The 144,179-nt window shown below is 45.4% G+C and overlaps 1 protein-coding gene across 2 annotated transcripts; it reads left to right on the top strand.

Annotated features, from left to right (window-relative positions):
- The first annotated feature begins 33,760 nt into the window (after positions 1–33,760).
- SNRK (SNF related kinase) lies at positions 33,761–132,900 on the top strand. Of its 2 annotated transcripts, none has more exons than XM_068108051.2 (7): positions 33,761–33,879; positions 57,983–58,538; positions 84,345–84,747; positions 116,264–116,405; positions 119,635–119,847; positions 127,973–128,113; positions 130,153–132,900. In XM_068108051.2, exons 2-7 carry the CDS (start codon positions 58,371–58,373, stop codon positions 131,438–131,440), a joined length of 2,355 nt encoding a protein of 784 aa, XP_067964152.1. In that variant the 5' UTR covers positions 33,761–33,879; positions 57,983–58,370; the 3' UTR covers positions 131,441–132,900. The 2 variants fall into 2 exon arrangements, with proteins under 2 accessions (XP_067964152.1, XP_067964151.1); XM_068108050.2 differs by lacking the exon at positions 33,761–33,879 and adding an exon at positions 54,025–54,125.
- Positions 132,901–144,179: the final 11,279 nt, after the last annotated feature.

The following is a 144,179-nucleotide window of genomic DNA, read 5'->3' as shown; positions in this document are numbered from 1 at the left end:
ACAAACAATTACACTTCTTGTCGTTCTGTACGAGAAAACAGCAATGGCGAATACGGACCGTTAACAATGATTACACATCAAATCGAATTCTTCCAGCTAAAGAAACAAATGTCCTATAAACGACCAATGTGATAAACGTTTTATGTATCAAGGAAACGAATGAGATTACTGATTACATACCAACTATGGATCCTTAAGTAATCTCTCACAAGACTTCAGTATTCACTTTCAGCACGATGTTCTCTGGTTCGTAGAATAAACATGTCTGCTACAAATCGCGTCACCACATGATCGCACTCCAGATCAACAACAACATGCATTTTAAGGCCATTTTCCCTGCTAGAGCGGGGGTTAGCCTTGCGGTCCCCATGACAATCTTCTCCATATTGCCCTATTTTCTGCATCTCTCCTTGTTACATGTTATTGATGATGATGTTATTGACATGATGAGATGTTATTGACATCTTGTCTCTCCTTGCACTCCAGATCGTGAAACTTATAAAGACTTCACTAATTAAAAGATGGAAATAGCTATGGGGCCTAATGTTGCCGGTGTACATCACAAAAATCAATATGTAAAGAGCTGTTAAGAAACACAAGGTGTGAACCACCGTTAAAACCTCATTCCCACATCTGCTACACCGCCATAACCTTTAGCATGGAAAACCCGAAATGAAAGGTCTGCTTGGTTATGAAAACTCATCTGGTTGGCAGTCATTACAGTAATATTTCTTAGATTATATGAATACTAACAACAAAATTGTTTTGTAAAATCTTTCTGCATTGAATTACAACATTATTAGTTACAACATTATTAGTAACTGAGCGGAAGCCTTTTTTATTTTCTCCTTCTTTTCCTTTAATTACTACTTCATTCTCAAAAAAGTTATTGATATAGGTTCACAAATACGAATTACCACAATATTGTAGCTAAAACACCAGAAAATTTGACAAAAGCAGCGACTATAGAATTATAAAAATGCCAGCGGCAACAAAAACAGCGCGTGCTTGTTGTGCGTGCAGACGAAACCACGTGATTCGAAGCGTCATTGTAATTGGGTAATCATGACCGCTCTGACTTATTCTGACCGCGCATTAGAAGGTTCAAAAAGTAAATTAGCATAGAGTTTTAGCCTTGTAGGTGTATTGATACATGGAAGCTGGGCTTACGGAAAATGTTTTTGTTGTTATAACTAACTACAGGGATATTTTTCTAAAAATTAATAAATTTCTGCTGAAACACTGCAAAAATTTGGTGTCACCCCCTCTGATAGTATCACCCGGTGCGATCCGCACCCCCTGCACCTCCCTAGTGACGCCAGTGTACAATAATACTTAAATAAGTTCCAATATTTATGATTACCATACCTAAAATGGGGGGGACTGAACATAAAAAATGCTCTTATTCTGCAATGGTAAAATGTACTGTATATGCATAGAGATACCAAGAAATAAAAGCTGACCTTCTGTACTCTTGCCTCATATTCATCTTTTGATCTCAAATCCAAATCTATTGAGTATATAGTAATAATAAAAAAATTTAAATCACCGTTCCAATACTTATGGAGGGCACTGAATATTATTGCCCCAGGAATGTCCCTTTCCTTGCCCCTACTGTTCTCCTCCCTACTTCCCATCTGACTACCCCCCCCCCCCCTCCCCTCCCATCGCCAGTGAAATTAAGCTGATTAACTGATAAGATTTCATGAATGTGGTGTTGATATAGCACAGGCTTGAAGATGGGCTAAGTCACCTCCTCCAGCATGAAAGTTATTTGTATATCAGTGCATAACCTAGAAGGGCAGAAGCTTGGTACCGATGGATCTCGCCCCTTATAAATGGAAGAAAAGAAGAAGACGAATAAGAAGAAGGAGAAGAAGAAGGAAGAGAAGAAGAAGTGCCTAAATCAGTAACCACTATAATCTTAACAGAAGCCTTGCATGCCCTGTTCCAAGATGCTTATCTAAGAGCTTGGGAATTAAGCAAAAAACAATTTATATTGCCATTTTCTGTCAAAGGCCATAATCTCTGGCTATTGCTAGAGAGCGATCTCAACACTGCAGAGTCTGGCTGTTCACACAGGCCATCTGGCCCATCTGGCAGAGACTGTAGTCTGCCCTCTCACGAAACGATTGGGCTGCCATCTCCACAGCATGTGATATTTTGGGTGTGGGATAAACTTGTACCTTAATGAATGTTTTATAGCGGAAAGTTATTGGGGTGAGAGGATACATTTGGAGGATGATGGTGAGCTATGAGGGCGAAGGAGAGTAAGCCGGTCACGTTTTGCTCCATGCTGTGCCGTTGGTGTATCAATGCAAGTTTGTTTTCTTTTCTGTTAATTAATCTGAAGTTTAGGAACACACTCGACTGACTCCTAGCTGGAAATTGAACGAGTGAGAAACATAGTTGTGACAGTGCTCCGTAATAGCTGTATGATGCAGTTCCAAAATGAACCAGATCAAAAATGCATTTCGATCAACTCTTGGTGCAGATAAATTGATCTGTCTGGCAATTTGAAAGCAACATTTGCCACACTAATGATTTTTAAGATGACATAAGTGCACTTGCTGAACAGAAATGTCGGAAATAAAGTGTGAAGCTTTGATAATACAAGTGATGCACAAGGTTATATCTCCCAGTATTCTCAAACTTCTCATGCAGAACTCCTCCAATGAAAGATCAAATATGACAGTAACTTGAACAGCATTCAGTAGAGCGCATACCTATGTCAAACTGAACAGTCTGCATTTCGTATCCCACTGATATACCGGATACGCATCTGGACCTGAACCAAAATCTAATCGGCTTGTTCTTGTCACCTACCCAACTCATCCACCAGGTTTTGTCATAACTACGGATGTCATACGGATGTTTTCATCCGCAGCTCAATGGAATACTGCTCTCCCCTCTGGGCTGGTGCTCCTGCCTCACACCTAGCTCGTCTTCACGCTGTTGAAACCAAAGCATTCAGAATCATTGGAATCTCCCGCAATGAAGCTAACTCCAAGGGCCTCTCACTCACTCACCGCAGGCAGGTTGGTGGTCTTTCCGTCTTCTACCGACTCCTCTCTGGCCTTGCCCCCCCCAGCTCTCTCTGGGCTCTGTCCCACAAATATTCCTACAGATTGCACAAGATCTGCCTGCAACCCTCTTATGGTTAAACTGCCAAAATCAAGACTCTCTGCTCACCTTCACTCCTTCATTCCTCTTTTCTCCCGCCTCTGGAGCAAACTCCCTCACTCTCTTCAATCCCACTCCACCCTCCAGGTCTTTAAAACAGCTGTTCACCACCATCTCTTATCTTCCCCAATCCAAAACCTTGATCTTTTCTACCCCCGCTAATTTCACCCCAATTCCACTTTTTTGAAATACCAACTTCTGTCCTGGAAGTCCTTGGTGTCCTTGTGTTTTATACTTCTCCCTCCCCGCCCCCCTTCCCACGCCTCCTCCCCCCAAGCCCTCTCCCTTCCACACATCTCCCTACTCTCAAATGTTGTGTTTGTGTGCTTCCCCTTCTCTCCCCATCTTGTCTTCCGCTCCCTCTTTTTATATATTTTGTTTGTCTGGTTGATTTGTTTGTGAAGTAAATGTTAGCTCTTTGACGAGCCTCGATTCAGTATACAAAAAAAAACTCATCCACAACTTTTTGAAATATCATGCTATATATAGTTTTGGCCTCATCTCTCAACGTTGAATTGTAATCACTTGAAAATTAAAAAAAATTCTTGTATCTGGATACGGATGTTCACCAAAATCGAATCAATTATTCTTCATCACACACCCAACCTGCCCACCAAGCTTCGTCCGAATCTGACCATAACTTTTCTTGAGATAGCCTGCTCACAGACAGACAGGGGTGAAAACACAACCTCCATCCACCTTTTGGTGGTGGAGGTAATAATGGCAAAAAGACACAGAATTCACAAATCGAAATACAATGCATGCTCATTGATTTTAATTTTCCTTCCAATAAATAAGGCTATATTTAATACCCTAGAGCGCTAGACTAGACTATCTGCTCTGAGAGTTTTGTACAACCTCAGTTTTATATACCCTTTTTTACTTTATTACTGCTCATCACCATCATTGTGGGACTGGCAGGACAAGATCAAAGGTGGCACACTCATCTTTGCGCTGCCTCGTCTAGATTTGCTTACGGATCTGATTATAAACTGTTGGCTGGTGTTTTTTAAGGTAGGTATATGGTGTTGGCGTGTTGCAGTGAGTGTGCTGTCCGTCAGATGGGACTTCAAGCAGGGGATACATCTGCCAGCATTGCTTTCTGCTGGAGGTTAAATATCTCACGGTATCTTTTGCAAAGAGTAGGCAATGGGAGCAGGCACGGTGGTCAAATTTCAAATTCCTGCTCTGACGAGCTGTAGTGCTCATGCTGTTCGCCACCTGGTTGTGGCCTTTTTGGCACTCTCAGTATGCCAAAGGAGCACTACTTCAGTGCAGTACAATTTGACTGGGCCGGAAATCAATGCCATATTTGAAGGTCCCACAAACATCTTCAACGGACTTACCAGTCTGACTCACCCCAAAAAGGGATGCACGCACGCACACACTCCTCTACCTAGTCTGGTGTTCCTGTAACCTATGAAACTCGTATATTTGGAATAGGAAAAGTAACATGAATGATATTTGCAAAGTGAAATAGGAAGGTAATACGTGGAATTCTTTGTCAGAAACTGGTGCTTAGTCATTTCCATCCTCCTGCATAGTCTGGGCACCTATTTGGTAACGTATGTAATTTGTGTCCCAGAAGAAACTTCTTAAAACATCCCATCCCTTCTGGACTTGGTAATATTTCATTATTTGATATTCCCTTCTGGACTTGATATTCCATCGTTGGAAGTAACTTGAGGGTGGCATCATTTTCATGCTTACTTATTGCATGAGTGCTTTCTTTTGTCCCAATGAATATGAAAAAGAAAATTTAGAGAATAAGAGAGTGGATTACCTTAATGCGGATGTTTGTTTCTGCATGTAAAATCCTCATGCACTATTGTCATTACTCTAGTGAATATGCAGCAATACAGTTGAGGATATCATATCATCACATGTGTACTATTGTGCCATCTAGTGGAATATTATGTCAAAACCCTGTCGAGTAAAATAAATCCTGTGATATGTTCATGATAATTTGTACAAGTCAATAAATTTTCAAAAATTACTAGCAGGATAGACTTGAAGTAGGCACACTCCATTCTGAGCTATCTAGCCGAGGTTCGAATCCTGACGCAGCTTTATACTGTCATCCTGATGTTTAGCAGGCATGGCGATTTGTCGAAGTGTGTGCCTTCCCTCGGATAGTCGTTAAAAGGGGTATTCAATGGGAGGTGGACAATGGGTGCCAACCCATGGTTGTTTATCCGTCCCCAGCAAACTACAGTGCAGCCAGCAACTTTGTTTTCGGTCTGTACTATAGATTTCAGAACTTGAAGAAGAAACAAAGATTTGGGGCGTAGATATTGTAACACAAAGTCCGTACATCAAGGTTATTGTTCATAATTCGTTGAACCCTTAATATCCATTCATAATTCTTGCTCCTCTGCCGATCTGCCTTGCAAGTGCCATAAAAGATGCTTTCCATACCATAAAATGTGCTTTCCGTGCCATAAAATATGCTTTCCGTGCCATAAAATGTGCTTTCCGTGCCATAAAATATGCTTTCCGTGCCATAAAATGTGCTTTCCGTGCCATAAAATATGCTTTCCGTGCCATAAAATGTGCTTTCCGTGTCATAAAATATGCTTTCCGTGCCATAAAATGTGCTTTCCGTGTCATAAAATATGCTTTCCGTGCCATAAAATGTGCTTTCCGTGCCATAAAATGTGCTTTCCGTGCCATAAAATATGCTTTCCGTGCCATAAAATGTGCTTTCCGTGCCATAAAATATGCTTTCCGTGCCATAAAATATGCTTTCCGTGCCATAAAATAGGCTTTCCGTGCCATAAAATATGCTTTCCGTGCCATAAAATATGCTTTCCGTGCCATAAAATGTGCTTTCCGTGCCATAAAATATGCTTTCCGTGCCATAAAATATGCTTTCCGTGCCATAAAATATGCTTTCCGTGCCATAAAATATGCTTTCCGTACCATAAAATATGCTTTCCGTGCCATAAAATATGCTTTCCGTGCCATAAAATATGCTTTCCGTGCCATAAAATATGCTTTCCGTGCCATAAAATATGCTTTCCGTGCCATAAAATATGCTTTCCGTACCATAAAATATGCTTTCCGTGCCATAAAATATTGTTACGGACACGGTTTTTTGGATGTTATTTTACCGAGCGGTGGTGTATTTAACCGCGTCCGAACAGTTACTCCCCGATTAGAACCCGATTCCAACCGAACGTTGATTAATCGCGCTACAGATATTCAATTGGGAAACCTCTAAAGCGACCGAAAGAGAAGAAGAGAGAAGAAAGACAGAGTTTGGAGGAAGAACAGATTTATTATACACACACAAGCAATATTTTAGAGCGACCAATATTATTTACAGCAATAGATGGAAAAGAGCAGTCACACAGTGCATTGTTAACTTATTCTATTTCATTTACTTAATCCCCAAGACAAACGAGTAGGACAGGACGTTCACACTCACACGGTGGATATTGCAGGCAGGTAATGGCTCGAGGTTGATTGCTTGAGAGGAAGGCAAGGTCGGAGGCAGCAGCTTTCAACCCCTCGCGGTTTTGGCGGGAAAACCTCCGTCGCGTATCCGCGGCCGTCACGCGCTGGCTCGGCACACCTGCTCCTCTTCCTGGGGTGGAGCCGTCTCCCTCCGTTCAGCGCGTCTCTCCAACGACAGGGGATATTGCAGGCAGGTAGGTAGGTAGGGCTTGCGGTGGATTGCGCTCCTCTTCCAGGTCATCCCCCAGCGTATCTCTCAAGGCCTCTCTTTTAAGCAGTTCCTTACATTCGCTTTTATCACCTCCGGCGGAATTAAGCCGCCGGCTCCGAGGGCACGCCTACCGGGTCACTCACCGCGGTGTTGATTGGCTGTTAGGGCCGGTTCACTCCTGCCCTCTTCTGACGAGGTGGAGACACGCCTTTCTTCTCCAACCTTACCTCGTGGCCAATGGTGGTTGAAGAGAAAAACCGACCAAAATGCGGAAGGCAAATGGAAGGGAGGTTTTGGGGAAATTGGAAGGGCCTACGCTTATTTTGTTTGATACAATGCAAAGTCAATCTAGTGGAAAACACATACTTAGCCTACATGGAATAAGGAAATACACTATTTAAAAGATATATCGTGACCTGCGTGTATGTTCTATGAAATTAATTAGGAGGACGGCTGCGACCATTATTTACATTACCAGGATGTTACCATACCAAAACCATACTCTTCACATCCGTTACCCTTCCTCCAAAATTGTTACACTCCTCAAAACCCGTTACACTTCTCAAAACCCGTTATACTTCTCAAAATCGTTACACTGCACCCTCCTTTCTTCAGGCACGTCCTCGGGCCTACTAGACTTAACTGAGTGTGACATGTAGGTGTAATTCCCTCTACAATTAACCTGACCCTGAGTGTGACAATTTTAAAACACAAATAAGTATGTCCCCCTATTGCATTGCATCCTGTCTAACAGACTCAAGCCCACAGCTAACCGAATTACGGAATTATTCTGAAACTATACATTTACGGTGGGGAGCATTATTTACAATGCCGTGATTTCTTATTTACAACGCAACCCAGGACCTGTGTGTTTTTTTGTTTTTTTTCTTTTTAGGGAACAAGAGAAAGAAATTCCTGTTGGGAGGGAGGAGACAGCACGCATTGCATCGATGCACCAGTACCAATACCACCAAAGCACCCAAAAGCACCCAAAAGCACCACTCGGTGCGCAGTCACCATGGCTCATAATAAACACAACAAAAGAACTGGTGGTGGTCTTCTCTTTCTCTGCTGGGCCGATGTTCTTCCCGACGTCTTCTGGCTTCATGCGGCCTATTTGGACATAATAAAAAGCACAACTTGTGTCCATTTTTATTTAGGGCCTCAAGGGCCAACTAAGGGTGGTCCATCTGTTTGGCAGAGGTGCCACCTTACCGAGGTCCGCAAGCAAGATTCCCTGGCCACTATGGCCGGTTTCCAACAGAGGTGCCCTGCCCCAGAACCTGGGGTCCATCAAGTGGTACTTGGCCGCAGAACAGCGGTCCATAAAGTGGTACATCAACGCAATGCATGCTGGTTCTGGGAATCTCGGGCGCACAATGGCCACCTCACGCACGCTCCCATCGGCACCCAATGGCGCACAGGTCATGTGGGAGACAAAAGAAAGACAATTGAGCGAGGGGTAAGGTCACAAGGGTACACGTCAAACAAGGCAATGCAAGGTGAAATGCGTACGGAGGGCGAAGTGAGAAAGCTCGTCCCTACCGTACGTCACCCCCCTGTCACCTACACTACCCTTGCTCTTACCCCATATTTACAAAATCTACCCATTTACAAATTCGTCACTACTGTCACGTCTTCCCCATATTTCCCTTATACCAAATTCGTCACCACAATCCCTCTACTTCAAAATTTGCCATCACCAAATTCATCATCAATCCTCATAAGGAGGCAGCGATGGAACATCAAAGCACAATGTCACACCCACGTCATGATGCGTCTCACAATCCAAACATTTGCATCATAAAAAATAATCAAAACATGGCATGGTGTGGAGTACCTGTCACCTCAGGTGAGTGGATGCAGATGGTGCGAGGAGATCCTTCATCCTAACTATCCTCTAAATGACTTTAACACACTTTACACTACCCGGGGTCTTTCCCTGCCAATCCATTGGCCAACTTACACTATGGGTTCTAATAACCAATTCCCATTGGCCAAACTGTGGTGCTCCTCAATTTTGGGGTCTCACTCCCCCGATTCATCTCCCGGTGCTCTAGCACAATTTCTGGGCTGCGACGTGTACCTCTCCCAACAGGTCTACCCACCTGCACACCTCCACCACTGTAGTTGCCACCCGAGCTTACCTAGCTCCTCACCCTAACCTAACTAACTGGGGACAGCCCCTCTCCTGGCTCTGTCACCCCTTGGTGCCCTCTGGCACTGGGCTACCCGGGTCCGTCCTCCGGATCCTCGGGCCCCATCCACACAACTACTACCGGCTCCCAGAGCCCACCTGCGGCCTCACCTGGCCGACATCCTTACAGTGGTGGAGTGCCCAAACCAACTACACACACTAACAGGCTACACGCCCAGCCATTTCCACAACACCAACGCACCCATCCACATACCATTCTGTCACCCGCACCACAGATGCCAATATCCAACTACAATTTACCTATACCCTCTACCTAACACTTACACTACCCGCCCCGGGTATCCGTGATGGGGGTCCACTCTTCCCCCATCCACACCTTCGCACCATCCACTCCACTCCACAATTTCCACCATACTCACTCCACGACCATCCATTCCAATACTCCATACCATTTATTCCATACACCTGTCGTTGCACACCTGTGCAATCCTACCTGGTGCCACCTGCACCCTCCTCCTCTCCCTGGACCAGTTGGTCAACACAACACACAATCACCACTACTCCCTCATACACTGCTCCACACACCTGTCCAGTTGCACACCTGTGCAATCACACCTGTTCCATTCTCACCTGTTCAATCCTCACACACACGGCATCATCTCAGCTAACTACTCCCCTCTGAAACTTGCGCTTCCCAGTCGTCCCTTTAAACTATTGCGCTCCCACGTCATTATAATCCACACTAATCTACCTGCGTCCCCACTACAGGTATCAGTCACTAACTAAACTTAACGTTACCTAATGTCAATCTCCTCTAGATCCCTACAATATAACCTAACCCACCCGGGCTAGTTTTCACTGCCATACACCCCATAATCTAGTGCTCCTTTGCCCCCACTTGTGAGGGATGGTGGATTTGCCATCCCACCACATCGGGGGTCTCTCACTATCAATTTTGCTCGTCCAAATTCCAACCAATTCAAAATTTTTTCCATTTACTGCCAATTCTATTCACTTTTCTAAATTTTGTATCAAATCACTACTATCACTATCACCATTACCCGTCTACTTATTACATCCTCTCGGTGCGCCAATTCACATCTACAGCCCGGCTTCGTACAGCCGAGCAATGAATGCGGGTTCTTTTGTGTCCGCGGCTGGATACGTCCCGCATTCGGGGCAGGGACGGGGGCTTACCCGGGCCGAGATCCCATGCACCACCTCGGCGTGAAGCCATCCAATGTCCCGATCTCGACCTGCCGGCACGTCTCAATAGAAAGTGGTCGCCATGACGACCCTTCCTATCGGGCTGCCCGCTCCGCCTAGTGGAGCCCGGACGCGGCCGCTCCACGCGAGGCCCAGCGTGGATCGCGCACGGCGGTCCTTTCGAACCCGCCGTGGCTCGGATCTCCGCTGGTTCTCGCGGCACGCGAAGCCCGGCACGCATCGAGGGCCCGATCCGGCTAAAAGTCGACCTAACCTTTAACCCGGTTACCGTCGACGCTTCACCTGCAGGCTTACATGCATACGCTACCTCTTTCTTGCTCATACATGCAGCCGTTCCCATTCTCCTCGTACCTTTTCTTTCACACCTCGGTACACTCACTCCGCTCACCGACTTGGTCACACACCTGACCACCGAACACTTTGGCACACATTCGTTGCTCGCACACCTCACCAATACACCGCTTCGCGCCCCCTCCTCGGTCACTTCCTCTGTGACAATCACAGGTGTGCTCTCACCCGCACACCCAACCACGTGTCTCACTACCAATTCCAGCGTGCATTCCCACTCACGCTCTACCATTCCAGGTGTGCATCCTTCTATCCCAGGTGTACATCCTCGCTCACCTGCCACAACCAACTCACGCTCCGTTTCACTCTCACTACTCTCACCTCCACTCTCGGTCGCGCACTCACCCTTACTCTTGACAGCATGCGCTTTCCCCATGCACCCGTCCGTTACACACCTTTCTCGCGCATCCTCCCGCGCACACTTCTTCGTTACTTCCTCCGTAACACTCACCACAGGCATGCATTCTCCCTTACTCTTGACAGCACACTCACTCCTCGGCGTGCACTTTTTTCTCACACACCCCATGGTCGGACATTCTCGCACACCTCCTCTTTCGCACACCAGACCTGTCGCACACTTCACCAACGGCCTTTCACGAACACCCGGATCCAAACCAATCCCCAAGCCGACTGAATCTCCCCTCACATCATGTACATTGCCACTCACCTCCGTACCTCGTCGCACCTCCTCCGCCACCTGCAAACTTTTTATTTGGTTAGTGAGCACCGCATCATGATTTGAACACAGACCTTGTACATATTCCATGACTTCCTCCTTTATCTCCCTCTTAGCTTCCCTCCGTCTCTTCTTAATTTCACTCACCCCTTCTTCCACCTCCTCTAATTTTTCCTTTACCTCTTTCAGCTCCCGGTGCGCCCCCTCTATTTCTTCCTCCATTGCTACTTTAACCGTTTCTATGTGCGTCCTTACCTCCCGGTCCTTCGTCTCCATTACTTCTGTCACCTCTTCCAACCTCTTCGTCAATCCCTCATGTACCATTTGACATTCCTTTTGTGTCGCTATTAATTCATTTTTAATGTCCTTTTGTGTTGCTTTTAAACCCCCGATGATTGCAGTGTTCTTTTCCACTTGGTCCGCTAGTTCTTTTTGTCCCACCGTCAGCTGTTCTACTCCTTTCGTCAGATCTTCTATTCCCCCCTGTAACTTTACCGTATTATTTCTCACCTCTTTCTCGATACGCTTTTCGCCTCGCTTTACCTCCTCGCGTAGCCCCGAGACCTCCTCACTCATCCCTCTTCGTATTTCCTCCATCTGGTTCCCCATCTGTTCGATTTCCCGGGCGGATTGTTCCCCCATTTCCCGCAATTTGTCCTCCATCCTATTTTCTAACCCCATTAACCCATTTTTCACCCCCTCTAACTGATTCTCCTGGGCAGCCATTCTATTTTCCACCCCCGTTAACCCATGTTTCACCCCTTCTATCCCATTGTCTAACCCCTCAAATTTCTTGTCTAACTCCTTAAAATTATTGTCTAACCCCTCAACGGTACCCCTCGCTTCGTCCCTCATTACCCCCATTTGGTTTCCCATTACCCCCATTTCGTTTCCCATTACCCCCAATTGCTTATTCTGAGCGTCCATCCGGTTCCCCATTACCCCCAATTGCTCACTCTGAGCATCCATCCGGTTCCCCATTACCCCCATTTGGCCCTCCAATCGCTCACTATTCTGGGCCATAAGGGCCTTCATTTGCATAAAAAACAAGTTCAAATCCATTGGCATCTCCGGTTCGACTACCGCGACCATGGGCGTGGCTAAATTTGGCGCCGCTGTAATCACGTGCGCTAGAGCGCCATTTTGTGCACCTGAAATTCCCGCAACCACATTGCCATTTTCCTCCTCCCTTTCTTCCCCGAAGTCCTGGGTTACTTCTAACCCCTCTATCTCTCCCACTGACATCCGATCGCCTTGATTGTCCATGGCGCGATCTCAAAATTCGGGTTTTATAAAACAACACAATTTCGGCAGCTCGTAATTTTGACCAAAATTTTTTTTTTTTTAAATTTGGGCCTAACAAATTTAGTCCCGGGTCCGAATCCGACTCCTCGACACCAATTGTTATAGTACTAACACAATTGGTGTCCAAAATTTGGGCTAAATAAATTTAGTCCCAGGTTCGAATCCCACCTCCTGACTACCAATTGTTACGGACACGGTTTTTTGGATGTTATTTTACCGAGCGGTGGTGTATTTAACCGCGTCCGAACAGTTACTCCCCGATTAGAACCCGATTCCAACCGAACGTTGATTAATCGCGCTACAGATATTCAATTGGGAAACCTCTAAAGCGACCGAAAGAGAAGAAGAGAGAAGAAAGACAGAGTTTGGAGGAAGAACAGATTTATTATACACACACAAGCAATATTTTAGAGCGACCAATATTATTTACAGCAATAGATGGAAAAGAGCAGTCACACAGTGCATTGTTAACTTATTCTATTTCATTTACTTAATCCCCAAGACAAACGAGTAGGACAGGACGTTCACACTCACACGGTGGATATTGCAGGCAGGTAATGGCTCGAGGTTGATTGCTTGAGAGGAAGGCAAGGTCGGAGGCAGCAGCTTTCAACCCCTCGCGGTTTTGGCGGGAAAACCTCCGTCGCGTATCCGCGGCCGTCACGCGCTGGCTCGGCACACCTGCTCCTCTTCCTGGGGTGGAGCCGTCTCCCTCCGTTCAGCGCGTCTCTCCAACGACAGGGGATATTGCAGGCAGGTAGGTAGGTAGGGCTTGCGGTGGATTGCGCTCCTCTTCCAGGTCATCCCCCAGCGTATCTCTCAAGGCCTCTCTTTTAAGCAGTTCCTTACATTCGCTTTTATCACCTCCGGCGGAATTAAGCCGCCGGCTCCGAGGGCACGCCTACCGGGTCACTCACCGCGGTGTTGATTGGCTGTTAGGGCCGGTTCACTCCTGCCCTCTTCTGACGAGGTGGAGACACGCCTTTCTTCTCCAACCTTACCTCGTGGCCAATGGTGGTTGAAGAGAAAAACCGACCAAAATGCGGAAGGCAAATGGAAGGGAGGTTTTGGGGAAATTGGAAGGGCCTACGCTTATTTTGTTTGATACAATGCAAAGTCAATCTAGTGGAAAACACATACTTAGCCTACATGGAATAAGGAAATACACTATTTAAAAGATATATCGTGACCTGCGTGTATGTTCTATGAAATTAATTAGGAGGACGGCTGCGACCATTATTTACATTACCAGGATGTTACCATACCAAAACCATACTCTTCACATCCGTTACCCTTCCTCCAAAATTGTTACACTCCTCAAAACCCGTTACACTTCTCAAAACCCGTTATACTTCTCAAAATCGTTACAATATGCTTTCCGTACCATAAAATATGCTTTCCGTACCATAAAATCTGTCTCCTGCAAATCTGGACAAATTCAAGGCTGAACCTGCAAATCTGTCTCCTTCCTCAAAGACCTGGTGGTGCCTTGTTAAGTCCGTCTCTGGCGGATTCTCCCCTTCCATCTCTTCCTCACTTCACATGTCACTACAAATGAATCTGCTTTTGAAAAGGCTGAACGCCTCAATTCTGTGTTTGTTTCCAAATATTGTGTACCCAACTCCTCAATCCCTGTACCACCATACCAAGTAATGTCCAACTATTGCTGAACTCCGTCTTTCTCACCTGAAAGATTGGAGAAGTTTCTGGCATCGCACAACCTCGATTCTGCCACGAGCATGGATGGAATTGTCGCACGTGTCCGAACAACTTGCACTGTCTGCTACTTTTCAATATCCATCATCTTTTTGATCTGTTCACTATATCATTTGCCCTAAATCATTTTCCATCTGCTTGGAAATAAGCCAGCATCCTCCATTACACAAACATGATGTAAAAACAGACCCTCGTAACTACAGACCTATTAGATTTCCAACCATTAAGAGGTCATGGAATCCATGAGCACAATTGACATGAAATCCTTTTCTTTTTTCCCCCTTTTTTTTGTGTACAAGATCGAGGCTCGTGTGCCATAAATGTGGCCTAGCTAACATTAATCACATAAAAACAAAACTGGCACATAAAACATATGATAAAGGGAGAGGGAGACAAGATGGGGAGATAGAGGGAAGCACACGAGTACAACAGTAGAGAACAGGGACATCGGGAGATCTGTGGGGGGGAGAGGGCTTGGGGTGAAGGGACATGGAATGGGGGGTGGGAGAGGTAAAAAGAACACATGGACACTGCTAGGACTTCCAGGAAAAATATTGGTATTTCAAAAAAGTGGATCTGGGGTGAATTAATGGGGGAAGAAAAGATCAAGGTTTTGGATGGGGGAAGATAAGAGATGGTGGTGAACAGCTGTTTTAAAGACATGGAGGGAGGAGTGGGATTGAAGAGAGTGAGGGATTTTGTTCCAGAGGCGGGAGAAAAGAGGAGTGAAGGTGAGCAGAGAGTCTTGATTTTGGCAGTTTAACCATAAGAGGGTTGCAGGCAGATCTTGTGCGACCTGTAGGAATATTTGGGGGACAGCACAGACAGAGCTGGGGGAGCTAGGCCGGAGAGGAGTCGGTAGAAGACAGAAAGACCACCAACCTGCCTGCGGTGAGTGAGTGAGAGGCCCTTGGAGTTAGCTTCATCGTGGGAGATTCCAATGATTCTGAAATCTTTGGTTTCAACAGCGTGAAGCCGAGCTAGGTGTGAGGCAGGAGCACCAGCCCAGAGGGGAGAGCAGTATTCCATCGAGCTGTGGATGAAAGCCTTGTATGTGGTGAGGAGCTCAGGTGTGCCAAGGAAGGACTTCGCACGACGGAGGATGCCCAGTCGGCAACTGACTTTGGAGGCCAGCTTGGAAATGTGGTTTTCCCAGGAAAGATCATGGCAGATAGTGAGACCCAAAAGCTTGAGTGACAGAACTTCTTGGAGAGGATTATTCAGAAAGTAGATGGGAGGGTTGTCCAGTCGGTCTTTTCGGAGAGACAGTGTGAGAATGTGAGATTTGTCAGGATTGAAAGACATGTTCCACTTGTTTGACCAGTCTGTGATTTTGTCCAGGTCTGCAGAGAGTGAGGAGGCTGCAGACTGCCGATCTGAGGGATGAGGCATGGAGCGGCACAGAGTGGAGTCATCAGCAAAGAGATAGAGGATTTTCCAGAGAGTCGGAGAGATCATTGATGAAGACCAGAAAAAGCCCAGGGCCCAGAACACTGCCTTGGGGAACTCCAGCCAAACAGGAAGGGGAGATGAGAGAAACGCATTCAGGGCCACACGTTGCCTACGACCAGAGAGGAAGTCCGCTAGCCACGAGTGGAGATTTACATGTATACCATAGGGGGAGAGTTTGGTGAGCAGAGCTGGGTGCCAGACCGTATCGAAGAGCGTACCTTTTTTTTTTTTTTTTTTTTTTGTATACAAGATCGAGGCTCGTGAAAGAGCGAACATTAATCACACAGAAAGACAAACAGACACATAAAACAAATAACATCGGGAGCGGTAGACAAGATGGGGAGAGAGGGGGAAGGACACAAACACAACATTTGAGAGCAGGGACCGAGAGACATGGAGACATCGAGAGATCTGTGGGAGGGAGAGGGCTTTGGGGGGGAGGCATGTGAATGGGGGGGGGGGGTGGGAGAGGTATAAACATATGGACACTGCCAGGACTTCCAGGAAAGAAGTTGGAATTTCAAACAAGGTGGATCTGGGGTGAATTAGTGGGGGTAGAAAAGATCAAGGTTTTGGATGGGGGAAGATAAGAGATGGTGGTGAACAGCTGTTTTAAAGACCTGGAGGGAGGAGTGGGATTGAAGGGAGTGTGGGAATTTGTTCCAGAGGCGGGAGAAAAGAGGAATGAAAGAGTGAAGGTGAGCAGAGAGCCGAGATTTCGGCAGTTTAACCATCAGAGGGTTGCTGGCAGATCTTGTGCGACCTGTAGGAATATTTGGGGGACAGAGAGAGCTGGGGGAGCAAGGCCGGAGAGGAGTCGGTAGAAGACAGAAAGACCACCTACCTGCCTGCGGTGAGTGAGTGAAAGGCCCTCAGAGATAGCTTCATCGCGGGAGATTCCAATGATTTTGAAAGCTTTGGATTCAACAGCGTGAAGCCGAGCCAGGTGTGAGGCAGGAGCACCAGCCCATAGGGGAGAACAGTATTCCATTGAGCTGCGGATGAAAGCCTTGTATGTGGTGAGGAGCTCAGGTGTGCCGAGGAAGGGCTTCGCACGACGGAGGATGCCCAGTCGGCGACTGGCTTTGGAGGCCAGCTTGGAAATGTGGTTTTCCCAAGAAAGATCATGGCAGATAGTGAGACCCAAAAGCTTGAGCGACAGAACTTCTTGGAGAGGATTGTTGAGAAAGTAGATGGGAGGGTTGGCCAGTCGATCTTTTTGGAGAGACATAGTAAGAGAGTGAGATTTGTCAGGATTGAAAGACATGTTCCACTTGTTTGACCAGTCTGTGATTTTGTCCAGGTCTTCAGAGAGTGAGGAGGCTGCAGACTGCCGATTTGAGGGAAGAGGAATGGAGCGGCAGAGAGTGGAGTCATCAGCAAAGAGATAGAGAGGATTTTCCAGAGAGTCGGAGAGATCATTGATCAAGACCAGAAAAAGCACAGGGCCCAGCACACTGCCTTGGGGAACTCCAGCCTGAACAGGAAGGGGAGATGAGAGAAATCCATTCAGGGCCACACGTTGACTACGACCAGAGAGGAAGTCCGCAAGCCATGCATGGAGATTTCCATCGATACCATAGGAGGAAAGTTTGGTGAGCAGAGCTGGGTGCCAGACCGTATCGAAGGCACGTGATATGTCAAGGGAGACAGCTCTGATTTCCTGTTTGGCATTGAGGACCTCCATCCATTGTTGAGACAGCAGAAGCAGCATGTCCAGAGTAGAGTGACCTGGTCTGAAACCAAATTGATGATCAGAGATCAAGCCATTGGAGAAGAGGAAAGATTTCATATCCGAAGCAATGATGGATTCCATGACTTTGCTGATAATTGGGAGCAGGCTGATTGGTCTGTAGTTGCAAGGATCTGTTTTTGCACCTTTTTTGTGTAAAGCGGTAATGTTAGCTGATTTCCAGGATGCTGGCAGATGACCTTGAGCAAAAGATAGGGTGAAAAGAACAGAGAGAGGGTGAGATAGAGCGGCAGAGCAGGATTTTAGGACCCGTGGGCTGATGCCGTCTGGTCCAGTTGCAGAATCAGAGTCGAGGTTTGACAAAAACTCCTCCACCTTGTCAGGAGAGAAGGACACAGAGTTCAGGAGCAGTTGGGTTCGACTGGGAAAGGTGGGAACAGAGAGAGATGGGTTTGGGACTAAGGATTTTGAGGCAAACACAGAGTTGAGGCATTCGGCTTTGTCACGTGCGATGTCAACTGTGTGGCCATTTGAGGTAAGGGAGGGGATGGAGGGGGAACAAACACCAGAAACGGATTTGACCAGACGCCACCAGGATTTGGAGGAAGGAGACAGGTTTGAGAGTTCATTCTTGAGTGAGGAGAGATAGTGCTTCCTGGCACTCCTGAGGGTAGACACACACTTGTTCCGAGTTTGGTGGAAGGAACTGAGATTGCCTTCAGTTGGATTAGCCTTCCAAGAGGCAAAGGCAAGTTGTTTCAGGGCAACTGCCTCACCACAAGATTCAGTGTACCATGGACGGGAGGAAGGGTAAGACAACTGAAGGCGAGATGGGATAAATCTGTGCATGAGAGAGATCAGTTTGCTTTGGAAGAATTCCCAGGAAGAATTGATGTCAGAGGCAGTGGAGATGGGAGACCAATCCAGACGATTGATGGCTGCTTGAAGACCGTCCCAGTCGGCCTGAGTGAAATGCCAGACTCGTCGACGCTGAGGAGGCTCTCTGAGAATGGCCAGAGCGATGTCCACTTTAACAAGCACATGATCAGAAGAACCGATTGGATCAGAAGAAGAGCAGCAGACATTTGCAGGGAAGTTAGTCATAACCAAGTCCAGAAGAGAAGATACTCCATTGGCTGAGATCCGGGTCGGGAAATTGACAGATTGTGTCAATCCCAGTGAGTCACAGAAGTCCTTTGCTGAGGTGCCATGACTGGTGAGAGAGGAACCCACACCCAACCAGGTGGCACACCCAACCTTGCTTTTCATCGCCAGCCTGATCTCAGACCATCAGTTCGGATTCAGACCTGGTAACTCGACCCAGTACATGCTGCTGCTGCTTCTGCTCTGGTTATAATGCATGGAGATTGGAGACCCTCAAAGTCAGACAGGATATCAGGGTCTGGATCTCTGAACATATTTTGAGTGTTTGATCTTGAGCATGCAAATCCAGTTCTGGGTTGTTCCATGTGTTTATGAGGTCATCCCTCCAGCCAAGCAAAGCTAAGTTTACCGAACCAGATACATTGGGTTTTACAGTTTTATTTTCATTACTGCGTTGCTGGTTGTATTTTCGTCTTGTGTTGAATCGTTCAATTGTGTCCCTGGTAATGTGCGGCCTATTCATGTAGGGCTGGGCTAGTTGAGTTGTTGCATTTGCCTCCGTTTTTGACGACACATGCTTTACTTTCGCTCCTCTTATCCCAGGTATTGTTACTTCTGATGCTTCAACTTTATCATTTTGCCCTCCTCACCAAAAAATTCAAACAGAAAACTCTTCTTCACTCCAAAAACAAACAACCAAGAAAAACAATAGAAAAAGAAAACAACTCAATCTGCCACGCACAGTTACTCCTTCATCCCTTATCCCTTCTCCTTTTGAAAATATCCCCAAACTGAATATTCATTGAAAAAAAGTTTTTCCCTTTAAAAGCTCTTCATAACATGAAAAAGCACTTCAATTTCAATTTGTATTACAAAATTCCTTATTCTTTATCTTTACTTCTCCGTCAGGAACAACAAATTCATTCTTCTTCTTTATCAAAATCTCTTCTCTCTTCTTTTTCACAAGGATTATTTCGCAAACCCATCCACTCCGAAATGCTTCGTTAATGCAGCCTCCTATCGTACCTACAGCCCCATTTTCATCCATGCCTTCAACGAAAAACATTATTCCCACCCTTGAAGTCTGTCGCTGTATGTCCAGTTTAGGAATCCTGAGAGGTCCATTTTGCAGAGCTTGTGTGCACATGTCAATAAATTCCTCTTCATATACATTCATGGAGTCAAACCCCTCCATGGCAGTCCCCTCACCCCCATCCGCTCCCCCCTTGTCCCACCTCCTCTCAGCTTCCCCCTGCCTCTCCCCTCACAGTTTCTTCCCCACCTCTCCCTCTCTCTCCCTGGCTATTGTTTCTTCTGGTTTGAACGACCTGAACCCCGTTATGGTGGCAGATTCACATTGTCATAGGTTGTAATTCCAGATCCTGTAGCGGTTACCGCTGGGTTAGGGCGGGCCATACTTTTTTTTTTTTGGAAATCAATCGAGAGGGGTGTTCATATTACGTATTTTGGTGTGTAGAACACAAATCTGAGGTTTTAAAAAAATTCTGATAACCCTAACCTACATCAATTTGCAGTTGATTTATTATTAAATTTTTGATTATTTTGCTATTCTTCTGGAAAAAAGAGAAGTTTTTTATTTTGAAGTTCGGGCTTTTATTTTGGTAACTTCCTGTTGGGACGGCAGTTGTAGCCATCTTGTTGCTGAAAGCTCGATGTTGAGGAGGTTGGCAATCCTTATCCATCCGTCTTCTCTTCTCTTCTTATGGCATTGCCAGTAAGTACGTTTTTGATAAGGAACCTGAGGAACAAATGATAATAATTTTAGATGTAAATTACCTTGTTTTATATTATATTTGTTAATTGATTTGTGTACTTACCTATTGCTAGCCTGAGTTACATGTGAAGGAAAATAGTGACCTGTGAAGTGAATATTTTGATGGTTTTCTGTAATACCTGTGTAATACCTTAATATCTGTCTGTAGTGGATACTTACCTGTGTATTATTGTTTTTATTTCAGTGTGAACTACTAAAAATGGCTCAAGTCAGAACAAGGATGAAATCAAGTTCTCATTTAAGTAATCTTGTTGGCACTGGGCAGGAGCTGTTGGTGTCTGAACTGCCAACTGTGAGGGATATCCTGAGGTATGGCATCTACTTGAGGGAGCAAAGTGAAGATGACAGGAGGAACTACCCAGTGGACCAGCTCGTGTCTGACATCTACCCTGGTCTGATTTGTCAGTGGAGCAAAGCTAATGTTCTTTTCAAGCCTCCTGTTATCAATGAAAAGGTGACCATCATGTCCAAGCTCAAGGAGGTCTGGAATCAGGCAGTGAAGTTTTCTCTTGGGAAGGGCAAACTTGATGCCAAAGAGAGGTTCATTGTCAAGTTAGACAAGTTATTTGATATTTTGACTTGCAAGTGTCAGATTACCAGTTGTGAGGGGGGAGGCTGTGAGGCCGGTGAGGGCTGTGTGATCCAAGCCCACATTAACTGTTCCTGCAGCAGAGAGAAAATGATTCCTGTGAAAGATCTTGCCTACATTAAGGGACAGAAAAAGAAGGTTGGAAGTAAAGGACCCCACAAAATGGGGAGCCCTGATCTGCCAGAGCACAAGAGACAGGTGAGGACATTGGAAAGGCAGGAAAATAAAAAGAATGCAGAGAAAAGGAGAAGGAGCAAGGAGGAAAATGCTGCAGCAGCAGAGAAGGCAGCCAGGAAGGATGTTGAGAGATTTTTGTCAGATGGTGATGAGGATCTGGAATTGGAGAGAAGTGGTGCTGAAGATGAGTTTGTCACTGAAGTTGAGCTCTTCCCTGAAACTGACACTGAGCCTGCAGCTTCAGCAAAGGTCCAGAAAAACTATGATGAGATTCCAAACATTGCCCTTGCTAGTGTAAGGTATGGCATAGGGCTGAGGCCAACTGCAGCGATAGCAACTGCAGCTCTGATTGATGCAGGAATCATCACAGAAGACAATACAAGTAAAGTGATTCATAAGAACAAGGTCAATAGAGCACAGGAGAAGTTGATGACAGAGCTGGGGGAAGAGTTTGATGAGAAGTGCAGGGAGTAGGGGGGGATCTCCTGCATACTCTTTGATGGGTGGATTGACCTGACCAATGTGATGATGGAAGCTGAGGGCAATGACCAATCTTTTCCTGCAAAGATCAAGGAAGAACACTATACTGTTGTTAGTGAGCCTGGTAACTACTATCTGTTCCACTTTACCCCAGAGAAAGCAACTAAAGAGGAGTCACATGCGGAGCAGATTGCTAAGGTCCTGTTTGCCTGGCTGAAAGAGAGGGGTTTTGATAAGACCTTGTGGGCCATTGGAGGAGACTCAACAAATGTCAACACTGGTATGAAAGCTGGAGTAATGCGGAAGCTGGAGCTGCACCTGGGGAGAAAGCTGGTCTGGTTCGTGTGCAACCTGCACACTGGTGAACTTCCCCTGCGCCATCTCATTGTTCACCTTGATGGCCCTACTCTGTCAGACAACACATTTTCCGGGCCAATAGGAAAGCTCCTTGCTTCTGCTACAGACTTGGATATCAATCCAAACTTCACCCGGATCTTTGTTGGCCCTCCACTGATCAAGCTGTCTGACAAGGCCATTGAAGATCTCTCAACTGATCAACACTATGGCTATAAAATTGTCTGTGCAATCAGGGATGGAGTGCTTCCTGCAAGGCTGGCTCTAGTGGAGATTGGACCAGTAAACCACAGCCGCTGGCTCACCACAGCGAACAGACTTCTCAGGCTCTGGGTGTCAAGGCATGGACTGAAAGGAAAGAACCGGAAGAATCTGCAATTCATTGTGGAATTCATCATTGGAGTGTATTATCCATGTTGGTTCAACGTGAAAGTCAAGCACTCCTGGATCGAAGGGCCTAGGCACATCTTGTTTCAGCTGGACTGCCTCAAGTCCCAGAGGAAGGAGGTGCTGGACCTTGTGATGCCGACTGTGAGAAGATCTGCTTGGTATGCCCACAGTGAAGCCATCCTCCAAACACTGCTGTGCTCTGAGGATCAGAAGGAGAGGACTGAGGGGGTGGAGAGAATCCTGGCCATCAGGGGAGAGGGGGACCCAGACACTCAGCTGGGGGACTCCTCTGTCAGGACCAGAAAGACACCTGACATCAACTGTGATGCTTCAGCATTGGTAACTTGATCAGCTGGTCAGAAGGTGTGTCAGAGCCACCTCTCACCTGCTCCCTAAGCACCTCGGAGGTGAAGAACTTCATCAACACCCCCATGGAGGTGCTCAACTGGCTTTGCCACACACAAAACATTGAGAGGGTTGTTAAAATGGTGACTGAGGCTTCTGCTAAGTACTTCTCACAGGAAAAGAGGGATGGAGGCATCAGGGCTCAGGAGACCAGCAGGAGGCTGATGTCCAAGAATGAGTCAAAGCAGGACTTGTGCAACCTGGTAAAGTTCAAGAAGTAAGGAGATTGATCTTTGTAATTGTAACCAGTGATATACATACAGTTCACCTGTTAATAAATATGTACATTTGATTTGGCTGTGTCAATATGAATGATTTCCCTTATATCTTTTAATATCTTATAAAGGGGTTCGAAAGGGTAAAATTGGCAATTTAGAAATACAAATTGATGTAGGTTAGAGTTATCCTATCCAAAAAATAAACTCATATTTGAATTCCCCATAAAAAAACACATAATATAGACACCCCTCATGTTAGGATTTCCTTCAGATTGATTTTGGCACCTGAGTATGACCCGCCCTACCGCTGGGTGTACACAATCGCCTTGCACCTGCCAGGACGCGGCCAGGGTGGAATCGCCATGCCGGGCTCGTCCGGACGGGCCCAGACGCGCCTCTCCCGGGCATGCCCGAACTCGCTGTTCCCGGGCTCGCCCGAACCTCCCGGGCACGCCCCGTCTCGTCTTTCCCGGGCATGCCCGCTCTCGCCTTTCCAGGGCTCGCCCAGAACGCCCGGGCATGCCCGCTCTCGCCTTTCCAGGGCTCGCCCAGAGCGTCCGGGCATGCCCGCTCTCGCCTTTCCAGGGCTCGTCCAGGACGCCCGGGCATGCCCGCTCTCGACATGCCAGGCCTCATCCAGCACACCCGGGCAGGTCCAGACTCGCCTTTCCAGGACTCGCCCTTGACACCCGGGCATGCCCGGTCTCGCTTTTCCCGGGCAAACGCTCTGGCATAAATGTGTATATATATTGCTGCCCGATAAACGGGCTTTTCAGAGTACCCGAGTTTGATACGTACAATAAAGCAACTCGGACGAATTTCCGTCTTTGGTCGCGTCAATTCTTTCGACTCGCGTTGGAGCACAGCTCCTTCATTGGTGACCCCGAACATGGATATGGCAGTGGCTCTTAAACTGCCTCCCTTCTGGGAGGCTCACGCGGCTGTTTGGTTCGCCCAGGTGGACTCCCAGTTCGCCCTGCGAGGCATCACCGCCGACGACACCCGCTTCCACCATGTCGTGGCAGCGCTCGGCTCCGCCACCGCGGCCCGCGCCCTGAGCCTCCTCGAGCGCCCGCCGGCTGCTGACAAGTATGACGCGATTAGGACGCTCCACCTCGACGCTTTCGCCCTCTCACCGGCGGCACGCGCACGGCGCCTGCTCGACCTGCCCGAGCTCGGCGACACGTGCCCATCCTAGCGCATGGACTACATGCTCTCGTTGCTCGGTGAGCACTCTCCGGATTTTCTGTTCTGCGAGCTGTTCCTTCGCCAGCTGCCTCACCCGGTACGCCTCGCCCTGGCTGGCACGTCGATCACAGATCCCCGCGCCCTCGCCAGGGAAGCCGACAAGATCTCCTCGGCGGGCCAGCACATCGGAGCGGCTACCTGGAGCCCGCCGCCATCCGAGGCGACGCCCGAGCGCCCTGCGCGGTTGGAGGCTGAACTGCCGGTGCAACTGGCGGCCGCGCTGACCGCTTCCAACACGACGGCCGGGGCCTCCACCTGACCAGGCATGGTGTTATTACCACGCCAGGTTCGGACACGAGGCTCGGACATGCCGACCCCCATGCACTTTCGGCAAGTCGGGAAATGGCCGGGCCGGCTTTCATTACCAGCCATGAGCGCCGGCCACTCGGGCAACTTGCTTTATATTAAGGACAAAGCGTCCGGGCGGCGTTTCCTTTGTGACACCAGCGCCCAACTGAGCGTCATACCCGCCTCCGAGCAGGACAGGCGGAACGCTGTTTGCGGCCCCTCTTTGGTCGCTGCTAATGGATTGGCCATACGCACTTTCGGCCCGCACGACGTCACCCTCTGCTTCGGCAGCCAGCGCTTTCAGTGGACCTTTGTGACCGCCAGCGTCCCCATGGCTTTGCTGGGCGCTGACTTCCTCTGCGCGCACGGGCTCCTGGTCGACGTCAAACGACGTCGCCTTGTCAACGCCGAGACCTTCAGCTCCCTGGCGTGTACGATGAGCAGCTCCGCGCCGACCGAACTGGCATGCGCCCTCCCGACGGCGAACGAGTTCGCTCGCCTGCTCGTGGAATTCCCGGCCCTCACGCGGCCGACGTTTTCGGCCGTCGCAGTGCGACATGGGATCGAGCACCACATACCCACTATGGGCCCGCCGGTCTACGCCAGGGCCCGCCGCCTCGACCCGGCCAAGCTTGCCGTGGCAAAGGCCGAGTTCGACGCGTTGGAGCGCCTCGGCATCGTGCGGCGCTCCGATAGCGCGTGGGCCTCACCACTGCACATCGTGCCAAAGCCGGGGGGCGGATGGCGCCCCTGTGGCGACTACCGCCGCCTCAATGATGCTACCACCCCCGACAGGTACCCGATCCCGCATATCCAGGACCTTTCCGCCCGTTTGGTGGGACGGGTCATATTTTCCAAAATTGACCTGATAAGGGGATACCACCAGGTACCTGTCCGGCCGGCCGACGTCCCGAAGACGGCCGTCATCACGCCGTTCGGCCTGTTCGAATTTTTGAGGATGCCGTTTGGCCTCAAGAACGCGGCCCAGGCATTCCAACGCTTGATGGGCGGCGTGCTGCGCGACCTGCCATTTCTTTTCGTCTATCTGGACGACATCCTCGTCGCCAGCACGTCCCGCGCCGAGCACCTCCTCCACCTCCGAACACTGTTCGGTCGCCTCAGCGAGCACGGCTTAATTGTCAACCCATCCAAATGCCACTTCGGCACGACGACCGTTGACTTTTTGGGCCACCGCATCACCAAGACCGGGGCCGTGCCGCTGCCGACCAAGGTCGAGGCCATCACCACGTTCCCGCGTCCCCGCTCCATCAAGGCCCTGCAAGAGTTCCTCGGCATGGTGAATTTTTATCACCGATTCGTGCCCCGCGCTGCTCAGCTCATGCGGCCCCTTTACGAGGCCCTCCGGGGCAAGCCGGCCAAGCATGACCGTCTGGTCCATGGCCATGGACGCGGCATTCGCGAGCGCAAAGCGGGCCCTCGCCGACGCAACGCTGCTGGCTCACCCGGTGCTCGACGCGCCCATCGCCCTCACTACGGACGCCTCCAACTACGCGGTGGGTGCCGTCCATGAACAATGGGTGGATGGGGTTTGGCAGCCACTCGCTTTTTTCAGCCGGCAACTCCGGCCGAACGAGTTAAAATACAGCACGTTCGACCGCGAGCTCCTCGGTCTATTCCTGGCCGTTCGCCATTTCCGCCACCTCCTGGAGGGCCGCCCGTTCACGGCTTTCGTCGACCACAAGCCATTGGTTTACGCAATGGCCAAAGTCACGGAGCCGTGGTCGGCCCGCCAGCAGCGCCACCTCTCCGCCGTGTCGGAATTTACCACGGACATCCGGCACGTCGCCGGCAAAGACAACGCCGTGGCCGACTGTCTTTCTCGGGCCAGCGCGAACGCGGTCCACCTCGGCGTGGACTTCACGCTCATGGCGGCCGACCAGACCACCGACACCTCGGTGCAGGCCCTCCGGGCGGTGGACACGGGCCTCCGCCTGGCCGTCATCCCCTTCGCGGACACTGTCCTGCTCTGCGACGTCTCCCAGGGCCAGCCTCGCCCCATCGTGCCCGTTACCTGGCAGCGCCGCATCTTCGCCTCCATCCACGGCCTTTCTCACCCGGGCCGGAAAGCTTCTCAGAAGCTGGTGTCGGCGCGTTTCGTCTGGCACGGCCTTCGACGGAACGTCCGCGACTGGGCCAACGCCTGCACGGCCTGCCAGCGGGCCAAGGTCCACCGCCACACCCAGGCCCCGCTGGCATCTTTCACCGTGCCTGAACGGCGTTTCGACCACGTCCACGTGGACCTGGTGGGTCCCCTGCCCCCATCGCGGGGGTTCACCCACCTGCTCACCATGGTGGACAGGACCACCAGGTGGCCGGAGGCTGTGCCCCTCACCTCCACCACCACCACCGACGTGGCGCAGGCGTTCATCGTCACCTGGGTCGCGCGTTTCGGCGCACCGGCGGACATCTCCTCCGACCACGGCCCACAGTTCACGTCCGAACTTTGGGGCGCGGTCGCCCGCTCGTTGGGAATCACTCTGCACCGCACCATGGCCTACCACCCCCAAGCCAACGGGTTGTGCGAGCGGTTTCACCGCTCCATGAAGGCCGCACTCATGGCCGGCCTTCAGGACGACGGTTGGGCCGACCGGCTGCCGTGGGTCCTTTTGGGCCTCCGCACGGCCCCCAAGGAGGACCTCCGGGCGTCCGCCGCCGAGCTCGTCTACGGCCAGCCGCTCCGCGTCCCGGTCGAGTTCGTGCCCGACGCTACCAGTCCCTGGTCTGCCGCTCACCAGCGCTCGGACCTCCAGGAGGCCGCCCGGCGGTTTGCCCCCGTGCCAACGTCCCACCGGCGCTTCGCACAGCGGAGTACGTCTTTGTGCGTCATGACACACCCCGGGGGCCACTCCGGCCGCCGTACGACGGGCCCTTCCGGGTCCTGCGACGGGGCGACAAATCATTCGTCGTCGACTTCGGCGGCCGGTCGGAACGGATTTCTGTGGACCGCCTCAAACCGGCACATGTGGACGTCGACCGACCACCACGGTTGGCCCTTCCTCCGCGGCGAGGCCGCCCCCCGTCCACAGTTCCCCCCGCTCGACCACCCACCACCACATCGGACCCCCCCCCCCCCCCACAGTCCCTCCAGGGGTCGCTTTGGCCGGGTCATCCGGACCCCCCTTAAATTGACCCTGCCGGTGCAGGTCGATTCTGGAGGGGCGTGTGTAGCGGTTACCGCTGGGTGTACACAATCGCCTTGCACCTGCCAGGACGCGGCCAGGGCGCAATCGCCATGCCGGGCTCGTCCGGGCGGGCCCAGACGCGCCTCTCCCGGGCATGCCCGAACTCGCTGTTCCCAGGCTCGCCCGAACCTCCCGGGCACGCCCGGTCTCATCTTTCCCGGGCATGCCCGCTCTCGCCTTTCCAGGGCTCGCCCAGAGCGTCCGGGCATGCCCGCTCTCGACTTGCCAGGCCTCGTCCAGCACGCCCGGGCAGGTCCAGACTCGCCTTTCCAGGACTCGCCCTTGACACCCGGGCATGCCCGGTCTCGCTTTTCCCGGGCAAACGCTCTGGCATAAATGTGTATATATATTGCTGCCCGATAAACGGGCTTTTCAGAGTACCCGAGTTTGATACGTACAATAAAGCAACTCGGACGAATTTCCGTCTTTGGTCGCGTCAATTCTTTCGACTCGCGTTGGAGCACAGCTCCTTCAATCCTTCCATTACCCATTGTTCACTGCGATATTCAAGATGGATACTGTAGGGTCTTATGCGGTTAGATAGTCGCCGAATAAACTACGTTAGGCCTATTAATTGTTATTCTTTCATGTTGTATTATGCCTTATATTATGCTTGTTGTACACCTACATCCAACTGTTCACCTCCTGTGTCCCTCTCCACTACCCCTTGCTTTTGTTACCTCAATCGCCAAAGGTGGATGGAGGTAATGCTTTCACTCCTGTCTGTCTGTCCGGCTGAGTCTGTTTGTCTGTCTGTCCGTTTGTGAACAAGATATCTCAAAAAGTTGTGGACGGATTCAGACGAAATTTGGCAGAGATGTTGCGTATGTGACAAGCACGAAATGATAAGATTTTGGTGAAGATCCGGATTCGGATCCGGCTACTGGATTTTTAAAAGTGATTCTTCACCATTGGGAGATAGGGTCAAAAACAATACATAGCGGGATATCTCAAAAAGTTGTGGACGGATTTGGACGAAACCTTCTGTCCTGGAAGTCCTTGGTGTCCTTGTGTTTTATACTTCTCCCACCCCCCCCCCCCTTCCCACGCCTCCTCCCCCCAAGCCCTCTCCCTCCCACACATCTCCCTGCTCTTAAATGTTGTGTGCTCTCAAGTGTTTGCATGCTTCCCATTCTCGTCTTCCGCTCCCTCTTTTTATATATTTTGTTTGTCTGGTTGATTTGTTTGTGAAGTAAATGTCAGCTCTTTCACGAGCCTCGATTCAGTATACAAAAAAACCAAAAAAAAAACCTGGTGGACTGGCTGGGTGTCTAACAAGGACGATTCGATCCGATTTTGGTGGAGATCTGAATATGTATTTGGAGATCTGAATATGGATTCGGATATGAGAATTGTTTAATTTTTAAAGTGATTCTTCACCATTGGGAGATAGGGCTAAAACCAACATATTGCAGGATATCTCAAAAAGTTATGGATGGATTTGGACGAAACATGTTGGACAGGTTGTGTGTGTGACAAGGAAGAATCGATTCAATTTTGGTGAAGAATATGTTTCGACATTATATAAATTCTGTATTGTGATTTTCTGGTCTGCTCTGAGATACAAAACGTAGCCTGTTCACCAGACGGAGGTATGCTCTTTACTGAGTGCCGTTCAAGTTTTTTCCTGTGTCCTTTCTTCCTCCAGATCTCCTAAGTTGTCCCCCTGTCCTGCTGTTGCCTGTTTGTGTGTCCAAACCCCATCCCCCACACCCCCACACCCATCTCCTTCACCCATTTGCACTTTCTACCCCTGCCGCCAAATGTGGACGGAGGTTATGTTTTCACCCTATCTGTTTGTCCATGTTTGTTTGTCTGATCCGGTTTGTACCCCGGTTTAGAATAGGTACACCGTATCCCTGCGTGTCGTAAGGGGCGACTAAAAGGGTTGGCGTCAGGAAGGACATTCGGCCATAAAACAATTGCCTCAAAAAGGGAACCATGACAATTACAACTACATATGGGTAGGGTACTACATATGGGTAGTGGGGGGGACCCCACTCCCTCTCGTCAAAACTCAAGGTGGGGAACCCGATCGAAGCAAGGGTGGAAATCATTCCATTTATGACGACGAAACGTCTGATGCCCCATGTGGAGATTGGTTTCTGAGGTTTAGGACATGGAATGTAGGGACAATGACAGGGAGATCAGGAGAAGTGGTGGAAGTATTGGTCAGAAGAAGAGTGGACATATGTTGTGTGCAAGAGACGACATGGAAGGGAAGTGGTGTGAGAATGGTGAAGGGTAGGCATGGATAGAAATACAAGTTTGTGTGGCAAGGGTGCCCAGAAGGCGTGAATGGTGTTGGTGTCCTGTTTTCTGAGGAGTTTGTAGACAGTGTGGTGAGTGTGACTAGAGTGAGTGATAGGTTGATGATGGTGAAAATGATGATTGGAAAGCTCTTGGTGAACGTCATCTGCAGGTTGACATATGCTCTGCAGGTTGGTCGGAGCGATGAAGAGGACAAGTTCTGGTGTGCGATAGAGAAGCTGATGGAAAACGTGAAAGATGAGGAAGTTGTTGTGGTAGGAGGAGACCTAAATGGACATGTGGGAAGGAGTATGGACGGTTTTGAGGGAGTTCATGGGGGTTACGGATATGGTGTGAGAAATGGAGAAGGTGAAAGGATTTTGGAGTTTGCTGATGGAGCTAATTTGTTGATTTGTAATATTCAGTTCCAGAAAGAGGATAATAAGCTTGTTACATCCACGTCAGGTGGGTCGACGACAACCGTTGACTACCTGCTGGTGCGTAGGCGAGATAGGGGGCACCTCCGGGACACAAAGGTGATCCCGGGAAAGGAGGCTGTTTCACAGCACCACTTGGTTGTCTGCGACATAAGGGTGAAAGGTGCGAGGAGAGCTCGGCGGGTGAAGTACCAACCGAGAATGAAGGTGTGGAGGTTGAAAGAGGTGACAGTGAGGGAGGCATTAAAAAAGAGGCTGAGTAAGGTAGAGGATGATGTGGTTGAGCTTGAAAGTGGTTGGATGTCAATGAAAGATAGAGTCTGTTGGGAGCCATTGGTGAGGTATGTGGATGGACAAAAAAGGACCACCGAGGCACTCGGAAACATGATGGTGGGATGATGAAGTTGGAAAGAAGATTGACGAGAAGAGGAAGAAATTCAAGGAGTGGCAGAAGGCGAAGGGTACGGGGGCAGAAAAGGCAGAGCATGAAAGTTATAAGGCAGCCAAGAAGGCTGCAAAGAAAGAGGTAGCAAAGGCGCAGGAGGCATGTAGGAAAATGTTGGGAGAACGCTTGCATTCAGAAGAGGGTAATGGGCCGGCTTTTGGTGGAGATCATGATCTGTCCCAAAACGTTAGGGACAGATTCGGACGAAACTGGGTGGATGAGCTGGTTCGGTGACAATAACAACCCGATTAATTTTTGTTCAGGTCCAGATGTAAATCGGGCCACTCAGTCGGATATAAAACATAAACTGTTTAGTCTGGCGGAGGTATGCGCTCTACCGAGTGCCATTCTAACTAAATAATGTGATCAAGTGTGTGTTTTGGATGATCGACACGCTGGTGTTTCAGAAAGACAGTATATACTGTTCAAGAGAAGAACAAAATCCCACAAACTACAAACAGTCATCCTTACATTATATTATGCATTAATAATAATAATAATAATTCATTTATTTTGTATAGCGCTTTTCCAGAAGCCCAAAGGCGCTTTGACAGAGTGGAAAACATAATGCATAACAATACATGAAAACAACAATTGCAAAAAGACAAGAATCAAGAAAACAAACAGCAGCGATATACGGCATATATATAAGACAAGAATCAAAAAGACAAGACAAGAATCAATAGGGAAATATTTAAAGCAAAAGGAGGGAGAAGGAGAAGAGATAGTCAGGGGTTAAATGCTGTGGGTTGAATGTTGAATGCAGCGTTGAATTTTTGACTCTTGAATTTTCCACTCTGTCAAAGCGCCTTTGGGCTTCTTGTAAAGCGCTATACAAAATAAATGAATTATTATTATTATTATTATTACATGAATATGTCATCATGATCAATGGTATATTTTAACCCTTTGTTTTATTCTCCATGTTAATTTCTGGAAAAAAAAAAACATGTCTCCTTCTACAACACTTCAATGTTGCTCTTATTTCGAGCATTGAAGAGCAAAGAGGATGTAAATAAATATCAGTGTTTGGATCCCACCTTTCCAATGTTCCTGGCCATCCGACATTGTCTCTACTGACTCTACATATACACATCATAGTACCAAACAGGGCATGTCACTGTGATGGTGTTCACTTTCAAAGTCGAACCATCTTGCTTTTCAACTGAAAGTCCAAAACTACCTTTTGATCCTCACATGACCAAGGTAAGGAATGCAGCAGTTGGCATTGCTTCATGGTTTGGACTAGGTGTCAGGTTTGAGCATACAGAGAAGAGCGAAAGCAAAATCCAGAAAACATATCGAAATTGGAGGACAGAAACTGTGGTGAGAAGAGGGGAAGAAATTCAGAGGCCGAGAATGTAAAATTATTGGAATCCTTATTTGTCTGCAGTGCTCCGATGTAGTGAGAGGATGTGTTTGGCTGCAAGGAGACTGCTGCAGCTGTGAGGGTGTTTTTTAACCTGGTTTTTAAATCATTGTCCTTGCTGCAATTGGAGAAAATTATTATGAATCACTTGAGGTCTTGTTGTCCCCGGTCGCACCGCGGCGCGAAAGGGGACTATGGTTTTCCCCTCCGTCCGTGTGTCCGTCCGTGCATCCGTCCAAGCATCCGTTCGTCCGGGTGTGTGTGTGGGCGTGCGTAAGCAAAGAACCGAATTCTAATTTGTTGTGTGGGTGCAACCCACGTCAAAATCCAAGATGGCCGCCGCCATGTATGTCTGACGCCATGTATGTCTGAACCTTATGAGCGGAATATCTTGAAAAATAAGCGAAGTACCAACTTCTAATCCGGTGTGTGGGTGTATCTACGCTGAGGAAGAACGCTATTGAAAATTGGGTCGTCACGTCAAAATCCAAAATGGCCGGCGCCATGTATGTCTGAACCTTGTGAGCGGAATATCTTGTAAAATAAGCGAAGTACCAACTTCTAATCTGGTGTGTGGGTGTATCTAGGCATAAGGAAGAACGCTATTGAAAATTGGGTCGCCACGTCAAAATCCAAGATAACCGCCACCATATATACGTATGTCTGAACCTTGTGAGCGAAATATGTTGAAAAATAAACGAAGTACTAACTTCTAATCTGGTGTGTGGGTGTATCTACGCATAAGGGAGAACGCTATTGAAAATTGGGTCGCCACGTCAAAATCCAAGATGTCCGCCTTGCGTCTTCCACTTTGTCAACTCACATCACTTCACCGGCGGGGGACCTAGGCGTAACGCTTGTTGCTTTTCCAAGCTAGTGTGAGGAAAGCAATGAAAAAGTCAAATCCATTTCTGGTTACATAGCAATTTCTGTTTCATCGAGTTGTTTAATCTGATTCATTTCAGCAGTGTATTTATGTTACCCCAATTTGACACATTTTAGAGTGATTGCCATGTGCAAAAAATATTGGGATTGAGAGGAAAGAGGGATGTTTTAAAGAGTTCTGGTTATGATATTTATCTTGTGTTTATTGCAAGCGAGTTGTCTGTTCAGTACCAGTGAGAATGAAATGTTTTCAAGTGTTTAATTTTTTTTTAGTTTGAATTTGATGCAGCAAAGTGCGGATAGTTTGAAAGTGGAACAGCAAACAAATAGGTGGGTATAAACCGGAACGATGCTCATGTGTTCATCCTCGTTCTACTGTGTGTGTGTGTGGGACAGCAGAAGAGGGGAAAAAAAATAAAATAATCGTTTATCGGGATTGTTGCATGTGACTGACACCTCCAGACACTCCAGCCTGACAACGACGCAGGCCATGGACTCAGAAATGGTGGCCATCTTCGCTCTCCTCCAGCATTCTTAATTGCTTCCCCAAGGAGCAAAGTAGCCTCTCATCATTCTTAACTTGCACGAATCCACCGGAGTTCTCTGGGGGCTTGCAACACTTTCACAATGTGAGGGTATATCGGGCTGCATAGGATGAGCACTCTGCCACAAACTGCCTTTTTTCTCATTGTCAGGTTCTGTTGAGAGCAACCACTGGAGAGTTCATCACTGACAAAAGCAGACAGAGTGAGGACACAAGTTGCCATGCAGATGGTCACATCAGCCAAAGACTTGTTTGTGACTCCATTATACAGTGAGACAAAGTTTGTGAATTCTTCAGAATTTTCTGTATTTGTGCATAAATTTGACATAAAATGTGATCAGATCTTTATTTAAGTCCAAGCAATAGATAAAGAGGATCTGATTAACCAAATAGCACACAAAAATTCTACTTTTTCATTTGTTTATTGAGCAAAATGATCTAACATTCAATTTCTTTGTCGGAAAAAGTATGTGAACCTTTCCATTCAGTAACTGGTGGCATCCCTTGAGCAGAAAAACTTCAACCAAACGCTTCCTGTGATTCCTGATCAGTTCTGCACATCATCAGCTTGGAGGATTTTTGGCCCATTCCTCCTTACAGAACTGCTTCAACTCAGATGTCTGTGAGCTTTCTTGCATGAACTGCCTCACTTCAGGTTCTGCCACAACATTTCAATTGGGTTAAGGTCTGGACTTTGACTTGGCCATTCCAAAACACAAAATCTCTTGTGTTTCAGCCATTCTGTTGTACAGTCATGACCCAAAATATTGGGATTTCTGTGTGGAATAGGTTAAGATTTAGTCGTTTTTTCAGCTTTTTTTGTTTTGCTCCACTGCAAACTAAAGAAATATATTGTTGCGAATATGGAATTTGACCTCCATATCCGCTTGTAAATATTCCCCTATCTTCTCCGATACTCCCCAACTCTCCCCTTACCCCATTCCCTAGTCCCATTGTCTGTAAACAACACCCATTAGAGCCGATCTTCCCCTTCATTCCCCCATTAAATGTCGTGCCCAGGTCCCCCGCACCACACGTAGACAATTATAGGACATCTTGCTAGTTATTCTTAATCTATGTCAGTTAAGGACTTGTTTCCATTAATTATGACTCTTCGTTGCACCAGAATGTGATGATATGGCACCAGTAGGAGTTTAGGACCTTCCCATACCTCCCCGCATCTCTTCCCATCATCTCAAGCTCCAACAACAACCACAACAACAGCGGCTTTGCGTCCTCACTCCGGCTCGGTTGGCCGCCATTGAACATGTGCTCGACGGGGTTACCCAGAAGGGGGCTCCCTGTCGGCCCCTCGTCAAGGGCGGAGCCGGTAACCCCCGCACCCAATGAGAAGCCATGGGCCGATGCCATATGGGGCGGAGCTAACGAGCGAGGGCGTGACTCCCCGCCGGATATACGCGGCCCCGCGCCGGACGTGACGTCAGATGCGCCCCGAGCTTGGAAGGACAAGACGCCACCCTCCCGAGCGCTGAGCGACCTCCCCGCATCTGCTGGACACCACCGTACGTGATTCTGTCCCTGAGCCAGGTGCACCTGAGCCATCGACTGCCGCTTTCCTTGCCATCAAATCCCGTGTGAGTCAGCGTTGTCCCGTTTATCTGTGGTCTGTCTAGGGTTAATATAAGAGTGTGTCTAAGTGCCTGTCTTCCTGTAATATCCCTCTAGCCCCTGTAATCTAACCTTTTTCCGTACGAATATACTTGAGAACTGAACCCCTGGTGTCGTATTGTGTCATTATAACCCAGCCGGGTGTCTTCTCTTTCCTATTGAGCCAGCGTAGCGCGATTAGTCAACATTCGGGCACAATCGGGTAACTTGTACGGATACGGCGGCCATCCCGCTCGGCCCACCATACCATCAAAGTCGTATCTGTAACAATTGGTGTCAGGAGTGGGATTCGAACCTGGGACTAAATTTATTTAGCCCAAATTTTGGACACCAATTGTGTTAGTACCGTAACAATTTGTGTCGAGGAGTTGGATTCGGACCCGGGACTAAATTAGTTAGGCCCAAATTTTGGGAGGGAAAATCGATCCGGAGCGCGTACTGCGCTCGACAAAATCGATCCGGAGCGCGTACGGCGCTCGACAAAATCGATCCGGAGCGCGGGTACTGCGCTCGACGAAAGTATAACGGCGAAATTTCGAATTTGTTTTACGAAACTCGAATTTTGAAAGTCGCGCTATGGCGGATCAAGACGGCTGGGGTCCGGTAGGGGAGAGTGAAGCAGGGTCGGTCCAGGACCAAATTGAGGGACAAGAGGAGAGCGAAGCAGTGAGGGCGGCAGGTTCGCAAAATAGCGCCGTCACGCACGAAGTAGCGGGCGCGCAAAAAGGCGCCTCGCACGAGCGCGCGGTAGCCGAGCCGGCTGTATCAGCGGGCTTTAACATGCAGCCGTTTGACATGCAGCAGTTCATGGCACGGTTTAGCGAATACATGGCGGAGTCGAAGAGCGACAACGAAAAAAGAGCCAGGGAAATGGAGAAAATGGAAAACAGAATGGGGGAGCGACTAGGGGTTCTAATCGGGGAGTAACTGTTCGGACGCGGTTAAATACACCACCGCTCGGTAAAATAACATCCAAAAACCGTGTCCGTAACAATTGGTGTCAGGAGTGGGATTCGAGGCCCGACCAAATTTTGAAAAAAAAAACGAATAGAGGAAAAAAAAAAAATTTGGTCAAAATTTGGAGCGGCCGAAATTTGTATTTGTTTTACGAAACCAATTGTTACAGATACGACTTTGATGGTATGGTGGGCCGAGCGGGATGGCCGCCGTATCCGTACAAGTTACCCGATTGTGCCCGAATGTTGACTAATCGCGCTACGCTGGCTCAATAGGAAAGAGAAGACACCCGGCTGGGTTATAATGACACAATACGACACCAGGGGTTCAGTTCTCAAGTATATTCGTACGGAAAAAGGTTAGATTACAGGGGCTAGAGGGATATTACAGGAAGACAGGCACTTAGACACACTCTTATATTAACCCTAGACAGACCACAGATAAACGGGACAACGCTGACTCACACGGGATTTGATGGCAAGGAAAGCGGCAGTCGATGGCTCAGGTGCACCTGGCTCAGGGACAGAATCACGTACGGTGGTGTCCAGCAGATGCGGGGAGGTCGCTCAGCGCTCGGGAGGGTGGCGTCTTGTCCTTCCAAGCTCGGGGCGCATCTGACGTCACGTCCGGCGCGGGGCCGCGTATATCCGGCGGGGAGTCACGCCCTCGCTCGTTAGCTCCGCCCCATATGGCATCGGCCCATGGCTTCTCATTGGGTGCGGGGGTTACCGGCTCCGCCCTTGACGAGGGGCCGACAGGGAGCCCCCTTCTGGGTAACCCCGTCGAGCACATGTTCAATGGCGGCCAACCGAGCCGGAGTGAGGACGCAAAGCCGCTGTTGTTGTGGTTGTTGTTGGAGCTTGAGATGATGGGAAGAGATGCGGGGAGGTATGGGAAGGTCCTAAACTCCTACTGGTGCCATATCATCACATTCTGGTGCAACGAAGAGTCATAATTAATGGAAACAAGTCCTTAACTGACATAGATTAAGAATAACTAGCAAGATGTCCTATAATTGTCTACGTGTGGTGCGGGGGACCTGGGCACGACATTTAATGGGGGAATGAAGGGGAAGATCGGCTCTAATGGGTGTTGTTTACAGACAATGGGACTAGGGAATGGGGTAAGGGGAGAGTTGGGGAGTATCGGAGAAGATAGGGGAATATTTACAAGCGGATATGGAGGTCAAATTCCATATTCGCAACAATATACACTACATGACAAAAAGTATGTGCACACCCGAACATCACATACAGTGCATTCAGAAAGTATTCAGACCCCTTCACTTTATTCACATTTTGTTATGTTGCAGCCTTATTCTGAAATCGTTTAAATTCATTTTTTCCCTCATCAATCTACACTCAATACCCCATAATGACAAAGCGAAAACAGGATTTTAGAAAGTTTTGCAAATTTATTAAAAAGAAAAAACTGAAATATCACATTGACATAAGTATTCATACCCTTTGCGATGACACTTGAAATTTAGCTCAGGTGCCTCCCATTTCTCTTGATCATCTTTGAGATGTTTCTACACCTTGATTGGAGTCAGCCTCTCCTCAGTGAAAGACACATGAAAGCCTGCTTGGAGTTTGCAAAAAAGCACCTAAAAGACTCTCAGACTGTGAGAAACAAGATTTTGTGGTCTGATGAAACCAAGATTGAACTGTTTGGCTTCCGTCTGGCCACTCTGCCATAAAGCCCAGATCGGTGGAGTGTTGCAGTGATGGTTGTCCTTCTGGAAGTTTCTCCCATCTCCACGCAGGATCTCTGGAGCTCAGCAAAAGTGACCATCGGGGTCTTGGTCACCTCTTACCAAGGCCCTTCTCCCCCGATTGCTCAGTTTCGCCGGGCGGCCAGCTCTAGGAAGAGTCCTGGTTGTTCCAAACTTCTTCCATTTAAGAATTATGGAGGCCACTTTTCTCTTGGGAACCTTCAATGCAGCAGAGTTTTTTTGTAGGCTTCCCCAGATCTGTGCCTCGACATAATCCTGTCTCTGAGCTCTGCAGGCAGTTCCTTCGACCTCATGGCTTGGTTTTTGTTCTGATATGCATTGTCAGCTGTGAGACCTTATATAGACAGGTGTGTGCCTTTCCAAATCATGTCCAATCAATTGAATTTACCACAGGTGGACTCCAATCAAGATGTAGAAACATTTCAAAGATGATCAAGAGAAATGGGAGGCACCTGAGCTAAATTTCAAGTGTCATAGCAAAGGGTATGAATACTTATGTCAATGTGATATTTCAGTTTTTTCGTTTTAATAAATTTGCAAAACTTTCTAAAATCCTGTTTTCTCTCTGTCAATATGGGGTATTGAGTGTAGATTGATGAGGGAAAAACTGAATTTAAACGATTTCAGCATAAGGCTGCAATATCACAAAATGTGAAAAAAGTGAAGGGGTCTGAATACTTTCTGAATGCATTGTATCTCATTCCAAAATCATGGGCATTAATATGGAGTTGGTCCCCCCTCTTTGCTGCTATAACAGCCTCCACTCTTCTGGGAAGGCTTTCCACTAGATGTTGGCACATTGCTGTGGGGATTTGCTTCCATTCAGCCACAAGAGCATTAGTGAGGTCGGGCACTGATGTTGGGCGATTAGGCCTGGCTCACTCGGCATTCCAATTCATCCCAAATGTGTTTGATGGGGTTGAGGTCAGGGCTCTGTGCAGGCCAGTCAAGTTCTTCCACACCTATCTCAACAAACCATTTCTTTATGGACCTCGCTTTGTGCACGGGGGCATTGTCATGCTGAAACAGGAAAGGGCCTTTCCCAAACTGTTGCCACAAAGTTGGAAGCACACAATCATCTAGAATGTCATTGTATGCTGTAGCGTTAAGATTTCCATTCGCTGGAATTATTTAAGATTTCCCTAGCCCGAATCATGAAAAACAGCCCCACACCACTGCCCCAATAGTCCTCCTCCACGAAACTTTACAGTTGGCACTATGCATTGGGGCAGGTAGCGTTCTCCTGGCATCCACCAAACCCAGATTCGTCCGTCAAACTGCCAGATGGTGAAGCGTGCTGCATCACTCCAGAGAACACGTTTCCACTGCTCCGGAGTCGAATGGTGGCGAGCTTTACACCACTCCAGCCGACGCTTGGCATTGTGCATGTTGATCTTCGGTTTGTGTGCAGCTGCTCGGCCATGGAAACCCATTTCAGGAACCTCCTGACAAACTATTGTTGTGCTGACGTTGCTTCCAGAGGCAGTTTGGAACTCGGTAGTGAGTGTTGCAACCAAGGACAGACAATGTTTATGCGCTTCAGCACTCGGCGGTCCAGTTCTGTGAGCTTGTATGGCCTACCACTTCGCGGCTGAGCTGTTGTTGCTCCTGGACATTTCCTCTTCAAAATAACAGCACTTACAGTTTACCAGGGCAGCTCTAGCAGGGCAGAAATTTGACGAACTGACTTGTTGGAAAAGTGGCATCCTATGACGGTGCTATTGTTATGGATTTGTCACTTCCGTTGTGGTGGTTTTCATCCACTGTAAACCTTTCTGATTCCATGTACTATTATTGTTTTCAAAAGGTTTATTGTTTATGAACTGTTTTCAAAAGGTGAAAATGTTAGTGTTAAAAGAAATCTGAAACCGGATCGGGAACCGGACGACGAAGAGGAAGAGGAGAAAAAGAAGGCGGAGCGAAGGAGTCGGACAAGAAGGAGCCGAGCTATTTGCGGTCTGGAGCGAACGTTGGCGAACAACAGTCATTAGCGAACTTTCGGGTTTCCCAGGAAAGGGATTCCTACGACAGAGTGGTTATCACTGTGACAGATTAACCTGCATGTCAGGTTTTGCGATCGATTCAGGAGAGAATCATCGTCGTGCCGTTGCGCCACGAGACCGGGCCGTCGGCCATTTTGACTCGCGCAGGACTTGCGCTTCGCTCGGTTTTGTCTCGTTTCGACCATTTTCACTGCATTCAGACGTCGATCTGGGGTGTGTGTGTGTGACGTGGCTTTTGAGTGGAAAGTCTGCGTGCCACCGACTGTGAGCCGGTGAAACGTCCATACCCGAGGGTGTGATCTCTCAGTCGCCTGGAGGGCGCCTTTGGATTTCCCAGTCGCCTTGAGGGCGCCTTTGCCCCGCTTTGGCAGCGGGACTGTTCTTGCCATCCGAACGGGATTCTGGTCTCGATTGGACATCGTTCTGGCGATCGCTGGAGCGAAGCAACTTTGGCTTGACGCCGGGAATAAGAGACATTGGGGATGTTCTTGTTTCACTCACTTGGAGCACAGTGAGTTATATATTATAAAACTGATGGTACCATCATAGGATATTGATTGTACTTTTGATTCATATTATTGTTGTACTGTTATTCTTGTGTGATCTTAATACTATATTTGTTTGTGAGTAGCAATTGGTGTGGCTTCCCCATTGATCCTTGACATACAGAATAACACATTTTTCTGCCGTGACTCCTCTCGGGGCTCGGAGGTACCGTGACCAGGGGGTCGGGGAGGAGCGCGTAACAGCTATGTTGAAAGTCACTGAGCTCTTCAGTACGGCCCATTCGACTGCCATTGTTTGTCTGTGGAGAATGCATGGCTGTGTGCTTGATTAAATTAATATATACCTGTCAGCAATGGGAGTGGCTGAAATAGTCGAATCCACTGATTAGAAGGGTTGTCCGCATTCTTTTGGTCATGTTGTGTATGTGGATACGAAAAGATTTTTAAATTTCAACAATTTTCTGGAAGAAACGGTGAATTATTTGAAAAAAGTGCAAGGGTGCCAATATTATTAGCCACGACTGTAGGTGTGTTTCGGATCCTTGTCTTGCTGCATGACCCACTTTCTGTTAAGCTTCAGCTCAGGAAAGGATGCCCTGACATTCTCCTGTAGAATTTGCTGGTACTATCCAGAATTCATGGTTCCGTCAATAATGGCAAGCCGTCCGGGTCCTGAGTCAGAAAAGCAGCCGTAAACCATGATACTCCCACCACCATATTTCATGTTTGGGATGAGTTTCTTGTGGTGGAATGCAGTGTTTGCTTTTCGCCAAACACAGCGTTTCTCATTTAAGCCAAAAAGTTCCACTTTCGACTCATCTGTCACAGAACATTCTTCCAATAGCCTTCTGGATCATCCAAGTATAGTCTTTGGCAAACTTGAGACAGCCAGACATGTTCTTCTTGGAGAGCGGTGGCTTCCTCCTTGCTACCCTCCCATGCACACCATTCTTGTTCAGTGTTTTCCTGATTGTGGACTCATGAACACTGACAGTCAATGCAAGAGAGGCCTGCAGATACTTGGACGTTACCCTGGGGTAAGTTTCCAATTTTTATGCCTCTGCCGACAAATTCACAAGAGGAATTATGTTTTTGGGTTGGCCGTGCATCGATGATAGGTTTTTGTTACAGCGATAACTTAAAAACAGTTGATGGGATCGAAGTCAAACTTGGTACAAGTATGTATAATGATGCAAAAATAAATGGCTTTGATTATGCGGTCAAGAGGCCAAAGGCCAGATGTCCCATTAGGTAAAAATTATGTTACTGCGCTAACTTAAGAACCAGTGATGTGATTTTGATCAAACTTGGAACAGTACAAGTATCTTACTATAATTCACCAAATGTCCATTTGTCTGTTCGAAGGTACCGTAAAAACTGCTGAACCGATCGCAAAGATATTTTGGGTGGGTAATCCTGGGACCCCTGGGAGTAAGATAGGCTATTTAGTTTTCCCAATTTCAGCTTTGGTCTCCAGCATTCTCAGGTTTGGACTCCCGCATAACATTCGTGTTCGCATAACGTTCATTGTGACGATGTTCTCATTGTGACGATCTTACTATAATTCACCAAATGTCCGTCTGTCTGTTCGAAGGTACCGTAAAAACTGCTGAACCGATCGCAAAGATATTTTGGGTGGGTAATCCTGGGATCTCCAGGAGTAAAATAGGCTATTTAGTTTTCCCAATTTCAGATTTGGTCTCCAGCATTCTCAGGTTTGGACTCCCACATAATATTCGCGTTCGCATAACGTTCATTGTGACGATGTTCACATTGTGACAATGTTGTGACGATGTATGTGTTCACGGTAGTGTTTGACGTGACGGTGTGAACGTAATTTCGTAATGTTTTTCGTTTCGTAATCCTTTAATGAACGTTTAATATTTAATGAACGTTTAATGTTTAATGAACGTGTAATGCCCTTCGATGTCTGGGGCCGCACGCGCACTACACTGGACGGGCCAGCGTGTATCTTGCCCTTCGCCGCCAGGCTCGGGTAAACCGCTGAGCCCCATCCGTGATGGGGCCTGGGGCTTGAGACAGTGTCCCATGAACGAGGAATTCCCAGTAATCACGAGTCATCAGATCGCGTTGATTAAGTCCCTGCCCTTTGTACACACCGCCCGTCGCTACTACCGATCGGACGGTTTGATGAGATCCTCGGATCAGCCCCTGCACGGGCCGTTCTCGGCTCGTGCCGGTGCACTGAAAATATGAGCGAACTTGACTGTCTTGAGGAAGTAAAAGTCGTAACAAGATTTCAGTCGGTGAACCTGCGGAAGGATCATTTTCAGGATAACATGAGAGCGAGTGAGACGTACGTGGTACGTGATCGTCCATGTACTGTTTAGCCATGTACTGTTTAGATTTTGATGATTTGCGTGAGATATGATTCAACGGATGTTTATATGAATCGTTTAAAATAAAAAAAAGCCTTCAATTTCTGATATTTTACCTTTACTTTTGTGCTTCCCAATTGAAGCCCCGCCCTTAGGGCGGGTACTGTTGCTAGTATATTATGATGCAAAGATGAACTGATTAGGTTTTGTATATCTATATATATAAAACACAGTTTGTGTGTGCGTGTGTGTGTGTGTATGTAATGTTACCGATAGACTCCTAAACGGAGAGGCTCACGTACTTGATATTTGGCACAGACATGGCCATTGAGCCTGGGACGAACATGGCTGACCTAAAAATTTATTTCATAATATGCTTTTACCATATTTTTATCTCAGCGCGATATATTATGACCGGAATCTGACCGGTCACAGAGCAGCGCGCTGATTCGCTCAGAGCGATCACGTGATGTTCCCTGCCGCCATTAACTCAGTTACGTGTTCGCACGTATTTCAGAGTGAAAAGCAATTGCCTTTTTCACATTTAAGCGACGAACATTGCCATTCACACCACATAGGTTTTTTTCCCTTTCATCTTTAGATTCATATTTTTTGCCATAACGTAGCGCATTATGGCTCTCTCGAGCTCGAGTTAGCCAATCACCACGAGGCCACGTTGGCCACGCCCACGAGACATGAGGCCACGTTAGCCACGCCCACGACAGGACGCAGAGTTGCAATCGATCGCTCAGAGCGATCACGTGATGTTCCTTGCCGCGCGACTATCTATATATATCACTCAGATCCCTCACAATCGACCACCACCACCTCCTCCTGCAATACTAAATATCACTCAGATCCCTCACAATCGACCACCACCCCCTCCTACAATACTAAATATCACCCAGATCCCTTGGAATCGACCACCACCTCCTCCTACAATACTAAATATCACCCAGATCCCTTGGAATCGACCACCACCTCCGCCTCCTGCAATACTAAATATCACTCAGATCCCTCACAATCGACCACCACCACCTCCTCCTGCAATACTAAATATCACTCAGATCCCTCACAATCGACCACCACCACCTCCTACAATACTAAATATCACTCAGATCCCTCACAATCGACCACCACCCCCTCCTACAATACTAAATATCACTCAGATCCCTCACAATCGACCACCACCCCCTCCTACAATACTAAATATCACCCAGATCCCTTGGAATCGACCACCACCTCCTCCTGCAATACTAAATATCACCCAGATCCCTTGGAATCGACCACCACCCCCTCCTACAATACCATATATCACTCAGATCCCTTGGAATCGACCACCACCTCCTCCTACAATACTATATATCACTCAGATCCCTTGGAATCGACCACCACCTCCTCCTGCAATACTAAATATCACCCAGATCCCTTGGAATCGACCACCACCCCCTCCTACAATACTAAATATCACCCAGATCCCTTGGAATCGACCACCACCTCCTCCTACAATACTATATATCACTCAGATCCCTTGGAATCGACCACCACCTCCTGCAATACTAAATATCACCCAGATCCCTTGGAATCGACCACCACCCCCTCCTACAATACTATATATCACTCAGATCCCTTGGAATCGACCACCACCCCCTCCTACAATACTATATATCACTCAGATCCCTTGGAATCTACCACCACCTCCTCCTACAATACTAAATATCACCCAGATCCCTTGGAATCGACCACCACCCCCTCCTACAATACTATATATCACTCAGATCCCTTGGAGTCGACCACCACCTCCTCCTGCAATCTATATATATAAAACACAGTGTGTGTGTGTGTGTGTGTGTGTGTGTGTGTGTGTAATGTTACCGATAGACTCCTAAACGGAGAGGCTTACGTGCTTGATATTTGGCATAGACATGGCCATTGAGCCTGGGACGAACATGGCCGAACTCAAAATATTTGACGATCCATATTTTTTATTCATATTTACCTCAGCGCATTTCAGCGCACGGAATCAACGGAATCAGAGCAGGTGGGCGCTGATTCGCTCAGAGCGATCACGTGATGACGCTATGAACGCTATGATGCTATGAAAAAAAAAATCGCTATGATGCTATGAAACGCTATGAACACGATGACGCTATGACGCTATGAAACGCTATGAAGCTATGAACGGTATGAACGATATGACGCTATGAAAAAAAAAAATCGCTATGACGCTATGAAACGCTATGAACGCGATGACGCTATGACGCTATGAAGCTATGACCGCTATGAACGATATGACGCTATGAAAAAAAAAATCGCTATGACGCTATGAAACGCTATGAACGCGATGACGCTATGAACGATATGATGCTATGAAGCTATGACCGCTATGAACGATATGACGCTATGAAAAAAAAAATCGCTATGATGCTATGAACGCTATGACGCTATGAACGATATGAACGCTATGACACTATGAACGCTATGACGCTATGAAAAAAAAAATCGCTATGACGCTATGAAATGCTATGAACGCTATGACGCTATGAACGCTATGAAAAAAAAAAATCGCTCGCTTTACCAAGGGGCTCACTCTCCCCCCGTTCCCCTCCCCTCCCCTTCCCCCTCCTCTCCCCCGCCCGGGAATGCCGGGTACTTCTGCTAGTAATCTATATTATAAAACAGGAGTGTTTGTCTGTCCATCTCAAACTACTCCCTCTGTTTTGGGGCTAGCCCCACCAAACCTTCTGTGGAACGTTTTGGGCTCCCAGCGGATGTTGTAAGGTAGGCAGAAGGTTTCATAAATTCCTCAATAAAATTATGATTTTGAAATTAACTCGATACCGAACTGCTCCGAATCCAGAAGTGAACACATGACGATAATGAGCTGGTTTGATAATATCTTAATACAATTGTCATTTAACACAGTATTTTGTCATAATATCAATTTATGATTGGAATGATGCTGTTTGGACTTGAGTGAATACAATTATGATTTTGAATTTCCAACCGTACTGCCCTGGCAGGGAAAATGGCCTCAAAACGATCATTCATTCATTCATTCAACCGTACGGAACTGCTCCATATCCGGATGTACCGTCGGCCCGGATTCAAATATTTGTTTATATTGTTGCAGATATGGGATTTGCATCCATCCATATCCGCTTGTAAATATTCCCCTATTTCCTCAATACTTCCCAACTATCCCCAATCCCCCATTCCCTAGTCCCATTTTCTGTAAACAACACTCTGTAGACCCGACCTCCCCCTATTTCCCCCATTAAATGTCGCATCCAGGTCCACCGCATCTCACGTAGACAACTATAGGACATCTTGCTAGTTATTCTTAGTCTATGTCAGTTAAGGACTCGTTTCCATTAATTCTGACCCTTCGTTGCACCAGAATGTGATTGTATGGCACCGTTAGGAAGTTTAGGACCTCCCAATACCTCCCCGCAGCTCTTCCTCACGGTTCAGCAACAACAACAACAGCAACGGCGGCGGCGTGCACAGGGAGTGCGCGTCCTCACTCCGGCTTGGTTGGTAGGGGGTGTTGGGAGGGCATGAGGCCTTCCCAACGAGCCGCCATCGAACATGTGCTCGACGGGGTTACCAAATAGGGGCTCCCTGTCAGCTCCTCGTCAAGGGCGGAGCCCGGTAACCCCCGCACCCAATGGAAGCGGCGGACCGGCCCCAGGGGGGCGGAGCCAACCAGCCGAGGGCGTGTGACTCCCCGCTGAGCATGCGCAGGAAGAGGGAGGTGACATCAGATGCGCGCTGAGCTTGGAGCAAGCAAGATGTACCCTCCGAGCGCTGTGAGGCCTCCCCGCATCTCTGGACTGGACCGTGCTTTATCCTGTCCCCGAGCCAAGGTGCACCTTGTGCTATCGACTACCTGTCCCTTCCTGCCATCAATCCCTGTGTAAGTCAGCCTTGTTCCGTTTGTCTGTGGTCTGTCTGGGATAAGATACGACGGTATTTAAGTGCCTATCTCTTCTGTGTCTTTACCTCACTACCGTGTAATCTACCCCCTTTTCTCCACCACTGTAATTATACCCTCCTCCGGAGGTCTTGAGAACTGTACCCTTGCGTCGTTTCATCTATCCCAGTCGTTGTGTCCTTTCCATCATTGATTTCGCATAGCGCGATTTGGTCAACGTCTGGGTGGAATCGGGGTTTAGTCGGGGAATAACTGTTCGGTCGCGGTCATACCAACCGCTCGGTCAAAAATAACATCCAAACCGCGTCCGTAACAATATCATGAGTGTTGGTAAAACTAAAAGTTTATTTTTTATATTAATACTATTGAATTTGTGATTGGAGTTATACTGTTTGGAATGAAAATAGAGATATTGAGTTCAAATGAATGAGGAAATGACGGGGTTTCTACTTTTTAACCGTGACATTCACGGATCGCCATATGCAGATTCGTCATTGACTGGATATAGAACCATTCAAACGGGTACGTTTTTTTGTGCAAGTTCTTCACGAACCTTCTGTCCATGCTTGATGTTCGACTACAGGTGGCACAGGAATGTAGAATGTATTGGTTCATGGTTTCCCATTCGCTGTTTTTTACCTACGTTTTTCATGAACCTGCTGTCCATGTGTGACGTGCGACTGAAGGTGGCACAGGAATGTGGAATTTATTGGTTCCATGGTTTAGCATTCACCATTTCCGCATTGTTTGTTTGCTTTCGGCTCCCCACCCATGCATAGCAGGTCCCGTGCTACGACCTGGATGCGGTTGGGAGTTACTAATTAGTATCTGTAATTTGGTTCTCCAACCCAATGAGCGAGGTGGCGATGCGATGATGAGGTGGTGATGCGATGACGTCAATTAGTAACTCCCAACCGCATCCAGGTCGACTCTATATAGTGAGTGGATACCAGAGATGATGTTACCATCTGGCAGGCGGTGCTTATCGCTCCCAGTAAGGTGCAGCAGTAGCTGTATGGGACACCTTACTGGCGGTTCCCCACTGATGGTATGAAGTCGCATAATGACTGATAAATATATATATATATCGGTTGAAAATCGGTTCAGATTAAGAGTAGAGCGTATCGCATTTAATAAAAGTCAGTGTCCGTCCATCTGTCTCCACCATAACTCCAAAACCATGAAACCTAGCTGTCCCAAACTTTGCAGGCATACACCTGGACCTCCAGCAGATTGCAATGATGAAAACTGGGTGTTTGGGTGTGTTATAACATCCTTTTTGAAGATCATTAATGAGGTGCACATTAGAAAAAAACAACCCCAAAAAAGGCTTACCAATATAGCAGCCCGCCATCTTTGTCAGCCCACTGAACATCGCTGGGTTCTTCAGCCGCCATTTTGTTTGGCCTACTCAAACGTGCCTTGACTGGGAAACATGATCGATTATCATTGTATAATTGGAGCCTATCATCAAAATCTGGATTCGGATATGAGGATTGGATGCTGTAGACTAAATAAATGTCCAAATCTGGGGTGAAATCTGACAAAATTTACCATTTCTATCGATTTTTTATAACTAAGTGTATATATTCATTTATTTAAACGAGGCTGTGATTCTCATTCTGGGGTTAGTTTTTTTAAATTGAACTTCATCATAATTTCAACTTAATTCATACTTCCATGGGATAGGGTGTCACTCCATTGTACCTGCAATCTGTTTATAAAATTCCTCGTCCATTTCAACGAGAAGCAATCAGCTTGCTATCGTTTGCCAAGCCAGCTATTCCTTATCACCCATTTCGTTGGAGTGCTTGCTGGAGTGCTTAAGCCGCTTCACGAGGACTCTTCATGTCACAAGGCCGGGGAAGTTTAAGTGTGTTATAACACCCTGTTTTGAATATGATTATTTTTAACTTAATTCATACTTCCATGGAATAGGGTGTCACTCCACTGCATGCACTAGCGTAGCGAGGGAGAGGGGAGGGCAAGGTGGCGGCCGCCCCGAGCGGCACTTTTGGGGGCAGCGCTTTTGGTCGCCCAAACACCGCCAAAACTGCCCGGAGACGTGTTTTTTGAATGAAACGTTTTTAGCAAATGAACACTTTTTTAGTAGTCTGAAATAAAGGTACCACTCTGATTCTGCAACTGGACCTGACGGCATCAGCCCACGGGTCCTAAAATCCTGTTCTTCCGCTCTTTCAATCCCTCTCTCTGTTCTCTTCACCCTCTCTTTTGCTCAAGGTCAACTGCCATCTGCTTGGAAATCAGCCAACATCACTGCTATACACAAAAAATGTGCAAAAACAGATCCTAGCAACTACAGACCAGTCAGCCTTCTCCCAATTATCAGCAAAGTCATGGAACCCATCATTGCTTCGGATATGAAATCTTTCCTCTTCTCCAATGGCTTGATCTGTGATCATCAATTTGGTTTCAGACCAGGTCACTCTACTCTGGACATGCTGCTTCTGCTGTCTCAACAATGGATGGAGGACCTCAATGCCAAACAGGAAATTAGAGCTGTCTCCCTCGACATATCAAGTGCCTTCAATACGGTCTGGCACCCCGCTCTGCTCACCAAACTTTCCTCCTTTGGTATCCATGGAAATCTCCACGCATAGCTGGTGGACTTCCTCTCTAGTCATAGTCAACGTGTGGCCCTGAATGGGTTTCTCTCATCTCCTCTTCCTGTTCAGGCTGGAGTTCCCCAAGGCAGTGTCCTGGGCCCTGTGCTTTTTCTGGTCTTCATCAATGATCTCTCCGACTCTCTTGAAAATCCTCTCTATCTCTTTGCTGATGACTCTACTCTCTGCCGCTCCATTCCTCATCCCTCAGATCGGCAGTCTGCGGCCTCCTCACTCTCTGCAGACCTGGACAAAATCACTGACTGGGCAAACAAGTGGAACATGTCTTTCAATCCTGACAAATCTCACACTCTTACGATGTCTCTCCGAAAAGACCGACTGGACAACCCTCCCATCCACTTTCTGAATAATCCTCTCCAAGAAGTTCTGTCACTCAAACTTTTGGGTCTCACTATCTGCCATGATCTTTCCTGGGAAAACCACATTTCAAATCTGGCCTCCAAAGCCAGTCGCCGACTGGGCATCCTCCCTCATGCGAAGTCCTTCCTTGGCACACCTGAGCTCCTCACCACGTACAAGGCTTTCATCTGCAGCTCAATGGAATACTGCTCTCCCCTCTGGGCTGGTGCTCCTGCCTCACACCTAGCTCGTCTTCACGCTGTTGAAACCAAAGCGTTCAGAATCATTGGAATCTCCCGTGATGAAGCTACCTCCGAGGGCCTTTCACTTACTCACCGTAGGCAGGTTGGTGGTCTTTCTCTCTTCTACCGACTCCTCTCCGGCCTTGCTTCTCCAGCTCTCTCTGGGCTCTGTCCCCCAAATATTCCTAAAGGTCGCACAAGATCTGCCGGCAACCCTCTTATGGTTAAACTGCCAAAATCAAGACTATCTGCTCACCTTCACTCTTTCATTCCTCTTTTCTCCCGCCTCTGGAACAAACTCCCCCACTCCCTTCAATCCTACTCCTCCCTCCAGGTCTTTAAATCAGCTGTTCACCACCATCTCTTATCTTCCCCCATCCAAAACCTTGATCTTTTCTACCCCTGCTAATTTCACCCCAAATCCTCTTTTTTGAAATACCAACTTCTTTCCTGGAAGTCCTTGGTGTCCTTGTGTTTATACTTCTCCCACCCCCCCCCCCCCCCCACCCTCTACCTAGGCCACCTCCCCCCAAGCCCTCTCCCTCCCACACATTCCCGATGTCCCTCACAAATGTTGTGTTTATGTGCTTCCCCTTCTCTCCCCATCTTGTCCACCAGTCCCCTTTTTATATACTTTGTTTGTTTGTGTGATAAATGTTAGCTCTTTCACGAGCCTCGATTACGTATACAAAAAAAAACAAAAAAAAAAAAACATTGCCCGGTGCATTCCGGAGAGTTGTATGAGGGTGGAGGGAAGAGTGGGAGGGGTAGGAGGGATTAAGGGAGAGTTGTATGGGGGTGGAGGGAAGAGTGGGTTGGGAGGTTGGGGTGGGGGGGGGGGGGTAGGAAGATGTCGGTCCCTGTACATAGAGTCTGGACATGGTGGTGTTCGTGCCTCTATTTTATTTCCGCACGCGGTTAAAAAATAAAATGCGATACGCTCTACAAACTCTTAATCTGAACCGATTTTCAAATTTTAAACTGCAGAATTGAGTCCAACAACAGTTCCAACTGTTCAACCAGAAAGCATCTAAAGATGCAAAGCCCGTCCAGCGGAGAATCCAGGAATTTCAAGATGGGTGGTGGGGTGGGGTGCATGAGATAAAAGCACTGGAGGGGAGGGGGAATTTCCCCCCCAGGAAAAATTGATCGTCAGAAACGGCATTTCGTGCGTTCTTGGAACTTTCTGCAGTTTCTTGTGTTCTTCCCAGGTCCAACAGTTGAACAGATTCGCGATGACTAATGGTCAGATAGAGGAACTGGTGAAATGACTTGCCCAGCTGTTCCTTCTGCTATAAATTGATGAATTTTGCAGGGGTGTGTGTGTGTGTGTGTGTGTGTGTGTTTGTGTGTCTGTGGTGTGCATGCGTGCGGCATGTTTTTTGTGTAGTTCTACTGAAGCTTTCTGATATGGAATCTCTGATTTGTGTAGTTCTTGCGAAATGATTGTTATGATCGAAATGACATATATATGTCATTATACATACTAGGGCATGCCCGTACTATATATATATCTAAAATTATATCCCCCCCCCCTCTATTTACATGAAATGGTTTGGTCCATTCGCAAAGCCAAAGCGAACGGCTTGCGAGTACGGTGACAATTCCCCCCCCCCCCCCTCTATTTACATGAAATGGTTTGGTCCATTCGCAAAGCCAAAGCGAACGGCTTGCGAGTACGGTGACAATCCCCCCCCTCTATTTACATGAAATGGTTTGGTCCAAAGCGAACGGCTTGCGGAGTTTGGTAAAGAAATCGCCATAGCTCGGTAACTACTTCTCCGATTAATATGAAACCTTGAAAAGGCACATCCTCGGGTCCCCAGCAATATACCTGGCAAGTTTCAAGTATATCGGACCCGTGGTTGTCGAGAAACAGCGGTCACAGACAAACAAACACACAGACACACAGACACACAGAGATTACTGGAATTATAGATAGATATGGTTAGAGGGTTACGAAATGATATATATATATATTGCTACGGTTTTGAGAATTGCACATATTGATCATTAAAGGTTAAAGGGTTGCCCCCCATAGTTAGTTTCATCAGCAACAAGTAGGCCACTTGTAGTATTAGTTATGTCATAGTATGTGTAAGTATAGGCCATTTCCCCTATTGATACCTGCGTTGTGTAAAGACATGAGTTTAGGTCCCGGTCATTTTGCGTTCACCCTCCAATTTCACCTCTATGGGCATAATTGATCCCGCGCCCCATTTGGCTGCCCGCTCAGTTGTTACGCTTTGGCTGCCCGCAGCATTTGCTGCCTTTTGCTCGCTCACTAGTCGAGTCACACGAGGTAGGCCTGAGAAGGAGGAGCGTGAGGTCGGGGTGGGGGCGGCGTCAAGGCGGAGCGTCAGAGGCGATGACGGTAAGTGCCACCAGCCAACCAGGGCTCTAGCGGCATGGCATGAGAGGGCGTGGAGAGGCGCGTCTGGTGAGTTCTAGAAGGTTCGCGGGGCATGCCTATATAAGTCACTGCACAAAGCCCTTCAACAGGACTTACCAGCAGGATTTGATGAGGAGGACTCGCAGAGAGAGGACTTGCTACCGGAGGACTCGCAGAGAGAAGGACTAGCGCTGGAGGACTTGTTGGGAGAGGGCTTGATCGAGAGGACTGACTCGCAAGTGAAGAGAGAGAAAGACCTTGACTCGCATCACTCGCTTTGAGGCATTGAACTGTAACTCGCCATCGTATAACGTATGCGCCAGAGGAGAGGAAGAAGAGGCATTGAGTACATGGCTGCAGCCAGACGTGCCAGTGGCGAATAGCGCCTACTTCAGCCACGTGAGTAAACGCGGTAATACCTGCCAGTGATTAACCGCCGAAGTCCGCTCGCTACCAAATCGCCCCGTGTCAACTGTTGTGCGCCAAACAACAAGCGAAGAGCTCCTGCCTTCTCTACTTACCATCTGCACGGGACGAGCCGGAGACTGGAGGGAGCTGCACAAGAGCCATCCTTGGACGCGGACCATCACCCTGCAGCTGCAAGCCCCGTGTGAGTGTGTGTGTGACGGGCCCGTTTGTCCTGGGTATTAAGTTAAGACTGTTTTAAGGCTGCACTGTGTCCTCTTTTTCTCTGAACCATTGTGAATAGTGTAAATAAAACCTGTTATTCCTTTTTCCAATTTGACCGCTTTTGTGATTTATCCATTGACTAAGCGTGGCACGAATAAGATCGCGTGAACCGGGTTCACCATATAGACGGCACGGATCGCGTGTACGCACCGCTCGGCGTCTCAACACGCGTGGTTCGTGCGGGGTTTATTTCCTCGTTTCAGGGCAGCGCGAGGAATTAGGTAAAAGCGATTCTAGTCCTAATACCCTATTTCGCGCTGTCCGGGAAGGACGTCATAGGTCCCGGGTCCCGCCAGGCCAGTCAAAGACAAGGGGACTAATCCCCCCTTGGTAAGGGGAGAAGGCCGGCGTCGAGATCCGCAACAATATATATATATACATACATACTCTACTCCCCCATTTCCACTACCCGAGCTTCACTGCACCACTGAGACATGTGTTCTCGCCCTCTCCTGCGATTTCTCTCCTTCGGCTATGGTGCATCCGTTTATTGTGCCACTTTTCCGTCTTCCCCATTTTGTCTGTTGATGCGTTGGCCCCTTTTCTCCTCTCCCATGACCCTCAATACGTGCACATAACAGTCACCTGGCGATGTCAGTAGAGGGAGTTAACCTTTCGGATGTGCACATAGGCTAAACCTAAAGCCGACTACCCCATGTGCATTTCGGTTTTGGTTGTTAACGATCTTAAGACGTCATTGAAAAAGAGCAGGCTATTGTGTGCCCGGTGCGTTGGCTATATTTAATGATCTAATTGGTATTCGTGTAACTAGCACAAACGTAATACGTACCTTGCACTGCAGTACTGGGTACTCAGGGTGCTGGGATATGGCACAAACATGGCGTGCGAATGTTTTTTTTTTAGAAAAACCCTTAATTGTCAAGGAACAGTACGTACTGGAATAGGATCTCTCTCGTTCTGTTCCTCGATTTCGAAACGAACATCGAACTCGAAAAATCAAAATATGAAGAAGAAGAATCTTACCAGGATGACGCCCATCCTCCATGACGTATGAGCGGACGTTGGAAACGTCACGCGGAACGGCCGTCGATTTGGAAAGCATTAAAGAGACGAAGAAGGCGCCTGGAGTCCGCCGTGAAAGGTACGTTGATAACGAAGAAAGGGAAGGTGAGGGATCGTTGAGGGGACATCAGGAAATAGAACTAAAGACCAGAGACATGTGGGTGAGCTCGACAAAAAGAGGGGAAATGGAGGCCGGATTGGGAGAGCCTCGCCTTCTCTGCTCCAGCATCTATCGGCGATTCTCTCGCCGTTCTTACGATGGCCCATTTCCGGTCCTTACCATCCCGTTTTGGCGCCAAGACTTCGTTGCAGACTTGCTTGTCACTGCATTTGATTTGATGTTCGTCACGTTTGTTTAGTTATGATCGTTTGCAGTTCCGTGCGAACTGCGCACAACCCCATGAATTGCTCGAATTTCATTTGCGCAACAACGGTACAATCATACTTGTGGGGTAAAGGGGAGTGCGGCATGGAGCTGGTAAACTGGGGAGGGGGGGGAATGGTGGAAGTGTAATGGTGGAGGGCAATGGGGAGACTTCAAGGAAAGAGGGAAATGGGTGGGGGCGTGTATGCAGGATGCATCAGTGAGTGAAGGAGTGTAGAGAATGAAACAGTAAGAGGGATAGCATAAAAGATTGAAAAACAAAAAGGTGAATCGGGGAGAAAGGGGGACTGGTGGAGGGGTGCCGGGATGAAAGGGGAGAGGGGGAGGGGTGCCGGGTCGAGAGGGGGGAGGGGTGGAGGGGAGCCGGGTCGAGAGGTGGAGGGGAGCTGGGTCGAGAGGTGGAGGGGAGCCGGGATGAGAGGATGGAGGGGAGCCGGGATGAAAGGGGGAGGGGTGCCGGGTCGAGAGGGGTGGAGGGGAGCCGGGACGAGAGGTGGAGGGGAGCCGGGTCGAGAGGTGGAGGGGAGCTGGGTCGAGAGGTGGAGGGGTGCCGGGATGAAAGGGGAGAGGGGGAGGGGTGCCGGGTCGAGAGGGGTGGAGGGGAGCCGGGATGAGAGGTGGAGGGGAGCCGGGTCGAGAGGTGGAGGGGAGCCGGGTCGAGAGGTGGAGGGGAGCCGGGTCGAGAGGTGGAGGGGAGCTGGGTCGAGAGGTGGAGGGGAGCCGGGATGAGAGGAGGGAGAGATGGAGGGGAGCCGGGATGAGAGGAGGGAGAGATGGAGGGGAGCCGGGTCGAGAGGTGGAGGGGAGTTGGGTGGAGGGGAGCTGGGTCGAGAGGTGGAGGGGAGCCGGGTCGAGAGGTGGAGGGGAGCCGGGTCGAGAGATGGAGGGGAGCCGGGTCGAGAGATGGAGGGGAGCCGGGTCGAGAGATGGAGGGGAGCCGGGTCGAGAGGTGGAGGGGAGCCGGGTCGAGAGATGGAGGGGAGCCGGGTCGAGAGATGGAGGGGAGCCGGGTCGAGAGGTGGAGGGGAGCCGGGACGAGAGGGGGGAGAGGTGGAGGGGAGCCGGGACGAGAGGTGGAGGGGAGCCGGGACGAGAGCTGGAGGGGAGCCGGGACGAGAGCTGGAGGGGAGCCGGGACGAGAGGTGGAGGGGTGCCGGGACGAGAGGTGGAGGGGAGCCGGGACGAGAGGTGGAGGGGAGCCGGGACGAGAGGTGGAGGGGAGCCGGGTCGAGAGGTGGAGGGGAGCCGGAATGAGAGGAGGGAGAGGAGGGGAGCCGGGTCGAGAGGTGGAGGGGAGCCGGGTCGAGAGGTGGAGGGGAGCCGGGTCGAGAGGTGGAGGGAAGACGGGACGAGAGGTGGAGGGTAGCCGGGTCGAGAGGTGGAGGGGAGCCGGGTCGAGAGGTGGAGGGGAGCCGCGTCGAGAGGTGGAGGGGAGCCGGGTCGAGAGGTGGAGGGGAGCCGTGTCTAGAGGTGGATGGGTGCCGGGATGAAAGGGGGGGAGGTGGAGGGGAGCCTGGATGAGAGATGGAAGGGAGCCGGGGGAGAGGTGGAGGGGAGCCGGGATGAGAGATGGAAGGGAGCCGGGACGAGCCGGGGGAGAGGTGGAGGGGAACCGGGACGAGAGGTGGAGGGGAGCCGGGACGAGAGGTGGAGGGGAGCCGGCACGAGAGGTGGAGGGGAGCCGGGACGAGAGGTGGGGGGGAGCCGGGAGGAGAGGTGGAGGGGAGCCGGGGTCGAGAGGTGGAGGGGAGCCGGGGTCGAGAGGTGGAGGGGAGCCGGGGTCGAGAGGTGGAGGGGAGCCGGGGTCGAGAGGTGGAGGGGAGCCGGGGTCGAGAGGTGGAGGGGAGCCGGGGTCGAGAGGTGGAGGGGAGCTGGGACGAAAGGGGAGAGAGGTGGATGGGAGCTGGGACGAAAGGGGGGGAAAGGTGGATGGGAGCCAGGGGGGAAGGTGGATGGGAGCCGGGACGAAAGGGGTGCGTGGATGGTGGAGGGGTGCCGGGACGAAAGTGGGGAGCCGGGATGAAGGGGGTGGGGGGGGGGAGAGGTGCTGAATAGTTGGGGGAGAGGTGGAGGGGAACCAGGCTGGAAATGGAGGGGAGCCGGGATTAAAGAGGGGGGTTATTGGATGGAAGAGGGCTATGAGGAAAAGAGAGTTGGGAAGAGAGAGTGAGTGGGGGGGGGTGGAGTTGAGGGTTTAAGAGAGGGGTAGTGTGAATGTTGCATGGGAAGGAAGGAAGGAAGGGGTTGCAACCACAGGAAGAGGTTGTGTGAGTGTAGTAGGCAGACATGTTGGAGGCTGAAGACTGTGTGTAAAGGGAATACACCACTGACAAAGGTGTTCATTGGAGGAGAAGAGAAATACTTGCGATGTCGAAGAAAATGTAAAATAGGACCTCTTTAGAAGTGGAGGAGGTGAAAAAAAAATCTTGAGATGAGGTGATTCAGGAAGCTCCAAACTGGACACTGAATCATTCAAGACTCAAACATTTATGTTTCACCACAAGTACGGTACACATATTGCAATTCATAAGAATTATTTTATTAATCTAAATACACACCTTGCTCCACTTTTGTTTTGTTTTTTCCTTTTGACATGTGTTCAACGATTTAGATTATCCTATTTGTGAGAAGTTTTGTTTGCCCTAAATACCGAGGAAGGTGGGCATCGTATAGTTGGGGGGGGGGGGGGGAGGGGGACGAGAGGGGCAGCATTCTTCTGATTTGTATTTTCCATTTTTCTTTGTGGAGCTTTCACAGTACATTTATAACAGGAAGTTCCTAACGAGGAAAGGAGTTCGGCTCCACGCGAAGGAACCCAATGACCTGTAAAAAAAATACCATGCAACCGCTCATGTCCACAAATTAGTGCAAGCAGATGGGACAGCCAGCTTTATTGACAATGAGGCGTCGTATGGTGGGATTGCAGAATTGCATGAAAGTTTCATCTCGTACCGGTTCTGTCGTTTGAAGGCAACCGTGCTTCCGTTGTTTTTTTTTTCTCGACTACCCATATGAGTTGTCAGTATGGAGGGGAATTTGGAGGTGCGGGCAGATGATGGCAAAATGAGGGTTGGTGGACAAAGAATAAATGCGATAAAGATCTGAATGTGAGGTATGTAGGTGTGTTGCATTACGCACACGTAGCAGGTCGGTATGGTAGTTAGTGGAGAGTGCGTCCAAGGGCAAAGTGGGGGAAAGATTACCGCGAACAAAAAGGCTGGAGTTGTAGATGTTGTGTGGAAGGGGGTCGTGGGTGCGAGAAGACCTTTGTGGCAAGGAGCAGCATCGTCTTCCTTTTCATGCTCTCTGCTCTCGGTGTCGCGACACAGCAAAGAATCGGGCCGAAGAGCAAATGCTCTTTTTCCAGTTATGACCTTCACATACAAGCACGGGCTCGTTTGAACACCGTTTCCTGATATAAATGTTCTTTTGAAAATGTCATAAGTTTCCGTGTTAATTGAGCATACATATTTGGGGGCGATGCCATGGGCGATGCATGCAACTGCAGTTCATGGATTGCTTCTTTTCATTGGATTTTTGTCTCCTCCTAGGGTTCCTCTACTTGTACCGTGTGCGTAGTGGGCATTACAGATGCTGGCATGGGTTGTTCCCATTACAACAAGAGAGAAGCAAGAACCGAGCTGTGCGCAGATAATCTTTTTTCCGGCAGTGCCCTCCATCAGAATATAAACTGGCCATGTCCTGATCCTTCTGCGATGTTTCGCATGCAGCATTGAATTTAGAAGCTTTACCGGTTGCCTCTGCTGCCCAGATACCGCACGGGACTGCTGGTGGAGGTGCTGTGGTGGGAGGGATCGAGGGAGAACATAGGAGGGGCTTGCCTTTGAAGGGGAAACGCTACAGCGTACGATAAAGGGCGAGATAGAGAGAGAGAGCGAGCGCTGGTGTCACTACGAGCTGAGTTGCTGCCGAGCAGACATGGAAGGAGGAAAGATTGCTGGGCTGTACGACCTTGAGCGAACCCTTGGGCGGGGTCACTTTGCTGTGGTCAAACTGGCGAGGCACGTCTTCACAGGAGAGAAGGTGGCAGTCAAAGTGATAGACAAAAGCAAACTGGACGCAACAGCTACTGCACACCTTTTCCAGGTACGTCGATGATTTCACAGTTCCTGGGATACCAGTCTTCTATTAGAACGAGTTGATACATGCTCACTCACGTTGCAGTTTTAACTTTTTTTTCTCTTTCTCAACCCATTTGTGATCATAAATGATTTTTTTTTTAGGTTGGAGATACAGGTTGTTTATTTTATTTATTTATTTATTTTACTGAATAACTTGTTTTTTTAACAAATTTTGGACCCCCTTTGTTAGACAGTTCCTTGCTCGTTGCCAGAGAGATGGGCAGGGTGGAATGTCTTTCATTATTCTTTTGTTTTTGGTCCTGTCTTTGAAACTTCTGTCTTTGTGCACCATGCCCACCCTCGTCCACGATAAATGGAATTTGAGTGATGTTATTAGGAGACACTGTTGACACTTGACGGCTTTTGATGCTGGAATGTTTATGTTTGTTGAAGCCCGATGTTTTGGCATGCCCGTTTGCCCTTTACTGAAGAGGTTTGATTCGATCTGCCACACTTGAATGCTGTAAAGTGTGTGTGTGTGTGTGTGTGTGTGTGTGTGTGTGTGTGTGTGTGTGTGTGTGTGTGTGTGTGTGTGTGTGTGTGTGTGTGTGTGTGTGTGTGTGTGTGTGTGTGTGTGTGTGTGTGTGTGTGTGTGTGTGTGTGTGTGTTTGTTTTGGTTATCATCTACATTTGCAGGTTTCAGAAGATGGAACAGAGCCCTCCCAGGTCTCGAAGTATCCACCTGTATATATATATATGTATGTATATATAATATGTATGTATGTATATATGTATGTATATATAATATGTATGTATGTATGTATATTATATGTATGTATATATAATATGTATGTATGTATATATATATGTATGTATATATATATGTATGTATGTATATATATATGTATGTATGTATATATATATGTATGTATATATATATATTATATATATGTATGTATATATATATATATATGTATATATGTATGTATGTATATATGTATGTATGTATATATGTATATATGTATGTGTATATATATATGTATATATATATGTATATATATATGTATATATATATGTATATATATATGTATGTATATATGTATGTGTATATATATATATATATATATATATATATATGTATGTGTATATATATATATATATATATATATATATATATATATATATATATATATATATATATATACCTACCTATATATATATACTTACCTATATATATATACCTACCTATATACATATATAATTATACATATATACATACAGTGCCTTCAGAAAGTATTCACACCCCTTGACTTTTTTCACATTTTGTCGTGTTACAACTTGAATTTAAAATTGATTAAATTGAGAATTTTTTTTCACTGGCATACACAAAATACCCCATAAGGTCAAAGTGGTATTTCTTTTTTAGATGTCTTTACAAACTAATTAAAAATGAAAATCTGAAATGTCTCAAGTCAATAAGTATTCAAGCCCTTTGCTATGACACTCCAAATTGAGCTCAGGTGCATCCTATCTCCTTTGATCATCCTTGAGATGTCTCCACAACGTAATTGGAGTCCAGCAGTGGCCAATTCAATTGATTGGATACGATTTAGAAAGAAGCACACCTCTCTATATAAGGTTTCACAGTTGACAGTGCATGTCAGAAACTCTACTATGAAGTCAAAGGAACTATCTGTATATAGAATTGTGAAGAGGCATAGATCTGGGGAAGGGTACAAAACAATTTCTAGAGTGTTGAAAGTTCCCAAGAGCACAGTGAGCTCCATCATTCGGAAATGGAAATAATACAGAACGACCCAGACTCTTCCTAGAACTGGCTGCTTGAGCAAACTGAGCAACCGTGCAAGAAGGACCTTGGTCATGGAGTTGACCAAGAACCCAATGACAACTCTGACAGAACTAATGTGTTCCTTGGCTGAGATGGGATAACCTGCCAGAAGGACAATTGTCTTTGGAGCACTTCACAAATCTAGGCTTTATGGGAGAGCGGCCAGGCAGAAGTCACTCCTGAGAAAGTGGCATATGACAGCATGCCTGGAGGTTGCAAAAAGGCACGTAAAAGACTGAGAGCATGAGGCAAAATATTCTGTGGTCTGTTGAGACGAAAATTGAACAATTTGGCCTGATTACAAAGTGCTACGTCTGGCGGAAACCGAGCACAACTCATCACCAATCTAACACGACCCCTACGGTGAATCCTGGTGGTGGCAACAACATGCTATGCGGATGCTTTTCAGCAGCAGGGACTGGGAGACTTGTAATGATTGAGGGAACAATGAATGGAGCCAAATACAGACAAATCATTGAGGTGAACCTGCTTCAGAATGCAAAAGACCTTAGACTACAGCAAAGATTTGCGTCGAGAATGACCCCAAGTATAAAGCCAAAGCAACACTGGAATGGCTCAGAACAAGACATTGTAAGTCATTGTGTGGCCCAGCCAAAGCCCAGACTTGAATCCCATTGAGAATCTCTGGAAAGACTTGAAGATTGCTGTTTACCCACGCTCCCCATCCAACTTTACAGAGCTTGAGCAAATCTGCAAGGAAGAATGGGAGAAACTCTCCAAATCCAGATGTGCAAAGCTGATACAGACATACGCAAGAAGACTCAAAGCTGTAATCGCTGCCAAAGGCGCTTCTACATAGTATTGACTCAGGGGGTTGAATGAATACTTGGGTAAATGAGATATTCCTGTGTTTCATTTTTTATTATTTTGGAAAAATTTCTTAACAAAAATAAAGAAAAATTCCAATTTGACATTATGGGGTATTAGGTGTAGGTCAGTGACAAAAAAAAGTCACTTTAACCTATTTTTAATTCGGGCTGCAAAATGAGAGAAAGGTCAAGGGGTGTGAATACTTTCTGAAGGCAGTGTGCGTGTGTATGTATAATGTATATATATTTGTAGATGTTATTTGTTATTTGTCCTGATCTCAGTGGAATCATGGTACTCTTTGTGCTTATAGTTAATTGCTGTCATTATCTTCACTTCTCTGTCGCTGCATGTTGTTCTCTTTGATGGCGTTCTGGCACGTGGAGCATTGCATGGCATCACAGTGTGCTGCCTCCCATTCATTCCCTTTTTTAACCGCTGAACACAGCATCCCATTATGATTTTTTTGGGGGTTATATCGTACATTACAATGTCTTTGAATAGCTGTAAATGCCGCAGTACATTAAAATAAATTCTGTCATTTCTCCATTTGTTTCTTTCCTCCATCTCTTCCAAATGTTATTTCAGGTTGCTGACTGTAAGTGCACAGCGTTTTATTTTTTATCGTGGTATATTCTAAGTTGTGTGCTTTAGTTGAATGCAAAAATGTTTTAATACAGGCACTGATGTTAAGCTTTTTGGTATCAAGCATATCAAATGGATGGTTTGATTGTCATGCTGTAATTCCTTTGGTCCTTTTGGACATGTGTAAAAGAGAGAAATGTGATGCGGAATTTTATTTGTGGCTCCTACAAAGCTGCTCGTAATAATTACCCACGCTTGAGGTCATTGCATTTGTGTCCGTTAGTTAGTTTGTTTGTCTCTGTCTGTGAGCAGGATATATCAAAATGTTATGGATCGATTTGGACCAAATTTGGTGGACTTGTTGGGTGTTTGTGACAAGGTTGAAATTATTAGGTTTTGGTGAAGATTCAGATACTATAATTTTTTAAGTGATTCTTCACAATTGAGAGATAGGGCCCACAATGATATTTCAAAAAGGTGTGGTTGATGAGTTGTGACAAAACTAGTTTCGATGAGTTGGGTTGGTGACAAGAACAAGCCGATTAGATTTGGTTATAGTGTGTATCCAGATCTGGCCTGTAAATTGGATACCAAACTTAAACTGTTCAGCCTGGCGGAGGTTTGCGCTCTCTCGAATGCTCTTCTAGTTCTTTCTGAACTTTATTTTCCTCCACACTTTAAACCACATTTCATGCCCCCGTCCCACCACCCTTCCCTCAATACTAATGTCTGTCCGCACATAATGTGCTAACATAGGCCACAAACACCATCGTAGTCAGTATTGCACCTTTTTTTTCAACCAAAATAATTCAACAAAATAATTCAAATAATAATTCAAATAATAATTGAATATAATAATAATAATAATATAATATAATATAATATAATATAATATAATATAATATATAATATAATATAATATAATATAATATATAATATAATATATATTATAATATAATATATTGTTACGGTTAAGGATGGTATGTTTGCCGAGCGGAGGCTCCGCGGCCGAACAGTTGTTCCCCGACTAAACCCGATTCACCCAAACGTTGGCCGTATCGCGCCACAGATATTCAATGTGGAAAAGACTAAGACCACGAATGCAAAGAGGAAGAAGAAGAAGACGTACAGAAGAGTAACGGGGTTTATTATTATTTACACACACATAAGCAAAAAGAGCAGTCACGGGTATTTACAGCGGACATGAAAAAGCAGGTAACACAGTGCAAATTACTAGCTTATACTGACTTAGTTTACTACCCAGGACAGCACGAACAGAACAAACTCACGTACGCAAATGGATGGAAGGGTAGGAATCGCTTGGAGGGATGAGCAGGTGGGATCACAGGGCACAGCGAGCAGGTCCACTCCGGGCGGGAAGCGAGGAGCCGGCAGCTCCTTGTATTTGGCTTTACAGCGCACGCCGGCAGCTCCTTGTATTCGGCTTTACAGCGCACGCCGGCAGGGTCACTCGCTGCCCCGTCAGGGCTTCACGCGGCTGGTTGAAACGGGGCTGGTTGAAGCGGCTCTTTGTCAAAGGCTTTTCGTATCTCTCACGCAACTCCGGTGCAACTCTGAACTCTCTCCCGGTGGACTGCCAACCCTCTTACGCACCTGGACTCATCTGCCGTATCCCTCGTGTAGCTCGTCCCAGCGATCGTCGCACCCTTCTGTGCAAACCTTCAGCGTGGGTCTGACACGCCCTCCCCGGTTTCGGTCCCGCCCTCCCCCCCCCCCCCCCCCCCCCCCGTGCTCTGTTTCGTGACCTTGTATGGTAATCCCACGGGCTTGTCTCCTTATTTGGGTATGGCGCCGACGGCACGCCCCTCGTGGCGAGCCACGGGCTTGTTTCCTTATTTTGGCATGGGGCTGAACAGCCCCGCCCTTCGTGGCGCGCCCTGGGCTTGCCTCTCCCTGGCGACCCCGCCCCTCCTGTTCAAACAGAGCACGGAGCACATATTCACTATCGCAGCGAAATGAGAGGGCGTGCACCCCACGCTTGTGAACTGCTTTACCCACAGATGGAGAGTTTGGCTGGGAAATGGAATTATTGAAGGGGAGCTATTCTTAATTGATTCGGTGCAATGGAGTGTCATTCTAATGGAAGACAAGGCCTTACTCTAAAACACATAATAAGATATAAGCTACTGAACAAGGGTTTTATCGGGTCCTTCAATGTGGTGTTTCATGGAATTAACTACCGAGACGCCATTTTTACCTTTACACAACTCTGGGGGCCATATCCAACCAATGTTACACAACAATTTACCACTACAATACACACAATCAAAAAAATGCAATCCTCATATCCGCAACAATATATATAATATAATATAATAATAATATAATATATAATAATATAATATATAATATAATTATAATATAATATAATTGAATATAATAATAATATAATAATAATAATAATAAATAATAATTAAAAATAAAATTTCAACCTAAATACATCTATAAAGTAGCCTATGTAATTAATGCAAGTTCGTACTATTACAATGAGAGTGAGTCTATAAAATAGATTGGAACGTGAATCTACAGTATACAACAAAACTGAAAAGGTCTGTTTGTCCACTGTATGAAGACAAATCTACATCATCAATTCATCGTCTACCCACCACACAAAACAAGTCCAGGTGAAGGTCTGCAATCTCTGATTGCTCTTTCTAGTTATCCCCATGCTTCTGTCTGTTTGTCTGTCCATCTGTGACACTATCTCCTCTGAAACGGTTGTACAGAAATTCACCAAACTTGGTAGTTATGATCACCACATGGCAAGAAGATGGAAGAGCAGTGACAATTTTGCCCCCGCCCCCTGGGGTCAGGTCAAAACTTCAGGTACCGAAAAATGCAATTACAGGCGCATTTTAAAACATAAAAAAAAAAAAATCAACATTGGGAGACGCATGAAATATATATTTTTTTAAATTGCATTTTATCGCAGTGATGGGCACTTCTCGGGTCAAAAGGGGGTTAAAACGTTTCCAACTCAAAATTTGATAATGGATCATTCCTGGTGAACTTTTTGCCATCTTTACCTCTGCCACCGAAGGTGAATGTAGGTAATGTTTTCACCCTTGTCTGTCGATTTGTCTGCTTGTGAACATGATATCTCAAAAGGTTGTGGACGGATTTGGAAAAAAATTGGCAGGGAGGTAGTGCATCTGACAAGGACGAAATGATTCGATTTTGGTGCAGATCCGGCTTCTAGAATTTTTAAAGTGATTCTTCACCATTGGGAGATAGATCTAAAACCGATATATAGCAGGATATCTCAAAAAGTTATTGACGGATTTGTATGAAACTTGCTGGATCGGTTGGGTGTGTGTGGCAAGACCGAATCTATTCAATTTTGGTGAATATCTGAATCTGGATTCGGATGTGAGAAATATTTAATTTTTGAAGTGATTTTTCACCTTTGAGAGATCGGGCAAAAAGCGATATTATAAAGTTGTGAATGAGTTATGAATATACTTGGTGGACGAGTTGGTTTGGTGACAAGAACCAGCCAATTCGATTTTGGTTCAGGTCCGAATCCAGATTCGGCCTATCAGTGGGATAGAAATCATAAACTGTTCAGCCTGGCGGAGGTGTGCTCTCTACCGCGTGCCCTTCTAGTTCAATTTTGCTTTAGTGTGGGAAACATTGGGGAGTTGCGATTGCGTGCCGCCGACCTCGCTCTAGTTGAACATTGTTTTGGAGAACACGGCTTGTTTTAGGATCCTGGTGTGGCAAAGCCTGTTGTGCAAAAACAGCTGGTTAAAAGCTCTGGTGCACTTCCAGTAAATTGTTTAAAATCATAAATGCTGGGGATTGGTGATTAGTGTTGAAAGGTTATTTTGAGTTGTTGGGCATCTCTGTTGTCAATGCATGGTGGGGATTGTTTTCACTTTATTGTAACTTCTTTCATTGTGTGATGCATCATACAAAAATATGCATTTTGGTGTCTGTGTGTCCCACGATTTTTGACAGTGATACATTCGGTCATTACTTATCCAATTTCAGGTGAACTTGTAGGGAGACTAGGGGTAACACAATGAAGGTTGTAGCGATTTAACCCCACCTCTCCCCCCCACCCCCATTCCCCAAGGCGATTTTTCCCCGCCAAAGGGGTTGCATGTGAGGAATATATGTTTCAAGAAAGCTTTATTGTGGCGTTTTCCAAAACTTTTTTAATTTTATTTTTGTATACAAGATGACAAACTGACACATAAAACTTAGGATAAAGGGAGAGAGAGGGAAGCACAAAAGTACAACATTTGAGAGCACAGACATCGGGAGATCTGTGGGAGGGAGAGGGCTTGGGGAGAGGAGGCATGGGAAAGGGGGTAGGGGGGGGATGGGAGAGATATAAAACACATGGACACTGCTAGGTTTTCCAGGAAAGAAGTCGGAATTTCAAAAAAGTGGATCTGGGGTGAATTAACGTAGGTAGAAAAGATCAAGGTTTTGGATGGGGGAAGATAAAAGATGGTGGCGAAAAGCTGTTTTAAAGACCTGGAGGGAGGTGTGAGATTGAAGAGAGTGAGGGAGTTTGTTCCAGAGGTGGGAGAAAAGAGGAATGAAAGAGTGAAGGTGAATAGAGAGTCTTGATTTTGGCAGTTTAACCAAAAAGGGTTGCAGGCAAATCTTGTGCGACCTGTATGAATATTTGGGGGGACAGAGCACAGACAGAGCTGGGGGAGCTAGGCCGGAGAGGAGTCGGTAGAAGACAAGGACCACCAACCTGCCTGTGGTGAGTGAGTGAAAGGCCCTCAGAGTTATCTTCATCGCTGGAGATTCCAATGATTCTGAAAACTTTGGTTTCAACAGCATGAAGCCGAGCTGGGTGTGAGGCCGGAGCACCAGCCCAGATGGGAGAACAGTATTCCATTGAGCTGCGGATTAAAGCCTTGTATGTGGTGAGAAGCTCAGCTGTGCCAAGGAAGGACTTCACAAGACAGGATACCAGCCTTGACAGGAAGGGGAGATAAGAGAACCATTCAGGGTCACATGTTGACTACGACCAGAGAGGAAGTCTGCAAGCCATGCGTGGAGATTTCCATGGATACCATAGGAGGAGTGTTTGGTGAGCAGAGCGGGGTGCCAGACTGTATCAAAGACACGTGATATGTCAAGGGAGACAGCTCTAATTTCCTGTTTGACATTGAGGACCTCCATCCATTGTTGAGACAGCAGAAGCAGCATGTCCAGAGTAGAGTAACCTGGTCTGAATCCAAATTGATGATCAGAGATCAAGCCTTTGGAGAAGAGGAAGGATTTGATATCCGAAGCAATGATGGATTCCATGACTTTGCTGATAATTGGGAGCAGGCTGATTGGTCTGTAGTTGCAAGGATCTGTTTTTGCACCTTTTTGTGAAAAGCGGTGATGTTTGCTGATTTCCAAGCTGATGTTAGATGACCTTGAGCAAAAGAGAGGGTGAATGGAACAGAGAGAGGGTGAGATAGAGCAGCAAAGCAGGATTTTAGGACCTGTGGGCTGATGCCGTCTGGTCCAGTTGCAGAATCAGAGACGAGGATTGACAGAATCTTCTCCACCTTGTCAGGAGAGAAGGACATGGAGTCCAGGAGCAGCTGGGTACGGTGGGTACAGAGAGAAACGGGTTTGGGACACAAGATTTTGAGGCAAACACAGAGTTGAGGCATTCAGCTTTTTCACGTGCGGAGTCAGCTGTGTAGCCGTTTGAGGTAAGGGTGGGAATGGAGGGGGAACAAACACCAGAAACAGATTTGACAAGACGCCACCAGGATTTGGAAGAGGGAGACAGGTTTGAGAGTTCACTCTTGAGAGTAGAGAGGTATTGTTTCCTGGCTCTCCTGAGGGGAGACACACACTTGTTCCGGGCTTTGTGTAAGGAAATGAGATTGCCTTCCGTTGGATTTGCCTTCCAGGAGGCGAAGGCAAGTTGTTTCAGGGCAACTGCCCCACCACAAGATTCTGTGTACCATGGACGGGAGGAAGGGTATGACAACTGAATACGAGATGGGATCAATCTGTGTATGAGAGAGAGAGAGCATTTTATTTGAAAGAATTCCCAGGATGAGTTGATGTCAGAGGCAGTAGAGATGGGAGACCAGTCCAGTTGATTGATGGCTGCTTGCAGACCGTGCCAGTTGGCCTGAGTGAAATGCCAGACTCGTCGGTGCTGAGGAGGCTCTCTGGGAATGGCCAGAGAGATGTCTACATTCACAAGCATATGGTCAGATGAACTGATTGGAGCAGAAGAACAGCAGACATTTGCAGGGAAGTTTGTCATAACCAAGTGTAGAAGAGAAGATACTCCATTGACTGATATCCTGGTCGGGAAATTGACAGATTGTGTCAGTCCCAGTGAGTCGCAGAAGTCCTTTGCTGAGTGCCATGGCTGGTGAGAGAGGTACCCACACCCAGCCAGCTGGCAAGATGACCGTTGAAATCACCACATATGAGGAAGAGAGAGTTGGGATGAGTAGATAGAAGTTGGTCCATGTTATCAGATAGCGAGATGGAGATGGAGTCATTACTGTTTGGTGGACTGTACAAAACACATATGAACAAAAGGTGGGAGCGAAGGGGAAGCTGTAGCCAGAGGTACTCCTAGGGGTGAGGTGGAGGGAGGGCAGTGCAGGGAGAGTGAGGAAGAGAGTTTTTTATAAAGATAGCAACCCCACCTCCAGGACGAGGCTCAGGTGTATCATACCAGAGGAGGGAGTAACCAGGGAAATATTAAGGATTCAGAGATATCTTGAAGGAGGAAAGTTTCTGTTAAGCAGATCAAGTCTGGTTTGTCAGAAGCAACCTGTATGGAGAGGTCAATCAGGTTTGAGCGAAGGCCCCGGATGTTTGAGGTCCATACCTTTAAGGAAGAGGAAGGGGGAGCATCGGATACAGGACAGGGGAGGGGAAGGGTAGGGTAGGATGAGGAAGAGGAAGAGGAGGAGGAAGGGAGAGCTGTTGATAGTGTCAGAGATTTCAGAATAGCTCAGAGAAAGGGAAGGATGAGGAGGACAAAAGGTTTGATGGTGATTGGATGAGGCATCGTGAGGTGTTGTTTGAGGGGGGAGGGGGGGCAGAGCGAGGAAGAATGTTGGAGGAGATTGAGGTAAGAGTTGGAAGCGGGGAGGACGCTTTGAGGAAGAGGGGTGAGAGGGGAGAAAAACAACAACAACAACATACATTTTAAGGCCATTTTCCCTGCCAGAGCATGGGGTTAGTCTGCAGCCCCCATGACAATCTTCTCCATTTTGCCCTATTTTCTGCATCTCTCCTTGTTAACCCCCTTGCCCGCATTTCTTCTTCCACCATCTTTAGCCAAGTCTTTCTCGGTCTTCCCCATCCTCTACTTCCTTCTACATTCATTTCCATCACTCTTCTCAACCAGTTACTTTCATCGTTCTTCAACACATGACCAAACCAGTTCAACCTGTTGCTCTTCACAGCATCAATCACAGGCTCTATTCCCATCATCTTTCGCAATTCATCATTTCTCTTCCTCTCTCTCAACGATACTCCACACATCCACCGAACCATTCGCATTTCCACCCTTTCCAGCCTTCGTTGCTGCTCTACGTTCATTACCCTTGTCTCGCTCCCATAAATCATAACACTTCTCACACATGCAGCATACACCTTTCACTTCAGCTTCAACGAAACTCCCCTCCTCATCAGCACGCCACTCAGTTCCCAAAACTTCTTCCATGCACATCTCACTCCACCAACCGTTGCCAAGTCTGATCCACCTTCTCCATTCAGTGTGTCTCTGAGGTAGCAAAATGTTTTCACATCTTCCAGCTTCACGCCGTCTCCAAGATCCAACTCAACATTTCCTCCATCTGCAGCTCCCTCTGTGCACACCTTACATTTGAATGTAGCTGCCACACTCATTAATGGCCCTCTCAGACCACTGCATTTTTGATGAACCCACTCAGCGCACATTGTACATTGAATGGAGTTCACTCCGACACCCTTCCTGCACACAGCACATGGCCACTTCCCAGTTCTTTCCACCTCACCACATGCTTTACCACTTGCCATCACCTTCGTCTTTCCGATATTCACCTTCAGACCATTTGTCTCCATACATTCTTTCCACTTGTTCATCTTTTCCTTCAGTCCATCCATACTTTCTGCAATCAACACCAGATCATCTGCATACAACAACTCCCACGGTAAGCCCTCCTTTACGTTCTGAGCCAGCACCTCCATCACAGCTACAAATAGTAGTGGACTCATTCTTAGTATCGACCCCTGATGCACTCCCACCTTCACCTCAAACTCACCACTGTTCCCATGCTTCGTCCTTACAGCTGTGCGCGCTCTTTTGTACATTGCCATCTCTACTCTGATCAACCATTCCTCCACTCCTAACTTCCTCAATGCCCATGTCACTACTTCACGTGGAACCCTATCGAATGCTTTCTCCAGATCAACAAACCCAAGAAACAACTTCTTCCTCTTCTCCACGTACTTCTCCTGCAACTGCCTCACAATAAAGAGCGCGCCTGTCGTTCCTCTTCCTGGCAAAAATCCAAACTGCATTTCGTCGATCTTCACCTTCTTCCTTATCCTCCTCTCCAACACCCTTTCCATTACCTTCATTCCATGCTCCAATAACTTTATCGCTCGGTACGAGCCACACTACAGAGGGTCACCTTTCCCCCTGTATAGAGGGACGAGGGTACTCAGGTCCCAATTCACTGGAATGCGGCCTTCTTTCACCAGCAGATTACAGATCTTTGTCATTCTCTTCACACCCCAACTTCCTGCTGCCTTCAACATATCTCCTACAACTCCCATCGGCCCTCCCGCTTTTCTACTCTTCATTGCTTTTATCGCTTCCTCAACTTCCTTCTCGGTTATCTTCTCTGCCGGTCCTAAAACTGGGTTACTCTCTATGTTGCCATCCCAGTCATTCTCTGTATTCAACAGCATTTCCATATATCTTTTCCATCTTCCTTTAATTCCATCTGGGTCCACAACTATTTGTCCCACTTCATCCTTCAAGCGACTCACCCCCATCACATCACACCTCTCTTTCGCTATCTGCTTCCTACATGCCTCCTGCGCCTTTGCTACCTCTTTCTTTGCAGCCTTCTTGGCTGCCTTATAACTTTCATGCTCTGCTTTTTCTGCTCCCGTACCCTTCGCCTTCTGCCACTCCTTGAACTTCTTCCTCTTCTCGTCAATCCTCTTTCCAACTTCATCATCCCACCACCATGTTTCCGAGTGCCTCGGTGGTCCTTTTGTCCATCCACATCCCTCACCAGCGGCTCCCAACAGACTATCTTTCATTGACATCCAACCACTTTCAAGCTCAACCACATCATCCTTTACCCTACTCAGCCTCTCTTTTAATGCCTCCCTTACTGTCACCTCTTTCAACCTCCACACCTTCATTCTCGGTTGGTACTTCACCCGCCGAGCTCTCCTCGCACCTTTCACCCTTATGTCGCAGACAACCAAGTGGTGGTGTGAAACAGCCTCCTCCCCCGGGATCACCTTTGTGTCCCGGAGGTGCCCCCTATCCCGCCTATGCACCATCAGGTAGTCAACGGTTGTCGTCGACCCACCTGATGTGTATGTAACAAGCTTATTATCCTCTTTCTGGAACTGAGTATTACAAATCAACAAATCAGCTCCATCAGCAAACTCCAAAATCCTTTCACCTTCTCCATTTCTCACACCATATCCGTAACCCCCATGAACTCCCTCAAAACCATCCATACTCCTTCCCACATGTCCATTTAGGTCTCCTCCTACCACAACAACTTCCTTATCTTTCACGTTTTCCATTAGCTTCTCTATTGCACACCAGAACATTGGCCTTCTCTTCATCGCTCCGACCAACCTGCGGAGCATATCCCAAGATGACGTTCACCAAGAGCTTTCCAATCATCATTTTCACCATCATCAATCTATCACTCACTCTAGTCACACTCACCACACTGTCTACAAACTCCTCAGAAAACAGGACACCAACACCATTCACGCCTTCCAGGCACCCTTGCCGCACAAACTTGTATTTCTGTCCCTGCCTACCCTTCACCATTCTCACACCACTTCCCTTCCATCTCATCTCTTGCACACAACATATGTCCACTCTTCTTCTGACCAATACTTCCACCACTTCTCCTGATCTCCCTGTCATTGTCCCTACATTCCATGTCCCAAACCTCAGAAACCGATCTCCACTTCGGGCTGTACCCTGCCCATATGTAGTTGTAATTGTCATGGTTCTCTTTCTGAGGCAATGTTTTTATGGCCGGATGCCCTTCCTGACGCCAACCCTCTTAGTCGCCTCCTACACGCAGGGATACGGTGTACCTATTCTAAACCAGGGTAGGTATAAGAGGGGAGAATTGGAGAAATTTATTTCTTTATTGGAAGTTTATTTCTTTTTCATGTTTATTTCAATATTAACATGCGTTATATCGATTTTACATGTTTATTTCAATTGTGAGGCGTTTATTTTTGGCTGCCGCCGACGTTCCTTTACATTTTATCGAAGCCCATGAACCGATACTGCGTTTTCCCATAAGCCTTGAATTTCCACTGTTGCTGTTTTATCTATCGCGGCCTTTTCCAGGAACCTTACCCCCTCAATAATTGTGGGTTTACGGGATGTTTAGGCCATGGTGCATTGAGTGAATATGTGCTTATTTTTCGATTCTTGTGCAACAAGGTTTGGGAAAACCTAAAAATACCACAGATGAGTTGTAAATACGTATCCGAGCAAGAATCTCAGTGTACCCAAGCATGTGGGGTGCTCACAAAATTTTAACGTGAATTTGATGAAAACACATGCAAATAAATGGTGCATCAAGTATATGTTGATGCAATATTCATCTATTTGGGGTATTTTTTGTTTTTCTTACTAAAATCGACAGAGTGGTGTAACGCTGGACTGGACCTATGGTGTAAAACTGTTTTAAGTTGTTTCTATTATCTTCTTGTCACCCTGCACTTGTGAACTGTGGAGGTATTACATACAGGGTGGATATAAAAGACCGTTTAAATACCAATTAACCTGTTAACTAGAACGGCACTCAGTAGAGAGCATACCTCCGTCTGGTGAACAGTTTACGTTTTGTATCTCGTGAGTATACCAGAAAATCACAATACCGAATCACATTTCGTCAAAATCAATCACAGGAATCACAATAGGTCCAGTCGTTCATACCCTGATCTACCCCTCGTTTTTGGCCATATCACTCAATAGTGAAGAATCACTTAAAAACTTCTACTAGCTGGACCCGGATCCGGATCTTCATCAAAATTTAATCGATTCTTCCTTGTCACACAAGCAACCTCTCCACCAAGTTTCGTCCAAATCCATCCATAACCTTTTGAGATATCCTGCTATGTATAGTTTTTGGCCCTATCTCCCAATGGTGAAGAATCACTTAAAAAATTAAACAATTCTCATATCCGAATCCATATTCAGGTTTTGACCAAAATCGGATCTATTTGTCCTTGTCAGACACCCAACCGGTCCACCAGGTTTCGTCCAAATCCGTCCACAACCTTTTGAGATATCGTGTCATGTATCGTTTTTGGCCTTGGCTCCCAATGGTGAAGAATCACTTCAAAAAATTATACTAGCCAAATCCGGATCTTCACCAAAATCTAATCATTTCGTCCTTGTCGCATACGCTACATCTCTGCCAAATTTCGTCCGAATCTGTCCACAACTCATTGAGATATCTTGTTCACAAACAGACAGACAGACAAGGGTGAAAACATAACCTCCATCCACCATTGGTGGCGGAGCTAAAAATCGCATCTGTGTCTGAAGGAAGCGTTTCAGTTTGGCATTTTTTTATGAAATGGGCAAAGCCGAGAAACGAACGAAACCCATTAGACTTACCATTTTAGAACTCTTTTCAATTACTCTTTAGAATTACCCTTTATAACTCTTTGGACTTAAACATGTTTGGTTAGAAAGATTATTCTTAATTTTTGACGGATGGTTGGATGGAAGGAAGGACATAGCCAAATGTTGAAGCGGCTTCACCGCTATCCATGATAATCAGGTTTTTTTTTTTTTGTATACTGAATCGAGGCTCGTGAAAGAGCTAACATTTACTTCACAAACAAATCAACCAGATAAACAAAATATATAAAAAGAGGGAGCGGAAGACAAGATGGGGAGAGAAGGGGAAGCACACAAACACAACATTTGAGAGCAGGGAGATGTGTGGGAGGGAGAGGGCTTGGGGGGAGGAGGCGTGGGAAGGGGGGGGGGGGCGGTGGGCGAAGTATAAAACACAGGGACACCAAGGACTTCCAGGACAGAAGTTGGTATTTCAAAAAAGTGGAATTGGGGTGAAATTAGCGGGGGTAGAAAAGATCAAGGTTTTGGATGGGGGAAGATAAGAGATGGTGGTGAACAGCTGTTTTAAAGACCTGGAGGCTGGAGAGGGATTGAAGAGAGTGAGGGAGTTTGTTCCAGAGGCAGGAGAAAAGAGGAATGAAGGAGTGAAGGTGAGCAGAGAGTCTTGATTTTGGCAGTTTAACCATAAGAGGGTTGCAGGCAGATCTTGTGCGACCTGTAGGAATATTTGCGGGACAGAGCCCAGAGAGAGCTGGGGGGGAAAGGCAAGAGAGGAGTCTTATAAGGTTATATATGGAAGGTTATATGAAATACAGCATCAGAATTGAATAGGGTCAGTCGGGTTACGCCAACCAAACATTTTGTTTGTATGCCTTACCACAGTCACTGACAGTGCATCGAAGTATGAGCCAAGTTCAATTCAAAAGTCAAGGTCCAGTAGTAACCCTTTCATGGTACAGTATAGTGTTCATGGTGTTGACATACCACGTATGCACTCATGTCAACATTGTAAGCTTCCATTACAGTATGAGTTCTTGTGTATATATATATATATATATTAAACAGTGTTACACTCCAAGCTTGAGCATTGTAAACGACTTTTAGATGAGACCGTATCGTAGTAGTAAGCTAATAATTACTCTACAAACCACCTTGAGTGCTGGATTTATTTGTACTAGGGCGTGCCCGTACGTGGGTGCAAAAAAACATGCGTGCAAACAACAACAACAAAAAAAAACTTTGAAACCACGTGGCAGTAACGACCACAGAACCCCCCCCTCTATTTACATGAAATGGTTTGGTCCATTCGCAAAGCCAAAGCGAACGGCTTGCGAGTACGGTAGAACCCCCCCCCCCTCTATTTACATGAAATGGTTTGGTACATTCGCAAAGCCAAAGCGAACGGCTTGCGAGTACGGTGACCATACCTTGGGAACCACTTGTCCGATTAATTTCAAACCTTGAAAAGGCACATCCTCGGGTCCCCAGCAATATACCTGGCAAGTTTCAAGTATATCGGACCCGTGGTTGTCGAGAAACAGCGGTCACAGACAAACACACAGACACACAGAGATTACTGGAATTATAGATAGATGAGATTTCTCCTTTGTCCTCACTTTACTGATGTCGCATAAGCACTTGTAACAGTCGTAATGGTAGCCTGCATTACCACTTGCTGGTTGAGGAACTCGAGCGGCAGTACACACTTAATTTGTACCGTAAAATCAAGTTCATGTTTGACAGCAGTGTCTGCTCTAACTTCACTTTCTTTGCCGTCGTATTTCTTCCATTCAGCGGCAAATGTGATCAAACGTTTCCAGGAATCGTTTGTGAATGAAATAAAGTTAGTCTTTGCCGAAAGAACGATGTGCATTTCGCAAAATTTTGATGAAAACGCAACAGCATTCTGTTCCGTCTCTGGTGACATGGGCGCTGCCATCTTGCTTTCCTGAAGGTGATATGATGCTCATGATTGGTCAATTATGGGAAACTACGTCATCAATTTGTCAGAATTTTGTTACGATATTGCCGATTGGCTAAATCTGGGTCGTGACCAAGCTCGTTCACGATAGGTTTCTTTTAAATTTCAATTGTTCCTGTTTTCTTGGTTTAGTGAGCAAATATTTGACGATCTTCGGAGGATGACGATCTTCGGAATAGAAGTGTTTTTGTGCGAATTGCTGTGAAGGAATTAAGTACCATAATCCCTCACGTTGTTGCACAAAAGAAGCGAAATTCACGGTACGTACCATGGCCTACTTGTATCACAATTAAATTACCTAACACTTATGCTAATACATGCAACATAGGAGATAACTACCTGATACTAAGCAAAGTTACCCATTAGAAGTCATTCCTACAACAATATAATCGTTTGTAGAGAATGTCATTATTATTGTGTCGGGGTTGCTCAATATCCTGTCAAAAGTACTGCTCTCCCCTCTGGGCTGTCTCCCCTGTGTCCCATCTTGCTCTGCTTGACGTCATGGAAACCAAGGCCTTCAAGATCATTGATATCTCCCACGATGAATCTCAGTCTATGGGTCGAACACTTAGCCATCACAGATGGGTCGGTGGTGTCTCTGTCTTCTACCACCTCCTTTCTGGTCTTGCACCCTCTGCTCTTTCCGTGCTTCCCTCCCCTCCCCCAGGTTTGCTGCAGGGTACATACGGTCCACCATCAACACCCTTCTGGTGGAACTACCTGAATCCAGGATCAATGCTCACCCTCCTAATTTGTCCCTCTTTTTGTCCTGCCTGTGGAACCAACTTCCACATCCTCTTCAATCACATTCTTCCCTCCAGGTCTTCAAGACAGCTGTTAACCATCATCTCCGATCGTCCTCAATCCAAAGCCATGATCTTTTCTACCCTCGTATACCCTCCTCCATACCCCAATCACTACTGCTTGCAAATTTCCAGTTTTTCCTTCTGAGAGTTTCCTTCTGTATCCATCTTATCCGGCCTATGTATGCATCCTCTCCTGTCCCCCATTGCTCCCCACACCCATTGTTTGTCAGTCTCTCTCTGTCTCGTCCTTCAGCTCTTCTGTTGGTGTCCCTCCCTCTCTATGATGTTCCTTTTGTCCTTTTGTGTCCTCATCCGTTCAGTGTCCTCGTACTAGCTCTTCCACGAGCCTCGAACATGTATACAAAAATAACGTTGGAATGTACGAGGCTAGGGTCACTTGGCTTTTTCTTGGACTTGCACCCCTAAGACGGTAACAAGAAGTCAAAAAAAATAAAAAAATAAATATATATATATATACATACATACATACACACACACACACACACACACACACACACACACACACACACACACACACACACACACACACACACACACACACACACACACACACCCACACACACCCTTTACCAGTTAATTTCCACTTGCACATTGTTAATGTGCTATTTACCTGTGATAATACTGTGTCTTTACATTATGTTTCGGTATATGGGCTGCAATGCAAGTATCGGCTTTTTCTCAGGTGGAGGATTTCGTAGCAAACGTATGTGCCTTCAAAGTTGGCCGAGGTCTCGCTTGTTCAGAATTTTGCTCCCCTTATCTCTTCCGGCATACAGTTTCCAGATTATCTCGGCGAGAATTTACTCCGAAAACTTGAGTGCTCGACAGAAAACTCTCTGGAATTGGCTCTGACATCCTGGGGTTTGGATACATCTTGTTTAATCTGCAGTGCACTGTGTGTATTCCTGCGGTCAGAAGAGCACATAGCCATGGAGCTTTATTTGTTTATTGATAATCATGATTTTTTTGGGGGGTGGGGGTGGGATTGATTTATAGTCGCTGTAAAAACGCACGTCTTGCAGTACTCATTTCTAGGCAGTAGGCACAGTGCCAGTGAGGCAATTTAATGAAATCCTGGCGGTCTCTTTTGCCTGGAAACGATGATATTGTAAGGAGGCCAAACTTGTATTGGCTAGAACGCTGCAAATTGAGAGTCTGCATTAGTATGGCGAATGTCATAGTTTGCTTAGAATTTACCTTGGGCTATCGTATCGGCAGAAATATCCTCCCTCACCCACTCCCACTTTATTTATTTATTTATTTATTTATTTTGTACTCTAGTAAATGGTCTTCACATTAATGTTTTTTCAAAAAAATGGGTAATATTGCAATCGGCTCTGGCTGTCTGTCTGTCAATCACACTATCTCTTAAATGGTTGGGCAGAAATTCGCCCAACTTGGTAGTAATCACTCCACGGCAAGAAGATGCAAGAGCAGTTGTTGCCAAAAAATGTGAAATGCCAAAGAAAAATGCAATTACTCACACATTTTAAACATTTTAAAATGAAACTTTGTACAGTATATGCAATCAGTATTGGGAGGCACATTAAATATGTAACAACTTTTGATTTGTAATAACTTTTTGGTTAATGTCCCAGTGGTTGGGGACTTGGGTCAAAATGGGGGGAAAATCATTTTTACTCAAAATTTGATATTGGGTCATTCCTGATGGAATTTTTTGCCATCTTTTAACTTTTCTTTAGGTAGGAAGTGTGTGGATTTGTGATGGCGCACTTGCTGGTTTTTAACCTTCAATGCAGCAGAAATTTTTTTGTAGGCTTCCCCAGATCTGTGCCTCGACACAATCCTGTCTCTGAGCTCTGCAGGCAGTTCCTTCGACCTCATGGCTTGGTTTTTGCTCTGATATGCATTGTCAGCTGTGAGACCTTATATAGACAGGTGTGTACCTTTCCAAATCATGTCCAATCAATTGAATTTACCACAGGTGGACTCCAATCAAGGTGTAGAAACATCTCAAAGATGATCAAGAGAAATGGGAGGCACCTGAACTAAATATCAAGTGTCATAGCAAAGGGTATGAATACTTATGTCGATGTGATAGTTCAGTTTTTTTCTTTTTAATAAATTTGTAAAACTTTCTAAAATCCTGTTTTCTCTTTGTCATTATGGGGTATTGAGTGTAGATTGATGAGGGAAAAAATGAATTTAAACGATTTCAGCATAAGGCTGCAACATAACAAAATGTGAAAAAGTGAAGGGGTCTGAATACTTTCTGAATGCACTGTGTGTGTGTGTGTATATATATATATATATATATATATATATATATATATATATATATATATATATATATATATATATATATACATACATACATACATACATACATACATACATACATACATACATACATACATACATACATACATACATACATACATACATACATACATACTCACGTGAAAAAGTAAGTACACCCCATGTAAAGTTTTGACTTTTTCAAGATATTTCAACATCCAGCTATTTGATCTTCATTTCAACAATATTGATAGATAAAGGTGATATAATTTAACAAATATCATGAAACATTTACATTTTGTAGTCCATTGTATAATTTAAATAAACATAAATGCATAATACATAATATATATACAGCAATACCCCGGCCTACGTCATTAATTGGTTCCATAAGCCATGACCTAACTCGGTTTTTGACGTAAACCGGGCGTAATGTCTTAAAAATGCCTTAAAATGAAGACAAACACCGTAAAACTAGAGTAAATAACTGGAGGAGGCTGCGGCTTCACCCTGAATCTTTGCCGCTCCCCGTCGGGAGTCCCTCCGTTCTTTTCTATTGGTCGGGTCTTCTCCTCGAACGGGGTGACCGGCACAGACGTGTCGACCGTGAGCGGGCTTGTGTGCCGAGTGGCTCCGCGGCCCGCTTCACCACGGCGTGCTTTACCCAATGTGTCAGAGCAGTTTCACCGGTGGTCGTGTCGTGTCGTCTGTGACGAACGAACGAGCTCAGGGTTCCGTGAACCCGGCCGCCCCGGGGATCGACGCTCGCCTCCTAATCGTAGGCGTGCCCCATCTTTCCTCGAGCGGCCGAAGTTGCTTGCTTCTTTTTTTTTGGACGATGCGATATACGCAGGAACGACGACGTACAGGCAGGCATTTGCAAATCCATGCACATGTGCACATGAACACGTCGATCGGTTCGTTCGTCGACGCCGGATGCCGGTGAGGTGCCCGACAAGGCACCCCGGCTCAAGGCATGACACGGTCGTTCGTTTCACATGGGCCATGGGCCATGGGGCCTGACCTCGTCGCGGACACTGCACACTCTGCACGGTGACGTGACGTGACGTCTGCCACGGACGGTCGTCCGAGCCGGCATCGTCGTCATGTTTCGCCGTTGCCACATTACGTTGGTTGTTTTACACAGTAAAGGAACCTTTACACAGTAAAGGAATAATCACAAAAATACCAGCGAAAGGCAAAGCAAGCACGCGACCGCAGCACAGGACAAAATGCACATGGCGTCGCCTTTGTTTTGAATGAGAACCAGCAGCTATGCGTACGTACAGTATACTGTACTTACATTTTTTATATTTTTAATGTTCTTGTTATTGTATTTTAAATTGTTTTTTAGCTTCTTTTATTGTTAATTTATGTACTATTTTGTTTATTTTAAATATATTTTTAAGGAAAAAATACTTTTTTTCACGTCCTCCTATTATGATGTAGGAGGACGTAAAGTCGCACATAATGACGTTCGCTGAACTGAAATTTACTCTGGAAGAGTGGCGTAAAGTCTGATTTGACGTAGGTCGAAATGGCATAACACGGGGTATTGATTGATATATATATATATATATATATATATATATATATATATATATATATATATATATATATATATATATATATATATATATATATATATATATATATATATATATATATATATATATATATATATATATATATATATATATATAGTAAAACTTCCTCCAATGCGGGGGATACGTTCTGGGATAATCTTGTGTTGGAGGAATTCGCGTTGGATGAATCATTAAGCGTATGGGGAAATTGGGGATATGTTGCAGGCTCCCAAAAAACTGACCCTAAAACAGCCTTTCTTGCTTTTTGTACATGTTTCTTTGTATGGAATGGTGCAGCATTATTAAATATATACATTAAAATAAGTGTTAGTATCATAATAGTACTGTATCATTGCAAAATAACTCACCTTATTGTGAGGTGGTTGTTGGAGGTTTGGGTGTTGAATTGCTGGTGGAAGGGGTTGACTTTACTGGTGGATGGTGTTGAAGTGCTGCTGGTAGCTGTTGAAGTAGGCCTAAAGAATTGTGTTCTTGGCACTTGCCTTGCCTTATGTTTAAACTCCCTGTGAAATTCTGTGTAGGGATTTAAAGCTGACTCTGTGGCCCACTTGAAATTCAGGCTTCTTTCCACAAAAGGATCTATAGAAGAAGAACCACCTTTCGAGGCCATTTTTCCCCGCAAGGCTGGGGTTGGCCTTTTTTTGGGCACCGTGGTCCCCTTTTTGAAGCAATGTTTTATGGCCGGATGCCCTTCCTGCCGCCAACCCTGTTAGTCGCCTCTTGCAACACACAGGGAATTACCAATGAACTTGTACTCAATTTGCCGACCTCCGAAGGATGACAGGCTGAGTCAACCCCCCTGGCATTAATTCAGCGATCGACCGGGATTCAAACCCAGGATCCTAGGATCCCAAGCCAGCACCCTAACCGCTAAGCCAACACCAGGCTGCACAAAAGGATCTATCCTTACAGAAATTTATTGGGCAGTTTTTGTTGCCTTGAAGAGCTCCTCCAGCAGTTTGGTGGTTAATTCTGCCTTTTCTGGCTCTTCATCATATTCTTCATTGTCGTCTTCATGAGATGTCTGGGTCACAAGTTCTTCAGTGGACAGTTCTTCTCTATGGGACTTTAACAGTTCTTCTTCTTCTTCTTCTTCCATGTAATCAAATCCGAATTTCAGGATATCAAAATCTTTGGGAAAACGCCGGCCGTTTTTGTCGCAATTAATCCAGATTGTAAAATTGAACTGCGAACGATGACAGCAGGTGGCGACTCGTATCATCGTATGTATAAATTTAATATTAATTAACCCTTGTCCACACAAGGGGGGTCTTTTTAGCCTTGTATTTAGCATAAGAAGACCTCCCTTGTGTGGACAAGGGTTAAGTAAAGTGCAGTACAGTAACGAGTTAAAAAAAACAAAAAAACCTTTAGAGGCCATTTTTCCCCGCATAGCATGAGTGAGTTTATGGCCTTTTTTGGGCACCTTGGTCCCCTTTTTTGGGCACCTCGGTCCCCTTTTTTGGGCACCTTGGTCCCCTTTTTGAAGCAATGTTTTGTGGCCGGATGCCCTTCCTGCCACCAACCCTGTTTGTCACCTCTTGCAACGCACAGGGAATTACCAGTGAACTGGTACTCAATTTGCCGACCTCGGAAGGATGACAGGCTGAGTCAACCCCCCTGGCATTAATTCAGCAATTGACCGGGATTCGAACCCAAGATCCTAGAATCCCAAGCCGGCAAGAATCAAGTAACAAGTAACAATCAATACAATAACAAGTAACAATAGTAACAATCCCAAGTAACAAGGAGTAAGAATAATATAAATCTTTGAGAAAACACTAGCCACGATCGTGTAAATGCGAAACACACCCTCGCATTGGGGAGGTTTTGACGCATTTAATTCAGCGTGTAAATTGGAAACTGCGGTCGAGGTCGAGAAAATTTTTTTTTCCTACCGTGCATTAAATGGTTCGTGTAATGAAGGTTAATGCTCAGAGTGATGATTGGTAGAATTGAGGACTAGTAAAAGGAGCAAGATGTTGGGGGAAGTGATTGCCGGTGGCAGAGAACACTGACAATGTGGGCAACAGAGTTGGAGGGAAATTGTCTTATTCCAAGGTCTAGTTTTGTTTCTAAATAATGAAATATTCCAAGTTTACTTCTGCAGCACAAACGAGCTGCATGATTTCTGTTCCATGTGTGCCATTATCAAGTAGTCCTTGGCCGATTGTAATTACCTCCACCACCCAAGGTGGATGGAGGTTGTTTTCACCCCTGTCTGTCTGTTTGTTTGTTCCTCGCGAAAATCGAAGATTTTTCAAGTATATTCGTTGATCTTGTTCCTCGCGAAAATCGAAGATTTTTCAAGTATATTGGTCGGTTGCGTTTGTTATTCTGTTTTTTTTTTTTCGGTCTGTTTGTCATGGGCTACAGGTCACAATATTCTAAACCGATCGTCATGAAACGTCACCATTGTAGAGGTCGTCACAATTGAGAAGCCTATTGATTTTGAGGGCAAAGGTCATCTGGAGGTCAAATTTCTGAAATCGCCATTTTAAATCCAATTGACTTGAAAATTGAACAGCATTTGCACATTGAGTCACTAAATTGGGAAACCAACTATTTTAGGTCAAAATGTCAAAGGTCAACTCTAGGTCAAACTTCTAAAATCATCAATTTTCATCTAAAAATCATCACTTTTCATCCTATTGACATGAAAATGAAAGAGCATTTACATTGTGCCTCACTGAATTGGGAAACCAACTATATTTGAGGTGAAAAGGTCAAAGGTCAACTCTAGGTCAAACTTCTAAAATCATCAATTTTAATCTAAAAACAATCACTTTTCATACTATTTGACCTGAGCTTCAATCAAGATCGTCAATTTAGATCTTTATGAAATGGACAATTTGCTGTATCAATTTTTTTCTGGTGGGGAGGCGGTGGATTTTGCATGTATCGTGCTCTGCATGACGTCTTCTTGTTTGTTTGTTTGTGAAGAAGATATCGCAAAAAGTTGTGGATGGATTCGGACTAAATTTGGCAGAGAGGTAGTGTATGAGACAAGGAGGAAATGATTAAATTTTGGTGGAAGTCTGGATCCATATCCGGCTACTCGAATTTTTGAAGTGATTTTCCACCATTGAGTGGTAGGGCTAAAACCGATATATAGCAGGATATCTCAAAAGGTTATGGACGGATTTGGACTAAACTTGGTGGTCAGGTTGGGTGTGTGACAAGACCGAATCGATTTGATTTTGGTGAAGATCTGAATATGGATTCGGATATGAGAATTATTTAATTTCTGAATTGATTCTTCACCATTGAGAGATCGGGCGAAAAGCGATATTTAACAAAACTTGATACGAGTTTAAATTATGTGATATGAGTCATATGATTTGAGTCATATTAAATATGATATGAGTTTATGAGTTAAAAAAAAAAAACATGATATTTAAAAATGTTATGGGCGAGTTATGAATAAACTTGGTGGATGAGTTGATTTGGAGACAAGAACAAGCCGATTCGATTTTGGTTTTGGTCCGAATCCAGATCCGGCCTATCGGTGGGATACAAAGCAAACTGTTCAGCCTAGCGGAGGTGTGCTCTCTACCACGTGCCGTTGTTGTTGAGGGGTGAGATGCGAGATTCAAGTGTTTTTGATCACTTGGGTTTTATGAAGGACATTGTGATATGAGGCTAAGAAGATCAGAGGAAATGTGATGGGGGGGGGGGGGGGGGGTGAGGAGATGTGGGGGTGGCAGAGAGAAAGAGGAAGACCGTGAAGGATGAATCAACAGGGGAATGTTTGTTGATGATTTTCGGGTGATAGGCTTACGGTTTGATCAACAAACAAAGCTGTCAATTTGAGCAGAGTACAGCGAAGAGCCTTCGAGCAGCACGTTACTGTCGCTCTGACCTCTTTTTTTCATCCCCTCCCCCTCCCCCCTCACTTGTTGGTGAGGAAGTATCTTTAAAATATTTTGTAGTATCAACTGCTGTAGTTTTCTCGAGAAACTAGTGGAATGTTTATTTTTACTGTTTCCCTGTGTTTGAACAGTTCCAGTGATGGTTTTGTTGATTTCTTGCATGGCCAACATTTCTATGATGTCTTTGTCATTGCAGGAAGTCCGTTGCATGAAGCTGGTTCAGCACCCAAATGTAGTGCGTCTCTACGAGGTGATTGACACACAGACCAAGTTGTACCTCATCTTGGAACTTGGTGATGGTGGCGACATGTATGACTACATAATGCGTCACGAGGGTGGCCTCTCCGAGGAGACTGCCAAGCAGTACTTCGCACAAATTGTGCATGCCATCTCTTACTGCCACCAGCTGCATGTAGTGCATCGCGATCTTAAACCCGAAAATGTGGTCTTCTTCGAAGAACAAGGCTTGGTTAAGCTCACAGACTTTGGCTTCAGCAACCTATTCCAGCCTGGAACGAAATTGGCAACAAGCTGTGGGTCCCTGGCCTACTCGGCACCGGAGATACTCCTTGGAGACGAGTACGACGCGCCAGCTGTTGGTAAGGCCAGACTTTCGGGTATTCCCTTTTCCAATGGCTGCCGGTGTACTCTGTCGACATGTCTGGGCTGAAATTTAGAATAGGCTTGAATTTTTGCACAATTTTTACCTGTCACCAAAGGTGGATGGAGGTTATGTTTTCATCCCTGTCTGTTTGTCTGTTTGTTTGTGAACAAAATGTCTCAAGTTGTGGACGGATTCGGATGAAATTTGGCAGAGATGTAGCACGTCTGACAAGGACGAAATGATTAGATTTTGGTGAAGATCTGGATTCGGATCCGGCTAGTAGAATTTTTAAAGTGATTCTTCACCATTGGGAGATGGGGCCAAAAACGATACATAGCAGGATATCTCAAAAAGTTGTGGACAGATTTGAACGAAACTTGATGGACAGGATGTGTGTGTGACAAGGAAGAATTGATTCAATTTTGGTGAAAATCCGGATCCGGGTCCAGCTCGTAGAAGTTTTTTTTAGTGATTCTTCACCATTGGGCCAAAATTCTTCACCATTTGGATAGGGCCAAAAATGATACAAAGCAGGATATCTCAAAAAGTTGTGGATGGATGATTTTCATTAAATGTGATTTTGTATTGTGACTTTCTGGTCTACCCTGGGATACCTAACGTGAACTGTTCACCTGGTGGGGCTATGCGCTCTCCTGAGTGCCGTTCTAGTTCTTCCTGCTTTCATCTTTCATAATTTAATTTGTTGTTGTTCTGATATAATCAACTGACTCTCTTTGCTTGTCTTCTATCTCATATCATAGCCATCTCTCTATCTCTCTCTACAAGAGTGAGGCTCATGGAAGAGCAAGGTTGCATTGACAGTAGGGTTGCGGATCAACAATTGGGCACAACCTGAAATGGGTCAAACAGGAAAGGAAGATATAAGTGGACGAAACACTAAAAGCACAATGCTGCGGGGTGGCATCATTGGCCGAGGGTGTGGCTGTACCGCTGAGGTTATGCCCACTTTCGTTTAAGAAGGGTTATTGGGGGTAAAATGTAACAGGGTTGACTTAGGAATTGTTAATGGGGATAATAAGTAAAGGTTGCATTAGGAAGGGTTTTCACAGCCTTCGTCTCTACAACATTTAATTGGCTGTCTTCATGTACTTCTGAGATTGTGCACTTCCTTGGGTATTTTGTTTTCTTTATAAGAATCCCCATGCTTAAAAAAAACAGGAGGATATTGCAATCGGCTCCTGTCTGTCTGTCTGTCTGTCCATTCGTCCATCACGTTATCTCCTTCTAAACTGTTGGGCAGAAGTTGATCAAGTTTAGTAGTTATGATCACCACTTGGCAGGAAGATATAAGCACAGTATCTTTTTTGGCCCTGGAGCCTTGATACAGGTTGAAAAGGTGAAATACCCCCCAAAAAAGAAAAAGCATTTACAGGCACATTTTAAAACTTTTTTTTAAATGAAAATTTGTATATGCGATCAACATTGGGGATGCATGACATATGTAATGATTCTTTTTTGGATTTGACTCCTGGTTCATACCCCAGGGTTTATGGACTTTGTGTCACAGAGGTCAAAACAGGTTGTTTTTTTTAAACTCAAAATGTGACATTTGGTCATTCCTGGTGGAAATTTTGCCAACTTTCAGTTTTACTTCAGGTGAGAAGCATGGGGATTTGCGATGGTACGCAATCGACTTCACTCTAGTTATTTACTGTTGTTGTCATATATGGTAATGGAAGGCTGGAAAGGGTGGAAATGCGAATGGTTCGGTGGATGTGCGGAGTATCCTTGAGAGAGAGGAAGACAAATGATGAATTGCGAAAGATGATGGGAATAGAGCCTGTGATGGATGCTGTGAAGAGGAACAGGTTGAGATGGTTCGGTCATGTGTTGAGGAAGGATGAAAGTGACTGGTTGAGAAGATTGATGGAAATGAATGTAGAAGGAAGTAGAGGACGGGGAAGACCGAGAAAGACTTGGCTAAAGATGGTGGAAGAAGAAATGCGGGCAAGGGGCTTAACAAGGGGAGATGCAGAAAATAGGGCAAAATGGAGAAGATTGTCATGGGGACCGCAAGGCTAAACCCCACTCTAGCAGGGAAAATGGCCTTAAAATGCCTGTTGTGTATATATGGGTAATGTAATCATCTCCACAAATCGATCACTGCATATATTGCTGAGTTCAAAGGGCAAATTGCCCTTGCTGTATATGCAGTGTATATTTTTTAAGCTCTGTGAATGCACGTGGTGTGGCCGCGGCCTGTCATTCCTTCTTGTTACTTTGTGCAACGTTGTTCTCGGTGCGTTAAATGCATCCTGTTTACTCTGGTTAGGAAAGAGGATGTTCGCTTTGGCGTCAGTTTTGTTCATCGTTGGTCACTGTCCGTCTTTATGACGAAATCCAGGAAAAAGTCATTGCCAGTTTTGCGTACTATATCTCTGTTCCCGAAAATGAATTGCAAAATATTTAAACAGGAAAATGCATCCCAGTGACGAAGGAAGCTTTTATTGGTATCACAACTACGTTTGCATAAGAATGACAATTTTATACGGCTATATGCAAATACATTCTACATAAATTGTACGACTGCGTATCGTTCTGGTTTCCTGCCTCTCTTTTCTTTCTTTCTCTTTTTCTCTTTTCTTTTTATTTATCTTCATTTTTGTTTCTCTCTTTTTCTTTCTTTATTTTTACCCCACACACACATGAAGCAGATAGCAGGTTAAGCAATTAGTTTACTTCTGTCTGTCTGTCCATCCGTCTGTCAATCGACGGAAGTCAGTTTATGATCGAGGAACAACTTGATTTCAATTGAATTATATATTTTGAACACAAATCAGAACATGAATCGGAAAACGAACCTACACTTTAACAGTACTTTGGCTTTGAGTTCATCCCAATCGCACATGCGCAGAGAGGAGCATCGCTAAATTTTAAGCGATGAAGCCACTTGAATGTTTGGCTATAATTCTTCCTTCCATCTGCCCATCCGTCCGTCAAAAATGAATAAGAACCTTTATAACCCACCATGTTTAATTCTAATGGGTTCTAAAGTGCAATTCTAGAGTGTTATGAAGGGTTATATAGAGTAATTCTAATGGGTTCTAATGGGCAATTCTAGAGGGTAATTCTGATGTGTTCTAAGGGGTAATTCTACGGGGTTCCAAAGGTCTCTCCTAAAGGGTTCTAATAGTCTAGTAGGAAGACTAGGTCCCCCTGCACCCCCCGGAGATATACTTCTAATCAGTGTTTCTAGATTGGAAAAAATGTGTAGAAAATGACTAGCTATGGCCCCAAGCTGAAAAAATGTCCCACATACCATTTTTATGCAAATTACTGCTGCCATTATAAAAAAAACGATTTTTGACATATCTCAGCCAATATTGCAGATAATTGAAAAATGAAGGTGTCTAGACCCATGTTTTGAAGGGCATAGATCATGATAGAACTATTCATAACATGATTACATGTGTCTATGGTATACTAGTATGCATATTAATGCTGTAATTACAAAATAATCAGTTTTACAAATGATAAGGATACGTTAATACTGCAGATAACTTAACATGGTACATAAGGGGTCTAAACCCAGGTATTTTCAAGGTTAAATGTCAACAAGATGCTCCTGAGTCTTGCATAGGGGCGGGACATTGGCAGTAACATTGGTACCACTCAACTTTTCTTCCCACCATTGACTTTGTATTGCGAGAGATTTTCACTTGCTTATTTAAAGGTTTCTCACCCAGCCCACGTAAAATCTACCAACTCCTGCTGTTAACTCCCAAACATATTTTTTTATGTTATCCAATCACAGTGCAGAAATGACAGACTAGAGATCCAAATTAGTGCTGCTATAGCTGCCATTTTACATTTCCATCCATGTAACATGCGCGCTCGCGCGCTCGTATCAATTGGTAATGTCGCGCGCTCGTATCAATTGGTAACGTTGATGTTATTGAATACCTCAGTTGAAAGTTCAGTCTTCCATTCCATCTGTGTGTTGTTCTTGGTATTCATCCTCCAATCTAGCCAGGTAAGATGCTAACTATAATGTTACTCACACTCTTGACTTCAGTTTCTGCATGAAATCATAAACAGGCAGAATAACAGCTGAGCCAGCTAGCACCATGTTAGCTAACGTTAAAGCTAGCCTCATCTATGTACAGTATGTTCCTAATGTCGGTGTAACTTAAACTTTTGTTAATGCCAAACATGAGACATATCTGTTGACTTCTGTATATGAATTGAACCAGAAAGAGGCACGACAGCTGAGCTAGCTACAGTAACTTAGCACAATGTTTCATTGGCCTAGATAGCTAACGTTAGTGTGGAAGAATTTAGATGTTTTAGCTATTAGCACTTTTGATGCCACTAAACATGGTTTAGTCAGCTAAAAAGTACCCTAGTGTAGAACATGACTCAGAACCTCTGTTACCTCACTGAAAACTCAGAGCCTCCTTTCACAGGCACTTTTAACATCATTCGTGATTTCTTATTTGTCATTTAACAGTGATGGTAGACATCGACAGCAAGCATGCCCAAAAGAAAACGGAGTGTAGAACCTGCAGCCCAAAGCTCTCCTCCTACATGCATCCTTCATGTACCATCCATGTCTGATCATGGGGATTTCACGCCCCTCCGTAAAATTAAAGGATCTGCTTCAGAAAAACTGCAACTGCTTCAAAAGATCCGGGATAGACGTCTCAACCAACCGCATGACTCCCCATGTCGTATGCAATCAGTATGTGATCAGATCCCGGCAACTCTTCCTGATGACCTAGAAAGAGTAGGATATCACAGCAAGTGTTATAAGCACTTTGTCCGCCACTTTCATCGTCTGGGAGATGATACAGAACCAGGGCCATCAACCTCATCATGGCATCACTCTCCTCGTAAACCAGGAGGTTCTGCTGAACCCATCTTCCCGCCAGAGTGTATATTTTGTGAGAAAGTTGAGACCAAAGATGCTCATCGCAATACTGAGAGGCCTACAACCTTCCCATCCTTTAAAAACAAAGAAAATGCATGGGAGCAAATCGAAACACGGGCTGAGAAAATGGGTCTCTATCGACTCCATCGAAAGGTGAAAAACAAAGACCTCTTTGCATGTGAGGCCAAACACCATCCGTCATGTTTTAAAGCTTTCCGCACAGCATTCTACAACTATGAGCGTGCGATTCACAGAGCCGAAGCACCAAAGGAGCAGGCTTGCATGTCAGCCGCCCATGAAAAGGCATTCAACTCAGTACTGGAACACATTCAAACCCAGGTCATCCAGCAGAATAAAGTTCTACAGCTTTCTTCCTTGCGCTTGCTCTATGTCGAGGAACTGAAACTGAATGGATATGAGAACTCAAATTATCGGTCAGAGAAACTACTGAAACGCCTACAGAATGACCCAATCAAGGAGCATATCCACTTCACGAAGGTTGATCATGACAAATGTGATGTCATTTCTTTCTGGCTTGTGCACAGCTCAAACATAACAGTTTCCAATGCTCTCGCACGAGCATTCACACTCGGAAGCACAAACAAGAACCAAAATGTTGCCCTCCAACTTCGCCAGGGTATTCTACAGGCTTTCAGAGAGTGTAAAGACCAACCATGGCCACCAACAGCTGAAGACATGGAGCTCAATCCTGAAGACATCCTACCTCCAGACCTTGTCCGCTTTCTCAGCGTGCTAATGACTGGCAAGGAGGGCATCGAGACAGAAAAGGTGAAGCGTCTGGTCTTCTCCATTGGACAAGATCTGTGCCGTGCAGTGTCAGATGGAAAATGGAAGTTACCAAAGCACATTCTCCTCTGTGTGACTGTAAGGCACCTGTTCCGAAGCAAACAGCTCACCACAATACTACACAGGCTTGGACACTCTGAGAGCTACGATTTCGCCTTGGAGTTTTACATTTCCTTGGAGCACATTCTCCTTGGAGAACTGGGTGACAACTGGGATGCCAACCCTGAGGTGGAGAGGCAGTTAGAAAAATTCACCTGTGTGATGTACGGCCAGAGTCGCGAGTTATCAGTGGACATTGTCCGTGCCAAGCTGCTACGAAAAATGGTGGGAGAGGACAAGACCCTCACATCCAAGTCCAAGGTTGATCTGGCTCGCCTTCCTCCATGCCAGTCTGCCCTGAAGCCGCACATCCAGCGTGTGAACCACCGCGTAGCATTGTACAAAAGAGCCGATCAACCTATCATCGAAAAGCCAAAACCTTATGAGGAGCAAGGATGGATAAGGACTGATGAAGGACTGTTGAAACCAATGTGGTCCAGTGGTCCCATCCTACCAACCTCACTGGTGGATCTTCTGAACACAGGAGAGCACGAAGAGGAGGAGGAAGAGGAAGGAGAAGAAGAGTTTGACTCTGACGATTTCGATGAAAATGATGATGACTGACTCAGTGTAGAATCACTAATGCTAATGATGTTTATCTAAAACAAGCAAGAGAAGAGTGGTCACATTGAGTGCTAGGACTATTTTGACAGTTGTAATATTTAGAAAAATAAAACTTTGTGTTAACGTCTGTGTAGACGGACCTTAATATGAGTCTATTATTTCGTAAAACTGTGATTATTTTGTAAATAAAGCACTAATTAGCATACTAGTATACCATAGACACATGTAATCATGTTATGAATAGTTCTATCATGATCTATGCCCTTCAAAACATGGGTCTAGACACCTTCATTTTTCAATTATCTGCAATATTGGCTGAGATATGTCAAAAATCGTTTTTTTGATAATGGCAGCAGTAATTTGCATAAAAATGGTATGTGGGACATTTTTTCAGCTTGGGGCCATAGCTAGTCATTTTCTACACATTTTTTCCAATCTAGAAACACTGATTAGAAGTATATCTCCGGGGGGTGCAGGGGGACCTAGTCTTCCTACTAGACTATAAAGGGTAATTCTAATGGGCTGAGTTCGTTTCTAGGCTTTGCCTATTTCTTATTGAAAATGCCAAACTGAACCACTTCTTTCGGACATGAATGCGATTTTTAAGCGGTGAAACAATTTCATTATTTGGCTATGTCTGTCCATCAAAAATGAAAAATAACCTTTCTACCCCACCATGTTTGATTCTGATGGGTTTGGTAGTTCTACTGGGTTTTGTTCATTTCTAAGCTGTGCCAATTTCATATTAAAAATGCCAAACAGAACCACTTCCTTCGGCACGGGTGCAATTTTGTTTTACTCTGACTGCCTTGTGTGGCAGTCAAACAAAATTGACAATCATTCCAAATGGGAAACTTACTGTTCTTAAGGACGTAATAAAGGACACAGACAACAGGTACAAATAACTAATATAATGTCTTGGATCAGGTGGTGTAATAGCCACTGTGCCAGTGGCGGTAAACTGCCAGAATTAATTTTTTTCATACGATCTTTGCAATCTTTATTTTATTTCAATTGAATTATACACTTGAACACCATGTAGGATAGTGTTATATGAACTCCCTAGTTTTGTCCTGGTTTGCCTCCATTGACGATAGTCCAGTCAAAATGTGAATGGACCCGCCACTAATTGCAAGAGAAACGAAGTAATACTTTTCTGAGACCTTGATGTCTACTAAATATCTGCCCAAAATTATACTTAAATATATTGAGTGGAACATGGTTTTTCAGGTCCTTTCCGATTTGGGAACTTTTCGGACTACCGCAATGTTTGGAAATTAATTATATGACAATATCACTCTTAATAATACACCAAATCAACTCTAAATTATTTATTTAACCATGTTTGAATACACTACCACAACTATTTGTACCCAATGTCCTTCTGTCCGTTCACAATATTTAACACGTCACTTCGTCTCTTCCATGGTCACTATCATCAGCATCCTCGAAAACGTCCACTGATTCGTCTGCATTTGCACAAATACCTCTGCACTCCCTACATGCAAATGTGCAAGGCAGCCCAAGTTTCCGACAACCACAACGTTTATCACTGCAACCACCCTTGCAAGAACACCTAACCAGCTTTAGGAGATAGTCTGGTGCTGCAGCAAGGTCAGAATGCATAGGGATCATCCTGGTGTCCATGATCCTCCATCCCCAGTCAAGCGGGTTGAGTTTGTGTCCTTTCCACTCCTGAACCTGTTGGAATACCCGTAGGCTGTGATATTTGGAAGCTGAGCTCGTGGGCGGAAGTACCCATGGGTGCAACGATGTTTTGTTTGTTGTCACCTTAGCATGAAATTTTGCTACCCTCAATTCGTTCAAATTGTCTGATGGTTTGCCTCCGTACACACAAACCATTGCTCTGTCTCCTGCAGCAATGACCTCATCCTGTGTTGACTCTTTATTGCCGAAAATTAGGGCCTCTTGCTGGAACATTTCATTGTCCTTGAACAGTTTGAGTCCAGTGCCTTTGCCGATCCCAAAGACCCTTGATGTCGTGTCGCATCCCAGGTACGCATGGATGAAGAGAATGTTTTCACAGACAGTATCACCCAGAGCCTCTCTGACTTTGCCAATGTCCAAGTATTGTCTTGGATTCAATGAACACTTTTTCGGCTCCGACATTAAGTAGAGAGTGTGCGCAGTATTCTTGCGAAAATAGTAGCACAGTAGTATCAACAAGTCAGTGTCTTTGCCAACAAGAACAGTGTTGGATTTTGAAGAGCTACAAACTGCAGTTGTTGCTATGAGTAGGTCCGCATCCCCACTCGCATGAAGCACTTCACAATGAGATTCTTCCAGTTTCTTACCAAGAATGTCTATGAATTGTTGCTTGTTCTCCTTGTTCCGAAGAAACTCTTCCTTCTTGACAGAAAGCGTCATGGTTTGAGAAAAAGATACCTTCACTGATGGTCGCTCACCCCTTTTCTGATGGGCACAGTCTTTCGTTGAGGGACCTTCACGATAGCCATCAAACACGACGATAGCATGCCCGTAATGCCTACTAACATATTTCAGGTAGCGGTCAAGAATATCCTTGTACTGTTCACCTGACTGCCACGGTATGCGCTGCAATAGGGCACCGCCATCGAGTACGTATTGTATATCGGACGGTTGTGCAGTATCGGCAGGTGCCAAGGATTTGATTGCTGAGGCTAACGCTGGCTTATTGGCGGACAGCAAGGCATATTTGGTCTCGAACAAAGATGGAGGATATGTGCATAACTCACAAAGGAGTGCTTTGGATAAGTCTCCTACTTCAGTGCCAGCGATCACAAGTCTCTGGAAGAGTAACTGAGGGTCGATATTGATGTCTCCGTCTGGTGTCTTCATTGCAGACTCTGAGTCCATAGTTATGGCTTGACCCTTCTTCTTGAAGCTGTATTCAAGCACACGTTTACCACTCATCTGGCCCAAGAGCCTTTCTCCCACAGTTTTCGCCTCATCCACATTCACCGTTGTCTGGGAAACTATACCAGTGAAAATGTTGTGAAGAGTATCGTCGTCTTGAAAGGGATCCCTCTCATGAAGAAACTCAAGCATTTTCTGGGTATCAGAATTTCTGGGTATATAAATTAAATATAATACGACACATTCACAATGACCACAGCGTTTAACTGTCCTCAGCACACTGATCAAATCTCTCACTGCAAGCGTCACTCCACCTCTCGTTCACGGCTCTCGTTCAATCTGAAAATAAAGTATGATCCACTCATTATAATTGAGTATAATTTTATGTATTTGTTCAGAGGATCGACAGGTTTCAGAAAAATATCTTTTTTTTTCTCTTGCAATTAGTGGTGGGTTAGGGGTAAAAGTTTGCTAGAATGACTGGACTACGAAGTTGCCAGAGGCATTATGTTTTTGGGTTGTCCGGCCGGCTGTCTGTCCATCCGCTGCGTCCATTATAGATTATATCGTTACCATGACAACTTAGGAATGGCTGAAGAGATCTAAAATTCTGTAACTTGTGAACCAGTGATGGGATTTTGACCAAACGGAACTGGGTATATCTTCCCCAATCCAAAACCTTGTTCCTTGTTCCGAAGAAACTCTTCCTTCTTGACAAAAAGCGTCATGGTTTGAGAAAAAGATACCTTCACTGTTGGTCGCTCACCCCTTTTCTGATGGGCACAGTCTTTCGTTGAGGGACCTTCATGATAGCCATCAAACACGACGATAGCATGCCCGTAATGCCTACTAACATATTTCAGGTAGCGGTCAAGAATATCCTTGTACTGTTCACCTGACTGCCACGGTATGCGCTGCAATAGGGCACCGCCATCGAGTACGTATTGTATATCGGACGGTTGTGCAGTATCGGCAGGTGCCAAGGATTTGATTGCTGAGGCTAACGCTGGCTTATTGGCGGACAGCAAGGCATATTTGGTCTCGAAAAAGATGGAGGATATGTGCATAACTCACAAAGGAGTGCTTTGGATAAGTCTCCTACTTCAGTGCCAGCAATCACAAGTCTCTGGAAGAGTAACTGAGGGTCGATATTGATGTCTCTGTCTGGTGTCTTCATTGCAGACTCTGAGTCCATAGTTATGGCTTGACCCTTCTTCTTGAAGCTGTATTCAAGCACACGTTTACCACTCATCTGGCCCAAGAGCCTTTCTCCCACAGTTTTCGCCTCATCCACATTCACCGTTGTCTGGGAAACTATACCAGTGAAAATGTTGTGAAGAGTATCGTCGTCGTCTTGAAAGGGATCCCTCTCATGAAGAAACTCAAGCATTTTCTGGGTATCAGAATTTCTGGGTATATAAATTAAATATAATACGACACATTCACAATGACCACAGCGTTTAACTGTCCTCAGCACACTGATCAAATCTCTCACTGCAAGCGTCACTCCACTTCTTGTTCACGGCTCTCGTTCAATCTGAAAATAAAGTATGATCCACTCATTATAATTGAGTATAATTTTATGTATTTGTTCAGAGGATCGACAGGTTTCAGAAAAATATCATTTTTTTTCTCTTGCAATTAGTGGTGGGTTAGGGGTAAAAGTTTGCTAGAATGACTGGACTACGAAGTTGCCAGAGGCATTATGTTTTTGGGTTGTCCGGCCGGCTGTCTGTCCATCCGCTGCGTCCATTATAGATTATATCATTACCATGACAACTTAGGAATGGCTGAAGAGATCTAAAATTCTGTAACTTGTGAACCGGTGATGGTATTTTGACCAAACTGAACTGGGTATATCTTCCCCAATCCAAAACCTTGATCTTTTCTACCCCTGCTAATTTCACCCCAAATCCACTTTTTTGAGGTGACTTTTGTCTTCTTTCCTGGAAGTCCTTGGTGTCCTTGCGTTTTATACCTATCCTGCCTCCCCCCAGGCCCTCTCCCTCCCACACATCTCCCGATGTCCCTGCTCTCAAATGTTGTGTTTGTGTGCTTCCTCCCCTTCTCTCCCCATCTTGTCGACCGCTCCCCTTTTTATATACTTTGTTTACTTGTTTGTTTGATTTGTTTGTTTGATAAATGTTAGCTCTTTCACGAGCCTCGACTCTGCATACAAAAAAATAATAATAATTTTTTTTTTTTAAGTATATATTATGATGTAAAGATGAACTGATTAGATTGTGGCATCAATAGCTCAAAGGTCAGAGGTCGTGTCAAGTTAAAATGTGATACTTGAGAACAGCTGAAGGGATTTAAATCAAACTTGGTAAAAGTATGTGTAATGATGTAATTATGTGGGTGGAGGCATATCAGTCGACGTCTCAACATCAAAGAGTGCTTGCTGTTCTAGTTGTCTTTGTCACTCCTTTCCCTTCTTTTTCTCTTTGTCCCTCTTTACCTCTGCCATCTGCAATGGACCGAGGTTATGTTTACACCCCTGTCTGCCTGTTTGTTTGTATTTATGCTGAATATATCAAAAAGTTGTGTAAGGATTTAGACGAAACTTAGTGGACATGTTGTGGGTGTGTGTCAAAGAAGAATTGATTGAATTTTGGTGAAGATCCCGATCTGGATACGAGGATTTTTTTTTTTTTTTTTTTTACAAGTGATTCTTCACCACTGAGGAATTAGGGGCTAAAAACGATATATATCATGATATCTGAAAAAGTTAGGTCGTATCATGACGTAGTCGATGTGGTGGCTGGATGACAAGAACAAGCCAAGTTAGATTTTAGTTTTAAGGTCTGGATGCAGATCCGGCTTCATTGGATATGAATTGTAAATTGTTCAGCCTGGTGGAGGTATGCAATCTACCAAATGCCATTCTAGTTTTCTTTCTTTTTTCTCTTTGTCGTGCTTTTTCTTTGTCGCTGTTTTTGTTCCTTCTTCTCTTTGTCGCTATTTTTGTTTCTTTTTCTCTTTGTCAATCTTGTTGTTTATTTTTCTCTCTTTTCCTTTCTCTATTTCTATCTCTTTCTCTATCTCCCTCTCTATCTCCCTCTCTATCTCCCTCTCTATCTCCCTCTCTATCTCCCTCTCTATCTCCCTCTCTATCTCCCTCTCTATCTCCCTCTCTATTTCCCTCTCTATCTCCCTCACTATCTCCCTCTCTATCTCCCTCTCTATCTCCCTCTCTATCTCCCTCTCTATCTCCCTCTCCATCTCCCTCTCCATCTCCCTCTCCATCTCCCTCTCCATCTCCCTCTCTATCTCCCTCTCTATTTCCCTCTCTATCTCCCTCACTATCTCCCTCTCTATCTCCCTCTCCCTCTCCATCTCTCTCTCCATCTCCCTCTCCATCTCCCTCTCCCTCTCCATCTCCCTCTCCATCTCCCTCTCCATCTCCCTCTCCATCTCCCTCTCCATCTCCCTCTCCATCTCCCTCTCTATCTCCCTCACTATCTCCCTCTCCATCTCCCTCTCCATCCTTCTCTTTCCCATATCTCCCTCCCTCTCTATCCTTCTCTTTCCCCCAACCTCCCTCTCCATCTCCCTCTCCATCCCCCTCTCCATCTCCCTCTCTATCTCCCTCTTTATCTCCCTCTCTATCTCCCTCTCTATCTCCCTCTCCATCTCCCTCTCCATCCTTCTCTTTCCCATATCTCCCTCCCTCTCTATCCTTCTCTTTCCCCCAACCTCCCTCTCTATCTCTCTCTCTTCCCTCTCTCCCTATCTCTCTCTCTTCCCTCTCTCCCTATCTCTCTCCCTCCCCCATCTCTCCAACCCTCCCCCTATCTCTCAACGTCTTTTGTTTTCTTTCTCTTTTTTTCTTTTCTTTCTGAACTCTAACTGTTTCACACATCATCACCAAACTTCGAAGCATCATTAACATTCTTACAATCCAGCTAACAGCATTATCTACAGTACTTCAAGCCCAACCATCTCATTATTGTTGTTGTCTCCATTTATTCAGTTCATCTCAGGATTATTGTTTTCCATAACCCTCCCACCCTATCAAATGACATTATATCCCATCATCCATCCTTGGTGGGTATATCTGATGCTTAATAAATATAGTAATTGCATATTTCTTTTACAACTATGGTGCATAATTGCATATATTCTCGTACATAAAATATTTCCCGTAAATGTTTTGTGTGTGGATGGGCAGTATAAGCAATATGTTATAGGAAAATGATAGAGATAGATAATGAGAGATATTTACTTGAGGTTGATGAGAGGAATTTTGAGTTATTTGTTAAGGTCAAGTCTAGAGTGAATAGTTTAACAATTGATACAGTGTCGATCAGTTGTACATTGTCTGTAGTTGGATTTCTCAATCAGTGTAGTCAAAGGAAAAACGTTTCTTTAACTGGTCCTAAAAATACCTTTTATCAAGCTTAATGTCTCTTTGTGTTTGTGTAAGTGGTTTGTCATAAAATTACTGGTGGTTCTGTGTGCATAGTCCTCTAATGGAGTCACATTACGTGATCTGCACGTGTTTAGGTTTTTACTCATGCCACTCCTATCCTCTGCATTAATGTAAGCTTGATTATAGGGATGTTTGAAAACCCATCTGTTTTCCAGGTAAATCCTGCCTGGTGAAATTATTATAAAAACAAAACAAAAAAAAAACACCTTTAGAGGCCATTTTTCCCCGCAAAGCGGGGGTTGGCCTTTTTCGGGAACCGTGGTTGTTGTTGTTTTTCGGTCCCCTTTTTGAAGCAATGTTTTACGGCCGGATGCCCTTCCTGACGCCAACCCTTTTTGCCGCCTTTAACGACAAACAGGGAATTACCAGTGAACTGGTACTCAATTAGCCGACCTCGGAAGGATGACAGGCTGAGTCAACCCCCCTGGCGTTAATTCAGCGATTGACCGGGATTCGAACCCAGGATCCTAGGATCCTAAGCCAGCACCCTAGCCGCTAGCCCAACACCAGGCCTGGTGAAATTATTATATAGAAATATATTTATTATATTCAGTAATATAATTTAAAAATATATATTTGTGCTAGCATCGTTCAAACACCATTCAGATCCCTAGCTTGACATATAAAGTGATGGAGTAAAGCCAAGTTTTGAAGAGGGATGGGCCATCAACCACTAATCAGGGGGACCAGTGATAGGGCACCTTGCCAATAATGGTTCCAGTTATGCGTATATTATTTATTTTATTTTAGATATACTGTACTTCATGTTCCGTCCTTCACAGATGCACGTTGCTGATGATTTCAAGGCCGAAAACCTAAATGCCCGAGTATTGTAGGAGGGGTCCAGGAAGTTTGAAAAGAAATACTGCATACTTAAGGGTTTTGTATTGTTATGGTTTTGCCTCGGGGAGGTTTACAAGGGGAGTCAGGGGTCATGCTTCATATTTTTTTTTTGGTCTGTAGAGCCACCTAAACAGATGTTTTTGGAGGCCCACCAGCATTTTTGGTGGCCACCATATGATTTGATGGTAAATCTGTGTTTTTTGTTTTAATTAAACAGGAATTAGAAAAAACAATACAGGGAGACACATGGAAGAATAAAAAGGGACTTTCTTTTTTATTTTACTTTGCTGTAGCTCGCTACGCTCACCTCACCACACGTCGTTACAAAGGAACGGGCTTGTTTTAGCTGGGGATAATGACTGTACCTGAGTCGCTGTTATGATTTACACCAATCATAATACAAACAGTTATTTTGCACAAATTTATTTGTAGTGTTTGTGATATTACATTTTTATAAGCAATTTAGGTTGAAGATTTAGGTTGAAAAATAATAAAAAATTCAAAAGAGAACCCCTCAGCACATACATGTGGGAGGGGTAGGTGCAGACTGGAAGTTTGGGACGATTACACCTCACCACCATGTAATTCAAAATGCCTCACCACCATGTAATTCAAAACACCTCACCACCACATATTTCAAAACACCTCACCACCATTTAATTCAAAACGCCTCACCACCACATATTTCAAAACCACCTCACCACCTTGTAATTCAAAACGCCCCACCACCATGTAATTAAAAACACCTCACCATCTGGAGGAGGGGGAAGGGAGGGGAGGGGGAGGGGGGAGGGCGTGCAAATCGTCGAATCAATGCGCTGCTCTGCCACCGATTCAGATTCCGTGTATAATATTCCTCGCTCAAAAAAAATATGGATCTAAAGATGAAAGAAAAAAAAAAACTATGTGGTGTGAATGGCAATGTTCCTCGCTCAAATGTGAAAAAACGCAATCGCGCGGCAAGGAACATCATGTGATTGCTCTGAGCGATCGATTGCAACTCTGCGTCGTGTCATGGGCGTGGCCAACGTGGCCTCATGCTCCCAGGTGATTGGCTAACTCGAGCTCGAGAGAGCCATAATGCGCTACGTTATGGCAAAAAATATGGATCTAAAGATGAAAGAAAAAAAACCTATGTGGTGTGAATGGCAATGTTCCTCGCTAAAATGTGAAAAAACGCAATCGCTTTTCGCTCTGAAATACGTGCGAACGCGTAACTGAGTTAATGGCGGCAAGGAACATCACGTGATCGCTCTGAGCGAATCAGCGCGCTGCTCTGCCATTCCGGTCATAATATTCCTCGCTGAAATGCGCTGAGGTAAAAATATGGGAAAAAAATATTATGAAATAAATTTTTATGTCGGCCATGTTCTTCCCAGGCTCAATGGCCATGTCTGTGCCAAATATCAAGTACGTGAGCCTCTCCGTTTAGGAGTCTACCGGTAACATTACACACACACACACACACACACACACACACACACACACACACACACACACACAAACTGTGTTTTATATATATAGATAATTCATCCTTCAGATGTTACCCCATTGAGTGATGGGTGATATCACCATTGAGTGATAGGGCCAAAACGATATTTAGCATCATATTTCTAAAGGTTGTAGACTGGTTATGACAAAACTAGGTGGATGAGTTTGGGAGGTGACAAGAACAAGCCAAATCGTTTGTAAGCTCAGGTGCGGATCCAGATCCGACCTATCGGTGGGATACAAAACGAAAACTGTTCAGCCTGGTGGAGGTATGTGCTCTACTGAGTGCCGTTTTAGTTATGTACTGTATTAATATTGCTGAAAGGATAGTCGAGACTAGAGGTACGCACACTTGCCTCTAAGCTGTCTCGCCTGGTTCCCAATCTTGGCTCCAGCTATAAGCTGTCATTCTGATGCTTCACAGGCAGGATGATTCATGAATGTGTGTGCCGTCCCCTCTAATGGACGTTAAATGGGTGTCCTCTCTCTCTCGGGAGTCGTCGGTGGACGTTAAAGATCCCACGTTATCCTTTAAGAGTATGCCAACTATTGCTGGCACCCTGAACAAATTCACAAATGCCTGCCCTAACTTTGAGTTCACCCTGCACCAAGGCAACAAAGTGCAAAAAGGGTCAATTTCTTAAGATTGTCAATTTAATATTATTAATGTTTTGTTTAAATAACAAATTTACTTCAAATTTTCGAGCGTTTTTTTAACCCATAGCTGGTTTTGAAAGGTTATTCAAAGAATGTTGGATGTCCAGGTTTACAGTTGGTGTCTGTGGTAGAAATGAACTGTGCAACCCTTTTCTATTTGGCGCTTTGCATTGTGCCTTTGTTTTCCATTGTAAGCACAGCTGTATTGTTCTTTGTTGTTGTTTTCTAACTGTAACCCTCTTTGTTATTCGAATAAAATGTCTTAACAGGTGGATAAAGCTCATTTGCCCATGACATTTCATGTCTGTTTCTTGTCCACATCCCAGTGCACTCAACAAATGCAAGTGTTTCTCATTGCAATGCTAACTTTGGGATAGGGGATTTAGCGAAGATACGCAGCACATAGTGGCTGCCTTCCTCCATATGACTAGATGATGACGGTCATCATTCTGTAGAAACCTTTCTGATACCACAAGGTCTTCCTCATCCATAACCTGATGTAATACTGCTGGGTACGTAGCTTTGCATTCCCACTTGAAGGGAGACATGCTCCAGGACGCAGCGGCACCTACTGGCATTAATGGGGAAACGCGTACAAAAACCTGCTGGCATCTTTCTTGGCCAAACCACACTTCAAAGTTGGCCTCCAAAGCCAGTCACCAACTGTGTCTTACAAAGTCGTTCCTTCGCACACCTGAACTCCTCTCGACCTACAAGGCTTTCATCTGCAGCGTGATGGAGTATCCCTCTGGGCTGGCTCCTCTACCTCACACATTTTTTTGGCTTGATGCTGTGGAAACCAAGGCCTTCAAGATCTTTGGAATCTCCCGTGATGAAGCCGAGTCTATGGCCTTGTCACTTCGCCATCGCGGACAGGTCGCGGTCTCTCTGTCTCCTACCGCCTCCTTTCTGGTCTTGTACTCTCTGCTCCTTCCGTGATTTGTTCACCTCCCCTTCCCCCCTCCCCTCCCCTTCCCCCAACCTGCCTCAATTCCCCCCGCCCGCCTCCACCTCCAAGGTGCAGGGCTGACACGGTCCGCAATTAACCCCCTTATTGGCAAGTTACCTAAATCCAAGATCACTGCTCACCTCCATTCATTTGTACCTCCCCCCTCCTTCCCCCCCCCCCCCCCCACCCTTGCCTATGGAGCCAACTTCCATATTCTCTTCAATCTCATTCTTTCCTTCAGGTCTTCAAGACAGCTGTTCACCACCATCTCAGATCATCCCGATCCAAAACCATGATCTTTTCTACCCTTGTTAATTCTCCACCCCACTCCAAGCCCTCCTCCTTCCAGGTTTCCCATTTTCCCTCCTGGGATTTTCCTTCTGTATCCATCTTGTATGCATCCTTTCCTGCCAGCCATTCCTCCCCACACCCATTGTTTGTCCAAGTCTCCCCCTTCTACTCCACTGTTGGGCCCCCCCCCCCCCCTCCTCTCCCTACTCTGTTCCTTTTAGCCTGTTCTATGCTTATCCATTTAGTGTACGAGCTCTTACATGAGCCTTGATTCTCTATTTTTTTTAAACAACAAAAAAAACAGGTTTTCGTTAGTCTTACTCCTTTTAGAATCCATCTCATCCTAGCGAACTCACTGATGAGCAGGCTTGTCATTGGGTCGACAAACAAGTGGAATCATGGGTATTTATCAATTAAAGGTTGACAAAGGCGTGCCAATGGCCAAGGGAAGCAGAGGCGTTAACCCTTCCGGTGTTCCGGGCGTTAACCCTTCATTGGAGCGAGAGAGGGTTGATGCCTGGAATGTCCGTTTTACTTTGCTTCCAATGGCAGTTAACACGCCTCTGTCAACCTCCAGTTGATAAAACCTATAACTAGTTGAGTTGTCGTGCCGCACCACAATAACATGACATACGCTAGATTGAATAGGCCATGGATTGAATTACCGGTTCAGAAGACTGACATTTGTGCAGGAGATGTCGATAGATTACTTAGTCGACGACCAAATATTTGATTACAGGATCAGTCTCGGTTATTCTGGAATGTGAATGGATAGGTGCATTTTTTGCCCTCTGATAGTGGTGTCTTGTTTCGCAGTCATTGCTTCGCTCAACCACTACGACGGGCTCATGCATGCCCGCAAAGAAATTGTGTGAGAACATGTGAGAATGTTATATAACTATACCGCCCACAAGTATCGCACCACCAAATGACATGATAAATGGTCCTCTTTGCCGGATCTTGCCCTTCTTGGCCTTCTTTTCATGTTGCTTGTTTGGTCCCATTGGAACAACGAGATTGTCCTGCACTGTAATTTTCCTGGCTTGTTGTCAGGCTGTATATACCTCGGTGAAGTTGATGGCAGCATTGCTGCCGTTTCTATTTATTTATTTATTTATTTATTTATCCCGAAGTCTTTCAAACTTTTGTTCTTAAATGTTTTGTCTTTTAACAGAAATGCAAGTTATTTAAATTGCCAGCATAACTCAATACAGTATCACCTTTGCTTTATTCATCGCTTGCTCATTTCATTTACTGAGCAACTAGAATGGCACTCAGTGGAGTGCATACCTCTGCCAGGCTGAACTGTTTCATCGATTTAATATGGCCTTATCACACACACCCAACCTGTCTACCGAGTTTGGTATGAATCAAGACTCTCTCTGCTCACCTTCACTCCTCCATTGCTCTTTTCTCCCGCCTCAGGAACAAACTCCCTCACTCTCTTCAATCCCACTCCTCCCTCCAGGTCTTTAAAACAGCTGTTCACCACCATCTCCTATCTTCCCCCATCCAAAACCTTGATCTTTTCTACCCCCGCTAATTTCACCCCAGATCCGCTTTTTTGAAATACCAACTTCCTTCCTGGAAGTCCTTGCAGTGTCCATGTGTTTTATACTTCTCCCACCCCTCCCCCCCCCCCTTCCCACGCCTCCTCCACCCAAGCCCTCCCACAGATCTCCCGATGTCCCTGCTCTCAAATGTTGTGTTTGTGCTTCCCCTTCTCTCCCCATCTTGTCTACCACTACCCTTATTATATGTTTTGTGTGTCTGTTTGATTTTTTGTGTGATAAATGTTAGCTTTCACGAGCCTCGATCCTGCATACAAAAAAAATAAAAAAATCTGTGCATAACTTTTTGAGATATCCTACTGTCTGATAGACAGGCGGGTTAAAAAACATAACCTCCGTGCACCTTCGGTGGTGGAGTTAATTACAGCATTCAGCAGAGTAATTTGGTATAAAAGAAAAAAAACATAATGCCTCCGGCCACCTTCGAGGGTGCAGGCATAAAAATTGTGATTTCAGGCCCACGGTGCCATCATATGCAACTTGTATGAAGAACACGGACATTGAGAGACATAAATGTAATTATCAGGTATTATGAAGGCACGATGAGATTGACAAACAGTATTTGGTACAGTTGTGGCCAAAAATATTGGCACCCTTGCACTTTTTTCAAATAATGCACCATTTCTTCCAGAATTATTATTACTAGGGCATGCCCGTACTATATATCTATCTAAAATTATATCCCCCCCCTCTATTTACATGAAATGGTTTGGTCCAAAGTGAACGGCTTGCGAGTGGTGACAATCCCCCCCCCTCTATTTACATGAAATGGTTTGGTCCAAAGCGAACGGCTTGCGAGTACGGTGTTTTTTATCGGACCCGTGGAATTATAGATAGTAGTTTTAATTAGTTTTAAAACATAGTTTAACGGCAATATAGTTTGCCAACGTGAAATAAATGAATACGCTCTCAAATGTGCCGTCCGAGGCAGAGTGTGTTCGCCACGTTCGGCACACGCGATAGCTCGCTGCTCTCTGATTGGTTGAATCGTTTTTTGGACATAGCTCGGTAAGTACTTGTCCGATTAATATGAAACCTTGAAAAGGCACATCCTCGGGTCCCCAGCAATATACCTGGCAAGTTTAAAGTATATCGGACCCGTGGTTGTCGAGAAACAGCGGTCACAGACAAACATACACACATACACACATACAAACACACATACACACAGAGATTAATGGAATTATAGATAGATTATTATTTTTTTATCTTTGGTATGACTCGGCCAGGGCTCAAACCAATGACCTCCCAGACCCAGAGTGGACGCTCTAACCACGCCACCACCGAGTCTGGTTATATCTTGTATTTGTTTCTTGCCTACTAGTGTCATTGTAATTCACTAGGGCATGCCCGTACTATATATATATCTAAAAGTATATCCCCCCCCCCCTCTATTTACATGCAATGGTTTGGTCCAAAGCTAACGGCTTGCGAGTACGGTGACAATCCCCCCCCTCTATTTACATGAAATGGTTTGGTCCAAAGCTAACGGCTAGCGGAGTTTGGTAAAGAAATCGCCATAGCGTGCACAAATGCGCAGGAAAGCGAAAGAATCGCAAATTAGTTTTAATTAGTTTTAAAACATAGTTTAACGCCAACATAGCGGCAACATAGTTTGCCAACGTGAAATAAATGAATACGCTCTCAAATGTGCCAAAAAAAAAAAAAAACGCTACCCGTACGCTCTACCCCGCCCGTACGCCCGTAAACAAAAAAAACAACGCTCTTCGCTTCCGCCCTTCGCTCTGACTGAATTGGGAGAAATAATGCGCATAAGAAATCGAGAAATTATTATTTTCTCCGGAAGAAATCGAATTACGTACCGTAATGGCGCACGCGCTGGGCTCAGCATCAGCTCGCTCTCACATCGGCCACGCCTACGCAATAACGCGTTCTGTGATTGGATGCCGGAAGTGCAGTCCTCACTGTCCGGAAGGTCGTATATCGCAGTTACGATGAATCGCAAATTAGTTTTTATTAGTTTTAAAACATAGTTTAACGGCAACATAGTTTGCAAACGTGAAATAAATGAATACGCTCTCAAATGTGCCATCCGAGGCAGAGTGTGTCCGCCACGTTCGGCACACGCGATAGCTCGCTGCTCTCTGATTGGTTGAATCGTTTTTTGGACATAGCTCGGTAAGTAATTGTCCGATTAATATGAAACCTTGAAAAGGCACATCCTCGGGTCCCCAGCAATATACCTGGCAAGTTTCAAGTATATCGGACCGGTAGTTGTCGAGAAACAGCGGTCACAGACATACAAACAAACAAACAAACGTACAAACAAACATACACACAGAGATTAGTGGAATTATAGATAGATGCTAACAAGGACAAATTGATTCGATTTTTGTGAAGATTCGAACCCGGATCAGTTTTGAAGAATTAAAAAAAATATATATCGATGTGATTCTTCACCATTGAGACGGCCAAAAACGAAATATAGCACGATATTTCAAAACGTTGTGGATGAGTTGAGTAGGTGACGAGAACAAGCCGATTAGAATTTGGTTCAGGTCTGAATACAGATCCGGCCGATCAGTGGGATACAAAATGTCAATTGGTCAGCTTTATGGAGGTGTGCTCTGTACCGAGTGCCGTTCCAGCTCCACCCCTCTCCTCCTCCCCACTCTTCCCATTCCTGACACAACACACACACATACACACACATACATACACACACATGCACACATGTAATAGTTTGACAATGCATCTGTGTTTTTCACAGATTGCAACTGAACAGATTTCACAGATACATATTTGATTGTACGTGGGCGTACGTCTGTCTGTCTGTCCCCTTCGACCTGTCTGGGAGGATAGCCTGGTGGTATGCACACACCACTCCCTCTCTGCGCTTCCAAGCCAGGGTTTGTCTAATCCCAGCTATAAAATATCACCCTTTTTTCACAAGTGCATATATTCAATGTGTGCTTTGTCCCTCAATTGGACATGAAGCTGGGAGTCCCATCTGCTAGCATTCGTTGGTGGACGTTGTCCTTCGCAGATTAGATGATTTATCCGAGACACCCTGAATAAATTTGACATTCCTGTCACCTCCATTCCCTTCTTTGGCCAAAATATTCCACAGCCGACCCCACATCAAGGTCGGAATAATTGGGCCATTAAATATGGTTTGCGTGTCTGCCTGTATATATGTGCATGTGTTCCCCTCACTCCTTCACCCCGTTGGTTTGATTACCGCACGCACGTGAAGCGAAATATGGGGTTAAGCAATTGGTTCATGGCCGTGTGTCTGTCTGTCCATCTTGTCAGTTTATCATCATTAGTTTGTGGTCGAGGAACAACTTATTACTCCCGCCAGGGAGTAATGCATTCGATTGTGTGTGTGTGTGTGTGTGTGTGTGTGTGTGTGTGTGTGTGTGTGTGTGTGTGTGTGTGTGTGTGTGTTCGTATGTCCGTGTGTTTGTAAACAAGATATCTGGAAAAGTTCTGAACGGATTTGGATGAAAGTTGGTGGGACGATTGCTCTTGGGATAAGGAAGAATTGATTAGTTTTTGGTTAAGCTCAGGATATTATTCCGGATCCAAGAATGTTTTGAAGGATTTTTTACCATTGGAAGATAGGGCTCCAACTTGACCCACGGCGGGAGTATGCGCTCTACTGAGTGGCGTTCTAGTTTAAATTGAATGCTATGTTTTGAACATGAAACGTTACATGAAGAGGAAGACATTTCTGCCGTTTTACTGTATATTGGCTCTGAATTTGTCGCACATGCTATGATTGCACGTGCGCAGAGAATAGTGAGATAATAGGAGAGGAATGTTTGCAATGCTTCTGAATGGTTTGTTCATTCATGTAGAGTGGAATTTACCTGTCAAACATGCTCCTGGAGAGATATTGTGTTGAAAGATTGTTTCAAGCGACATCTGTTGTTTTACTTCATTTTTTCTCTTCCCACTACTTGCCTTGGGGCATTCCTTGACAGCTCGGAAGTTAGGAAGATGCAGGTCAAGTGCAGATGAATGGAGCTGCGACCGTAGGTTGAGAAAATTCAGTTTGTGTTGTTCAAATGACATAGTGGAGAGGGTGAGGGGCATAGGCTTGAGGCAGTTGATGTCAACTGAAACAGCTTTGAGACAGTTGGAGAAATCTTTTGCTTTATTTTGTGTGATTTGCAGAGACTTGTGAAAAAGTTTGCATATAGAATAGAAAGGCATTAACAGAATGCACATAAAATTTATCCAAAATAAAGGAAATGAAGAAACGCCGTCTGTGGGCCTACAGGCTTGCCATTGCATAGAGGTCGATGGTTTCTGTCTTCTTCCACTTCCTTTCTGATCTTGCATCCTCTGCCCTCTCTGTACTCGCACTTTGTCCCGCCCCTGAAATCACTGCTTATCTCCATTCATTTGTTTCCATTTTTCACCGCCTGTGAAACCATCTTCCACATTTTCTTCAATCTCATTCTTCCCTCCAGGTCTTCAAGACAGCTTTGTTCAACATCTCAGATCATCCCCCATCCAAAACCATGATCTTTTCTACCCTATTAAAATTAAAACACTCCCCTCTCCCCCCCCCCCCCCCCCCAACCCCTAATTTCAAGATTTTCCTACCTGAGAGTTTGCTTCTGTATCCATCTTATCCACCCCCTGCATTCTCTCCTACGGCTCATCCTTACCGGCATCCCCTGTTATCCGTCTTCTTTTATTTTGTCTCTCAGCCCTGCTGTTGATATTACCTCATTCTCTTTCTGCAGTTCGTTTTGATCTGTTGCATCCTGTTTCCGTTCTGTATTCTAGCTCTGTCTGCACTCCACAGAGACCTGTGCCAAACCTCTCTGCGATGTGATAGTAACAGGCTCAGATATTGTACTTTATTGCATGAGATATCAATGAATTTGAGGACCATAGTTTCTACGGTAGTGCAAGGTGTGAGGCAAGGGCGCCAACACAAATGAGGAGAGCAGTGCTCCATTGAGTTATGAATGAAGGCCTTGTAAACTGATAAAAGTTCAAATTTCCCAGGCAAAGACTTTCCATGACAGGAGATGCCAGTTGGTGACTTACTTTTGACGACAACTTGTATATATGGTTTGCCAAAGAAAGATCTTGGCTGATGGTGAGGCCAAAACGTTTGAGTGAGTGAACGTCTTTAGAGGTTTGTTTAGGAAGTAGATGGGGGGTTTCACCAGATGGTCATTTTGGAGAGACTTTTAGGTTTGAATAATGTATTCTCCGAGGTTTGGAACAGCTCCTGATTTGATGAAGGTCTGCAGAGAGGGAAGAGGCTGCTGCTTGCCTTTCAGAAGAATGAGAGTTGCTACAGCACAGGGTGGAGTCGTCGTCACCAAACAAATAAGCAGGACTTTCTTGAGAATCGGAAAGATCATCGATGAAGATTAGGAACAGGGTCGGGCCAATGACACTGCATTGGGGCACTCCAACCCCAGTATGGAGAGAAGATGAGAGGATCCCTTTGAGAGCCATATGCCGATTACGAGAATGGAGGAGTCAGTAAGCCATGACACAAGGTTGCCTTGGATGCCACAGGCAGAGAGCTTGGAGAGCAAGGCACGGTGCCAGCAAATGAACAAACAGAAAGAAAAGGAGGAGGAGAAGGGAAAAAAACACTGCCACCTGTAAGTAATAGGGTTCGGTTGGGAAGGTTTAAAAAAAAACCCACCCATTTCCCCCGTGTTGACGGTATCAGTGTAAATCCATTTAAAAAAACATGTTATTTTGAGAGACTTTTCAGCAATACTTGGGCAAATTTTTATTTATCATTAAACATGTTACATGGTTTAATAAGTGTTGGGATGAGTTCTGACATTTTCCATGAACATGAACTAAACAATATATATATATATGAACTAAACAATATATAAACCACTGCAAAAATTACTCACTATTTGCTGGCTTGGGAACAGTTCTGAGTCATATAGTTAGCACATTTGACCTTGCACAAACGTGCGCATTTCAAGTTAGCCTTCTTGCACTTGCACGACGAACAGGTTTTTGTGCAAGTACATTTTACATCGAGAGCGAAGACATCCTTGGCAAGGGGCAGCGTCGTCCAAATGGGAACCAGCTTGCTGTCTTTCTCCATCCATCCATGATTGCTGGGGTTTTGGACAGGCGCCAATGACTCGTGAGCTGTAGTCCAGATGCTCGCTTGGAAGACACTCCTTTTGAGATGTTGGTCCAACACATCACTCGTTGGGGGATTCTCTCCACGTCCCTAGTCTTATGGCAGAACACCCTCATTCAAACGAGGTCAACGTTGCTGTCGTCTGTGATTATATTTGTTGGAGTACAGCCTGCAGACAACTTGCATCACCACTTCTTTCAACTTTGGTGATATATGAAATAGGGTGCTAGCGACACTCGCAAATTCTTCCATGAGGGATGGAACTTTGTCCTTTGTCTTGAAGCAGTATTGCTTACCCTTGCATTTGAAAGAAGATGTGCTGTCTGATCCAGTGAACGCATAGAAGAGGGCCATGGCTTTACACGTTGTCACTCCTAAGCTTGAGGCGATGGTGTTGAGGGAGATCATTTTGGTTGCTTTTCCTGCTTTCAATGAAATCCATATTTCTGCCTCTGGGTTCACAGCAATGATGTGTTGGAAATTAGTTAAAAAGTATTACGACAACGTCTGTATCCCTAGTATGAACCATCGCAAGTGAGGTATATTGGAGGGCGTGAAGGAGATGTACCAGGACACGAGTGTCTGCATGGTCTCATGGGAGGGCCAATGGCCATTCCCTGCAATGAGGACTTGATCACCTGAAGTGATATAGACACATTTGTCATCTTGGAACTGTACTTGCATAAGTTTTGTTGACTGGAATGAGAACAGTTCCTTCTTGTTTTCTGCATTTACCAAAACATTATGCCATTTTCCCGGGACTTTGGCACGACCAGACACGTGTTGTCATGTACCCGTTCCTCGTTTTCCCCTTGTGGCCCCTTGGATTGTCATTGTGCGATACTGATCCCAGACAATATCCATTCTCGCTGCTCTTTTCAAGTCATGCTGGATCCTTGGGCAGAAAACCTTGGTGAAATATTCATCGAATGACTTGCCTTGGATGGTTGTACTAGGAAGAGCGTGGATCAGTGCTCCACCATCTAACGATGACCCCATAAATATCCGTTGCCACCAGATCCTCATCTACTGTTGGGTCGGTAGTTCCACTGGCTTCTATAATGCATGGCAATAAATCTGACTTGCTACAGGAGTTGAGAGATCCTTCAGAAGACAGTGCAGGTGGAGATGAAGAAGATTTGTGGCAGAAAAATTCCTCCAGATTTCCACCTCGGATCTCAAGCACAACAAATGCTTGTCCATACAACTCTGCATGTAGTTTGAAGTGCTGTATTTTCCTCTTAAGTGCCGTCTTCGTTTGAATTTTCTGTTCATGGAACAGCAACAACTTGTTTTTATTGATCGGTGCTGTCAGAAGTACGTTCTTCAAGCCAAATGCATCTTTCCTAAAATTGTCATATTGCTCTTGTCCCCTATATTCTAGAATACGGACAGAGGTGGCAGCGGACTCGTTGATACACACTTTGTTGTCTAACGTGACCAGATCCGCACTGCTCTCCTCAAAGGGATTCCCTCTGCTTAGCAGGACATCCAACAGGTCTGTGACGTGGCACTGAAAACGGTGCTGAGATGCAGCTCTTTCCTCGTAATGAGAGATCTCTTCATCATCATCAGCATCGTCATTTGCGTCAGTAAATTGTTCAACCATGCGGCTAATCTCTGGACCAATCACAATCCAGCATTCTAACATGGCAGGGAGCTCTGTGAGACCAATCACGCCACCAACTCCTTTTACTCTTTTGTTGGCCTGCTCATGTGCGTGATCAATTGATATGGATGAGAAATTCTAGTTAACGTCCAGTGCCCCGCTTCAAACTCCTCCTGGATGATATCCGGAAGGGCTTCTAGGTCTCTGATAAGGACAGGAACCCACCAAGCATAATTCTGGTGATCTCGGGCAAAGAATAGGGGTACAAGCTTCCGGAGAGTAGTGACCATGATGAGTTTAAACTTGCGCTCCCGATGTGACCGTATGAACATGAATATGAATTGTTGGTACTTGTGAATGAGTAGCCAGAATTGCACTGTTGGTTTCTCCCTGTAAGCCACCGAGACCCAATCCTCAAGGTCATCTCGATTCCACAGTCCTCATCGGCTTGTTTCAGACGTCTGTCGAGCACCACAACGGTAACTTGGTGAGCATATCGTGTTCTCATTGGATTGGATGTTTTCAAAAAAGATTTGGGTGCTGCCTCTGTCTTAGTAATTCTGGCTTCTGTCAGGGCTTCTGGCCACCCAGACTCACATAAGAGATCTCCTGTAGTGGCCAACAAAGCAATTTTGATGTGGAACCCTCCCAGCATCACCAGAAACTTGTCTTCTCCAAAGATTTCAGTGAAGGTCCATTGCATTTTCTTCGCGATGTCATAAAGTGGTTGGTCCATTACCAATACTGGAGGTTGTTGTGGGTTGAGGTACTCAGTTGTTTGTTTCACTAGGTCCATTCCATGTCGAGTCATTCCTGGTGTAGGTGCATTCTCATGGAATAGTGGTAGGAGGGCTTCAATGCATTTCTCTAGTGGTCCAACAGCATCTGATCGTCAAGCATGGTATGAAGACCACATGATCGGAGTGACTTTCTCTGTCTCTAATTCCACGTACAGTTTGGCATGTACCACAGTCATCCATGCCTGTTCCTCCTTCTGGAATGAACTCATGGACAGTGGCTGCACATCTTTTACCGGAGGTTGGGTGAGAAGATTTCGGCCTACAGGTGGTACAAACATATATGACGGAGGCAGGATGGGTCCACTGGTGCCTGATTGTCGCGCCCAGGAGTCAATTTGTATAGGTTATTGGCCACGTCATGGATCTGTGACCCAAATTAAAAAGCAAGGCTGATTAATATGAAAATAGTCATAAAGAACATGTTTTTTTTAATGGATTTACCCTGATACTGTCAACACAGTCTCCTCTCGGGGCAAAATACTTAGAAATGAGGTTGCTACTCTTCAACACAAAGCTGCTGATATCAAATATGTTCAGATCGGATCATCTGTTCAAAAGTTAGATCAGTTTGAACTTTTCACATTCCTCTCACAGTGAGGTCAGGCACGCTCCCCCCCCCCCCCCCCCCACCCCCATGCCCTCAAGTGCCCCAATGGGAGGCTGATCGTTGTCCACTCGGACCAAAATTGTTATTCAGATCCCAACCTTCAAGGTGATACCAAAAAGTAAACTTTTGCATCAACTTGAAATGACTGATTGTCTAGGCACCCCACTAAAAGGGAGTGGGGTGTTTCTAGTAACAGAAAATCCCATAAAAGACTTTTTTTTTCTTTTTTTTTTTTTTTTTTTTTGTATACAAGATCGAGGCTCGTGAAAGAGCTAACATTAATCACACAAAAAGACAAACCGACACACAAAACACAAAAAACAAGGGGAGCGGCAGACAAGATGGGGAGAGAGGGGGGAGGACACAAAAGAGAGGTGGAAGAAGGGGAAGGACACAAACACAACATTTGAGAGCAGGGACATCGGGAGGACTTGGGGGGAGGTGGGAGAGGATTAAAACATATGAACACTGCAAGGACTCTGGGGTGAATTACCGGGGGTAGAAAAGATCAAGGTTTTCGATGGGGGAAGATAAGAGATGGTGGTGAACAGCTGTTTTAAAGACCTGGAGGGAGGAGTGGGATTGAAGGGAGTGGGGGAGTTTGTTCCAGAGGCGGGAGAAAAGGGGAATGAAAGAGTGAAGGTGAGCAGAGAGCCTAGACTTTGCCAGTTTAACCATAAGATCGGGCAGATCTTGTGCGACCTGAAGGAATATTGGGGGGACAGAGCACAGAGAGAGCTGGGGGAGCAAGGCCGGAGAGGAGTCGGTAGAAGTACTTGTAGTGAATGTTGGAGTGAACCAAGACGGCAGGGAAGAAGACCTACAATGGCTGTGTGCCAAAGCTTGTTACAATACACTCCTGTTGACCAAAGTGGGCACTCCTGCCCGGAGTGTGGAATAGTTTCACAAAAACCTACTTTCTGGCTTCAAGCACCGGTTTATCCCATTACATCTACGGCTACCCTGTCCATCCTCTCCGCCTAGTACACCAAATTATGTGGGGTGGTGTCTGCAGTCAAGCAGCTTGATTACTTAATATGGAAAGCTAACTTGACTGAAGGTAACTTGAGGTCACTCATTGGGGCTCGCAACAAGTGTTTCCATCTTAATGCAAGCCAGAAAACAATCTTGCAAATCTAATGGTTGAACTCTCCAAACAGTATTCCTCCCTCGTGTATGTTCCCCTTCACCTCCCCTCTCTCACATCAAATGGCATATCAGCAGATTCTTCCTGAGATAAGGCAAAATGGCTCTACTCCGTGTTCACTTCCAAATTTAATGTACACAGCCTATCCTGGTTTGTCCCCATCTTACCCCTCATAACCACTGTCGACTGGACTTTGTGTCCTTATAATCCACCCAATGGCATCAGTGACTAGTCGACAAAACCTGTGCTGGTTCTCTTGCTCCTCTGTCTGCTCTATTTGGCCTGTCCTTCTCCTTTTGCCATATCAGTTGTGTCTGGAGTCAACTTGTGTGCGTGCTCCTTTATCTTCATAATATCATGGAACCTTCTCAAAATTATATGTTGTGATCAATAAAATTTCTTTCAAAAATGACGAATATCAAGTGCATTTCCAAGAATGTGCTGCAGCCCCTTGCCCACCAAAGGTGGGCCGAGGAGGGTACTGCCACCCTCCAGGCAGAGGTGTCCGGTAGTGTATTATACCAAGCTTTGGTGCACAGCCATTGCAGGTCCATTAACTACCCGTTTTTTGGGGAATTTTATGTTAGTAAATCACTCGCTCCTTTTGGGAGCATTGACAAGCCGCCCCCCCTCCCACCTCCCCCCCCCTCCGCACAAGAGGGGGTTGGGGGGAGTTGTGCCCATGACCTGAGCGTGGGTGGGTGCGACCAGCACATGTGCAAAATTTGATGGAGATCGGGCCAGCCCTGTTTTTTCTTTTTTGATGTGCATACAAACATATACATTATACATACATACACACATACACACATAATTGCCTTATTTAATATAGTAGGATTCCTTATGTTGTGCGTCCCCTACTTTTTCATATTTTGTAGTTATCTCTACGTTGTTTGAATAAAAACGGGGGGATATTGTAATCGGCTCCGTGTCTGTCTATCGGTCACGCCATCTCCTCGTAAACAGTTGTGCAGAAATTCACCAAACTTGGTAGTTATGATCACAATATGGCACAAAGGTGCAAGGGCAATGTCATATTTTTGGTCACGGGGGTCAAAACGGAAGATTGTTTTTTTTCAAACTGAAATTTTGATATTGGTGGAACCTTTCCTGGGAGTCATTCCTGGTGGAACCTTTTGCCATCTTTCACCCTTGCTTTAGGTTGGAAGTGTGGAGATTTGTGATGGTGTGCCATCGACTTTGCTCTAGTTGAGCCTGTAATTGGAGTTCTATCTTGTGGCATAAAACCTGTTTCTACATTTTGAGGCCCAAGTATACCCTAACCCTAACAACTCGGTTTTCGAAAAGAGGTAGAAATAAAACTCACGAGTAGCTGATAATCAGGTCCCCTAACTTTTGGGTGGTATGAGGAATAGATCTGTGTGATATGAAAGCTAAATCTTGAAGGACTTTTGAAATATCACGTACACAAGCCAAGTTACCGATATGGTTGCCATGACAACTTTATTCAGCCAATCACAGCCGTAATCTAATCAGGTTGAGATAATGGAGATCCGGACCCGGCCTATCCGTGGGATACAAAACGTAAACTGTTCAGCCTTGTGGATGGAGGTATGCACTCTACCGAGTGCCATTCATGTTTGGCAGGTTTTGTCGGAGACGTTCAAACTCACCTTGCCACATTTTATTGATGAGAACGTGCCTGCAACATGTTTTGCATACTATCGGGTTTAATGAAGAAGAGGGAGGGTGTGGGTGTGAAGGCGCATTTATTTGGATGCAGAGTAAATGCTGTTTTTTAAAAATCTTTTCCTGTCGCAGATGTTTGGAGTCTTGGTGTGATACTCTACATGCTGGTATGTGGCCATGCGCCATTCCAGGAAGCTAATGACAGCGAGACTCTCACCATGATAATGGATTGCAAGTACACCGTACCTGGCCGAGTCTCGCAGGCCTGTGGGGAGTAAGTGCTGTATATCTCGTGATTTTCTGCTCTCCCTGCAATCTCTCATCTTCTCCTCTTTCATCCATTTACCTTTACTTTTATTCCTTACACCTTCTCTACTTTGTCTATAATTTCCATAAAAAATAATGTGTAGCCTTTGCTGTAAACTAGCCAAGTATTTTCAGCTGAAAACCTGAACAGAGGCTGTGTCAATTACTCATTTATTATATTGTATGGACAGCTCTTTTTCTTCCACGCAGTTGATCATCATCATTGATTAGCTAATTTGGCACAGTTTGATAATACTACTGCACCTGCCTGCATCAGTCAGGAATAAATTGGGTCAGCTTCTTCTTTCTGTGACGCAATTTTTTTTTGTGCCAAGCATCAGTACAACTGAGATATTTCTTTTATTTTATTTTTTGCAGGAATGGATTAAACTAGTACATATTGAGTGAAACAGGATAAGTATCACTCGGCAACATTTCCTGCTTAGTGAGTATGTGTTGGTAGTTCTAAGGAGGTTTGCGGTCCTACCTGGACATCAGCTTTGACTATCATCCAACCTTGCCTTGGTTGACAATCATTCATCTAACTTGCCTAGACCGACTTTGCCTTTGTTGACATTCAAATGACACAGCGTTCAAACACTTTGAAGAACTAGATGGTATTCATAGAATACTTACCCTGCACAGTCAACTTGTTGTGAGTCAATTCTTCTGTTTTTGAACATTTTGTTTCTTTGATCCAATTTGGCTGCCAGACCACGTGAGCGATGACATCATAAATTTATATTCTCTAATATAATTGTTGCATAGATCACGCCCAATACAATTCAAACTGATCAGACTAAGCGTTGTCCTTGTCGAATTATGACGTCATCATTAACAACACCTATTCCCCATATGGAGTTCTTTACAATGAGCCATGTTTCAATTTTTCCCATGCAGCGGTTTTGGAGAAATAGAGGTGCAACATTATTTGGTTTTTCGAAGATGGCCCCTGTACCACATGACCTATGACGTCATAGTTATTAAAATATTCTACATGAGGAGGCGCTCCTATGGTGAAAATTTCGTGCCCATCAGACCAACAGTTGCTGAGAGAAAAAATTCACAATGATCGGATACGTCTTGTACTTGTCGAATTATGACGTCATAACGAAGGCACAGATGACATCATCATTAACATATCTTATTCCCCAAGGGGAGTACTTGACAATGAGCGATGTTTCAATTTTTTCCATGGAGCAGTTTCGGAAATATAGAGGTGCAACTTTTTTCGATTTTTTCCAAGATGGCGCTGTACCACGTGACCTACGACGTTATAATTATCAAAAATTCTACAGGAGCCGCACATATTCTGAAAATTTCATGTCCATCGGTCTAACAGTTGCAGAGGAATTTTTGTTTTATTCATATTGATCATATCAAGAGTTGTACTTGGCAAATTATGACGTCATAATTAAGGCACTGATGACATCACCATCAACATATCTTATTCCCCATGGTGAGTACTTGACAATGAGCCATGTTTCAATTTTTTCCATTGAGTGGTTTGGGAGATATAGAGGTGTAACGTTTTCCAAGATGGCGTCCATACCACGTGACCTATGACGTCATAATTATGAATATAAAAAATATTTTTTTGTTTGGTAACAATGGCAAACTGCAGGGGAATCCCTAAATATTGTTGCATTAGACTTTAGTTTAGCATCAGGAAGCACAAATGTTATAAACTAACCCTAACCCTAACCCTAACCCTAACCCTAACAACTCAGTCAGGAGCCAATCATCCTGGCTTGATTGAATAATGTATCATATAGGCTTATTGAAAGCTGATATTCGAAATATGATTCCATATTTCTAGATCGGAACTCATGGCCTAAATAATTATGTCGAAATATAGAGTGAAATCAGAAAAAAAATTTAAAGGAAAAAACGATGTTTTAAATAAAATCACTAAATAATAGGCTATGCGAGACGTGAGGTCAAATGGCTCCAAAATTCATTTTTCCTCTTTCAAAGGTAATTATTGTATGTCTGATTTTATTTTACACCGTCCAGGGACATCAATCGCGATGGTTTTGGATTCGGGTTCTACTTTTATGATACATTTTCAACGTTTAGTAATACATCCAACATGGAATCGTGGTTTGATTATTAACAGTGCGTTAAGGGACGACCTCGGCTGACAGGATGACCTCGAAGTACCCACACTCGCCTCTAAGCTGTCCTGCCTGGGTTTGAAACTCAGCCCAGCTATAAACTATCATCCCGGTGTTTCACAGACTGGGTGAATCATCAATGTGCGTCCCTTCTTCCGACATTAGTTGGTGGATGTTAAAGATCCCCATGGTGTCCTTCACAAGGAGTGGGTGAGCTATCGCTGGCACCCTGGCCAAATAACAAATTCCTGCCCGAACTACTGCTGGGAAGGCAATGGCAAACCACCCAGTGTAACCATTGCTCAGGAGGCTGGTTTGGTGGCACAGACGCTGAATAACGATTAAGGTACACCAGATATCAAATAAAAGTAACTGAATAGCAAAAGCGAAAAAAAAAAACTGAAAAGGAAATTAAAGCCGTTTAAAAAGGATAGACCGACATATAGAGGGAGAGATGGGAGGAAGAAGGGAGTGGGGGAATGGAGCCAACTGATGTTTATTTATTTTATTCTGTTGAAAAATAAAGATGAAATTGAATGTAAACAAAATATTTCCACAGAATGAGACCTCATTTGGAATGGTGAAAGTTGGGAGGGGGGGGGGGGGGATGGTGGGGGAGGCTTGGGGGGTAAATCTTTCTTACACCTTGTCCCCTCTATTTTCTTGATATGTTTAACTGACCGACTTTGCAGCATTCATATTTCAGTTTTTAACTTCCACCATTACAATGAAAATTTTCCTCTTTTGCAGTATTGGAATTTTATATTTTTAAAACTGATCCACTTTGATGCCGGTTCATTAGTTTGCCATTTGCATAGTCGGTGTGTATTTTTAAGAGGTAATTTTGCTTGCATTCAAGTTTCTCTTCTACCTTTCTTTTTCTCCTTCATGAGGTTCATCATCATCATCATCATCATCATCATAATTCCATCCTAACCGGTTCTTGCATTATTTCCAACATTTTCCATTAATCAATCACAAACTGTCATTATTAAACAATGTTTTTCAGTTAGCATTTCCCGAGAGAGATATCGATTTTTTGTTAAAATTTTGTCCGCCCTTCACTTTTTCATCCATCAGCTTGATTGCCCGGATGCTCCAGCGTGAGCCAAAACGGCGTGCCATGCTCGTCGATGTTGCCTCTCATCCCTGGTTGTGTGGGATTGACCCCTCACCTGCTCTAAAACTCACCACACCGCTTGTGTCGCACAAGAGCCTGTCTGACGGTGAGCACAGCAGCATCGTCCAGCGTATGGTGCTCGGCAACATCGCCGAAAGAGAAGAGATTATCGAGTGAGTTTGATCTCATTTACATAATTGTAGAATTTCACGGTCGGAATATATTTCGGGCTCCAAGAAAACTTTATGGTTTGCTGTAACGATTTTGAAATGGTTCTTAAATCCTTGCTAAGGGAACATTTTATTTTACTTATTCATTCGTTCATTCTGAATACAAAAATGCTGATAGTGGAATTGATTTATATCGTTGATTTGCTTCACCAAAAGGAAGTTGAATGCTAGATATTTATTTGAATGGACTAACAGCAGTTATTTTAGGCCAGGAAGTAAGTTGGAATTTTCAATACACTGCACATACTTTTTTTGTTCGTTTTATTTCAATTTCCATTCATTAACATTCTCATCCTCCTCGACCTCAGCGCCGCCTTTGACACCATCGATCACACCATCCTCCTCACCCGACTTGAAACCACCTTTAACATTACCGGCACTGCCCTCTCTTGGATTAAATCATACCTCTCTGACAGACGTCATTTCATCTCCATCAATAACTGCAAATCCCCCACTGCTCCCCTCCCCCAAGGTGTCCCCCAAGGTTCAGTTCTTGGCCCCCTCCTCTTCATCCTTTACCTGTCCCCCCTCGGTCACTTCATCCGCCGTCATGGTCTCCAATTCCACTGCTTCGCCGATGACATCCAGCTTTTCATCTCCACCAAGTCCATCTCCACCGCCACCCACTCTATCCTGACAAACTGCATCACTGAAATAAAATCCTGGCTTCAAATCAACTTCCTCAAACTTAACTGTGATAAATCTGAAATAATCATCATTGGCCCAAAAACGCTCACCAAGTCCACCCATAACTTTGCCCTCAACATCGACGGTTTCCCAGTATCCACCTCCCCTCACATCCGGAATCTTGGCATCATCTTTGACCAAACCCTCTCCTTCGACAAATACACTAAACAGATCACAAAGACAGCCTTCTTTCACCTGAAAAACATCGCCCGTCTCCGTCCATCCCTCTCCTCCATGGCTGCAGAAACCCTCATCCATGCCTTCATCACTTCCCGTCTGGACTACTGCAATAGCCTCCTTTATGGTTCACCCTCAACAATCACCAATAAACTCCAATACATTCAGAACTCCGCTGCCCGTCTACTCACCCATTCCCGGACCCGTGACCACATCACCCCCGTCCTTTACAAGCTTCACTGGCTCCCCATCTCCCAGAGAATCCAGTACAAAATCCTCCTCTTGACCTACAAAGCCCTCCATAACCTGGCCCCATCCTACCTGGCTGACCTCCTCTCCAGACACACTCCCACCCGCAACCTCCGCTCTGCTGGTACCAACCTCCTGACCCCCCCCATCCGGACCAAATTTAGATCCTGGGGGGACAGGGCCTTCTCCATCGCTGCTCCCACCCTCTGGAACTCGCTACCTCACACCATCAGAGACTCCTCCTCACTCACCACATTCAAAACATCACTCAAGACCCACCTGTTCAACACTGCATTCAACATTTAACCCACAGCATCTAACCCCTGACTATCTCCTCTCCTTCTCCCTCCTTTGTGCTTTGATTATTTCCCTATTGATTCTTCTTTTTTTGCAATTGTTTTTATGTTTTGCTATGCATTATGTTTTGCACTCTGTCAAAGCGTCTTTGGGCTTCCTGAAAAGCGCTATATAAAATAAATGCATTATTATTATTATTATTATTAAGATAACTAGTGAGGTACCCGTGCTACGCACGGGTGGGAGGCCAGGAACAAACAGACAATGCAGAAACGGTGAATGATAAAGCATGAAACCAATAAATTCCACATTCTTGTAACACCTTCAGTCGCACGTCAGACATGGACAGCAAGTTCGTGAAGGACTTCCATGAAAAACGTACCCGTTCGCAAACAAACAGGTACATGTGTTCCACTCCCAGTCAATGGCGAATCTGCATATGGCGATCCGCGAATTCACGTTTATAAAGTAGAAACCGTCACGGCATTCCGTCATTCACTTGAACTCGATGTCTCTTTTTTCATTCAAAACAGCATAACTCCAATCACAAATTAAATAACATTAATATAAAAAATAAACTTTTAACAACATTCGTGACATAAACAAATATTTAAATCCTGATGTGAAGTTCAGTACGGTTGGGTGAACATAATTACGAATTCAAAATCGTAATTGTATTTACTCAATTCCAATCATCAATTGATACTTAAAACGATTAACACGATTAACGTTTAACGATTTAACATTACGATTGAATGACGGTTGTATTGGGTTATTATCAAACCCGCACATTGCCGTCATATGTCCACTTCCGGATTCGCTGCAGGTTCGTAATTCTCATCAAAATCGAAACAGTATTTGTAGAATTTCAGTAAAAGCCACATCACTGTTCATAACGGTAAATATTATTCCATCATGTTTGGAAAAACTGGAAAATTGGAAAAGAATTGGAAAAGCAATATCGCCTATTTTACTCCAAGGGGTCCCAGGATTACCCACCCAAAATATCGTTGCGATCGATTCAGCCGTTTTTGCGGTACCTTCGAACGGACAGATGGACATTTGGTGAATTATAGTAAGATGCAGCGACGCTCCTTCAAGAGCTGCAATGAAATCTATATAATTACTCAAAAGGCTAAAGTGACACTTCCTTCATTATTAATGTTATCATATTTATTTATTTTATTGCAATAAAGTCATTGATCGGTTGTCTTCCTCCTTGTTGCTGTGTCTGAGCCTGCACCAAATTGTTATCTCCGCCACCGAAGGTGGGTGGAAGTTATGTTTTCACCCCTGTCTGTTTGAAAGTCTGTCTGTCTGTGAACAAGATATCTCAAATAGTTGTAGACGGATTCGGACAAAATTTGGCAGAGAGTTAGCGTATGTGACAAGGACGAAATGATTATTTTTTTGAAGATCTGGATTTGAATCCGGCTCGTAGAATTTTTTAAAGTGATTCTTCACCATTGGGCCAAAAACTATATATATTTTTTTACATTGTCTACATTGCCTTTATAATTTAGCATAATTTTTTTAGGCTATGAGTTCATCTTCAATGCACTTTCACACACTTACATACACATACATACACTCACATCCGGGGTCTGCTTAGCAGGCACTTAAGACATCGGCCATTATAAAGCTCGCAGTGTTAGTGTGAGAAATCTCTGAGGATATCCCGGGGACTCAATAGCTCAGTGGGCTGTCACCGCGTAAGTGATGAGGTTGCCTCTTCCTTTGCAGTTCCATCTTCTTTGTCACATCCACTCTCAGCATCAATCTGCTCGTTTTTCTCAAGAATTCCACTCTCTGGATTCCCTTGAGTTCCATACACCTTCTCTTTCTGCCATGACTCCTCACCTTGATGTGCAAAGCATTTCAGAAAACTTGAAGACAATTGTTTTTCATGCTCCTCTTCATCAATCCTCTCTACATCACTCTCACCATAATTAGTTCCTTCCTCACCATACCTGTTTTCCTTTAGTGACAATTCCTGACCAATTTCTAAGATGGCAATCGCTTCCCCAACAGACAGAGTGTGTTCCATTTTCCTTTTTATCCCCTGGACCATGGCTACCAACTCCTGCAGAGATGCTGTTCCCCTTTGAGGAGCTGGTACCACAACCCCCAATTTGTTAGGCAATTCACATTTTGTCGTCTCCTGCTCCAGCTCAGCTTGCTGTTTTTTTATTGCCTCCTCACTCTCCAACCTCATCTCTTCTTTCAGCTTGTCCATTGCTCGGTAATGTACCTTTTGTGTTTGAAAGTTTTGAAATTGTTGAAAAATTGAAATTGTCATTGGAAGCTGGAGAACTGAAGATATATTTGGATTGGTTGCTCCCGACTACATCCAGGCGATTCTATATAATGAGTGGATACCAGAGATAATGTGCCGTGTGGCAGACGGTACTTATCGCTCCCATTAAGGTACAGCATAGCTGGATGGGATACCTTAATGGCGGTTTACCACTGATGGTATGTAATCGCATAGTAACTGTTATATAACCGAAAGGTTTTCAGAGTCATAAGTGTATGGTGTATGCAGGACTCACTGCGTTGCCCTGATGAGCCCCAAAAGGGCGAAACCAGGTCGGTAACTGTGAGTTTTACATACACTTATGACAGTATCTGAACTAAGATCAAAATTCTACTCTGTCGGAGGGTTCTCTTGAGAGCTTGACAGGCAGAGCGTATGTACATGGCAGTGACGTCATTACGTGCACTCATTGAAAGCTGGAGAACTGAAGATATATTTGGATATATATATATATATATATATATATATATATTTTTTTTTTTTTTTTTTTTTTTTTTTTTTTTTTTTTTTTTACGGATCTGGGACGACGGCGCTCCCCTTGCCAAGGGGGGTTAACCCCTTGTCCTTTATACTGGCCGTCGCCGATCCTGAGGGTATGATGTCACGCCCGGTCAGCACTGGGTAGGGTATTAGGCCTATCCGTCCTATGACCTAAGTACCAGCGCCTTCCGGGACGCAAGGAAACACCCCCGCCCGTGCCGCAGTGTAATTTGATTGGTTGCGCCGAGCGAGCGAACTGCGGCGCGGGCCGTTAACAATGACTAACCTGATTGCGGAGCTTTGGCCGAAATCGCACCACAGGAACTCAATTGGGAAATCACTAAAGCGATCGGATGTGAATGAAAACCAAAGTGAAGGAGGAACAGGTATTTATTATTATTATTTACACAACCAAAGAAACCAAAGGAGAAGGAAATAAACGAAAGTAATTTACAGAAGAAGAAGAAGAAGACACAGTGCAATCCTTATAACAAGCTTACTTATACCCCAGACAAAACAAAGGACAGACAGGCAGACTCACACGAATGGGGAATGAAGCAGGAATGACGGGGAGAAGGTTCAGGTTCGTGCAGAACGGCAGCAGGGATGTCCGAGGATCGCGGCACACGTCGAGGTTTGCGTGCACGCCCTTGTTCGTTGGAGGTTGGTTCCGGCAGTTGCCGTCGGTGTTGGTTGGTACGGCGAGCATGCTCCGGATCCTCTGCGCATCTCCGCCTCCTGCGTCCTCGAAGCTCCTTCAACACCCACGGAACTCTTGTACAGTTTCTCCCCCGTGTGAATTAGTCTGTGTCTATTTAAAGTTGAAGAACAACAAAGACCTTCAAACACACGGAACACTTGTGCGGCTTCTCTCCCTCGGGACTCTCCTCACTCGTCTCGTCCAGCGCACCTCCCTCAGAACCGAGGTGGGGGCCCCTCGCGACGGGTTATATAGGCCACACCCTCGAATCTTCGCGAACCTCTTGATCGTTCTCTCTCCGCCCTCTCAAGCCAAACCCACTCATTCTCGGTTGGTTGATCGGGGCTGGCTGACTCCTCCTCTTGATGACGATGGGCGGGTCACGCCCTTCTTCCCCGAGTTAGAGCACATGGCAATGGCGGCGAATGCAGTTGGTAAAGCAGTTGGCAATGGAGGTTCTGGGGCCATCGAAAGGGGATCTATCTTATTTGATTTTGGTGCAACGTAAGATCAACTAGTGGATACACAGCCTTATACTGATACACATAATAATGAAATAACTATTGAGGGAAGCCTATGATTTGCTACGTGATGCGATGGACTAACTAAGGTGCGATCAATTAACAGCCAATTGAGGGGAAATGTACACAGGAAATTTACTACTAAATTTACAAAGTGAAGGTTCTAAAAACCGTAACAATATATATATATATATATATATATATATATATATGTGTGTGTGTGTGTGTGTGTGTGTGTGTGTGTGTGTGTGTGTGTGTGTGTGTGTGTGTGTGTGTGTGTGTGTGTGTGTGTGTGTGTGTGTGTGTGTGTGTGTGTGTGTGTGTGCGCGCGCGCGCACACACCCAACAAGGTTATTATTTAAAAATGTAACAAACATTTTGGTTGTCATATTGTTTTCGTGTTTCTAAATCTGATTCCTACCAAGTGTCAATTGCGACCATCTTGGATTTGAGTTGACGAGCAAGGGCCTAGCAACATGAAAACCATAATTTGAGCCTTCCATTGCCTCTGCCATATGGGAAAACCTATGGGTAGATACCAAAATCAACCTTCTAGCATGATTATATCAAAAGTTATGGCCGATTAGCTATTTAACCACATGAAAACAGTGGCCATCTTGGATTATGGTTGTCTAGCAACATCCAAAAAAATTTTGACACTTTTAATTGCATCCGCCATGTGTGAAAATCTACGTGTAGGTACTAAAATCATCCTTCTAGCTTGATTCTATCAAAAGTTATTGCTGATTTTCTATTTGAACCAAGGTTGGTGGTGGCCATCTTGGATTTATGCAAATAACGGAAATTCCCCAAAGTTGCTGCAGCGGCAAGAGGTGGTTCTGTCATCTATACCCCTTAACCATTCCTAATCCACCAAAAAAACCTTATAGTACTGACAATTTCCGGGTTTCATGTCCTGGCAACTGGACTATAATGCCTGAGGGGGTCATGAGTGCCGATGCCAGTAAATGGTAATACATACGTAATTGCAGAATCCAGGGAGTTTGTGTAATATACTTCTTGCCAACAAGCGACATACCCAAACTGTTATATATGTTTTGCTGCCTGGTGGTGATTTCTACAAAATTCCTTCGTAAACATCTGAGTCTTTCCCAAAGTATCTGTTGTTGGAGCAGCATTACCTGTATAATTCATCTGTTGATTCATTCCACTGTAACATTAACTGTCCAACCTTAAATGAGGTCAATAAAGACCAAAGTAATTTGGAGAAAATATTAAGGATAGGAGGAGGATAGATGAACTGAGGGGGGGGGGGGGGGGGGAGAGGGTGTGCAGATGAGCTTGACGAGGAGATTGGTGAAATACTGGCTGAGCTGGGCTGGACACTTGGTGCAGATGGGGGAAGAGAGAATGGCAAAGAGAGTGGATAGGTTGAAGGAGCAAGGTAGGATAAAAAGAGAAAGACCACAGTTGAGATTGAAGGATTGTGTGAGTATAGATATCAGTAAGGTTGGTTGGAGAGTGGAGAGTTGGCTGAGAACAGAGGGAAGGGAAGAGGAAGAGGAGGAGGAGAAGAAGAAGCTAACGTTAACCCAAACCACAAGAACCTCCACTTAACTTCCAAGATTTTTTTTTTGGAGGGGAGGGGAGTGAAGGGTCCAAATTACCATTGTGATAATTCCCTCCAAAACTGTTGTCAACTGATTATGAGTACATCATCTTGCACACATCTGCCTGCTTATTTTGTTTTTCTCCCATGAGAATGCTTTACAGAGTCATGCATCAGTGTGTGCCATCACTCGGTTTGACGTTAAACTGGCCGTTCTGTCTACCGGCATTAGTTGGTCGGGGTTGAATATCCCATGGTGTCCTTGGCGAAGAGTAGGCGAGCCTTCCCCACCCTGACCTGAAGCAGCTACCTGGTATAAATTCCAAATTCCTTCCCTGACCAGCAGAGGTTTTTGCATCAGTGGCACATCCTCAACCTCAGCCCCGAGCGTTGTGATGCGTACGAAAGAAGATTCATTTGAAGTCTTAGGATAAGCACACACTTATTGTGTTGCCGCTGTTTTGCACCATGGCCGACACCATGGCGAGATTCTAAGTTCCTGCTCTGACTACTTGGTCGAACGTTAGGCCTGGCCAGACAATTCGTGAAACACTTGGGCCAAAAACTTCCCTCAGCCAACCCCACGAAAATGTGAGAATAATTGTGGCCATTAAAGAAGAAGTCGAATCAAAATGATTCTGAGAGCAGTTTGTTGTTCAGTTCCCATTGCACTTTTTATCTTGTACAATGTACATGCACTCTGTCCTGTGTTTGGCCCTTTCTAACAGCACCTTTTCCTGTGCTACTGAAATGGTTCTTGTATACAAAACTCCTACCATGACTCCTACAAAAACTCCTACACTCCTATAGACCATGGTATGTTTTTGACAAACGACATACCATGGTCTATCATGCGGCAATTCTGGGCTCTGTGCTCCCCCGAAGCAATACGATCTCTAACCTGAGACTATCTATTTGCATTGTACCATCAATCATTGGCTTTTACCAATTTCTATTGTACTTAAAATTTGTAGGATTCTTTTCATTTTCTCAGCTTTTGATGTATTCTATTTTGAGGCATATACTGTACCAATGTGTGTGCATGTGCATGCGTGTGTGCGTGCGTATAGGGCGCTGGAAGCGAACCGTTACAATCACATCACGGCCACGTACTTCCTATTGGCTGAGCGTGTTCTCAAGGACAAGTTGGAAAAGCAGCTGCACAGCCAGCGGTTAAGTGGCTCCAGCACACTTAATAAAGTACAATACAGGTATGCTCCTCAGCAATGTAGGCCTGGCTGGTCATCCTGACACTGCAGACTTGGCTTGCTTCGCCCACTCAATAATTTGCCGCTTTCCCGCGCTATCCCTAAAGTATGGGCAGTGCCATTACGTTAACCGTGCAATGTCTCAGAGAGGCCGGATTAAATATGTTTTTGTCAAACTCGGACTATTGTCTATATGGCTGGACTGCAGATATGCTATGCAGTGAGCAATTGCTGATTGACAAAGTTGAAATTCGAAAATGCACCGTGCACTCCAACTCGCACATAGCTCTGGAGGTAGTTTAGGGGATATAGCTCTGGAGGTAGTTTAGGGGATATAGGGCGGGGACAAAAATTAACAGAATGTTTTTAGGTTCAGTTTGCTTCATGTCAGCTCGATGTTCCTACTACTCCAGCAGGATTCTTTTTTTTCTTTCTTTTTTTTCTGTTTTGTATACAAGATCGGGGCTCGTGAAAGAGCTAACATTAATCACACAAAAAGTGAAACCGACACAAAAAAAAACACAAAATAAGGGGAGCGGGAGACAAGATGGGGAGAGAGGGGGAAGGACACAAACACATTTGAGAGCAGGGACATCGAGAGAACTGTGGGAGGGAGAGGGCTTGGGGGGAGGTGGGAGAGGTATAAAACATATGGGACACTGCAAGGCCTTCCAGGAAAGAAGTTGGAATTTCAAAAAAGTGGATCTGAGTGAATTAGTGGGGGGGAGAAAAGATCAAGGTTTTGGATGGGGGAAGATAAGAGATGGTGGTGAACAGCTGTTTTAAAGACCTGGAGGGAGGAGTGGGATTGAAGGGAGTGGGGGAGCTTGTTTCAGAGGCGGGAGAAAAGGGGAATGAAGGAGTGAAGGTGAGCAGAGAGCCGAGAGCAGACAGATAAAAATCCAACTCTTCTGTCAAAATCGCGGTCGGGGGTCGGAGGGTAGTACTGTATTGCCGTGCGCTTTATCAAGCTCAAGAGATTATTAATCACTTTCTGTTTTGTTGTTTGTATTCTATAAATTTACAACTTCAAGATCACTGAACCTTGAATTATCTGGCCAACTCTTATTGCTCGTCAAATTGCCAGTTCTTGTGTTCTTCACCTTCATCACCAAAGCATGCTTGATAAATGTGCTAATCTCTGGCGTCGTACTTGTTTTGGTAGTTGTGTATACGCCGTTTGGCCAGACGAGGCCTAGCTAAATGATGGGTGCTGTTTAAAGATTGTATGGTGGGCGAGTGCCATATTTTTTCCGTACAGCTGGTGTCATGTCTCAGGGTGTCACCTATTTCTGCTCGTGATCAATTTTCTTCACATAGCTTTTCCTTGTTATTTTCCTCTGTTCAGTGTCACCCAATATCATATTTCCTTAACCGAATCATTGTATGTCTTACCCATAATAGGTGTTGGTGTTTGTATAATATACCTCATCCTAAATATAATGATAGAGGCCCGTATCCTCAACAAACCTTCTGACCGTTCACTATCTAGTCCAGAAATGTTTCGTGGCTAGAACAAATCATTGACAGGTCGCCTGTTCATCGCAGGAGACTCGTCTGAAAGTGGCAGAGATTTGTAAATTGTTCAGGGTGTCGGTGATAACTTTCCCCCTCTTGGTAAAAGATACTGGGGGATCATGAACATGCACCTAAAACTAGTGCTAGCCAATGGGTCTGCCTGATTAACGTCCTTCCGATAGATGGCGCACATATAGGTGTATCGTCTGGCGTGCGATACACAAGGGTGACAGTTTGTAGGTCGGTGGAGATTCAAACTCAGGCTAGACAGCTGAAGATGAGTGTGCTTACATGTATACTGTACTGCCAACCACATCCCATATACAAAACAGAAGATATTTTCCAACAATCAGAGTAAGCATCCTGCTTTCCCCCCTTTTATTTAATTTATGGTTTAAAATGATTATAGTCTTCAGTTGTGTTAAAGCATATCTGCCAAATGTAAGGAAAGTGAGTGAAGGAATATGAGGAATCAGAAGTAGTGTGTTTGTGTTGTCAATGTCTGACTCTTTTATTTCCTGCAGGCAATCCTGGCCTGCCAGGATACATGTAACACAGGACATTCAGGAACTTTCACCACCGACCGTGCTGCAGCCAGCTACAGTGGCTTTGCCGTCTCCCTCAGGTCCATCTCCCGGCCCTCTATCCACCGAAACAGAGCCCACTGTCCTTGGAGAATTTGGAGCTCTGCAAGGAGATGTGGTGGATGGATGTTTGCGCAGTGGTGGTGCTCGCAAGACTGTGCTGTTTACACTTGGTGCTTATAACGAGGAGGACAGTGGGACAGCAGATGCTGAGGAGATGTTAGCATCTGGAACTAGTCTGCCATCATCAACTCCTATTATACTTAGGCCCCGGGCCTCAGCTACAAACCGCTTGACCACTCGTAAAAGTGCACCGCTGCTCAATCAGATCAGTGAGGAGGCAGAGGATGGTGGTGAGTCTGACGAAGAGCTCGGCCGTGCCTTACCTCCAAAGTTAAGCCGTCTTCGCTTAAGCCTCGCCTCACCTGCACCTGTTCATCGTCGTTATGCACGTGGTACGAGACGCTCACATGGGCCACCAGGTCGTGCCTCCAGCTGCAGCAGCTCTGAGACTAGCGATGATGATCAGAACAATAACACAAGTACTGGAGCAGCAACTGGTGGAACTGCAGAGAAGGAGCATCGTGGAGATGGCCCACCCGGTTCTGGAGGTGGTGGACTGGGCCCAGGTGGGCGCCGGGGTGATGCTGATGATCAGGGAGGCGAGGAGCGAGGGAACAATGAGGAACGTGGCGGAAACGCCGGTGGAGCCGGTGACACATTTGGTGCAGGTGGGGGCGGAGGCAGTGGTGGAGGTGCAGTCTGGTCCTCATGCCGAAACATTTCTTCGGCTGGGTGCAGAAAAGGTTGCCTTGCAATGATGGACACTCCATCTGCATCAAGTGAACGCTCAGATGACATAGTCAGGCAGAAGGCAGCCGAGCATAGGGGTCGGCGCTTTAGTGAGGGTGAAGCTTGCCTGGATTCCGTGCCGGCATGTGCAAAGTTGGCAGGTGTTGCTGGCTCCAATGGTGGAACCACATCCACAGGGGTGCAAGAAACTTCCAAAATGTGGCAAAACGAAGGGCCTCTGCGACGCTGCAGTAGTGAGAGTTCTTTGCTGGACTTGGAGAGTTGCGCTATAGCTGCAGGGGCTGCACTTAGAGAAGGCCTCAAGCAAGGACTTCTTCGTCGGTTGGGCCTGTGGGAGAACGCAGACGGCTCCAGCTCAACAGCTCCTTGCGAAGGCCTCGTATGTGGATATGTTACCTGCTGCCAAGTGGTGTGAGAGACATGCTTGGTGATCATGAAAGTGACACTTATTTCCTCATCCATGCGTCCACTTTTTGCCAATTTTATTTTTCTTCTTGTGGCTTTACGCGCCATGTCCAAGAGCACTTGTTTGGAATGGAATCAAAGTGAAAAGGATGATGTGATGAGAATGAAATACTGTTGGGATTGATTGGTTTTGGTTTTTGAAAGGGAAGGTCCTGTGTGTGCTTCCTTCAGTTGAAGTCCAAATCACGTTGCTCGTTCCACCATAGCATTCTCATTTTTGAAGGCAAGACTAACTTTATGCGAGGACAAACACTAAAGTGTCTGTTTTCAATGTTTCATTTATTATACGCACACAAAAACACTGCATCCAATTGTTATTTTTAATATAACATTGTGAACATCAAATCTGAAACTTTTCTGGTGGTATAAACTGAGGCATACGAAGCTAAGCTTATTCAACCTTGTAGTGATAAGCTCTTTTTGTATCCTGACAAATGAATGACCACATTTTCTTTTTTCGGGTCTCTGCCTTTTATTTTATTTTATTTTCCCCTGCCCTCTACTTGCCCTTCCTGCCTACAAATTTCAATCACTGCACGCTGCACTTTTAACCAAAAGTTGCCCGTACACTTGTTTTATTCTCAGGGTTTGGCATGTCCTTTTATGGGCATTCGTTCCACCCACTTGTGCGTTGACGTGCCAGCAGTTAACACCTCTTTTTTGGAAAGGAAAGCACTGTGACCAAGCGAGGCCTGGTTGGGCCTCGGCTCAGGTAACCTCTTCCTTGCCGACGGACGCTCTCAGAAGCCCGGGCGATTTTGCTGGGTGATGCGCCGTCGCCCGGCGGGTCACTCCACATCGCTGTTCCTTTGCAAGTTTCAACATCCTATCGTCGTTTGTACAACTGACCCGCAAAGCCTGCTCGAGCAAATTCCAAGGTTATTTTATTTTATTTATTTTGTCATGTATGATGCTTTGCATTCGGCGTTTCTGTACATCGAGGGAGTCCATTGGATTTCCCTTAGAAATGTTTGTTTTCTATCGGTTATATAAATACCTTATGGAAGTGCCATTTTAAATATGACCGTTGTATAGTAAGAAGCATATGTGGTCTTCTTCTTCTCGTCGTATCACCCAGCACCCGAGCACCTTTTGACTTGGCTGGAATTCCATCACAGCAGATAAAGTAAACTCACCGGTGTACTTCACCGAAATACTATGCAGTCTTTGTGACTGTTAATGTCATCCAAGCTAAACAATACATCATGACTGGTAAACTGCTGTGTTGGTATGAATGTGGAAGATGTATGAGTGATGTTTATACTCCGCTTTTCTGTATTTATTATGCATATCGATGTCCAGCGTAGCTTAATCCTGAGTGTGTGGCATACTATCATGGACCAAACTGTCACATATACCATCTCTGTATCTCCAGCACAGCAGAAATGTAATTAAAATCTCTCGAAATGAGCTGTTGCCTTTGCCGTTGATAAGCCACACTGATTGTTGTGTGTTGAAAGTCTGTCATTTATCATTCTGTGCTTGCTCTGACGATTGTCCACAGGACGTGGAAAGGAGAGTGGAGTAATGTTTACACACAAAGGCTTTCTGGGAGGTGTTGCTGAAGTTTGGTCAGCGGAAGTTATTGTTTTTAAAAAGGAACTGGGAGATATTTTAGCAGTGGCGATTAAATTACCCCGCACACGTGAAAAGTGGGGTTAAACAGTTGGCTCACTTTGTCTGTATCTGTTTGTCCACAAACGTCAATTTATCAACTTAATTTCAATTGAATGTTGTATTTTGAACATGGATCGGAAAACAAACCTGTAGTTTAGTAGTACTTTGGCTCTGAATTTGACCCAATCGCACATGCACAGAGAGGAGTGAGAATTTTTTTTACTCTGTTTGCCAATCTGGCATTCAAACAAAGATGAAAATCATTCCAAATAGGAAACTTACTATTTTAAGGACATCATAAAGGACACAAGCAACAGGCACGAAGAACTAATATAATGTGTTAGATCGGGTGTTGTAAAAGATACTGCATCCACGGCCGTAAACATTTTTTTTTCTGCAACCTTTAAAATCTTTATTTTATTTCAGTTGAATCATATACCTGATTGGACACTGTAGAACACAAATCACCTTTTTGGCACTTTCAAAACCCTTTAGCTTAGTAGTACTTGGACAAAATATTATGGCATTTTCAATCACCACAACCATTAAAATTGCTTCTCGCAGACCCCAACCATATAGTTGTTTCTCAAGACTGTGGGTTAACATGTTCTATACTTAAATTGAATTGTTTAAATTGAATGTTTTATTTTGAACAAGAATGGAAATATGAATAAGACAAGTCTAATTTAAACGTACCTTGGCTCAGAATTCATTCTGACTGCACACATGTGCAGAGAGGAGTGATAATTGTACAACGCTCCTTTCCTATTCCATCTCCAGGTGCGCAGCATTGCCGGTGATGATGCATGCCGAAAGAGTACTCAGTTTTCACTCCGTTTGCTGTCTTGTTTATTTGTCCAGGCAATATCTCAGCCATCCTTTGAGTCTGGGAAGGTGACATTTGGGCACAATAGTGAGCACTTGCTTTGGCAAAAACTGTATTTTTTGATTAATCAATTAATTGATTAATTACTTATTATCGATTTATTAAGCACTTTATTTTTTTCTCATCTGTGCAATATCAGGCACATTTTGAGCTAAACAACAACAACAACAACATGCATTTTAAAGGCCATTTTCCCTGCTAGAGCGGGGGTTAGCCTTGCGGTCCCCATGACAATCTTCTCCATTTTGCCCTATTTTCTGCATCTCTCCTTGTTAACCCCCTTGCCCGCATTTCTTCTTCCACCATCTTTAGCCAAGTCTTTCTCGGTCTTCCCCGTCCTCTGCTTCCTTCTACATTCATTTCCATCACTCTTCTCAACCAGTCACTTTCATCCTTCCTCAACACATGACCAAACCATCTCAACCTGTTCCTCTTCACAGCATCAATCACAGGCTCTATTCCCATCATCTTTCGCAATTCATCATTTGTCTTCCTCTCTCTCAACGATACTCCACACATCCACCGAACCATTCGCATTTCCACCCTTCGTTGCTGCTCTACGTTCATTACCCATGTCTCGCTCCCATAAATCATAACACTTCTCACACATGCAGCATACACCTTTCCCTTCAGCTTCAACGACACTCCCCTCATCATCAGCACGCCACTCAGTTCCCGAAACTTCTTCCATGCACATCTCACTCGAGCAACCGTTGCCGAGTCTGATCCACCTTCTCCATTCAGCAAGTCTCCGAGGTAGCAAAATGTTTTCACACCTTCCAGCTTCACGCCGTCTCCAAGATCCAACTCAACATTTCCTCCATCTGCAGCTCCCTCTGTGCACACCTTACATTTGAATGTAAATTTTGAGCTAGGAAGCTGATATTTGGACGTGGCAGTGACCAAGTGATTTGGCTGTAAACGGTATTTTTGATGTATTGCTTAATCGATTGACTAGTTTCAAATTTTTCGATTCATTAACTACAGTGCATTCAGAAAGTATTCAGACCCCTTCACTTTTTTCACATTGTTATGTTGCAGCCTTATGCTGAAATCGTTTAAATTCATTTTTTCCCTCATCAATCTACACTCAATACCCCACAATGACAAAGAGAAAACAGGATTTTATAAAGCTTTGCAAATTTATTAAAAAGAAAAAACTGAAATATCACATTGACATAAGTATTCATACCCTTTGCTATGACACTTGAAATTTAGGTCAGGTGCCTCCCATTTCTCTTGATAATCTTTGAGATGTTTCTACACCTTGATTGGAGTCCACCTGTGGTAAATTCAATTGATTGGACATTATTTGGAAAGGCACACACCTGTCTATATAACGTCTCACAGCTGACAATGCATATCAGAGCAAAAACGAAGCCATGAGGTCGAAGGAACTGCCTGCAGAGCTCAGAGACAGGATTGTGTCAAGGCACAGATCTGGGGAAGCCTACAAAAAAATTTCTACTGCATTGAAGGTTCCCAAGAACACAGTGGCCTCTCTAATTCTTAAATGGAAGAAGTTTGGAACAACCAGGACTCTTCCTAGAGCTGGCCGCCCGGCTAAACTGAGCAATCGGGGGTGAAGGGCCTTGGTAAGAGAGGTGACCAAGAACCCGATGGTCACTGGCTGAGCTCCAGAGATCCTGTGTGGAGATGGGAGAAACTTCCAGAAGGACAACCATCACTGCCACACTCCACCAGTCTGCACTTTATGGCAGAGTGGCCAGACGGAAGCCTCTCCTCAGTGAAAGACACATGAAAGCCCGCTTCGAGTTTGCAAAAAAGCACCTAAAGGACTCTCAGACTGTGAGAAAACAAGATTCTGTGGTCTGAAGAAGCCAAGATTGAACTGTTTGCTTCTGTCTGGCCACTCTGCCATAAAATCCAGATCGGTGGAGTGTTACAATGATGGTTGTCCTTCTGGAAGTTTCTCCCATCTCTACACAGGATCTCTGGAGCTCAGCCAGAGTGACCATCGGGTTCTTGGTCACCTTTCTTACCAAGGCCCTTCTCCCCCGATTGCTCAGTTTGGCCGGGCGGCCAGCTCTAGGAAGAGTCCTGGTTGTTCCAAACTTCTTCCATTTGAGAATTATGGAGGCCACTGTGCTCTTGGGAACCTTCAATGCAGCAGAAATTTTTTTGTAGGCTTTCCCAGATCTGTGCCTCGACACAATCCTGTCTCTGAGCTCTGCAGGCAGTTCCTTCGACCACATGACTTGGTTTTTGCTCTGATATGCATTGTCAGCTGTGAGCCCTTATATAGACAGGTGTGCGCCTTTCCAAATCATGTCCAATCAATGGAATTTACCACAGGTAGACTCCAATCAAGGTGTAGAAACATCTCAGTGATGATCAAGAGAAATGGGAGGCACCTGAGCTAAATTTAAAGTGTCATAGCAAAGGGTCTGAATACTTATGTCAATGTGATATTTCAGTTTTTTCTTTTTAATAAATTTGCAAAACTTTCTAAAATCCTGTTTTCTCTTTGTCATTATGGGGTATTGAGTGTAGATTGATGAGGGAAAAAATGAAGTTAAACGATTTCAGCATAAGGCTGCAACATAAAAAAAAATGTGAAAAAAGTGAAAGGATTTTGAAAACTTTCTGAATGCACTGTATTTAATTATTTTTCAAAAGGTTGCAGATTTGGAAGAAACACTGGTGGTTTAGGTGCACTATTAGCCAATTGGTTAGGAAATTAATTATTTTACGATTATTTATTGATTTTAATTACGTAGTTAATCAATTATTGTACACCGCTCCCTCCCAATTCCATCTCAAAGTGCTGCACGGCAGCATCGCCGGGTGCTGAGGGTTCCCCGGCAATGTCACACACTGGAGGATATGTTATTTATTTATTTGGCATGGGGGTGGTGTACATTGAATGTAGCTCTACTTGTTTTTTTTAACTTTGTTTGCCTATCAAACAAAATGGAAAATAATTCAAAACAGGAAATTTCGTTTTTAGGGGCATTAAAGGAAGTAACAGGCATGAATAACTAATGTAATGTGTTAGATAGGGTGGTGTAAAAGTCACTTGGTAAATGGCGGTATAACCCATATTTTTTTATATCCTGGACAGTAAATGCCTTTAAACCTTTATTTAAATTAAACTATTTATTTGAACACTGTTTGACACAAATCGCCTTCATAAAACTTCCAAGAACCTCCAGTTTTGCCGGGGTGTTCAGTTACCAAGTTTCTTGTGGAGCCCTCGCCAAATGGCTTAAGCACTCAATTCAAAAACAGTTGATGAGGAACAGCTGGCTTGGCAAGTGCTAGTTAGCTGCCTGGTAACTGAACACACCTCAGTGCTTGAACAGAATTACTTTATTTATACGACGTTTACAATATTTATTTAATTTAAATTTAATTATATACCTAAACACAAGAACAAAGCCTGGGGTGGTGTACAAGGCTGGTTTTCAGGACCCCTTCTGGTCTACTTCAAAAGCACTAAACTTTCGAATTTTTTAAACAATCGTTAAAATCATTATTTTAGTAAAATTGAAGTAACATTCGACAGGGTAATGTGTTCTATGAACTCTCGAGTTCCCTTTTAAATTTGTTTTCTGTGTAACCGCTTGAGCGATTGTTCCAGAACTTTCAACAGAGGAGTGCGTAGCCATGGACCCATGGGAGAATTTTATGTTTCACCAATTTACGTAATCATTGGATGGAAAATGTAGCCAGCATTCCAAAAAGTGTTTTCTTTAGGCATGGGTTGCAGGGTGATTCACGTATCAGGAATAAACTGCATTGACATCGCTTCACTCAGCCTCAGTGGAATATATATATTGTCGCGTGGTTGCCCTCGGTGAAGACCGGGAAATCACGGATAGCAAATCGAGCCTTAATTCGAGGCGTTCGGTTCCATTAGCGGATTTCACTATACAAGCGCGGGAGGAAGAAAGAAGAAGAAGAATCTGGAAAATTTTACCTGACGCGATCCGCCGAGCAGTCTTCAATCCTGCAAAAAGTAACTCGCACGAAAACGGATTTAGAATATAAAAAAATTAACAGGTTTATTTAACGGAACCCGAGAACAAGAACGCGACGGTAAATAAATGTCCTAAATTTGGATCCCTCACACCAGACTTAAACACGGACGAAGGGATAAAATAATGTGGAAAGGAATGGTGTGTGATTTTATTTAGCGCACTTAGCTCAAATGGGCTGAAGTATCCTGTCAGGAACAGTGTCGGCCCCAAACTCGCCGTCCGGACGCGGCTCCGTGCTTGGCAGGGGAGGAGAATCGTCAGCGCTCCACCATCTCTCCACCGTCCGTCATCATCCAATCAGCAAGAGTCCAGGGTAAATGAGAATGACGAGGTCCGGACACGAAGAGATCCAAAAACGAGAGAGCAAAATGCCGGGCAGCCGTGGTTTTTACGTCCTGTCTCTTGACATCATCGATCCTCCCAATCATTCCGTCGCCTATCGACCTCGAGAATGTTCTTCCCATGTCAGGCCTTCACCATTGGCCGAGCGCTTCGCGCGCTCTTCCTCATGCCATCGGTCGGTGGCCAATCCGTCCGTCGCTTCCTTCGACCAATCAACGGGTCGCTCCTTGCTCGGCCCCATGCCAATCAGAAGTCCTTCCTTACTCTGGCCTTTCATTGGCGTGATCTTCCTATCAAACCCCCTCGACCAATCCGCCATGAGGTGGGCATGGCCTCAGCCTGCCTGAGCAATGTTTTATCGCCATGTTGTCGCAATGCGTGGGCGATTCCTGCCTGCACCACGGAACATCCACGGAAGGGAGGATGTGGTGTATGGATAGAGTGTACCATTATGGATGGCATAGAGTGTACCATTAGTGTACCATTAGTGGATAGAGTGTACCATTATGGATGAATTGGGATTTGCTTGTCCGAGTAAGAGTTAGGAAGAAAGATGAGAATGAAGAGTGTGTATATGAACAACGATCGCCGACACCGGCACAAATGCATGCTCTGGATTGTCCACTCAGTGGACGGCTTGCTTTCGCCTTCACCCAGCAGACGCCAATACGATGGCGTTGTAAGATGGCGTCGTATCGGCAGTTAATCGGATGCTTTTGGGCCCCAACGTCGGCTAATTCAGATTTTTCGAGTATGGCTGTACGTGATAAACAAAGAGTGCGGTTCGTAGATCGTAAATCCATTAGTGCCGTGAGCATCGGGTCACTGGTTGCGGCGTAAAAGGGATAACAAAGTCGAGTCCTTACGCTATTATTATATAGAATCCTGCAGCGCGGCATTGCCGGGGCGCCTCTGGCGCCCGACAATACCGCAGTGCAGCTCATGGAGGCTGCATTGGAAGGGAGAGGTGGACACTAATTGATTGATTAATTGTGTAATTAAAATCAATAAAAGATTATCACAAAATATTTTCTTAATCAATTGGCTAATAGCATAACTAAACCACCAGTGCTTCATCCAAAGATGTATCTTTCAGAAATTTAATTAAATAAGTCATTAATAAAAAAATTAAAAAATTAATTGATTCATCAATAAATATTTAATCGATTAATCAATAAATAATTAATCGATTAAATGATTAATCAATAAATCAAAAATGTCCTTGATAGCCACATCACTTGGTCACTGTCATGTCCAAATATTAGCTTCCCAGCTCAAAAGGTGCCTGAGATATTGGCCAAATGAGAAAGAAAATAAATAAATGATTAATAATGAAAATAAATAAATAATAATCATTAAATTATTAATCAATTCGGTAATAGAACACATAAACCACCACCATTTCATCAGAATCTGTAACTTAAAAAAAAAAAAAGTCATTAATCGAATAATTAAATAATTAATCGATTAATTGATTAATTAATAAATCAAAAATTTGGCCTTTGCAGCCAAATCACCTGGTCATTGGCATGTCCAAATATCAGCTTCCTAACTCAAAAGGTGCCTGAGTTGATGGTCAGACCATCGCATTGTATCTGCAAGGAGCCGCTTGAGCCTTCGAGCAAATAAAATGAAATCAAAAAGTAAACCACTTTATGACTGGTCTTGTCTCAAAAAGAACACACAGATTAGTGTCGCCTTTTCACTTTGTTTGAAAAATAGATTTGCTGCTCTTCAAGAACAAAATACAACAAACTCGCCGAATAAAACATTTGCCAATTTTGAGACAGCCTGCAGAGAGTCTGCTTCTGGTACCATTCCTTTGAAACCAAAGAGGAAAAGTCGGATCCCATGGGAAATAGAGGAAATATGCCACAAACGCAAAGAGCTACACAAAATGTCAGAAATTAAAAACTCTGCATTTTTTTTTTTTTTTTTTTTTTTTTTTTTTTTTTTGTATACAAGATCGAGGCTCGTGAAAGAGCGAACATTAATCACACAGAAAGACAAACAGACACACAAAACAAATAACATCGGGAGCGGTAGACAAGATGGGGAGAGAGGGGGAAGGACACAAACACAACATTTGAGAGCAGGGACCGAGAGACATGGAGACATCGAGAGAACTGTGGGAGGGAGAGGGCTTTGGGGGGGAGGCATGGGAAGGGGGGGGGGGGTGGGAGAGGTATAAAACATATGGACACTGCCAAGACTTCCAGGAAAGAAGTTGGAATTTCAAACAAGGTGGATCTGGGGTGAATTAGTGGGGGTAGAAAAGATCAAGGTTTTGGATGGGGGAAGATAAGAGATGGTGGTGAACAGCTGTTTTGAAGACCTGGAGGGAGGAGTGTGATTGAAGTGAGTGTGGGAGTTTGTTCCAGAGGCGGGAGAAAAGAGGAATGAAAGAGTGAAGGTGAGCAGAGAGCCGAGATTTCGGCAGTTTAACCATCAGAGGGTGGCTGGCAGATCTTGTGCGACCTGTAGGAATATTTGGGGGACAGAGCACAGAGAGAGCTGGGGGAGCAAGGCCGGAGAGGAGTCGGTAGAAGACAGAAAGACCACCTACCTGCCTGCGGTGAGTGAGTGAAAGGCCCTCAGAGATAGCTTCATCGCGGGAGATTCCAATGATTCTGAAAGCTTTGGATTCAACAGCGTGAAGCCGAGCCAGGTGTGAGGCAGGAGCACCAGCCCATAGGGGAGAACAGTATTCCATTGAGCTGCGGATGAAAGCCTTGTATGTGGTGAGGAGCTCAGGTGTGCCTAGGAAGGACTTCGCACGACGGAGGATGCCCAGTCGGCGACTGGCTTTGGAGGCCAGCTTGGAAATGTGGTTTTCCCAAGAAAGATCATGGCAGATGGTGAGACCCAAAAGCTTGAGCGACAGAACTTCTTGGAGAGGATTGTTGAGAAAGTAGATGGGAGGGTTGTCCAGTCGATCTTTTCGGAGAGACATAGTAAGAGTGTGAGATTTGTCAGGATTGAAAGACATGTTCCACATGTTTGACCAGTCTGTGATTTTGTCCAGGTCTTCAGAGAGTGAGGAGGCTGCAGACTGCCGATCTGAGGGAAGAGGAATGGAGCGGTAGAGAGTGGAGTCATCAGCAAAGAGATACAGAGGATTTTCCAGAGAGTCGGAGAGATCATTGATAAAGACCAGAAAAAGCACAGGGCCCAGCACACTGCCTTGGGGAACTCCAGCCTGAACGGGAAGGGGAGATGAGAGAAATCCATTCAGGGCCACACGTTGACTACGACCAGAGAGGAAGTCCGCAAGCCATGCATGGAGATTTCCATGGATACCATAGGAGGAGAGTTTGGTGAGCAGAGCTGGGTGCCAGACCGTATCGAAGGCACGTGATATGTCAAGGGAGACAGCTCTGATTTCCTGTTTGGCATTGAGGACCTCCATCCATTGTTGAGACAGCAGAAGCAGCATGTCCAGAGTAGAGTGACCTGGTCTGAAACCAAATTGATGATCAGAGATCAAGCCATTGGAGAAGAGGAAAGATTTAATATCCGAAGCAATGATGGATTCCATGACTTTGCTGATAATTGGGAGCAGGCTGATTGGTCTGTAGTTGCAAGGATCTGTTTTTGCACCTTTTTTGTGTAAAGCGGTAATGTTTGCTGATTTCCAGGATGCTGGCAGATGACCTTGAGCAAAGGATAGGGTGAAAAGAACAGAGAGAGGGTGAGATAGAGCGGCAGAGCAGGATTTTAGGACCCGTGGGCTGATGCCATCTGGTCCAGTTGCAGAATCAGAGTCGAGGTTTGACAAAAACTCCTCCACCTTGTCAGGAGAGAAGGTCACAGAGTCCAGGAGCAGTTTGGTTCGACTGGGAAAGGTGGGAACAGAGAGAGATGGGTTTGGGACTAAGGATTTTGAGGCAAACACAGAGTTGAGGCATTCGGCTTTGTCACGTGCGATGTCAACTGTGTGGCCATTTGAGGTAAGGGAGGGGATGGAGGGGGAACAAACACCAGAAACGGATTTGACCAGACGCCACCAGGATTTGGAGGAAGGAGACAGGTTTGAGAGTTCATTCTTGAGTGAGGAGAGATAGTGCTTCCTGGCACTCCTGAGGGTAGACACACACTTGTTCCGAGCTTGGTGGAAGGAACTGAGATTTCCTTCAGTTGGATTAGCCTTCCAAGAGGCAAAGGCAAGTTGTTTCAGGGCAACTGCCTCACCACAAGATTCAGTGTACCATGGACGGGAGGAAGGGTAAGACAACTGAAGGCGAGATGGGATAAATCTGTGCATGAGAGAGATCAGTTTGCTTTGGAAGAATTCCCAGGAAGAATTGATGTCAGAGGCAGTGGAGATGGGAGACCAATCCAGACGATTGATGGTTGCTTGAAGACCGTCCCAGTCGGCCTGAGTGAAATGCCAGACTCGTCGACGCTGAGGAGGCTCTCTGAGAATGGCCAGAGAGATGTCCACTTTGACAAGCACATGATCAGAAGAACCGATTGGAGCAGAAGAAGAGCAGCAGACATTAGCAGGGAAGTTAGTCATAATCAAGTCTAGAAGAGAAGATACGCCATTGGCTGAGATCCGGGTCGGGAAATTGACAGATTGTGTCAATCCCAGTGAGTCACAGAAGTCCTTTGCTGAGGTGCCATGACTGGTGAGAGAGGAACCCACACCCAACCAGGTGGCATGATGACAATTGAAGTCACCACATATGAGGAAGAGAGAGTTGGGATGAGTGGATAGAAGTTGGTCCATGTTGTCAGACAGTGAAATGTAGATGGAGTCATCACTGTTTGGGGGACGGTACAGAACACATATGAACAAAAGGTGGGAGCGGAGAGGAAGCCGTAGCCACAGGTACTCCTGGGGGTGAGGAGGAGAGAGGGCAGTGCAAGGAGAGTGAGGAAGAGAGTTTTTGATAAAGATAGCCACCCCACCACCAGGCCGAGGCTCAGGTCTATCATACCGGAGGAGGGAGTAACCAGGAAGAGATATTAAGGAATCAGAGACATCTTGAAGGAGGAAAGTCTCTGTTAAGCAGATCAAGTCTGGATTGTCAGAAGCAACCTGTATGGAGAGATCAGTCAGGTTTGAGCGAAGGCCCCGGATGTTTGAGGTCCATACCGTTAATGAAGAGAGAGGGGGAGCATCGGATACAGGACAGGGGAGGGGAGGAGTAGGGTAAGATGAAGGATGAGAGGGGGAGGTAGGGAGAGCAGTTGTTAGTGTGTTAGCGATTGCAGAAGAGTTCCAAGAAAGGGAAGGATGAGGAGGATGAAAGGTTTGAAGGTGAAGGGATGAGGCACAGAGAGGGGTTGTTTGAGGGGGGGCAGAGGAAAGAAGAAGGTTGGGGGGGGGTGGAGGTATGAGATAGAAGGGAGACGAAGTGGGGAGGAGGCAGCTTTGAGGAGGAGGGGGGGGGAGGGAGAATTGGAGAGGAATGGTATGGGGGGAGATTTGAATGGGAGGGGTTGGGGGGGAGTTCAGGAGTGGAGGGGTAGGGGGGGAGTTTAAGAGTGGTGGGGCAAGGGGGGAGTTTAGGAGTGTAGGTGCAAGGGGAGGGATTTTGATGGGAGGGGCAAGAGGGGAGTTTAGAAAGTGGATGATTAATGAAAGACGAACATTGAAAACAAATTGGGTTTGTTGTGATTTTCAAGTTAGCAATCCGGTTCAGAATGATGGAGGAGGGATGGAATGAATGTGAATTTAGACCATGTAGTGAGGGAGACGTATAAGATATTGAATTTCTTTTTATTGAGGTGGAATGAGTTGGAGAGGAAATTGAGAAAAGCCTTTTAAATAGGAAGAAAAACAGCGTGTTGTAAAATACCACTGAGTAAAACACTGAAGGGGAAAGGTTATA

The sequence above is a fragment of the Myxine glutinosa genome, chromosome 2 (assembly GCF_964187855.1).
Source record: "Myxine glutinosa chromosome 2, kmMyxGlut1.1, whole genome shotgun sequence".
Classification (NCBI taxonomy): domain Eukaryota; kingdom Metazoa; phylum Chordata; class Myxini; order Myxiniformes; family Myxinidae; genus Myxine; species Myxine glutinosa.
Note: the sequence above shows the minus strand (reverse complement) of the source record. Positions and strands in the feature narration are given on the sequence as shown.

Bases quoted from the DNA above. Each gene is read 5' to 3' on its own strand.
- SNRK (XM_068108051.2), top strand. From the start codon at position 58,371: ATGGAAGGAGGAAAGATTGCTGGGCTGTACGACCTTGAGCGAACCCTT. The intron at 58,539-84,344 runs GTACGTCGATGA...TTGTCATTGCAG, and splicing joins CTACTGCACACCTTTTCCAG to GAAGTCCGTTGCATGAAGCT. The intron at 128,114-130,152 runs GTATGCTCCTCA...TATTTCCTGCAG, and splicing joins CTTAATAAAGTACAATACAG to GCAATCCTGGCCTGCCAGGA.